We start from the raw sequence: 121453 nt of genomic DNA, 5'->3' as shown, positions 1-121453 counted from the left end.
TTACCATTTTCTTCCCTTACCATCAAATATTTAAGTACATAACAGCATAACCATGTGCAGGGTTCATGCAAAGTTTCAGTTCAGTTTCAGTTTCAGTTTCAGTTTATTTTCATATTTCTCACATGTTGTATAGTACATCATTACATATAGCATGTTACATTTTGAACTCATTTTAGGATGCGTTTATACAAAAAAAAAAAAGAATGATACATAAGACTAAGTTGAATAAGGGAAGAAATATAATGGAGCCTAAAAAGAAATCAATGCTTGTAGGTCATAGGCTCCGGAATTTACAACAATGACATAGTCTTGTGTATATTAAGAAAAAAAAAACCGTAATTTGATTAAGTTGAAACTTATTATGAAGAAAAATAAACAATATTCATACACTTAGCAATATTTGTATAACATTTTCACTACCCGTACGCAATGGCAATTCACAGGGTAACAACAGCAAACTAAAAGAAACATTCAGTTTGAACATCGACAGTAATTATTAAAAGTAACATCATGCTTCTTCTACCATTAAAGCGTAATTGCTTAGGAGATGACATTTCAGCTTGCGCTTGAACGAATATAGTGAGGTTGAATCTGTGAATTCAATGGGGAGGTCATTCCAAAGTTTAGGGCCGTAAAAGTGATATTTTTTTGAGCAAACAAAGTTCGTGTAAGGGGAAGGTGAAATAGGTTACGTTGGCGAGTGGAATAAGAATGGGATGTATTATTTCGTACGAAGAGTGCACAAATTACAGCAGGTAACTCATTTATAGTTAATTGATACATAAACACTCCTACGCTGTACACATACACATCACCAATTCGGAGAACTTTGTTATTAAAAAACAGTTGACTAGTATGGGAAAGGAATCCCGCATGATTTATGTTTCTTATTGCCCGTTTTTGAATAATGAGAAGTTTTTCAAGTTGGGCTTTGGTCCCGTTTCCCCAGGCAAGAATACCGTAGTTAAGGTAAGGTAAAATTAAGGTGTTATACAGAGATAACAAAATATGGGTTGGGAACTCGTGTTTTAGTTTATTTAAAATACCTGTGTTTCTAGAAATCAGTTTGCACAAATAGTTAACGTGTATCTTCCATGATAAATCACTGTCAATGTAGATACCAAGAAATTTTGTGGATTCGGCCTGGTTTAAATTTGTATTGTCTATTAAAATATTACCGGGTAGGGATTTTATACAATTGCTAAACAGCATAAAGTGGGTTTTACTGACATTTAATGATAGTTTGTTTGCATTTATCCATGCTTGTATCCGCTTAAGTTCACCATTAACGGTCCTCAGGAGATATTGAGGGTCACGGTGTGAATAAAAAATATTAGTGTCGTCTGCAAAGAGAATAAAAGACATTATTTCAGACGAATTTCTGAAGTCATTGATATATATTACAAATAATAATGGACCCAATAATGAACCTTGTGGGACACCACATGATACTGATCTTTGATAAGAATCGTGACCATTAATACTAACATACTGTTTTCTGTCTGTGAGATAATTCCTGAACCACTCCAAGGCCTTTCCTCGAATCCCATAATGGGATAACTTGTACAGTAATATATCATGATTAATAGTGTCAAAGGCCTTGGAGAAGTCCAGGAAAATACCCACAGTATGGGCCATATCGTCGATAGCATGAGCTACTTTATCTAAAAACATGAGTAATGCATGGGTTGTAGAGTGTTTCTGCCTAAACCCAAATTGGGTATCAGACAGAATATCAAAATCAATAAGAAACTGCATTGTTCGAGAGTACATCAAATTTTCAAGTATTTTGGAAAAAGACGTGAGCAGAGAAATAGGGCGATAATTTCCAATGTCTTGCGCGTTCCCCTTTTTAAAAATTGGAATAACTTTAGCTATTTTCATCTTTTTGGGTACGATGCCATTCATTATTGACAGATTAAGCAAATGGGTAAGAGGGGAAACCATTTCACCTATTATTTCTTTTAATATAAAATTTGCAATACCGTCGTTCCCTGCACTTTTTTTAGTTTTCATATTTTTAATTATATCGATTACTTCATGCTCCAGAATGGGGGTGCAGAACATTGAATTAGTGTTTTTCGTTTCCAGGAAATATTGAAAATGCAAATCGGATACAGGAATATTTTGAGCAAGATTTGGGCCAATGTTAGCAAAATAATTATTAAATTCCTCTGCTATAACAAGAGGATCTTGAATTCGGTTTTCGTTTATCATATTTGAAATGTGGGTTGAGACTCGCTTGGATTTCAGAACGTTAATTATCACCCTCCAAGTGTTTTTTTTATATCACCTTTATTCACGTTAAATTGTTTAGTAAAGTAATTCTTTTTTGCTAGTCGTAACGAGGTGGTTAGAATGTTACGATAGCGAGAATATTTCAATTTGGACTTAACTGTAGGATTATTTTTATATTTGTAATAGAGGGTGTTCTTCCTGTTGATAGATTTCAGGAGAGATTTTGAAATCCACGCGTGGTAGGGGAAAATATCTTGCAGATGAAATGGACTATGTGTGTTTACACTCTACCCCAGGGGGCATTTCACAAAACCTTTTTTCAATGACAAATGACAAAAATCAGTGACAAATCTGCTGATGACCAATCAGAAGCAATGATTTCAATAGCTTATAACAAAAGCTGTCATTTGTCACTGATGACAGGTTTTGTGAAACACCCCTGGTCTTCATCATCTTCTTGCCATTAGGCTTGTAGAGCGAGCAATAACGGAGAGCATGCTCCACTATCATTCTCACAGTCACAGAAGGGTGAACGATACACATGACAGAGCGCAGACCCCGGCCCCCTCCCCACTCAGTGTTATTTAGGGTACGCGTATGCATGTTCCCTCCTTTTGAAAACACCCTACTAAGTCCGGTGTGTAAAGTCCATACTGGCCGGATATTTGTGTACTATGAGCCAGACTTTGGTGCGTGAAAAGTACCCCTTTACTGGACATTTTGGGAACATGCATGCTGTCCCTCCGACCCCAAGGGGGGGGGGGGGCGGGGTGCAGGCCTGTGCATGTTTTTTCTTGAGCTTTGTTTGTTCAGTTTGTCCAACATTGTGACACCTTGAGGGATGTTTATTTGACAGTGATAGCGTCGATCTGTTCAATGATTAAGGTAATTTACAATGGACATTTCTGGAATACTTATTTGTGTCGAGAAATCAAAGTCCAACTTACAGCACTGAATTCCTTATATCATATCATATATCATCCTCTAAATTCTGATCAATATGAAAATGAATATTGTATTAAGTACAGGAATTTTGATTCACAAGAATGATTTCAGAAACAGGTTTTTCCATTGCTGATACTACTTTGTAACGGTTCATCTTAAGGCAATGTCCTATTGTTTCAGGTTAAAGGTTCATAGTAGACTGATAACTTGTTATCTTAATGAGAGTCACATAACAATTCTTGGAACACCAGGTTTGATTTATAATAAAAGCTGTGTACTGCGGGCCTCATTTTGAACTTAAATCTTAACACCTTGTTATATATTAGACACATTTCATGTGCTTCTACTAAGTGATTTAAAGCCCCACTGCACTACTTATAGCTACTTGCGCCCTCTATACAGCCACAAAGCCTAAGCGGTACCCGTTGATCCCCCTTTTCCTTATGTTAATTGAGAGCTGATTTAATGAGATAACCACCTGCCAGAGACCTTGCAGGGAGGTCTAATCGTTCCATGCCAAAATAGTGCAGATTGGATTTAACAAATACTTTGAGAGTTTTAAGGCTTCATTAATTATGACGCAGATTAAAAAAAAAACTTCTAGCAATTGTATACAAAATTTAAAAAAAAAAAAAAAATTGTCATCAAAAGTCAAAAGTAGGGCACAAATATAATAATCATACACCTAGTTGGTAAAAGATTCCAGTACATTTTCCCCACTTTTTATTGCACTTTTCTAACAACATTTAGCATGGAAAACATTCATCATGTAAATCTGATTTTAAAAACAACAATTTTTTCTCTATAATATGTGCATACATTGATAATTATGCTCCTATGGTTGAGTTCACTACTCCAAGAAAAAGTAACACATTTGAAATAAAATACAAAAAAAAAAGATAATGGTGAAATGTGAAAGTATTGAGTTTGAATGTGCCACTGAATTGCCTATTTGAAGATTGTAAAGTTTTAGTCCATCTAAACTTGTTGGTAACATAATACTTATGTAGTATTATGCCTGTAATCACAAGTCAGGGAGAAGCAGTTGTTCATGCAAGTGATAATGATGTGGGATAAAATTCATTGGTACTAGCCAAAGAAGAATCTTCTCACATGATAAATGATTCAAAGATTAACACATTTTGTGGAGAGATTTTTGTTTTAGGGTGCACTTTGTGACACAAAGTGGGAGTTCAAAGAAATGTTGTTTGTCCAGTAAAAACACAACTTTTTAAAAAAATAATTATGATTTCATATCTGCTTTTATAAGTCATTAAAAAAGGCTGGAAGAAAACATGTGTGTGTGAAATGTCATGTTTCTGCTTAATTTTAATGTTTATTACAGCTTAGCCAGTGATAAGGCATACCATTTTATAAATTGAAGAATGATACACTTTCTGCAAGGAGCACTGACAGTGGATGTCTTCCACATGGTTTCCCATTAATGCATCAAGAAGAAAACAAATACTTGACCAATTTAAGCAAATTTTGTTTCTTTTTTTCTCATCAAAATATTCTCCCTCTTCTGTTGTTGATGAAATTTGCCCTGCATTATTGATAGTATGCTAGTCTGATCTTTATGGACCGCCCTGTATCATCACTATTCATCCTTAACATGCTACCGATCGTACAACCTTTATAAAAGAAAAAAACATTTTAAAGGCAAGTCTTCAATCATAATACCATTATTTTTATTGTTCATTTTGATACATAAATAATTTAGCTTCACAATAGTCCAGTCCATATTGTAGTTTAATATGAAAGACAAGACATGCTTTCATTGTCAAAATATGACAAGTAAACATGAAACTGTGGGCGACTGATATTGCACAAGATTAAGCACGAGATTGTCATTTATTGGATGCAAGCCAAAATTCTTTACAAATTGAAATCACTCCCAGGAAGCCTAACTTTCAAAGCGAGCCTTTTTGTCTTAATGGCAGGCTCATGAATAATGAATAAATCAGAATTAGGAGAGCTGAGGTACTTGTTTCAAGTTCATCATGACTGTGCCATGGACCAGTGATGGCCTCATGGTAGGGTCGCTGCCCGGCAAGCAGGTGCAAATCCTACTGTTCAAAGACATTTTCTGATTTGATTTTAATTTGCAAGATCGAGCACCTTATCTTTATTTACTGGGTTTGCAAAATGCATTCAAACAATTAGTTGTTCACTATTACAGAGTCAACTGAATAGTCACCAACTCATCATTACTCTTTACAGAATGGTATGAGCAAGATTTGAAAATCACCATCCTGCATGCTAATTGCCTGCATGTGTACCAAGCATATGAAGTACCGTAGCAATACTTGTAGGAGCACTGGGGTATATTGTTCAAGGCTCTTGACTCTCCTACGATAAGCTCTGGGTTTGATCTTCACTCGGTGCTTGCACTGGGGTATATTGGTCAAGGCTCTTGACTCTCCTCCTTTAATAGGCTCTGGCTTTGATATTCGCTCAGTGCTTTACATCCTTAGACAAGATGCTTTGACAACAATTATCCCTCACCATCTAGGTGTGAAATAAGTACCTGGCGATGCTGGGATAGTAATAACTGCAGGGCCCACTAGAAGAGTAGTATTACTATTAATGCGGCTGCCATGGATAAATAAAACCCAATGATTATTATATACTCTTAAGATAGTGGAGATGGTGCACTCAGTACATGGAATCTAACAATAATAATAATAATAGGCATTTCAATAGCGCCGTCTATCTAGAATTCTATTCTGAGGCGCATTTATTATTACCCCGGCTTTAGCCTAGCTGCCATTACAGTGCTCCAGCATTTCAAGGAATTTGATTCCTTCCAGGTACTCATTTACCTCACCTGGGTCGAGTGTGGCAAATTAAGATGAATGCCTTGCCAAAGGACATTAGTACGGTATCGGGGATCGAACCGAGACCTTTGAATTTCAAGTCAAGTGCTTAAAACAACTCGATTACGACACTTCTAACCGCACAGGCAGTGAAACCTCTGACAATGTCTGAAGCACATGTTGTTATTAGCTCCCTTGTCATCTGTAGTTGTAGTGAAACATGGCTGGGATTCGTTGGATAATGTTTTTGTATGACATGCAAAGTGCATTAAACTCCTCCATGGTCAACCAGACAGGTCGTTGAGTTGGGTCAACTCCAGAGGTATCAAACACTTCCTGGGTCAAATCTTGTCTCTCAACTGGAAACAGAGTCCTGTAGAAATAGAACAATGAAGTATAAAGCATATCATTATCATCTATTATACAAATGAGGCATGCGAATGAGTTTATTACACAATTAATCTATCCGCACTCGAGTGGAGGCTGTATGCAGTATACAGCATGAGTATGATAGATGCATAAACAGCCTAAAACATTCTTCTTTTGTTTTATACAACAAAACTTCAGGTTCCTTGAAATTTGATGTAAAAAGAATAGTTTTAAGATTGTTTCGTGTGATTATCACAGATCGATAATTCCTAAGAAGAACAGGCTTTATACTTTAGTGCTCACACAAAGATAAGTGCAATTACTGAGACACTTCAAAATGCAGTGCTGTGCATATAAAGACTACACACTGCAAGCGCACTACTGCCCATTGTGTACTTAAAAATTTGTTGCATAGTCCTGGAAACTATTGCATACTTTTCCATAAAAAAACGTTGAATAGTCTGAGTAAATGAGTCACATGTGATCAAGTTTAACCAATCATTTGATAACGATCTAGGAGTGAGTTGTATAATACATAATGCTGTACTGATCAATTAAATATAATAGTTCGATTCAAATCAAAAAATTGTTTTCTGAAAATGACTTGCAGGAATTCAGATCCACTGTGATCTATCCTATGAGAAAAAGGAGCCCCCACATAATTAATATCTTGACTTCAAGAGGGTGCTATACAACATGAAAGTTTATTATTTACGATTTCATAACTTTAGACTCGATTTCAACCACGACAACAATCACTGAATATTGTAGAATCGCATATGCTTCTGATATGTTTCATTGGAACCAAATTCATGACCCCATACTAAAACTTTGTATTACCTTTAGTACTCTACTCCTATGAGAATAATGACTTACTCTACTCCTCGTTTGCAGTATTTCTTTCTGAAGTGGAAGACGCTCCTCACAAGCTTCTCGACCAGTTTGAAAGGTGCATCTATCTCTGGATCTCGTAATGGCGTGAGATGAACGACACCAACATCAATCTGTTGAAGGAGGACACTTGTTATCGTCTGAGAGTTGTGACCACACTCTACCACAATATACTCAAACAACTGCACTAAACTAAAGTATGACAATCTATGTCGGAGGATTCCATAGTTACTTTGTAATATTACAATGTAGCAACATTTCTTATGGGATCTCGTTCATCCCTTTGAAAACCCAAGGCACCTAATGAAATATGAATATAACAGTAAAGAATATTACTTCACGCAAACCAAATACATAATATGGATAACAGTCAGAAAAATAGTTATGGAAATTGAATGAAAGATTTTAATTTTCTTGGAACGAAAGTAGAGTGGGTGAGATTCAGATTGAGTGTCTTAAATCCCCACTGCACTACTTATAGCTACTTGTGTCCTCTATATAGCAAACAATGCCTAATCGGTGCCTGTTGGTCCCCCATGATCCTCTTTTTCTTATGTTAATTGAGAATTGATTTGATGAGATAACCACCTGCCAGTGACCTTGCAGGGAGGTCTAATCCCCCAGGCCAAACTAGTACAGACAGGCTTTAACGGTACTATGTCCCACTTGCAGGCCAAAAAAATGAAAAGGTTAAATTCCAAAGGCATTTGAAAGATAATACTAATTTAGAACTTCCCTAAAAAAGGTGGGGCTTGAAAATGTCTTCAAGTGGGAAAATAATGACTATTAGTTGTCAAATCGACTTTAGGGCTATAGAGCCCAAAAGTAATAGTCTTGATTTGCAGACAATTGTACCGAATGGTCATACGTTTTATGCTGCGCAAAGATTCAATCAGTTTAATCTTGGCCATCACAAGAAGTGGGTTACTGATGTAGACAAATGCTCATGTGCCCTTTACAGCTCATTTTATGTATGTTATTACCAAAGAAGAAAAAAGCCAGTCAGTCACTAGTGTCTGACAGTGAAGTCTAGCAAGTAAAGGGGTTTCCTTGCATAATTTGAATATTAGGAAACTGCTAACGTTTACATTTCACAGATAGGACAAACATGACATATTTATAATTCCTGCAAAGTTCTACAGAATTTGAGGCTGGCTGCAAAAGGGACATAGTACCTTTAAGGTCTGTTTAAGTGTTGCCCCAAAGACCTCCAAGCTACGGGACATACATGTAGGGTACGTTCAAGCGACACTTTTCACCCTAGAAACACGGTTTTCAAAGACGTTTAGTTTAAAACACGGTTGCATTTAAGCGATTTCAAGCGATTTTTCGTCGGTCGTCAAAATAAACATGTTTCAAAACACAAACATGAAATGCTGAAAAAGATGCATTTTGTAACGCTCTTCCGCAGTAACCGTGTTTTTAACGGCATTTTGATTTGTGATTCTAGCTTTAAAAAAAAAAATTGCTTAAACGCACACATAGATAGCTAGATATTATTGACTAGTCTCACCTGAGGCTTGGGTACAAACGCTGCCCCAGGAATCACAAAGCACTGCTTCACTTGACACAGATGTTGAGCCATTATAGACAACCTGCTCCTCTGATCATCACCAGGGGGCGCTGTTAATCTCTGAATCAAGAAAAGAAGAACATTAGATTTAAAAATGTATTTATTCGTAGCAACCAAAGGGTTGTATTGTTATAATACATACATTTTCAACATGATTATAAAGATTGGTAAATAATCAATATAAATACATGTAGATCATTAATACAAAGAACATTACAAATCAAAGATCGATAGATAGAGAAAAGGATGGGGAACAAAGGTAGACGTTCTACTCCTACTCCATCAGTCTGAATCAGAAAGATTTGGATGGATGTATGAAAGAAAATATAATACTTAAAGAGAAGGTTGAGTTCTGGGGAGAGGTGACAAATAATATGTGAGCGGTATCATTGTTATTATGCAAGTGTGGAAGAACATCAGAGATAAAAATGCTCCCTGAAAAGAATGGCTCTTTAAATGCCTTCATATTCTAAAATATGACAAGTAATATTTTTCTTTTTTAATATGTGGTAAATTTTTATACCACATGTTGCCTCCTGTTACAGAATGAGAGTCAACTGAATAGACTTACCTCTGCCACCTCCTTCTGGAAGGTGAGTAACATACGGGTTCTACCGAAGGAGAACGGTCCCGTCCTATCCGCAACGGACTCTAACCATCGTAGCATCAGAGGAAGTGAGACGTTGAATGGGAGGTTTCCAACAATGTGAAGATTGGGAGGATCTACGAGCCAATAGAAAACACAGTGAATCAGGCAGTCAAGTCAAACTAGCTCACATTTGAAAGCTTGATTTCAAGAAAATGTTTAAGTTTGGAAAGCCTAAATGAACAATCTCCCATATATTTAGACCTTGCAAACACTCTGCATTCACACACCACACACTGAGTAAAGAATCTTCAAACTTGAAGAAAGGCAGATATAAACTGAAGAAGAGGAAGAATGCACCACAAGTTTTGGCTAATTTATTACAGGTTAAACATGGCTGTAAGGCAGATTAAAATCAATGAAATAAGCTCACACAGACGACACATCCTTTAGCATCCCCAAAAAGGCAACTATTGTACATTACATTATTTGAGACATGTTGTCTTTTCACCATTCTGAAAAATTTCTCTGATAACAAAAACTGTCACTTGTCACTGATGACAGGTTCTGTGAACGCCCCCAGGTCTATACCTTCAATGAAGGGTCTAACTGATTGGTGTTTAGCTTACCATCCTTCCAGTCTCTCTTGATGTGATGAGGGAAAGCATCTGCCAGATTGACACGAAGAATATCATCACAAGCCACTCTCACTCTACCTTCTGTAGCTTCAGTTAACATCTGATGGGAACAAATGATCAAGTATATTTTGTGATGTGATGTGATGATTATTTTACCTGACTGCTAAGAAAGCATAAATGCTTGTTATTAAGCAACCAGAGGACCGATGGCTTTAGGTCCTCTCCGAGAGACCTGGTAATGAGGATTAATGCCTTACCAAAGGTCACTAGCGCATCGTCCTGGTTTTGAACCTGGGTCACCGGATTTACGAGACCACTGCTCTACCCACTGAGCTATCGCGCCTCCTCATTTTAATACGACACGGTTAAAAACAGAAATCAGAATCAAAGAAAACTTTTCTTTGATACATTATACAGGATGTCTGCCCAACAATGTTTCTAAGAAATATATGATAACTGAGATATAAGCTAAGAAAGAAAATGCTGACACTTGCGACCTGTGCATAATTAGGCTCATCATGTGAAAATGAATTCATGTGATTTTTTGTGATGAGCGACCCAAAAATATAATCGCGTTCTTAAATTCGGGTTGCACACTTCACTCCATCGTTTTCTTTCCTATCGGTGCTCGACAATTGCATGATTTAAAATCATGCTTATATTTTTCGCAAGTTCTAGAATACGCGCTTGCCGATCTAATCGCGAAATCTGTGAAAATTAATGTATCGCAAATATTTCTACTTTTACAGGAGACAGATTTTTTGATCTACAAGAAAAGGACTTAATGATGAAAAATCAGGGGGGTGTTTCACAAAGCTTGTCATCAGTGACAAATGGCAGATTTTGTTATAAGCTACTGAAATCCTTGCTTCTGATTGGATATCAGCAGATTTGTCACTGATTTTTGTCATTTGTCATTGAAAAAAGGATTTGTGAAACGGGTCCCAGAAATAAGTTGTATGTACAGTACCTCTAGACTGGGAATGAATCTTGTATCTTTCTCTATGACCAGGAGGTCTTGGACCCCTTGATTGATGATAGATCTAGTAATGCCACCAGGTCCTGGTCCTACTTCACATACGTGAGCTCCTTGGAGATTCCCAGCTTGACGAACAATCTTATCTAAAAAAGGAAGACGAAAAAAAGAAGAAGGTCATTACGGTATGTTCATCTAAATCACATGCACAGTGTGTATGGGACAAATGGGTTCTATACGGTACGGCAGCGTTTCAACATTGGTTCTCTCCTTAGTCCTTGAGCAGAAACTGTGCTTTATTGTTATCATTACTACCAGGCGTTGCTATTTTGAGGGGGGGGAGGGTCGTTAAAAAGTTTTTTTTTAATCTGACCGATCCTGTTCTAGCACCTAAAGGGCAACATCTTTTTTTTGTTTTATTAAAGTTGTTTTTCCAAGTGTTGAGTCAGGGGCATACGTTGGATTTTTTCAAGGGTCTTTAAAATTTTATTAGTAAATTGCGCCGAAAATTTTGCAACGACTCAGCCAGCCACTGGGGGGGAAGAGCAATTTTTTTTTTCCCCGAAAATTTGGCAGACCAATATTTCGTTCAGTTGGGAGGGGGCCCCGGGCAATGGGGGGGGGGGGGGGTCACCTTTTCTTCTTTTTATGTGCCATATGCTGAGACGTTCGCGACCATGGAGTGCTACAACTCTCTATCCCATATTCTATGAATTAATCAATTCTCCCAGAGATCAATAGCACAAAAAAAAAAATTGAGGGGAGGGGGGGGGGGGGGTTTCCTCCAAAACGTACACATACAAATATTGAGGGGGGGGGGTTCGACGCGACGATGGGGTACTGGCGGTGCATATACGTGTGAAGTTAGCGATCGTATTCATAATATACCTTGGAAATATACCTTGGAATTGGAAGGAGGCATTTAAAGTTTAAAACATATTTGTCTCTTTGACATTAGGATGAAGAATCCATATTGAGACACATGTTTCGTGACAAACAAACATGGACAAACAAAGCTAAGGACTTCTGCTTAATTCTGTCTGTTCTGGGTTGCAAGACTCAAAATCAAATTGATCTTTTCTTGACAACCAAAATTTAGACAAATTTGATTTAAAGATATTAAGTGACGTGCTTTCCACAACTACAGAGGAGAGATTATGATGATCATAACTCGGGGTAATTACTCACACGAATATCAATAAGGAACAGAGATTACTTCATTCACACGTACGCGCGCGCCCACACCCCATCGTCGGTGGTACGTGGTGGTGCAGCGGTTTGGCGTGAAACCTGTGAAAAAGTGTAGACCCTATAATTTTAATGTCTTTGTTTTTAGGAAAATACTTAAAAAAGAAAAGAAAATTGACACGAAACAGGTAAGGAACATAACAAATTTTAAACCATGACCATTATTTGAACAATTAATGAAGATTTAGTTGATTTTTTGGTATGTTTTAGTAGGGTATCTCCACGCCGGAGTTACGGGACGAAGCCTGGTTAAGATTCTGAACTAGCGCCAAATATAATGCTTACCAGTCAGTTTCAAATCGAGAAGGAAGTTTTGAGCCAGATGTTTTTCAGCTCTAAGTCCATAAAGCCGAATAATTTCTCTGATAGTAGGCAATGGAGGGAGTCTCGCTACTGCCATAGCTAGTTATACTTATAGATGTTTTATTACGAATCTTCTGTTGAAAAAATTGTCTAAGAAAAGACGGCAAACGATAGAAGTAGAAGTAGCCCTTCGATGCGACGCCTATCAAAATCCCTTAGCAAATGCAGCTGTAACGACCCGCGGGACATCCGGTCGGTACGCCGCCTTCGTGCGACTAGCGAGCTGCGATCTTGACATGTGACAGCATTATATGTGCAGCATGCAGCAACCGTAGGCTATATTTCATACACAGACAGACAACATGGCGATGAAGCAAGGAAGTGATTGTAGGCCATTTCTCTCAATTATAGATAATGGAGAAGGAGAGGGAACTCTTCAGTCATCACATGAACATGATGAAGGTATGGAGTGTTTCAATATTTGATCCAACTTCGATCTTGTTACTAACTTAAAAAGTTATAATACAAGAAATAGCCGATTCAACTAGATCTAAGTTTAACTTACCAGAAATTAAGAGAAAAGTAGGCCCTAGCCCTAGGTAGTATTGGAAATACAATGCAATGCGGCCATATTAAACAATACCTTCCTAAATATAAAGGAAATAGACAACTTAGTTTGCTCATTTTAAGAGGAAATTAAAAAGGAATACCTAACACTTGAGAGTCAGAGGAGAGAAGCGAATGACTATATCATGTTGTATGATTGAAATTGTTATTCTTCTGCCGGTTCATACTTTTTTCATTTTGTGCTAACTCCATCATCATCATCATCATCATCATCATCAAGTACGGGTAGAAGGCGTTGGCCTGTAATTCCCGGTCACTGCTTCTATAGTAGGTTTAGCCTGTTGGATTAATTACTGAGTGTATGCGCATGCACAGGAGAGAGAGTCATGGGAGATCGAAGCGATACTCCCACCAATGCTTATCTATGTGTCTTTTGAATTTGTCCGTTGTTGCCAAGACCACAATATTTTCTGGCAAACTGTTCCAGTCTTGTATTATTCGTCTGCTGAAAGACTTGCTGAAAAGACTTGCTGACCAGGAAGCTCCAAAGTCAGAGCTTCAAGCTTCCTGGAGTACACTGTACATGTAGTATGTTTTTGTATGTTAAAGACATTCTACATATTCATCATTATTTTCCTCTTTTTCCCCCTTCTCCTCTTTTTCTTCGTCTCCTTCTTTTCTTGTACTTATTATCATTTTTATCAGTTTAATGAAATTATTATCATTATATAGTCTATCCCATTAGTAGAGGTGGGTGTATTGGGAAGTATTGATGGGTGTAGGCTACCAGTCTTGCATTCAGCAAAACGTAGTCCCATTAAGAAATACCCCCTAGTCTTTAAGAGAGTCTTTGGTTGTGGGAAATGTGAGATAATTAAGCAGATCACATATAAGGCCTGTTGGTCATAATTCATAAAACAGAAGACTAATCCTGGTGATTGACAACACTTACTATTGGGTAAACATCCAAATAATGTGTCGAATTCCCCAGTGAGAGCCCACCACTATATGCATCTTTCAGTTAAAACAATCCTCATTTTCTTACCTTATACTCATCAAATCATGAAGAAAAAAAATAAGTAAGATTGATTAAAAACAAGCCAATTATCCACCAGCAAGCTTAATATGTACATGTAGCTCTAAACTCAAACACCTAAACAACCTCCAAACAGATGCATATATAATACATTAATATTCAAAAACACAATTAGCATTTTCATAAATAAATATATCCACTTCAGATTGTATTATATCTAGTAATAATAAGTAATAGTGATCAAGAGTTTTAATGATTCTATTTTTTTTTTTACATGTACAGGAAACATCAGCATCAAGGAGGAAGGAGAAGTTAAGGAGGAGGAGGAGGTGTGTCTAATCTCCATTCCAGGTTCAGAAGGATTGAGATATGAGGGTCAGCTTGTAACTAAAGATGGTATGCAATAGGTTCTTGAAAGACTCTATCTCATGAAAATACATCTTGATATAAATGGAAAACTATATGAATGTAGAATACAAATATAAAAGAATAAAAAGTCTCTACTCTTTCATTATTGCACAACAGCAAATTAAAACCTCATTTTCCGACCCCTCCAAATTATGGGTCAACAGGGGTCAAATTTGCTAGAGTTACAGATACGACATAACTCATGTGGACCCGACCGGTTCACCTATCTGAGGCGATGAGCCGTGCTTAATTAATGCAAAGTCATTGTGAATATGCGTACTCCACAAATGGTGATATCATCGAGTCAAGTTTGTAGGTCATCAACTTTCGATTTTCCAAGCTTTAAATTTTTGAGTTTTCAGGGAGCTCATACGGTACTCCTCTGACAGATACTAAAATGGCATATATAATTGATGTTATTGTAATCTATGGCTAAATAAGCTTTTCTACTTCCAAGGTATGAATTCATCCATTTCATATTTCAGTTCGGATATGGTTCTCTAAAAATGAAAAGATAATCCCGAGTCATAGAGTTTGTAAAATTGATGTTTTGGTCAAATTGTGTGTTGGATCAAATAGGATAGTTGTCCGGCAGTTCCCCATAGTGACTTTAAAAATGCAACATTTGAATTGCCCATATGTTTAGTAATTAGAACTTTCCAAAGTTCATAACTTTCTTATTTTTTTTCCAATTTCGTTCAAACTTTCACCCATCTGCTTCTCAGATTTTCCTACTTTCTTTTAGAGTAGTTTGCTATCAGGGTTAACAATCCTTTTAAAGGAAAATCAACCAGAAAATATGAATGTTTGTTGTGAGTAGGGAGGATGCATCCTTGGGGCACACTCCTGGCTCCTGGTGGCAAAGTCCAATAAAAAAAAAAACTGAAAATATCCATATAGATCTAATTGCATGTACTGTACATCTATAGATGTCCTTTAATGTTCTTTTCCCTCTGTTTCATTACAATGACATTCATTCTTGTGAGTTATTGGCATACCATATTTTATTTGATTATAAAATTCATTCTTCTCTTTGTACCCAATGATGAGTAACCAGATCAAATTTTACTTCTCAGATAATATGAAAATATCTTTACTTTGTTCATAACAGGTCTGGTATTCACCATCAAACAAGAAGTTGACACAGACATGTTTGAATCCCTCTCAAGTGCAGAAGGACAAGACCTATCGACTGAACGAGGTACATGTATAAAGTTATCAAGAGAAGTCTAATGGGGCTGGGCTCTTGTGCAATTCTTATTTTGAAGCATTTCAAGCAAATGTTGTACCTCATATTATTGAATGGTTTTGGGTTGGAATGAACATTAAACAAAATTAATTTGTTAACACCCCTTGTGGACCGACAAGGAGGTAATTAGTTCAGATACAATGTAGACCTGTATTAACTACTGTGGTATCATTGGGTAACCTTGCTAGTCATAAGGACCGCTATTTATAACATGTAACTTTAATAATAATCTTTTTCAAGTCCACTCCAATTTAAACCAAAACGGAAATTCTTTTTGCCTAATTGATCGTGAGCCCGGCAGCCACTGAGCAGCGATAGATTGACGTTCCTCTATCCCTTATTGTTGAACGCCAAACAAGGGAGCAGCAACTCCCATCTTTTCTTAACGTCTTTTGGTATGACGTGGCCGGGGTTCGAACCCATGACGTCCCGGTTGTGAGGCGGACGTGAGGCAGACGCTCTACTGACTAAGCCAACACTTCTCATAAAGGCATAAGGACCGTTATTCATAAAGGCATAAAGACCGTTATTCATAAGGACCGTTATTCATAATGTGAGAAGAGAGTCGCCATTCATAAATCACATTGAGGGTCATTACTCATAAGAACCGCTATTCATAATACGAAATCGGGGTTGCTATTCATAAACATGAAGAAGGGGCACTATTCATAATTTATTTTCGGGGTCACTACTCACCGCTATTCATAATACGAGAAGAGGGTGGATATCGAGACCCTCTTCTTGTATTATGAATAGGGACCCCTATGAATAACGATATATTAAAAATAGACAAAACTAAAATCACAAATTTTCCTTTCTTCAAATCGAGCACCCACTGGAGCAATCAATGTACAACAATCGTATACGTACGTACGCGCATCTACTTGTATATATTATAGATCACATCATGACGGCTGTCTTTGTAGCCGTTTTATAAAGAATTTTTAAACTTTAATTGCTGCAGCCCATTGCCTTAACAACTCTGGTTGGTTTTCCTTCTTAGAAATTGACTGAAAGTACTTCTCAAGTACTTTTCCAGGAGGCATTTTTACACCAAATGCTATACACTATTTTCTCTGTAATAAATTCACACATGCGTATGCGATTCCTAATGCAGTTACCCGCTGACACGTCACAACTCGGCAGAGGAACAGACTTGGGCCGTGAAAATAGCATTTTCCTATGTAGTACACGAGCAGACGATGCTTGTCATATTAAATATAGTTAATAAAACCACCTCTGAAGGCTCGAATGAGCGAGTTTTTGTATCAAACATGTTTCAATATGACTGTACAGGATAATGACACTAAAATGGCTGAGTTTAGTTCTCCTTTAATATCTTGAACATCAAGTTGCACCACAAGAATTGACATGGTCTGAACAATAGACAAAGTGATGAAGAATAGTTCAAAATCCTCAAATAAGTAGGAAATGCGCAACTATTAAAAGAAAGATGTTGAACATTTTTTCTTGATTTCCTTTTCTTATAGAAATGATCAATTCCACCATAAAGCAGGAAGACAAGGAAGAGATATTTAAACCTATTACAACTCAAGGTGAAGGAGCAGGAGAAACTAAGCAATCAATTCCTAAAGGTATGATCAACATTCTTTCATCTTTGAGGCAAATCAAATCCCTTAAGGGGAAGTCCATCCTGATATTAATTAAGTTTAATATAATCCCCCCCTAAAAAAAAAAATCTGATGAAAAAAAAAGGAAAGTATGTTCTCTTTGCTCCCTGTACAGAAAATGTCATAAACTTCTATTTCTTAGTTAAAGATGACAGAATATATTTGTTTCATACAATGGTTTTATAAAAACATATCTTTAATAATTACATTTAGTGTGAAAGTATGATTGATAATTTTTCTGTTCAGGGTTAATGGGAGCAGAGCTTGCAAGATACGTCACACAGTTGCCAATTTGTGTATGACTGATTGCACCTACAAAAATTCATAACTTTCTTGTTTTCAATCGTTTTTTGCTCAAGCTTTCACTGACCTGTTCCTGTCATTTTTCTGTTTCCATAAAACCAACTTAATATGAGGGTGGAATTCCCTGTTAATGATTTTTAAAAAAAAACAGTGCTGACAGCAGAACAATCACTAGCATATCAATGAAGTTTTAAAAAAATAGTATAGACAATACAACAGTTTTAAATTGATGAAAAGGAATGTCAGACAAGTTTATTTGTGATGACATCACATTGATGTAATGCAAGGACATCAATTACTTTGTAATTTGTATGATAGAGCTGCCATTTCTTATACAGTGCTCTAAAAAAAGTACATGTATATACACAACTTGAGTAAATAACCCCTAATTAAAAAGTCATAACCAATGTGATCTTGAAATCTGTTCCATAATAAAAAGTAACTCTATCGTGTGATACCCTATTCCTTTTTTTCCTGCTTAGGCCGGGGTTTATGAGCAAAATGGTCTTTTAGTGTTCTTAAATATCCTTGCACCAAGTTTGGGTTGATCCAACAAATGTTGATTAAGCCATATACATACATGTACATGTGTCACTTGGTCTTAAGTCCTTAAAAAAACACCTAGATTCTTCTTCATTCTTGGCTGGGCTATTTGAGGTCTTAATACGACCGGGAGGGAGGGGGGGGGGGGCCTTTTATATAAATACTCTCTTCATGATGCTTTGTTGATAATGTAAATAGTTGGATAATAGGAACGCTGTATATTTTCCTCCCCAGATGATAGAGAGTTGGACAATGGACAGGACAAGATACACCAACATACAACAGCATGCAGTGGAGAGAAGTCCCATCTGTGTTTACATTGCAGTAAGACATTTACTGATGAGATAACTCTTGTACAACATCAGAAAACACACCAGTGCGAGTATGGGCTTAGTAGCCACCTTAGAACACAAACTGGAGTGAAAACTTTGCACTGTTCCCATTGTGATAAGGAATTTTCACGAAGAAGTACCCTTATTAGCCATTTAAGAACACACAGTGGAGAAAAGCCTTATCGATGTTCCCATTGTGATAAGGAATTTTCTCAAAGATGTACCCTTATTAGACATTTAAGAACACACAGTGGTGAAAAGCCCTATCGATGTTCCAAGTGTGAAAAGGGTTTTGCTCAAAGAATTACCCTTATAAGACATTTAAGAACACACAGTGGTAAAATCCCTTATAAATGTTCCTATTGTTATGAGTTTTTTTCTCAAAAGAATCATCTTACTTGTCACCTGAGAACACATACAGGAGAGAAACCCTTTAAGTGTTCGCAGTGTGATAAAGGTTTTTCTCAGAGAAGTATCCTTATTAGACATATAAAAACACACAGTAGAGAAAAGCCTTATAAATGTTCCCATTGTTATAAGCTATTTTCCCAAAAGAATCGTTTTACTTGTCACCTTAGAACACATACAGGAGAGATACCCTTTAAGTGTTCCCATTGTAATACAGGTTTTTCTCATAAAAGTACCCTTATTAGACATTTAAGAACACATAGTGGAGAAAAGCCTTATCGCTGTTCCCATTGTGATAAGAGTTTTTCTCTACAAGGTGGTCTTAATCGTCATATTAGGTCACATTCATGTACTAAAAAAAAACCTTAAATATGTTCTGATTGTATTGAGACATTTTCTTATAAAGGGGATTTACTAGCCACCTTAGAACACATACAATACAAAAAACAAGTGTTTCATATGGGATTTATTTTCAAAAGAATGAGCTTACTCGTGTACCACCTAAGAACACCTACAGGAAAGAAACCCCCTAATTATTCCCTGTGTGATACAGGTTTTTCTCAATGAGCTCATCTTACCTGTCGTGTTAGGACACACATTGGAGAAAAACCTTATAATGTCAAGATTGTAATAAGAAATTTCTTATAAAAAGGATGTTACTAGCCAGCTTAGAACACATACAGGACAGAAACCTGTTAATTGTGTTCCTAATGTAATAAGGAATTTTCTTATAAAAGTGAGCCTACAAGGCATAAAGAACACACACAAACCCTATAACATTAAGATTCAAGAGTTTCTGAGAATACATACCGAAGAAAAGCCATTTAAATGTTTACTTTGATGGATTTTATTGTAAATACAGTATATGATTTTGCTACTAGCCTAATATCAAACAAGAAAAATGCCATATAATTATCACAAATGTAATAAGGGATTTTCTTGTATAAGTAATAATAATAATACATTATAGAACAGGCTGTGCGCAAACACAATGGCGATGTAATGAATATTCTCAGAGCTGCTAATAGGGGTAATAGTATATCTGTAAAGCGCTTAGAGACATCCGAGATGTATTAAGCGCAATATAAAAACTAAATATTATTATTATAATTAAAAGCCTTTTCACTGTTCCTAGTGTGATAAGTGTTCTTCTCCAAAAATTACCCTTATTAGACATTTTAGAACACGCAGTGCCAGTGGGCTAAAGCCTCATCAATGTCCCCATTGTGATAAGGAATTTTCTCAACAAATTGATTTTACCTTCCCTATAATAACAACACATATTGTAGGAAATCCAGATGAAAATGTGAATAATGAATGATTTTCTCATACAATTCATTGATTTGTAAGAGATAAACTATTCTGGTAATTCATTTGTGGCATACTGGAATTGAACATTGTGTCCGACACAGCTTCAAAGAACTCACATATGGGAAAAAACAGATTACACTACCCATTGTACTAAAAGATAAGAGAAGAAGCCTTATTAGCAATATGAAAACAAGAAGTAACTTAATTATATTCTATTTGGGAAAATGGTTCTTAAAAATCTTGCCTTTCAAGGCTTCTAAGGGAAAATTACACTACGGTAATAAGAAAAGCCTCATGTTCCTGTTATGATGAGGAATACAAACCAATATGTTTATCCAATCCATCTAGCCATACACTGTAGAAAATCTTTAACTTCTCTTCTCATGAAACCACCTCAGTCACAGCACCCTCGTAACCATCTTAGAACATGCAAACAAATAATACAAAATTGTAAAATTGCTCTATGGCGGAGGCATCCTTTTCGACTGCACGCAGTCAAAGATCCATCTAGTTCTTAAAGGCGGCAAGTGGAGAATTTTGTGTGTGTTGTTACATGTATTTCCTCCGACAAGAATATAAACAAAAGCACACTCTAGAGAATGTATGTTGATGCTCCCAAAAGGGTTTTTCTGATGAGCCTTAACTTGCCATCCATCTTGCATCATCTTGCCATCCACTTTTTCTTACTTTCTCTTAGATCACTGTATCTTTAATGTATTAAACCATAGACCTATTACGGATGGACATTCAACGTGATTCTTTCTTTGATCCAATCATAGTCGCCGCCTTCTGATTATGTGCATCTTAATGAGAACATTCAGCTGTTTTAACAATAACGACTGCATAAGCATTTTTGGTCATTGACAAAGGAGCAGTTTCCCTCTCTTGGGTTTTGTTTGGATGGTGTGCTCTGTAAGAGTGTGTCTTAAATAAAAGCATCCCCAATGGGGAGCAGCAAAGTTGAAAAGCAGACGATTTTGGTGATATGAAATGTATTATTACTGATTTACAAACTTTTGCACACACCTATGACCTTATAAAACAATTAGAAGGCCATGATCTGTATCAGCCCTGTGCGTTGTAACTCTGGAATATTATGAGGAAATAGGGGGAAACAGGATTTTAAATCACAACCAAAAAATCCCCAAATAACCTCTATCTGGTAATATCAACATGTTTTTCAAAAAAAATAATACATGTACAGTACAGGGAACAACAATTTCCGATTATAAGCCAGAACTGTGCACATTTATTTTCCATGATTTAGGCGAGTAATTATCTTCTGCGCATGTAGATTAACATGTGTAAAATCACTATCTTGATTCTGTCCCGGCTTTTTGCCGGTGACCATCATGAGACCAAAGGGAAGAAACATGTACGGAATGTTATTAAGACGACATTGACAGAGACAATCACAATGAATTCGTTAAGAAAACGATGAATGTCCATCTGTAATAGGTCCATGATTAAACAGTGCCATGTCTTTGAAGCTGTAAAGTCATTTATTTTTTTGTTAAGGTATTACTTTAGATCCATTGATTACCGGTCACTTTCTTCTTTTGTTAGAGCAGGTATAACAAACAATGTTTGATCTTGAGACCAAATTTTTGTTATCTTGAGAAAATTTGTCAGACCAGATCACGACCACAAATCTACATAACGCTATTAAAAAGCGGGATTACGAGACCATGAATTCGCCTGAAATGTGCTTAGCATTTAATAAATACTGTAAAAGAAGAAACATTTGCGTTACCGGTACATTATTTTACACATATTTGTGCTGAGATCGGCAAGCGCAGATTTGAGAACTTGTGAAAATATAAGCATAACTTATGCGTGTTTTGAAGGGGCTAAATTGCGTGCAACGCACATTTAAAGAGAAGGTTGAGTTCTGGGAAGAGGTGAAAAATAATTTATGAGCGTTATCATTGTTATTATGCAAGTGTGGAAGAACATCAGATCAAACCTGTTCCCTGAAAAGCACGGCTCTTCAAATGCCTTCATATTCTGAATATGTCATGTAAAATCGTAAAAATCGTGGGTAGGGTTTTTACACCACGTGTTCCTGTATTCCCATATACATCTTTCTGTGTACAGTGTTTGTAACTTTACCAAGACTTGGCCAAATTTCTTATCATTTTGATGATTCCAGAACCTTGCGATACACACAAATACTTATATGCTAGATGATCAACCTTTTCTGATCGATTCCACACCGTTTCTTTTACAATGTAATCGCATGACCAGAACTCAACTTCATCTTTAAGAACCCAAAGTAGAATTAAAGAATTTCATGTCATTGTATATTGAAGTGAAGAGTAAAGGTCCCATCAAAGGTCCTTGTGGCACACTCCTCATCACAGAATTCAATTGATATCTAAAAATATTTGTGTCCTAGATCTTACTACATTTGCCTGTGCTACAATGTTTAATGATCACCTTTCTATCCTACAGTTATGACTGTTATTGACATATAAATTAGGTTTTTTAAAAATCCATTTTATGATACTTTTTGAAGTATGAACATGATTTTTTCTTTCTCTCATACACAATTATGCTAACAAAAAGGGAACATGGTCAATGACCATCAATCCTAAATTAGATATTAATACAACAGCATGAATAACCTTTTGAATAGATGTAAGATTTTGTGAATGAATAAGACAGTGTGTATTTGCTTATAAAGCTGAGCGTTAAGCAGATTGACTTGGCCTTTCATACAAATATCCTCTTCATGATGCTTCGTTGATAAAGTAAATAGTTGGATAATAGGAATACTGTATATTTTCCTCCTCAGATAGAGAGTTGGACAATGGACAGGACAAGATACACCAACATACAACAGCATGCAGTGGAGAGAAGTCCCATCAGTGTTTACATTGCAGTAAGACATTTACTGATGAGATCACTCTTATACTACATCAGAAAACACACCAGGGCGAGTATGAGCTCACTAGCCACCTTAGAACACAAACCGGAGAGAAATCTTTTAAGTGTTCCCATTGTTATAAGATTTTTTTTACAAAGGGTCATCTGACTCGTCACCTTAGAACACATACAGGAGAGAAACCTTTCAAATGTTCCCATTGTGATACAGGTTTTTCACAAAGAAGTACCCTTATTAGACATTTAAGAACACACAGTGGTGAAAAGCCTCATCGATGTTCCCATTGTGATAAGGATTTTTCTCAAAAAAGCACCCTTACTAGCCATTTAAGAACACACAGTGGAGAAAAGCCTCATCGATGTTCTTATTGTGATAAGGCATTTTCTCAACAAAGTAATCTTACATCTCATGTAAGGATGCATACAGGAGAAAAGCCTTATCAGTGTCCCCATTGCGATAAAGGATTTTCTCTAAGTAGTTCCCTTATAAGCCATTTAAGAACACACAGTGGAGAAAAGCCTCATCGATGTTCCCAATGTGATAAAGGATTTTCTCGAAAGAATAATCTTACTAGCCACCTTAATACACATGCCAGAGAGAAAGCTGTCAAGTGTTCCCAGTGTGATAAAGGTTTTTCTAAAAGAAGTCGCCTTATTCGCCATTTAAGAACACACAGTGGAGAAAAGCCTCATCGATGTTCCCAATGTGATAAAGAATTTTCTCAAAAGAATGATCTTACTAGCCACTTTAGAACACATACAGGAGAGAAACCTTTTAAGTGTTCCCATTGTGATAAGGGTTTTTCTCATCAAAATAATCTTACCTGTCATGTAAGGACCCACACAGGAGAAAAGCCTTATCAGTGTTCCCAATGTGATAAGGGTTTTTCTCGAAGTAGTACCCTTATAAGCCATTTAAGAACACACAGTAGAGAAAAGCCCTATCAATGTTCCCAGTGTGATAAAGGTTTTTCTAAAAGAAGTCACCTTATTGGCCATTTAAGAACACACAGTGGAGAAAAGCCTTATCAATGTTCTTATTGTGATAAGGGATTTTCTCAACAAAGTAATCTTACATCTCATGAAAGGATGCATACAGGAGAAAAGCCTTATCAGTGTACCTACTGTGATAAAGGATTTTCTCAAAAAAATGATCTAACTAGCCACTTTAGAACACATACAGGAGAGAAACCTTTTAAGTGTTCCCATTGTGATAAGGCTTTTTCTCAACAAAGTAATCTTACCTGTCATGTAAGGACCCACACAGGAGAAACGCCTTATCAGTGTTCCAAATGTGATAAGGGTTTTTCTCGAAGTAGTGCCCTTATAAGCCATTTCAGTTCACACAGTGAAGAAAAGCCTTATCAATGTTCCCATTGTGGTAAGTGTTTTTCTCAACAAAGATATCTTACCTATCATGTAAGGACGCATACAGGAGAAAAGCCTTATCGATGTTTCCATTGTGATAAGTGTTTTTCTCGCCAAAGTAATCTAGGAAAGCATCTATGTACCCATACTGGAGAAAAGCCTTATCGATGTACCTATTGCGATAAAGGATTTATTCAAAAGAATCATCTCACTAGCCACATTAGAACACATACAGGAGAGAAACCCTTGAAGTGTTCCCAGTGTGATAAGGATTTTTCTCAAAGAAGTCACCTTATAAGCCATTTGAGGACACACAGTGGAGAAAAGCCTTATCAATGTTCCCATTGTGATAAGGGATTTTCTCAAAGAAGTCGCCTTATTAAACATTTTAGAACACACAATGGAGAATAGCCTCATCAATATTACCATTGTGATGAGAAAGTTTCTCAATAAGGTAATCTTAATCGTCATATTAGGACACACTCATGTACTAGAAAGAAACCCTAAAACATTCCTGATTATATCAGATATTTTCTTATAAAGGTGATGTTACTAGCCACCTTAGAACACACACAGGAGATAAGTGTTCCCAGTGTGATTAATTTTTTTCTCAACTAGGTCATTTTAATAATAATAATAATAATAATAGGCATTTCTATAGCGCCGTCTATCTAGATAATTCTATTCCGAGGCTCATTTATTATTACCCACCCTTTAGCCTAGCTGCGTTTATACAGCGCTCCAGCTTTTCAAGGAATTAATACCTACCAGGTACTCATTTACATCACCTGGGTTGAGAGTGCAAAAATCGACTTGCGCCAAAGTTGCTTATGTGATGTTTGAATAAAACAATTGGGATTTGTGTATTAATTCGGTCTTTGCAGATCCAAATAATATCCCTAAAAAAATTAATCATGCCACACATATCAAATATCAAATATCAAATATCAACGATCATTTGTATGTGTGTGTGTGTGTGATACCCTTACCAAACTGAAGGCCTTTGGTAAGCAGTCCTTAAGCAGTCGGTTAAGCAGTCAAAATAAGCCTTCACAGCTCTTCATCCACAATATATGTGTCAATAGTCTTCTTAAGCCTTTGAAGGCTTATAAGCAGTCGTTAAGCCTTCCCACTGCAAAGTTAATATGCAAATTAGCTACCGAATGCTTATTCTGAAGCTCTAAATAAGCCTTCGAATGCTTATTTTCGAAGCTCTAAAATAAGCCTTCAACTGCTTGTTTTTGAAGCTCTAAAATAAGCCTTCGACTGCTTGTTTTTGAAGCTCTAAATAAAGCCTTTGACTGCTTACATTTGAAGCTCTATAAGCCTTCCAGTGTCCTCGAAGGCTTATAAGCAGTCGCTAAGCCTTCCCACAGCAAAGTTAATATGCAAATTAGCTAACCCTTCCTCAGGAACTGCCTTCGACTACTTGTTTTTGAAGCTCTAAATAAAGCCTTCAACTGCTTACATTTGAAGCTCTATAAGCCTTCCAGTGTCCTCGAAGGCTTATAAGCAGTCGCTAAGCCTTCCCACAGCAAAGTTAATATGCAAATTAGCTAAGCCTTCCTCAGGAACTGCTTATTCTCGACTGCTTATTGGACAAACCTTCGTTACCAACTGCTTTTATCGAAGCTCTATATATAAGCAGTCATCAGCGACTGCTTAGCATGCAAGTACAAAACCACTTTAAATCATTGAAGATGAGTACCGAGTATACTTGGGCTGGGGTCTATGGCAAGTGTGGTTATAGCAAAATCAGCTTGTCTGCAATGGGTTAAAGTAATCAAGTCACGGCTGTCCAGTGCAGTGGTAACCTTCTTTGGCACATCAGCTCTTGTTGCTTGTTCTTCAGTTGACTGCTCTGATTCCTGCGATGTTGGTTGAGCTTCTTACCAGGAATGGTGATTTCCTAATATATTCCTCATACAAATAACATTTAAACCAACCGATCCAATATCAAACAATGGAAAACGTCACCTTGTGTATGTGTGCATGTCTCAGTGTGTCACTTTTGCTTGTTTCAGATGTATCAGTGCTCACATTCCATTATGCCTCTATTCACACATGTTCACCACCAACACAAAGCAAGAATCATAAACATCTATATAAAATAATGTGAAATGTATTTGTTTCATACAAATTTACAGGTTGTACATACATGTATATTGCTCCTTAAACTAATTTGGACACTCTTTATCCAGCAACTGTTGTCAACTTGTGTTATAAATAAAGGTTCTATCGATAACTTATCATCAAAAGATGTTGCAGTAATTTTTGTTTAACTTCTACTACAACCTTCATCAACCCCAAAAAGTATTCTTAGGAGGAAAAAATCGTATTTTTTCATTAAAAAACGTATTTTGGGAAAATTCTCTCACCTTTTAATAATCACGTTAATAGGCTTAACGATCGTGAACCTGTACTGCTGCAACTGTCAAATAATGCATAGGCCATTGTGAGTTTGATTTTCAACTTCAAGATTATATATTCCGGTCGGAAAAATTTGTTTCCTTGATTTTGATTTCGATGCCAGGTTTCAAACTTTCACAAATGTTGATAAAAACGAAGAGTGAGATCCGGATAAAATCCAGAAATTTAAGCTCTTTCTTTGAAGAAATGTTGTCGCCAAAGCAAGCATGTTTATAACACCAGCAGCCAGCCCCGCGGTACCTCGTACCAGGGCGAGGGCGCTCCCACAATGTGCGGGGAGTGAGTGGGCTGGCGCTGGTCATAGTAACACGTACACCAGCAGCGAGCGCAGCGCAGCAACAATGTCAACAAATGTACGCATGTAGCCTTTGAACAAGGCCTGCCGATCCGCAAAAAAACAACTGGCGCGGAGAGACTAGAATCGAGCTGCGGCTAGATTATCAGTCTAGCTCCTCTTTATCCGAACAGGCAAGATGCCCTGTTCAAAGATCGGATCGTGCATCAATCACACATGCGAGGGCAAAACATGTCTTCGCATGCAAGCTCAGTACAAACATACATCATACTCGTGTACGTACAAAAAGGAATTACAAAAAATCCATATAGTAACAGATTTCTAAAATTTGTTGAAAATAATCTCAAACTTACCAACCTCCAGTTGAAAAGAAATCTCTAAAGCACATTTTGGATATGACATGAGCTTTCAATCATCTGAAAACAGGTGTACTATATTCTGCAATAGACAAAGGTAATGACTTCCCAAGAACCAATTACATGCTTACAATTAAAATGAAGTACCAACAGTGGAGCTATGTCAAAACTACAAAACTACTTTGCTAGCTTTAAATGTCTTTGCTAGCTTTAAATGTCTTTCTGGCTATCCATTATGGAAGCATAAAAGCAACTGGGAAGGGAACATTAAAAGCTGGAGCTGACTAAAACTGCAGGAGTGCACCAGAATGGAAAGAGATAGAGAGAAATGGAAAGATAAATGGGAGAAGATACATAGATAGTTTCCGTTTCACTTCCTTCGAGCATTAGTCACTTTGTTGGTGACAATCCTCCGGAGCTCCTTGTCCATAGGAAGCGCCCAGCCTTGGCTCTTACTGAAGGATTTTGTGAAGTCTGCAAGACATAAAAAGAGTGAAATAATCATGTTGTGTCGCAAAATATCATAAAAACTCTTCATAATTGTGTCATTTGAACCACAAATGTATGTTTAAATATATTACACATACACAATATCTAACAGTGTAAAGTAACTTGATTCTGATAGGAGAAAGCTGCTGGGGAATCTTAGTTTACAGTTGCGTATTTTTGAGGCCATTCGCAAAATCTCACTATACACCTATTGAATTACATTTTATACTTCACATTATGGGATTTTTTTTTTTTTTTTTGGGGGGGGGGGGGGGGGGAGGGGCTTGAAAAGATTTCAGTGACTCCTTTTTGTTTTGCCATTATGGGGACACGGTTTTCACCCGTATTGTTGATTTCCCAGACAGTGATCAACATCAAGTGAAAGTGTGCAAAGCAACAGGATAAAATTATTAACATTTTAAAACAAACTGACAGGAAATATGAAACAATGTGATAATTTACATGATTTGGTAGCCAGATGCTGCGATCACATACACACCCTAAGGTCATTGTGTAATGCACCTTCAGATTGTATCACTTTGGCATATTGGATTAATGAGACACTATTGCTCACCAAGAATTGCAGCTATTTTCACTGCATCCAGTGGGTGCGGTACTGTGGCTCCAGCATCTTTCTCCTTCCTCAGTCCCATCCCACTGGATGCAGCAAGCTGTTCTCTTGAAAACACGAGGTCCAGTGCATTGTTCATCAGTTTCTTCGCACCATCTTTGGCCCTTGAGGCTTTGTGGACCATCGTCCTGTAGCCCACCCTGGATACTCTTATGTGCGCATATCGATTTGGATCCGATGGATCATTCACCAACAGTTTCTGCAAAAATAGCAAATATTACAACAGCAAACCAATCAGTTTAGATATTTTATTCGTAAATTTTATTTTTGTAGATTCGACATCACCATGACAATGTTATTAGACTATGTCATTTTTGACGGTATCCAAGGCTTCAACCTTTAAATACAGTCAACTCTGCATAAGTCAAAAAATCGCCAAGTCGAAGGTCTCAAGTTTACTGGCTCCCATGCTTTTATTGTTTGTGGCCCCTTACAAGTCGAATTTCACTACGTCGAAGCATTTCCTTCAGTCCCAAGAAATTTGACTTGGGCAGAGTTGACTATGTCTGAATCAGAATTTTCTATTAGTATTTGTCTTGGAATATAGAGATAAATGGAACATTTCTGATTGAGCTCTTCTAAATTTGGTAAATTATAATGTGGTTTTCTAATTGTTGCATGTACAGGAATATACAGGGTAGCCCAGAAAGAGTGCTGCAAAACCAACTCTTAATTTAATACAAAGACATGAATGACTGAATGAAATTACTAGTGTTTGACAGAAAAACACTTCAATTTTTATTTGGCACCACTATCATCAATTTTCATAAAGATTTTTTATTCTATGGTTATTCTACTGAAAAGTTGTGATTTGCAAAATTTGTGTCTTTCCCAGTGAAATCATGCTTAAATGAGAAACAGTAAGCTTCCAATAGAAATGCCTTTAGAAGCCTATAGAAAATGAAGACAAAAACTGAATACTACATAGGCATTTATTATGTAACTTTGCAAATGGTGTTACAAACAGTAGTATTCACTCTTTATCTTCGTTTTCTATAGGCTAGCCCAGCCATTTCTGTTCCTTAAGTCTAATTTCCCTTGGAAAAGGAGACAAATTGGCAAATCGCAATTTTTCAATGAAAAATTACCATAGAATAAAAGAAAAAAAATCGCATGAAAATTGATGATTTTGGTGGTAAATAAATTTGAAGTGTTTTTCTTTCAAATACTATAAACAATAATTTTATGCATTCATTCAGGTCTTTGTAATTAAAGGGATAACACCCAAGTGTTTGACTTTGCTAAAAATGACACCTGAGACGTAATTCCTATACTAAAATCATTCGTAGATATGTGGGAATTGTCTGTGAAAGTTTCATTGAAAAAGAGCACTGCTTTCCTGGTTAAAAAAGCAAGTTTTACAACTAATTTACGTAGAACAGTGTGTAGAATTAAAAGCATTTATAAACGCTTTTGAGCTAAACGATTGTTAATGATAGTTATCTTCATACTCAAGGGATGTTTGAAAAAATCTAACCCGACATTATTCCTCTTTTATGATAAGCTATAAGATACGGTAGAAGAGAAATGAGGAAGCTCCAAGTACATTTCGTGGATTTAGACACTTGACTGTTATCCCTTTAAGAGTCAGTTTTGCAGCACTCTTTTTTGGCCACCCTGTACAATAGTTCGGATGAATTTATAAGTGCAAGAGTTGAATATTCTGTACAGAACTTGAGTTAACTGAAGTTTATGCACATTTCATACAGTGCATATGAAAACTAGATGGATCTTGACTGCACGGTCGAAATGATGCCTCCACCGTTATGCTATTTTTATATCACATGTGATTTGAGAGATGTGACCTTTGAACCTCATGACTCTATATTGTACTAGTTCATTGGCACTCCAAGATACATACGTATGTGAGCCAAGCTTGGTGAGAATCCATTGATCAGTTCTTGAGATAATACGATATGCTATTTTTGCATATATATAATGAACCATGTGACCTTTGACCTCATGACCCCATGACCCCAAAATCTAATCAGACCATTGGCACAAGGGACATACATGAACCAAGTTTGGTGAGAATCCATCAATCTGTTCTTGAGATGATGCGATAACCATCTATTTTTGGATATATGACCTTTGACCTCATCACCCCAAAATCTAATCGGTTCATTGGCACCCCAAGGTATATACACTACCGCTTTAGGGAATTGGCATCGGGTAAAGGGAAAGGGAAGAAAGGAAAGGAACCGCGGTTTTGAACCGCGGTATATTTTGTCCGGTTCAGCATGAAACACGATGCTTTTTAGGCTAAAGCATCGTGTTTCATGCTGAACCGGACAAAATATACCGCGGTTCAAAACCGCGGTTTCTTTCCTTTCTTCCCTTTCCCTTTACCCGATGCCAATTCCCTAGAGCGGTAGTGTACATACATGAACCAAGTTTGGTGAGAATCCATCAATCGGATCTAGTACGTGATAATGTGATAATGAGCTATTTTTTACATATATGAGCCCTGTGACCTTTGACCGTATGACCCCAAAATCTAATCAGTTCATCATCACCCCAAGATACATACATTATCCAAGTTTGGTGAGTATCCATTGGTCAGTTCTTGAGATAACGCGATAATGAGTATGGGACATACGTACAGTCGTACGGATGTACGGACGGACAACCCGAAAACATGCCTCCGAAAGGCATAATGACTTTGAGATGTCTTTTAAATGCATCAATTTACTCATGTGCAATGCAATTCAGTTACTTTTTACTGTGATATCTCTTGAAATGTATAATTGTCTTCACCATCAATGTTTTATTCATGCACAATTCAGTTACTTGTAACTGCGATACATGGAAATGAATCAATAAATACCATTTATCTATCCATCTATCTATCTAATTTCAGTGTTTGCATGCAGAAAAACATCAATGTGCTCGTGTACAAATTTGAAAAACTTAGTAAATAAATGTAACTGAATAAGTGTACCGTTTCCTGGTCTTCCTGATTGCTCGGACTGGCCTTTGTCTTGGAGGTTTGAGGGGTGGCTGGAGTCGGAGCAGAAGGTGGGGTCTCAGGAACAGCTTCCTGACTGCTCGAAGGACTGGCCTTAATTGTCTTGGAAGTTTGAGGGGTGGCTAGAGTCGGTGCATAAGGTGGGGTCTGAGGAACAGCTTCTTGATTGCTCGTAGGACTGGCCTTTGTCTTGGAAGTTTGAGGGGTGGCTCGAGTCGGGAAAGAAGGTGGGGGCTGAGGCAAAGCTGGCAAGTCCTTGGATGTGTCCTCTTCTGTCTCTGAAATATACAACCAACACACATTATGTGTACGCAGTAATGAAAGTATTCTACCTGTTCAGGGATTAAAATTTAATGAAGGAACTGAAAATAAATCTGTTTAATATGATGTGCTGTTACTCAACATTTTGTTGGAAATATCAGTTACTGAAACAGTGCAAATTTTCACGGGGTGCCAATTTTTGCTCATTTTGCGCAAAAAAAAGTTTGCTGGTGGTACAGGTGTGGAAGATGCAAAGGTCTGATCAGGTTTGTCCGTTGCAGCAGTATCAGCAATCTCTGTAATTTTAATTAAAAACCTCACAATTAAGAAAGTGTATGTGGTGAAGAATCTTGACAGATCCAAGGATATCCATCATTAAAACAACTGTCTTGATTTCTATCATTAAGTTTAAACATTGTTTGTCATGAAAAAAATTTGGAACTGTACATGGTGTTTCATTTGTCAAATTTCATCATGAGAATAAGTTAATTACATTTTAAGTATGCAAGTATAATATGTTGTGTGCAATTCATGCATGACAGCACCCCTTTGTGGAATATTCAAGCCGAAGCATTTATATTGTTTTCTGTGTGATTACTTGACAAGTTGTATGAAAGCCTAAAATCTTTACTAACCAAAGCTGCCTACCTCCAGGAAGGGTGTGTCATTGGTGCGATGGGCTACAGAGACAATGAAAAAAAAACAATGTTTGGGTAAACATTGGTGCTTAGCAACTTGTCAGCATTAGGCATTCAATGTTTCAAGAACACATTGTCACTAAAATCAAATGGGATTGATTTCAACTGAGAAGTACAATCAAATTTGTCAACATCGTCCAGCTTTTGGCAAATACATAAAATTCCACTTTTAAATACAAATGTTAAAATTCAGGTCTTAAAGTTAAAGAAAACAAAAACAACACAACAGCAAATTTTCCAGGCCAAAAAGAAACTTAATAAAATAAAAAATGAAACAGTAATACATATTATGTACTTTTGATAAGACTTATCACTGTAATCCTCTTACATTGTCCTCGTTTTTCTTTAAGACAGTGATCGACGATGTAGAGTTTTAGCCGAATTACTTCGTCCTTGAGAGCTGCTTTGTCTGCCTTTTCTTGTCGCAGATCCTCCCTCAGCCTCTGGACTTCCATCTGAAGGGAGCTTATTTGCTCACAATGGCTCTCCATCTCCAAGAACGTGGTGATCTGATCCTCGACCACTGCAGGCATATGTGTATTGGGGGGAAAATTGATTAACGCCAATTATACTCTGGATTAGGATCTCTGTGTTAATTTGATAAAATAATTAGCTTTCAAATGACTCTAGACTTTTGTTGGTCATGTGCTTTCATACATGTATGCCACACCCCTAAAAGGTCATCTCTAAGTAATGGCACTTGGTCACATCAAAACTTTATTTTTGAACTATGTGAAGAGGATCAAATTACTGGCATTATTTCAAATAGGTCACAAGGCACGGCAAAGAATGTTTAAGTAAAAAATAATTTATGACCAACAAAACATCAGTTTTAGGGGGAAATTTTCTTTTGAAATTCTATGTCATTGACTTCATACCTGAGAAATTTGGTCCTGGTGCAGTACAAAATCTATCAGAAGGATTGGGGGGGGGGGGGGTCATAAAGCTCTTCGGACTTACTGTAAAATGCTGTGTATACGGCGCACCCGTGTATAGGGCGCACCCCAAATCTTCGACATAGTTGTAAGGAAAAAAAAAAAATCCGGTAAGACAGCTTGCAAGATAGTTTAGCCATGCTTGTGCGACGCATTAAGTTTACGGGCAAAAAATCGCCAATGTGCAATACACAACACTGTGGACAACTTTTCAACGTCACGCATGGGTGTATCGCATAGCCCACGTACGAGCGTAGCGTACGTAGGTGACTATGGAACGTCGCGCTAGAACGTTCACCTACTGTTGATGCACATGTCTTCTCCACACTGACGTGTGCCGATTGCAAGTGTCAACAGTAAGCGAATTGTTGTCCATGGCAGCGTTCCATACGCAACGGTAATTGCAACATCGCACTTGTGTATTGCGCAATGCATGCAGTCGAACGAATGCTACGATATCACATCTCGCGCGCCAAGCCTAACGATGTATATCTGTGATAAGCACATTGCTATGCTAGGTATACACAGCAAAGTACTTGCCTTATCAACGTACCCGTTGGAGTCGTTGAAGAGATATATATAGTCAGTATACTGGAATAGATCTATAAATTGATCATATTCACTTACTTAGATTGGAGGTACGTGATGCATTGGCACTGGCAGGCTGATGTGTTAACTGTGGCGGGTGGCATACACGGAGGACCGTTTGTGACTGACCAGTAGACTTACTGACCAGTGGACGGGAGTTCTTCATCTCAGTGGTCAAGGGTGGGGCCGACTCTTTCATCATGGCACCGTCTTCTTGATCAAGTACATCATCTGTCATTTAAACAAAACATCATGAAAGTACATGGTATTGCACTTATTTAAGAATTAGTGTTTAATTGGGAAAGAGAGAGAGAATATAGTGCAGGATACTTCAAATGCTGCAAAATTTTTCAAGTAACTTCTTAGCCAGTTATATCCACTTACAGATGTTAGCATCTGGGATCTTCCCAGGGTTTTCCCTGTACTTGTGTGGGTCGGCTTGGGTGGAAGGGGGCAATGAGGGTTTATCCCTGTCATCTTCCATCTCTGCATTGTACAACAGACATACATAAATTAAGGAGACAAAAAAATATATAAATCACCACTATACAACCTCGACCTTGAAATTTCAACTTACAAATCATTAAAATCACAGAAAATTAAGACTTTTTGTTTGTTTTTGGTGGGGAAAACATTTGTGGGCAACACAAACCTTTTTGATGATACATGTATTTATCCATCCCCAAAGTTCAAATGTAAGATTTTTCCACATAATTAATAATTTTGTGCACTTCTTTTATTCTTGCAGTGCATGTGCAATAATAAAGAAGATCAGCAAAAGTATGTTATTGACAAGTTTGCTTAGCACACAGTAGACAATTATGTGCACCTTACAAGTTACAGAACGCAATTATTTTGTATAAAGGACATTATTTTGTATCTTAATTGTAATTTCTCAGTAATTATAGCTACATGCTTAAGTTTAAAGAAATTAATCACTTAAGAAAAGAGTACAACTTTTTGGAAATTAGACCTTTTATTGTGTTTTAAATACCAAAATAATTCTCAAATTTGTCTCTGTTACCTGGATCAATTATGTTTTTCATTCCGAGAAGCATGGCCAATCTAGCATCCTTCTCTAGAATTTGCTGTGTGGAGGTACCTGTAATTTATAACCCAACAATGAGGGATAATGAATAATGCTATATAAAGTTAAAGACATTAGGCATATATGACAATCTATGAAGGTTGCCTTTAAGAAAATAAAATTGCCATGCAAGAAAAAAGTGAAAGATCACCATTTCCTTATGAGAAATGCTGCTCACATATCAATATGAAAGAAACAGTTAAACCCCTTTTCCACATACTCGTGTTCTGTTGCTTGGTGGCAAACATTTTGTAAAATAATATCACACATAGTCCAGTCTGTTTATTTTTGTCACATGCACACACACAGACACATCACGAACACAAATTTATGCAAATCAGTTGTGATATACATGTTAGTCATTCTAATATACATCTTATTGGTGAGTCTTTGACAACATATGCCATGTTCTTTTGCAGTTTAATGTGTTAATTTTATTTTCCTTGCTGAGCTTAGCCATAAAAATAATTCGTTTCAAACAGTTGCATCTCCCAAGGTACCCAACGCACAATATTTACAAGCACGGACCTTATTATACATTCAAGAACACATAGTGGAGAGAAACCTTTTAAGTGTTTCCATTGTGATAATGGGTTATCTCACAAGTCCCAGCTTACTAGCCACCTTAGAAGACATACAGGAGAGAAACCTTTCAAGTGTTCCCAGTGTGATAAGGGTTTTTCTCAAAAAAGTAACCTTATTACACATTCAAGAACACACAGTGGAGAGAAATATTTTAAGTGTTCCCAGTGTGATAAGGGTTTTTCTCAAAGAAGTAACCTTATTAGACATTCAAAAACACACAGTGGAGAGCAATCTTTTAAGTGTTCCCAGTGTGATAAGGGATTTTCTCAAAAGTCCCAGGTTACTAGCCACCTTACAAGACATAAAGGAGTGAAACCTTTTAAGTGTTCCCATTATGATAAGGGGTTTTCTCAAAAGTCCCAGCTTACTAGCCACCTTAGAAGACATACAGGAGAGAAACCCTTCAAGTGTTCCCCGTGTGACAAGGGTTTTTCTCAAAAAAGGAACCTTATTACACATTCAAGAACACACAGTGGAGAGAAACCTTTTAAGTGTTCCCATTGTGATAAGGGGTTTTCTCAAAAGTCCCAGCTTACTAGCCACCTTACAAGACATACAGGAGAGAATCCTTTTAAGTGTTCCCAGTGTGATAAGGGTTTTTCTAAAAAAAAAGTAACCTTATTACACATTCAAGAACACACAGTGGAGAGAAACCTTTTAAGTGTTCCCAGTGTGATAAGGGTTTTTCTCAAAAGTCCAAGCTTACTAGCCACCTTAGAAGACATACAGGAGAGAAACATTTTAAGTGTTCCCATTGTGATAAGGGGTTTTCTCAAAAGTCCAAGCTTACTATCCACCTTAGAAGACATACAGGAGAGAAACCTTTTAAGTGTTCCCAGTGTGATAAGGGTTTTTCTCAAAGAAATAACCTTATTACACATTCAAGAACACACAGTGGAGAGCAACCTTTTAAGTGTTCCCATTGTGATAAGAGGTTTTCTCAAAAGTCCCAGCTTACTAGCCAGCATAGAAGACATACAGGAGAGAAACCTTTTAAGTGTTCCCAGTGTGATAAGGGTTTTTCTCAAAGAAATAACCATATTACACATTCAAGAACACACAGTGGAGAGCAACCTTTTAAGTGTTCCCATTGTGATAAGGGGTTTTCTAAAAACATACAGGAGAGAAACCTTTTAAGTGTTCCCAGTGTGATAAGGGTTTTTCTCAAAGAAATAACCTTATTACACATTCAAGAACACACAGTGGAGAGCAACCTTTTAAGTGTTCCCATTGTGATAAGAGGTTTTCTAAAAAGTCCCAGCTTACTATCCACCTTAGAAGACATACAGGAGAGAAACCTTTTAAGTGTTCCCATTGTGATAAGGGGTTTTCTCAAAAGTCCAAGCTTACTATCCACCTTAGAAGACATACAGGAGAGAAACCTTTTAAGTGTTCCTAGTGTGATAAGGGTTTTTCTCAAAGAAATAACCTTATTACACATTCAAGAACACACAGTGGAGAGCAACCTTTTAAGTGTTCCCATTGTGATAAGAGGTTTTCTCAAAAGTCCCAGCTTACTAGCCAGCATAGAAGACATACAGGAGAGAAACCTTTTAAGTGTTCCCAGTGTGATAAGGGTTTTTCTCAAAGAAATAACCTTATTACACATTCAAGAACACACAGTGGAGAGAAACCTTTTAAGTGTTCCCAGTGTGATAAGGGTTTTTCTCAAAAGTCCCAGCTTACTAGCCACCTTACAAGACATACAGGAGAGAATCCTTTTAAGTGTTCCCAGTGTGATAAGGGTTTTTCTAAAAAAAAAAGTAACCTTATTACAAATTCAAAAACACACAGTGGAGAGCAACCTTTTAAGTGCTCTAAGTGTGATAAGGGATTTTCTCAGAAGTCCCAGCTTACTAGCCACCTTAGAAGACATACAGGAGAGAAACCTTTCAAGTGTTCCCAGTGTGATAAGGGTTTTTCTCAAAAAAGTAACCTTATTACACATTCAAGAACACACAGTGTAGAGAAACCTTTTAAGTGTTCCCATTGTGATAAGGGGTTTTCTCAAAAGTCACAGCTTACTAGCCACCATAGAAGACATACAGGAGAGAAACCTTTTAAGTGTTCCCATTGTCATAAGGGTTTTTCTCAAAGAAGTAACTTTTTAAGCCATTTCAGAATACACAAAGAAAAGCCTTATCAATGCTCCCATTGTCATTTGACATTTTCTCAAAATAATGATCTTACTAGGCACCTTAGAACACATACAGGAGAAAAAGTTTTCAAGTGTTCCCAGTGTGATAAGGGTTTTTCTTGAAGATGTTACCTTATTACACATTCAAGAACACACAGTTGAGAGAAACCCTTTTAGTGTTCCCAGTGTGATAAGGGATTTTCCCATAAAAGTGCCCTAATTAGACATTTAAGAACACACAGTTGAGTAAGCCTTATATATGTTCCCATTGTGATAAGGGATTTATACTTGCTAAGGTAATCTTACCTGTCATGTAAGGACACATACAGCAGAAAAGCCTTAAGGATGTTCCTATTTTGATAAAGGATGTTTCAAAGACTGGACTTACTAGCCACCTAAGAAGACATACAGGAGAGAAACCCAGTGTCCCCAGTGTGATAAGGGGTTTTCTCAAAAGAATGATCTTGTCACCTTAGAACACACAGTGGAGAAAAGCACTATCGATGTTCCCATTGTGATAAGAGTTTTACTCAACAAGGTGATCTCAATCTTCTTATTAGGACACATTCATATACTAGAAAAAAAACCTAAATATGTTCTGATTGTAATAAGACAATTTTTCTTATAAAGGGGATGTTACCAGCCAGGTTAGAACACATAAAGGAGAGAAACCCTTGTAGTGTTCCTAATCTAATAACTATTTTTCTTATGAAAGTGAGCTCGCAAGGCATCTAAGAACACACAAAATACATGAACATGTCTTTCTCATGTCATAAGGGATTTTCTGAATAATACAAGAAAAATGAACATCCATTATATTAGAGTGCACACTGAATAAATGAAACTTCACCATTCCTATTTTTGATAAAGGGTTTTCTCAAGAAACTAAACTGGTAAAGCATCTGAAGAGATTTGCTTGAGAAAAGCCTTTATATAAAGCAATTTGGTTGCCATGGTTTCTGGGAGCTCTAAAGTGCTTTGTCAAGCATACCTGGGGGGGGGGGTGCTCATAAGCTTCACAAGAACTCCGTCAGGTGCATGGCATTCTCTGAACTAAAGCAGTAATAATATTTAGCATACTCAATGGACACTGGTAATGGCGGCTGACACTATGAAAATGAGGGACAAAGAAAGTGGACAAAATATACAATTCCTCAGGTAGACAAAGGAACATCCCTTCACTGCTATTATGTAAAAATGTGTAGAATAGGTGAATATGCATTTGACACCTGTTCTACACATTTTTACATAATAGCAGTGAAGGGATGTTCCTTTGTCTACCTGATGAACTGTATATTTTGTCCGCTTTCTTTGTCCGTCATATTCATAGTGTATGACACTGAAATGTTCAGCTCTCTGAATTGTATGGTGTATTGTGATAAGAGAATTTTAAAAGGAAGGATTTTCTTATCTAACAAAGGATCTTAGAATCCACGTCAGACAGAAACCATTTCACTGATCCAAATGTGATGAGGAATTTTCTCCACAAAGTGATGTAACCTTAGATAAATATCTGACTATCCATCAAAGAACACACACACACACACACACATTGTATAACAAGATTTTATCTCAGAGGGTGGCTTATTAGCCATGAAGAACACATGCAGGGGAAAAGCCTCAGTAATGTTTCCATTGTAATAATAGTCTGAAGATGTGTAGTGGTCTGTAGAGGTGCCATGGTCTAGTGATTATTTCACCGGGCTGAATCACCTGGTTGGCGGTTCAAGTCCTACCGCAGCACTAATGTCCTTTGGCAAGATGTTTATGTACAATTTGCCACTCTCTACCCAGATGTTAAAAATGGGTACCCCGTAGCATTCAAATGTTGCTGTGGTTGAAGTGGCATGTGTGCACTTGTAAAATGGTACCTGGCAAGAATACTGCCCAGGGAGTGGAGCATGTTGGAATCAGCAATTTATTCTAATGACCAGGGTATCAATGATGAAAATGTAAAGTACTTAAAACATAATATTAAGTACTATACAAATGTGACTTTTACTATTATAAAGGTTTTTTTTCATCTATAGAAAATCTGATTTCATAGCCTTTTAAGAACTTAAAGGAGAAAGCAGGGATAAAGGCCATAACAACTTCTCATTGCAATAATGGATTTTCTCAAAAACTTTCTCAAACTTGCCTCCTATACATTAAAGAAGCGCTTTATTCTGTATTTGTCGGGTTTCGGGATATTTCTTTTCTCATATAAGATGTCTATTCCCCAAGCAACCATTTTAAAGGATAGTATTTATTATTTTGTGTTCACTGTGGAAAATTATTTCTAGATTGAATTTAATATTGATATTGATATTTTTCTTTTGTATCTTTTATCAAGTTCTAATGATTTTCTCATATTTTTTATTTCTTTGCTCTCATTCAACTCAACTTGGGAGGACTCCTATCCCTAATTGATCTCTGTTTCACTACTGTACACTTCTACATAATTTTTTTTTCTCCTTCATTTGTTATGAAAGAACCAAAGTATTATCTTTTGTATTAAAAGTATTTTTTAATTATTATTACATGTATCTGTAACTCATGCTATTTTATTTTAAGCCCACGGCACACTATAGGATTTCACTACCACCATCCTTTTTTTGGAAAAAGTTGCATTAGCATTCGATATGAATATATAATTATGTAAAATTGTTTTGATCGAGGCTCTGAATTGTTGTATATGTATATCACCTTTATTACTCTATTGACCATCTCCTCTTGTAATCTTCTCGGACATCTCATCCATACCATCCCCAACATCATTTGTGTATATAGGAATTATTAAGTTTCATACAGGATTGCCACGCCTTCAACCTGAACTTATGTGCCAATCCTTCTTCCTGATTATGTTATGTTAATATTACAATTTAAGTATTTGACTTTGACAGATGTATTAATTATATGATTTTTGTAATACCATGATTATGTTTTAATTAGTTTGTAATTTTGGAAAGAGACCATGGTGACATAAATAAATCAAATCAAATTTCAATCCTTGTCGGAGGAAAGTCAAATCAGCTTTGAAACCAAGTGATGTCCAAACAGTCATGCCAAACTCTACAATTTGAAGCTGATTTTGTATTTACTCTATCTAGAAGATTTACAGTGCACAAAGTATCATTTCTGTTGCATTCATAACATTATTCAGGACCTAGATCAAGAAAACTATTTTTGTTTAAATTTCCATATATGATGTTAATGTGATTTATTGGAAAATCAAATCACGTTGGAATCGTTCATTCATTGTATGTGAGCCGTTGACTGTTGTCCAGCATTGCAAGATCCTGAAAATTCTTGTGTGAATATCATGATGTCTATGGATTTCTAGGAAATGCTCATATTTATATTTTTCAATCAAATTCATGTAAGTAGTATTTCTTTTCATGACTGGAGTTCATATGTCCAACCAGTTGAATAAAGTGGAACCTCGTTATTTTAACAAATTCGTTGTGATTAAAAAAAGTGCCTTGTAATTATTTTGAAACTCATATTTTATCAGGGATTAAAAGTATTAAATGAAACATGAAGAAAAACGAAAAAATATACAGTAAAGATCACACAGAGTAGTAGGAGTGTCAAGCTTCTTATTGGGATATTGGTGTATCAGTGTTCTTTCTTACAAGGTTACACTTAAATCTCATAAGGGATGAAAAGTAATAAATCTTATTTCATAATTTTTTTTTGGTTACATTTCAATTTAGTTCAATCAGTATTGTTTTATTTGGCCATGCTTTGCAGCCATTTCTAAATATATTTTCACATTAAATTGTACCATTAAAAATTGCATTTAAGATCAAGTGATGATTTATATTAACTTAAGAATACAGCAAATGAGGAGTATGTTTTGAAATTCAGCGAAAGAGAGAAAGTGGACACACTTTACTAAGTTTACTGTTCAAAATGATCATATAAACCATCAATAAACAGTATGATAAAATATATATCAAATTAAAGAATAATTTATATAGTGTACTTAATGCAATTGAATAGATGTAAGTTGATTTATGTTTGTAGACATGTGTTATAATGTACTACGTGTACATATTGTTTGTGTTGCACATTCTCAGATGCAGATGTCTTTCCAAGAATCTGATTTGTATGTCAAGAATTGTTTTATATAGGCATGTTTTCATTGTAGATTCAAATCTATCATGTTTAATATCACACTTATGCCTGTTGATTGTATTGATCCATGTACCCAATTTTATTTTCTTCATACAATAAATTACAGCCTTTTATTTTTGTACGTCTTGGAATCTCTTTTCTGTCTTTATTTTTCAAACCTTTGTTTTTTGTTATCTCATGCTGTGTCTATATACAACTGCAGGTACTCACCTCATCTCTCTTCCTGAAGGGGAATTAAGGCCATGCACCCTTTTAAACTAAACAGGGCTAACTGGTCCCAGGGACACATCGCCCCTAAAATCTAAATCCAGATTCCCGGCTCCACATATAATAAGAGTTCAGCACAGGGCTCATGCATGTACACTTTAAAAAGCTCAATCCAGACCTCCTCCTCCCCCGCCCCCAACTACAACAAAATCAGTAGACAGCCCTGAATTAGAGCAGAAAAAAATTAATGGATCAAAGAAAAATTTGAGAAAAATCTGATGAAATAAATCGGAAAACATCAATTAATTGGTATCCTCTTGATGGCCTTTTTGAGCATCTCTCTCAATTGCTTGATAACATTTTGGGATATATCCGGATTTAAATTTTAGATGCCCATTTGTCCTAGTATTTGCATAATCTCATTTGCAGAGTACAGTGTACTTTTTGTGTATGTCAGATGCTAAGGACAAACCCCTTCTACGACCAATTTATTAATTAGTTATTAATGTAGACAAATGCTCATGTACCCTTTACAGCTCATTTTATGTTTGTTATTACCAAAGAAAATAAAGTCAGTCTGTCGATCACTCGATATAGTGTCTGACAGTGGAGTCTAAAAAGTAATCGGGTTTCCTTGCATAATTCGAAAACTAGGACACTAATTTCACAAAAAAGACTATACGTGGCATTTTCATAATTCCTACAAAGTTCTACAGAATTTGATGTTGGCTGCAAAAGGGATACACTAGCTAGCTACCTTTATTAGGAAAAAAAAAGAGGTGAAATAGGAAAAAGCTGCAGGAAAATACATTCTAATAAAAACTGCAATTATAATTTTTCAATTAATCAGTTAATTGAATACAGTTTAATTAAGAGTATTTCTGAATTGCTTGCCATAAATTATCTTTAGACCTCTTTTAAATTTTGGGATACATTGGTCCAAGGTAAAAAGTCACAGAGGTAAAAAAAAAAAAAAAAAAAAAAAAAAAAAAAAAAATTCTTTAATAAAATAATCTTTATTCAATATTGCTCTCGACTTTGCAAAATATAACAAAACATATTTATATTTGTAAGGTTTACGGAAAAAAAAAATCGTCGTATAAGATGTTACAAGGGAAATTTTTTGGCGTTTCGCGACCGCAGTTTAATTGGGGGAAAATACCAACATTGTCATTTTCTTTAAAATGTATAACCATTGTGCATGTGTTTATAAAGGTATCTTTATTATCTGTGAACTGTGAATGGATATTTTGAAGTAACCTAAAAAATTTAAACGAAACCTGTTATTATACTTGACTGTATGAATTGGAATAGACGATTACATGAGAATGACAATCACCGGCGCTCTGATTTGTTGATCACTAGAATACTAGAATACTGTAATCAGTGATTTCGTTCGCACATTTTTTAAATTCTACTGGTGTATAGAAATATTGAAAATATAACTGACGCTGTACTGTTCTTCTCGGTAGCTTGTTGCTAATTTGAGAGTTTGAGAGGGGGTTGGTATCAGAACGTGACTTATTTATGTGAATGTTATCCCGGCCCAATGTGCGATTTTTGTTCCAGGTCATTTTTCTAACGGTGTTCTATTTTTGCTTAATTTAGTATTTTCACTTTGTCCGAACATAAAACATTTAATACTTTTTCGTTTAAAGTATTGGCCTACAATCGATAGCAAGTAAATAAAGATACTACATAAGGATTTGAAATATGTAATCGTTGGATATATAGTCGTTTCTCCAACGGTAAAGTGATAGCTGTATGGTAAAAATTTCGACTGACGGAGGGGTAGGGACTGGCTTCTCTTTCCGGAATATCAACATTTCTGTGTGCTTAAAAAAAAATGATGGTAAACAAAACCTGCTTTCATTATCAAAATATACTATCTAACCTCTAAGGTATCAACTTTACAAATATACTTTCTTGCTGCCCGAGTGTGAGGTGACGATTACACGAATATTGGTAATTTAAAAATTCCCGGAATAGTATATTTGCTTGGGGGGGGGGGGGGGTCATTGTGCTTTTAGAGTTATTCAGTTATTTCACTGGATAGATTTATGTATTATGCAATTTCACTTTCGGGCAATGATATAATGAAATAGATATTTGAAATAAAGAATTGACATGCAGTAAACCTTTTGCCTTTTCCATATAGGTCTATCAATTTCTTACAACTGAGGACAGGATACGTACCCTTTTCTTGAACCGTTGCTTCTTTTCCTAGTTTTTCTGTCTTTCTTTAAAACACTTGAATAATCGGTCAGGTATAGACCCACAACAGACAAGCGTTCCATCGAGGATCGTTCTATATTTTAATTGATATTCAGAATCAAAACCCTCGTTAATTTTGGTCAATTCATTGTATCGTCCTCTCTCTCTCCGCATCTCTCACTCTCTCTCTCTTGTCTCTCTTTCTCTCTGTTTCTGTCTCTCTCTATCTCCCCCTTCTCTCTCTATCTCTCCCCTCTCCTGTTTTCTCTCTTCCCATCTGTTTTCCTCCGTGTTAATTGGTAAATCATTGAAAATACATTATTTATTCAGCATATTGATCTTGGTAATAATAAGTTCTGACCAATCAAAACCGCGTAAAAGGGTATGATAGACATGATAGGATCGATATTTTGCTTTGAAAATGGTAAATTCATCAACTTCTTTACAGGAACATATGCCTGTTTGCAAGAGGGGTAGCCTAGCCATAGTGTGTCGTTACCACGTTTCCACCTTTCCACCTTTTCATTTGTCGTTATGCATGGGTATAAAAACATTTTTTAAGTCTGCGAGTTGTTTTTCCTCCTGTAAATTCCACAATCTTATACAAAATTCAGCAAATTGCATGCTACGGGCGCAAAACTGCCTTATTTTCTTAACTTAAATTAATTCCAATGACGTGTTCACTGTTCACTCACCTATACACTCTTTCACGATTATAAGAGTGCGCATGCGGGCGACATGGGCGCCATTTTGCAACACTACATGCGCGTCTGAAAACATTGATGACACAATGTTTATTCTCAAATTTAAATGGCGGCTTTAACCGTGAAGGGGTGTATTATGGTAGTTATATGTAAGGTAGCCTAATGGATTTTTTTTAGAAAGGGCAATATCAAGATCAATAATGCTTGTAAATTGTATAATGATACATTTTCCATATTGTTCCATTTCTTATTACATGCATTATGCACAAGCTTTATTTCTATCAATTTAATTCATTTTTGTGATTTGTCCAATCTAAGTTCAACATGGATATTTGTTCACATGAAAAACATAGGCTCAGACATTGTTTACAAAGAACATAATTAGGATACAAAATATGGATATATTTTGGTGATGACATAATAAAATAATGATCATACATAATATGGATTTTCGTTTGCTTATGGCTTGTTTAGTTTCCTTAAATTAAATAATTTAGCTGTCTTCATGTATATTTATAAATCAAAATTATTTACCGCTATAAACATGGTAAATTCAGCTTTTAAACTGAATAAAAGTAAATCGGAAAAAATCTGATGAACGAGATATTTAAGAAAATAAAAATAAAGACTTATATTGGCAAGTGATAACCATTTTATGATTATGACTGACTATTTTATTATTTCCTTAAATATTATTTTTAATTTTTCATGTAACTCATTTCATTATTAAGAATAGACAGGCCTAAACGAGCACCTACATACACATACATACCCACACGCACAAACACACATGAACACGCGCACACATACATACACACCTCACCCTCCCACATTCGCAAAGATCCATATGCCCAGAATCAGTTAGTATATGATCGTGCCTCTGCGGTTCTCTTGCTTAAAGGCACGTTTTATAACAATATTTCAAGGCTAATTAACATTCATTTATGGGAGAGGCAACAACAAAAGACTGATTGCTTCATAGACAATTTTCTGTACGCAATTTCATTTTAAATGGAAGAGTGTAGTGGAAGTTATTATGCGGTGTGTAAATAAATGCATAACTACACCATGATGTATGTGATGTTTGATTTAAACAGCTTTTTAGGATAGTTCTTTTTGTTCACGGCTGCCGCAATAGACCTGTTCGACATCAATATTTGTTTTGCATGTTTATTGAATTTGGTAATTAGCTCGATGTTTTCTGATTTATTTTATCAGATTTTTCTCAAATTTTTCATTGATCCATTTAATTTTCCGCTCTAATTCAGGGCTCTCTACCAACTTTTTAAAATATTTTTTTTAGGGGAGGGGGGAAAAGAGGAGGTCTGGATTGAGCTCTTTAAAGTGTACATTTGCATGAGCCCTATGCTGAACTCTTTATTATATGTGGAGCCGGGAATCTGGATTTAGATTTTAGGGGCCATGTGTCTCTGGGACCAGTTAGCCCTGTTTTGAATAAAAGGGTGGCCTTAATTCCCCTATATAAGATCCGTATTATTATAAATATTATAAGTGTACTGATCATACAATGATCCCATATTTATATAGAACTCATTAGCAAAGAATCAAAGGTTTTTAGATAACAATTGAAGAATAAATGTGTGCATATAAACTATTGTGCTATATGTTTACAATGACAATAATTTGGTCATAGAAGGGGTTTGTCCATAGCATCTGACATACACAAAATGTACACTGTACTCTGCAAATGAATTTATGCAAATACCAGGACAAATGGTCACCTACAATCTAAATCCAGATATATCCCAAAATGTTAATATCAAGCAATTGAGAGAGATGCTCAAAAAGGCCATCAAGAGAATACCAATTAATTGATGTTTTCCGATTTATTTTATCAGATTTTTCTCAATTTTTTCTTTGATCCATTAAATTTTTCTGCTCAGGGCTCTCTCCTGATTTTGTTGTAGTTGGGCGGGGGAGGAGGAGGTCTGGATTGAGCTTTTTAAAGTGTACATGCATGAGCCCTGTGCTGAACTCTTATTATATGTGGAGCCGGGAATCTGGATTTAGATTTTAGGGGCCATGTGTCCCTGGGACCAGTTAGCCCTGTTTAGAATAAAAGGGTGGCCTTAATTCCCCTTCAGGAAGAGAGATGAGGCGAGTACCTGCAGTTGGATATAGACACATCATGAGATAACAAAAAACGAAGGTTTAAAAAATAAAGACAGAAGCGAGATTCCAAGACGTACAGAGATAAAAGGCGGTTATTTATTGTATATCAAAAGACAAACAAATTGGGTCACACGGATGAATACAATCAAAAGGCATGAGTTTGATGATGAACGCGATAGATTTGATTTTAAAATGAAAACATGCCTTAAAAACAATTCTAGGCATACAAATTAATCAAATTCTTGGAAAGACATGTGCACCTGAGATTGTGCAACACAAACAATATGTACACATGGACATTACACATCGCTACAATTACTTACTTATCTATTCAATTGAATTAAGTACACTGTATTAATTATTCTTTTTTATACTTTTATTGATGGTTTACATGAAAATGTATAACTATAAAGAGAGTCCGGCCGCGTTCTCTGATTTTTACACACTCCTCAATTACTGTATTCTTAAATATAATTTGTCACTTGATCTTAAATGCAGTTTTTAATGGTACAAGGTAAAATGAAAATATACTGAGAAATGGCTGGAAAACATTGCCAAATAAAACTATTATTTAATTGAACTGAATTGAAATGTGACAAAGAAAAAAAATTGTTTACTTTTTATTCCTTATGAAATTTAAGTGTAACCTTGTAAGAAAGAACACTGATACATCAATATCCCAATAAAAAGGTTGTCACTCCTACTTCTATGTGTGATACTGTTTATTTGTATGTTTATGAATAGCGACCCTCACTTGGTATTATGAGTAGCGACCGGTCCTTACGAGTAATGACCTTCAATGTGGATAATGAATAGTGACCTTTATCTCACATAATGAATAATGGTCATTATGCCATTATGAAAAGTGACATCCTTTCCGCTTTATGAATAGCGGTCCTTCACGTATAGGAAGTTGCATGTTATGAATAGCGGTCTTTATGACTAGCGAGGTTACCCTTTAAAAGGTTTCTCTCCTGTATGTGTTCTAAGGAGCCTAATGAGATACTTTTCAATTAATCCCTTGCATTTATATATATGCAGAGGCGCCAGGAGTGGAGGGTGGGGGGGGGGGGGAACGGTGAGCCCCCTGGAATTCCTGCCCCGCCCCAAACCCAAACTGCTTCTCGCGTGCCTGTATGTACCGTATTCTCAAATGACAGGTAATATTATCTTTAGGCAAAGATTCCCTTATTACTATATACAAAGTACAAACCTTTAAAAGAGTTTCTCCCCTGTGGATTCTTAATGGATTGTAATGGTACTTCTTTGACAAAACCCTTTATATTACACCGAGAACACCTAAAAGGGTTTCTCTCCTGTATGTGTTTGAAGGCGGCTAGTAAGAGTTATACGACAAAATCCCTAATTAGATTTGAGACATTTTTGCTGTGTGTGTTATTAGGAAATTAGCAAGATCATGCTATGAATTTAATATAAAATCCCTTTTACTTATACATTTAGATGGCTTTTTCTCCATTATGTGTTTTCATATGGCTAGTTCGATTACTGTTACATGAAAATATCTTAATACAATCTAATTAGCAGTTTAATATAGGGATACTGTTATGTTCTTATATGCCATGTAAGCTCACTTTTATAAGTAAATTCATTATTACATTAGGAACACTTAAATAGTTTCTCTCCTGTATGTATTCTTGGCTGGCTCGTACGTAACATCACTTTTATAACAAAATCTCTTCTTACAATCACAACATTTAAAAGGGTATTACAAGATGAACCTTGTTGAGTAAAAACCTGTATCACAAACGGAACACTTAAAGGGTTTATTTCTTATATGTGTTCGAAGGTGGCTAGTAAGTTCCCCTTTTTAAGAAAATATCTTATTACAATCAGGACGTTTTCATGGTTTCTTTCTAGTACATGGATATGTGCCCTAATATGAAGATTAAACTCTAATCACAATGGGAGCATCGATTTTCAAGGCTTTTCTCCACTGTGTGTTCTTGAATGTAGCAAGATTAGTTTGGCAATAAAAAAACCTGATAACAATGGGAACATTTATCAGGATTTTCACCATTGTGTGTTCTTAAATGTCTAATAAGGGTACTTTTATGTGTAAAACCCTTATCACACTGGGAACACTTAAAACATTTCTCTTCTGTATTAGTTCTTAGGTGACAAATAAGATGATTCTTTAAAAAAAAACCTCTATCACAATGGGAACACAGATGCAGCTATTCTCCACTGTGTGTTCGTGAATGTCTAATAAGCAGGGGTGAAAAAAACCTGTATCACAAATTGGAATCCTTAAAGGGTTTCTCTCCTGCATGTCTTCTAAGGTGGCTACAGTAAGACTAGTCTTTTTAGAACCTCTTTTTATTACAATGGGGACACTGCATAAGGCTTTTCTCATGTATGCGTCCTTACATGACATGTAAGATTACCTTATTGGCAAGAAAAACCTATAGGTATATCACAATAGGAGCATTGATACAGCTTTTCTCCACTGTGTGTTCTTAAACAGATATGGATATTTCTTCAAGAAAAATTATTATCACAATGGGAACAGTGAAAGGATTCTCTTCACTGTGTGTGTTCTTGAATGTGTAATAAGGAAACTTTTATGGGAAAACCCCTATCACACTGGGAACAATTGCAAGGTTTTCTCCTGTATGTGTTCTAAGGTGCTTAGTAAGATCACTCTTTTGAGAAAATGTCTTATGACAATAGGAGCATTGATAAAGATTTACTCCACTGTGTGTTGTTAAATGTATAATAAGGATACTTTTACGGGGAAAACCCCTATCACACTGGGAACACTTAAAAGGTTTTTCTCCCGTATGTGATCTAAGATGCCTGGTAAGATCATTCTTTCGAGAAAATGTCTTATCACAATAGGAGCATTGATAAGGCTTTTCTCTACTGTGTGTTCTTAAATGTCTAATAAGGATACTTTTATGGGGAAAACCCTTATCACACTGGGAACACTTGAAAGTTTTCTTTCCTGTATTTGTTCTAAGGTGACGCTTAAGATCCTTCTTTTTGGAAAAATCCTTATCACAATGGGAGCATTGATATAGCTCTTCTTCACTGTGTGTCATTAGATGTGTAATAAGGGTACCGATACTTCTTTCAGAAAAAGCCTTTTTACACTTGGAACACTTAACATGTTTCTCTTCACCGTGTGTTCTTAAATGTCTACGAAGCGAACTTCTTTGAGAAAAACCTGTATAACACTGGGAACACTGAAAGGGTTTCTCTCCTGTATGTGTTCTTAGGTGGCTGGTAAGATGAGTCTTTTGAGAAAACCCCTTATCACAATAGGGACATTTAAAAGATTTCTCTCCTGCATGTATTCTAAGGTGCCTAGTAAGACCATTCTTTCGAGAAAATGTCTTATCACAATAGGAGCATTGATAAGGCTTTTCTCTACTGTGTGTTCTTAAATGTGTTATGAGGGTACTTCTGTAAGAAAAACTTGTATCACAATTGGAACACTGATAAGGCTGTTCTCCTGTATGTGTCCTTACATGACAGGTAAGATTACCTTTGCAAGAAAAGCCCTTACCACAATAGGAACATTGATAGGGCTTTTCCCCAATGTGTGTTCTTAAATGGATAGTAAGATTAATTTTGCAAGTAAAAACATTATCACACTGGGAACACTTGAAATGTTTCTCTTTTGTACATGTTTTAAGGTGGCTAGTAAGCTCATTCTTTTGAGAAAACATTTTTTTATCACAATGGGAACATCCTTGAGGCTTTTCGTTGAGGCTATGTGTTCTTAAATGGCTAATAAGTGTACTTGCATGGGGAAAACCCTCATCACACTGGGAACACTTGAAAGTTTTCACTCCAGTTTGTGTTCTCAGGTGGCTAGTAAGCTCATTGTCGACCTGGTGTGTTTTCTGATGTAGTATAAGAATGTTCTCATCTGTAAATGTCTTACTGCAATGTAAACACTGATGGGACTTCTCTCCACTGTATGCAGTTGTATGTGGGTGTATCTTGTCCTGTCCATTGTCCAACTGTTTATCATCTGGGGAGGAAAATATACAGTATTCCTATTATCCAACTATTTACTTCATCAACAAAGCATCATTAAAGGGGCTTTGTAACATTGTTCAGATGAGAGAAAATGGTGCTAAGGGAGTGACTTCAATGCTAGATGTACAATTAAAGATAATCTTAAAATTTGAGTGAAAATGGACCATTATTAAGGATAAAAATAGGAACAAAAAATGATCTGATCAATTTCGTAATTCTTCCAACTATATTATTACAATTTAATTAAATTTTAGCAATGTTATGGCGCTATACCATTCCAGACACTTAAGTGTTGACATATTTCTATAAGTCTGTCTTATTTCTTATTTTCATGGAAAAATGGTTGGGAGAATTTACTGTTAGAGGGTGTCGCACAGTGACGCCTTCAAAGAAAACCATTTGTGGTTTGAAGAAAAATACTTAATTTTTTCCTCAACCTTTAACAATGTTACCAGCTAGGTCACTTTAAGATATTTAAATAAAAGGTCAAGTCAATCAGCTTAACGCTCAGTTTTACAAGCAAATACACTCTGATTCATTATCAAAGATCTTACATCTATTTGATCAAAAGGAAATATTAATATCTAAGTTACGAGTGATGGTCATTTAGGCCATTTAGGCCATTTAGGTCATTTACTGTGGGGAGGGGAGTGGAGGGAAGGACGTGTTTTCTGTGGGTTCCCAAAATTTCAGGCGTTACTCTGGTTTGGGGGCACGATAAGAATTATAAATTACATTGGACTACGGATAACAAGACTTTCAAGGCAATTTTGAGAAAATCTGGACTTTTCGTCATCGATGGACCTGATTTTAAAGATACAGGTGAGTTCTGGTAATGCGATTGCATTGTGAACGAAAAGGTGTGGAATGGATCAGAAAAAGTTGATCATATAGCATGTAAGTATTGGTGTGTACTGCAAGGTTCTGGATTCATCAAAATCATCATAAATTTAGCAGAGTCTTGGTAAAGTAACAATCACTGTACACAGAAAGATGTATATGGGACAAGACAAATGTATGTGTCGGGGCTAGTACTACGGTACCTTGATTTCCTTATCTTTCTATGCTATTACACAGCCAGTATACATTTTCTTCCAAAATTGTTTGGCACATGACATTTATTTGTAATCTTGAACATTCAGTGTAAGTTTTGTTAGATTCTGTGAGAATTCATTTTCCTTTTTCTACCAGAACTCAAGTTTATCTTTAAAGGGATAGCTAAGTTCTGTTTTCAGAACGCAAATGCCTTCAAGTGCATGGTTATTGCTCTTATTCTTATCTATGACATTTTTAGTTCCCTTTTAAAACCTAAAATTGCTATGAAGGTCATTTTAGACCCCAAAATGTGTGAAATTTAGCCAATACGATTATACCAATTCAGCTCCACTTTTAACAAAATATGGTGACCGTTAATTAATTGATTATTTAATTGAAGAAAACAATACATGGACCTGCCCATTCTGCATAATATAACCAACACGAGAATGCCAACAAAAAAGCCAACAACGGCATTGGCTGAAATACAACGTTAAAGGCGCTTTTTTGTTTTTTCAACGGCATTTTCAAATTATCTAATATTTGTGGTGGTACACAAGTATTAGAAATCGTTATAAAGATGATTTTGAAAATAATATTGCTATGTGACATTCGTTTGTCTCGCAATGTATGGTCAACAAGGGATCTGAAAGATCACAACGTTTCGTGTGCCGCTGCTACACTTCGTCAGGTGATAAAATATATTGTAAGCAAGCGTTTTTTATGGTTGAGCACCCGTGTGCTTCAACCAATAAGCTTTGTCCGTTATTGTTCTAATTATTTGACCGCTGGTCCGCCCAGTCCATCCGTAGAGTATAATAATTTTATCACCTGACGAAGAGTAGAAGCGGCACACGAAACGTCGTGATCTTTCAGATCCCTTGTTGACCATACATTGCGAGACAAACGAATGTCACTAGCGATATTATTTTCGATACTATATCCGCGCAATGAGTAATATATTTAGCATTAAAGATGATTTTGTCATTTAAATTGTACCGGTATGTTCTTTCAAATTGACACTCAGTTTTTCATTATCTCACAAAAAATTATTTTGTGTAGCGCCCTTTGCAACAGAACTCAACTCTCCCTTTAAAACATTCGAAAAACTTGCACTTTTGATAGGATTTAAATTCTAAAATTTTTGTTTTTCTTCGCGTATTCTTGGATATTTGTTTCGACTATTTACGCGGAGAAGCACCTGTTCAACGCAGCATCAACACATACGCAGAGCAACAGCACAGCGCATGGTGCTTTTCCTCATGCACAGCAGAGTGTGACGTCATAATAGGAGACTCTGTGGATTGTCGACTTATTTTTCAGTCAAGTGCACATATCCTTTTCTTGAACATGATATTATTTATTTTGTTGCTTGATAAATCTTTATAAATATTTATTATAATTATGAAACTTTAGATGGTTACAATTTTGCTTTTTAGTACAATTCTGAGTTTCGAGTGCTGATAATTAAAGTCAAATTTTCTTTATTTTAATAATAATGATTGTTCGTGGATCAATCGGGTGGGTGGTACATTCACTAACCACTTATCATAGGCTCTGTATAAGCTTGGCTCGTTAAAACTCTTGTGAGTAATGTGCTGCAGGATTCCATATCCTTAAACTGCTGCATGGCGAACTGAGCAACAAAACCAAGCTCTGTAATTATTAGGATCTCTGTCCAGTAGTGCAGTGTTTGTGCCATCAACCCGGATCTACCAAATTAATTGAGTCATAATATCTATAATATTTTTTCCCTATAAAATGAGAGTAATATTAATAGTAATTGCTTCATTCTTTTAATTAAATGTAATGTTAATTGTTATTGTATAATTGTGTTACGTGGGGGCACTCTACAAGACTCCTATCTCGCACCCCGGGGCAATGTATCAGACACAGCCGGTTGTAGGAACTGATCCGAAGATCAAGATACATTAATCTTGATCGAAGGAGACATAAACGAACGAAGGCCCCTACCATTTTCCTTTTTTGTTAGTTTAATTAATTATGTATAAGAGATAAATATTATGTTCATACTTAAAGATACTATATGTCCGTGTTGTCAACATCAAATCCTGTAGCCATTTGCATATATGTCAATCATGTATGTCCAATCTGTGAAATTTAAACATTAGCAGTGTCCTAGTATTCAAATTATGCAAGGAAACTCGTTATTTTCTAGACTTCACTGTCAGACACTATTGAGTGACTGACATCTTTTTTCTTTAGTAATAACATACATCAAATGAGCTGGAACAGGTACATGATCATTTGTCTACTCTACATCAATAACCCACTACTTGTAATGGCCAAAATTAAACTGATTGAATCTTTGTGCAGTACCAAACGTACAATTCGGTACAATTAAGGGTCTGAAAATCAGACTATTAAATTTACTAAGGTGATTGCAATCACTTAGAGGTACTATATGTCCCATTAGCAGGTCAAAAAAAATGAAAAGGTTAAATACCAACAGCATTTGAAAGACAATAGGCCTACTTATTTAGAACTTCCCTCAAAACGAAAGGGTTTGAAAATGTTTTTTTGTGGGAAAATAACGACCATTATATAGTTATTGAATCAGCGTAAATGACTGCAATCAGCTAAGTAGTCCGACTTTTCCTAGAGATGCAAGCCTCTTGACAAAAAAAACAAAAGAGACTAAATATCCACCCCACCCCCATCCCCACGGGTGAGGGAAGGCACCCAAAGCAGCTGCCGACTCCATGGAGGAGCACCAAGGGCAGCAGGAGCTACAGGCCCAACCCCACCAACAGGCTGATGGCCAACAGCAGCACCAGGCAACCTGGACCTAAAAGGTATATTTAATGCCGGAGCAGCAACACTCGCGAAATCAGAACAAATAAGAGCAAGGTTTGACCAGGGCCAGCTCAATGCCGGCCGAGGCACGGGAAGGGGTAATTGTTGAGCCTCTGCCCGAACCCAGGATGACCTTCTAGTCTACTGGCAACCCCCGTTGCCCTAACAAACGCATCAAAAAGCCACGAAGCCCAGCCTGAGCGGCTAGCTAGAGAAAACAGCGACTGAAGCAAAGACTTAACTCAGTTTTTCTCTACCTTTGACCCAGTTGGAGGCTGGACGTCAGAACGCTTGTGCTTCTTACCCGAAGACACTGGAAAGAGGCAATCTTAGCAGCCTTTCTAGACTTTGTAAGCCCAGACTAGACCCAGTGTGACTGGGTCGGTCCCGCTTCACTGCGCCAGAGGCTCAGCACGCATGACAACGATAGCTTCAGTGAGACCGGAACCCTTGCGTTTCACGGACATGGTTTGAACAACGTCGTGGGTGAAGACCGGGCCACTCCCAAACAAGAATTTAAGGGCCGTTTCATGACAACAAAGCCGTAAGACACAGAGCTTGACCCAAAAGGGGAGCTCAGTGCCGACTTCTACTTGACTGGCTGACCCAGGGGTGTCGCATCCGAAAAGCCCTCTGGTATGGGGGAGAGAGAAGTCTCCAGCGTGAGCACGTGAAGTCCCTACCCCCCTCTTTAATTTTGCTTGTCTCGTAGCCACCTGTCTGTGACGGGAGAGAGAGAGCTACAGAGAGCCGACTCCTGGGTTACCAAGGCCGCACAGGGTGCGGCGGATTCACTAAGTCGACACCTCAGACTTGTCGGCCGTTCCCTGGGCAGGGCGGTAGGACAGTCTCTTATGGCTTCAACCGCCCCCCATCTGTGACAGGAGGGAGCTGGCTCCTGAGGACTCAAGGCTGCACAGGGTGCTGCTAAATCACTCAAAAAAGCACAGATCACTGGCTATGCCAGTGATTGGGGTCCAAATGTCAGTGGTCGCAAAAGCAACATCATTCTTACCCAGGGCCCGATTGTCAGTGGTCGGCAAGCCGATGACGTCCGTGCATAGTGTGCGGCTAGGGCTTATGGCCGGAAAACTGGCGACCCCCTTGTAGCCGTAATGCAGAACTCCAAAACAGTTGTCCGGGAACCATTACCAGAGGTCCCTAACTTACCCATCGACACATCCGAGCAAGTAGTTGGCTTGCCACTCACACTCCCGGAAGCTGCACTTGTGGGAGAAGTGGCACGGGAACATGTAGACAAAGAGAAAACCAAACAAAGAGAAAATCTAAAAAAACAGAACGAGAGCGTAATTAACTCACAGCTCACTTTATTTCCAGAAAAAACAATCTCTAATAAAATATTTCACAAAATAAACTTAGACCTAAAAAGCAGGCACGAAAAATCAAATCAGATAAAGGCCGCACTGCAGCTAGCTGTGCTCAGCGAAGCGGCACAAGCTAAGTTGGGATGCTAGGCGGATGAATAAATTAACCTCCCAGCTAAACGGAAAACCCCAACCAACAATAAGGCGCTAAGCCGAGACAGAACGCCCAAGCCAAGGATAGCGGCGGAAACAAAGCCTGCAAAGCTGTAAGCGAGAGTAGGAAATACGGGGCAGAAATTAAAATTCTGCCAAAATTATGAAAAAGTGACAGGGAACCTGTACCACCAAATTAATCGTAATTAAAATGAGGACGGAATTAAATGCGCAAAACTAACTATACCGTGCCAAAAAGGATAAGTTCCTCAATTTTGAAATGTGACTTAGCTGTAGACGTGCGAGAATAGAAAGAGGAAGATGGAGGGCGTGAGGTTGCGTACATGAAACCTGGGAAAGCGATGTATTTGGGTGGGGCATGCGCGAGTGTGACTTATAGTTCTTGATAGCTCCATAGTTTAGGTAAACTAGCAAATAATAGGTAGATACATTGATGGATTAATTGAGGTAAATTGTTGGACTAGTGATTTGGCAATCCCAAAATAAATGTTCGATAGATTCCACGGAGTTATAATAAAATGAACATACCGGTAAGTCCGACATTGAAATATTTACTAATTTAAGATATTTATCAACACCAAATATACAGTGTATTATGATAAACTGAAAATAAAGGATCCGTGTAGACAAATATGACCTAACAGGAACTAAGTCTATGTTTGGGATATTAACAGGGAATTCCACTGATCTATTGATTTAGGGGAGTTTAAAACTTGTTGAACACTTAAATTATGAATATACCAAAAGATCCTCATTACCGTCATTATTTTTAATCGTTTCCTCTTGAGCTGTTAGGTTTTCCTCTGAACATTTAGTTCATGTTTTGTTAAATTTGACTTTCATGTATATACTTCAGGGATTGACCAGGCCTGTAGGCCTAATGTCAATCCCACTATTATCTGTTATATTGTACTGATGCTGTCAGGGGCGTCGCTAGACCTTTTTCAGTGGGGGGGTGTAGAGGCCAACGATTACCGACAAAACTAGCCACCAATTACCGACAAAATTAAATGTCCAATATCTACAAATTCAACCCTATAAACCTGGGGCCGAAGGCTAAATTGTTTTTCCTATGGACTATCTATAGTACTTGCAAATGCGAAAAATTGTCATTTTCCTCGACGACATAAATATACGAATTATTTATTCAATTTAGTCAGCATCATAGCTATATATTTTAATGCAGGCGCGGAGCTAGGATCTTATTTTAGGGAGGGGCGGTAGTGAGCAAGAGAATCACTTAAAAGCGCGCTCATTAGGGGGGTGTGGGTGATGGGCCTCCCGCGCGAAGCGCGGAAGCTTAGACGTTTCCTTAAATTATTAGGAAAAGAAGACAATTTATTGTACCGTTTTCGACTGTTAATCCTTGGCTGAATGAAGTTTTCCCCCTCCCGCGCGAAGCCCGAAAGCTTTGACGTTCCATTAAATTATTATAAAAAAGAAGACGATTTGCTGTACCGTTCTCGACTGTTTATCCTTTTCTGATCGAATTCAGTTCCCCCCTCCCGCGCAAAGCGCGAATGCTTTGACGTTTCATAAAATTATGAGAAAAAGCAAACGATTCGGTGTACTCTTCTCCACTCTTAATCCTTGTCTGAATTCAGTTTCCCCCTCTCGCGCAAAGCGCGGAAGCTTTGACGTTTCCTTAAATTATTAGAGAAAGAAGACGATTCGTCGTACCGTTCTCGACTCGGCCTTCCGCGTTTTTGGCGTTTCATCACAATATAGATAAAGGAAGACAATTCCTCGTACCGGTTTCGAATCTTATTAAGCCCTATTCATCTAATTTCAGTTTCTCCCTCTCGCGCGAAAACTTTGACGTTTTCCAAATTATTAGAGAAAGAAACCTATTCGTTGTACCGTTTTCGACTCTAAATAAGCCCTATTAATTTTGTCTGAATTCAGTTTTTCCCTCTCTCGCGAAGCGCGGAAGCTTTGACGTTTCCTTAAATTATTAGAGAAAGAAGACGATTTGTCGTATCATTCCCGACTCGTCTTAATTAAGTTTTCCCCTTCCGCGCGAAGCGCGGAATTTTTGGCGTTTCATCACAATAATGAAGAAAGGAAGACGATAAAGAGAAAGGAAGACGATTCCTCGTACCGTTTTCGAATCTTATTAAGCCCTATTCATCTGAATTCAGTTTCCTCCTCTCGCGCGAAAGCTTTGACGTTTCCTCAAATTATTAGAGAAAGAACACGATTCGTTGAACCGGTTTCGACTTTTAATATGCCCTATTTGTCTGAAGTCAGTTTCCCACTCTCGCGCGAAGCGCGGAAGCTTTGACGTTTCCTTAAATTATTAGAGAAAGAAAACGATTCGTCGTACCGTTCTTGACTCGTCTAAATGAAGTTGCCCCTTCCGCGCGAATCGCAGAATTTTTGGCGTTTCATCACAATATAAAGAAAGGAAGACGATTCGTCGTACCGTTGTTGACTCTTAAACCCCGAAAATTTTAAACCTCTGATTTCTTTAGCTGATATTATAGGAAAGTGAAACTTCGAAAAAATACAAGTATTGTAGTTGTAGTCACTCTCGAAGTCATCACAGCGGATAAGAAATCACAGTTCGTAGGGAAAAAAACTTGTCGGCCGACCGACAATATATATATACATCTCACCGACTTCAAACTTCTGCATTGATATCGTACACGAGGATCGATCAAGAATACCGACACAGCTGACCCGACACAGCAACATATTTACCCGTGTCTTTCTTGCTCCCTCGACGAGACGACTCCACCCAACAACCCCCTTCTCTCTTTTACTCCCACTCCTCCTCTCTCAGACTCTTACCTCCCCTCTCTCTCCTCTCTTTCATCCCCCGTTTCTTTTGTTTCCCTTTCACTTTTTTTTTCTTCTTTTTATCCTTTTCTTTTTTTTTTTTTTCTTTTCCTTTCTTTTCTCTCCTCCCTCGTTTTTTTTTCTCTTTCTTTCTTCTCTTTTCTTTCCTTTCTTTTCCTTCCTTTCCTTTCTTTTTCTTTTCTTCCCTTTCCCTCTCTTTTTTTCCCTCTCTTTTTTCCCTCTCTTTTTTTCCCTCTCTTTTTTCCCTCTCTTTTTTTCCCTCTCTTTTTTCCCTCTCTTTTTTTCCCTCTCTATTTTTCCCTCTTTTTTTCCCTCTCTTTTTTTCCCTCTCTTTTTTTCCCTCTCCCCCCCCTTTGGCGACGCCCCTGGATGCTGTATTCTTGTTTGTCATTCTTTTAAATGTTTTTTTTTTTATCAGATTGGGGAAATATATTTGTATTAAATTGAATCAAAGCATTTCAATGTATTCCACTATTTTGCACTTTCGATTGGAAGTTTCCATCAAAAATCCTCTTTTCACTTCAATTCGAGGGGATACTTTGTGAAGATATAACATTTGAGTGGATTTCAGACAGTATTTGCTATCTTGGTGTAACTATTCCAGTGGATGTGTCTTGTAACTCATATGACCTTAACTTTTTTAAAAAAGTTGAAAGAAACCGAACTGTTATTAAGGATAATGTGGAACTTTCGTAATTTGACGCTGTTTGGTAAAATTGCTGTAATCAAGTCTTTGGTTCTTCCAAAATTTGTGTATTTATTTAGTACCATAGAATATCCGCCTGATACATTTTTTGATCAACTTCATAAACTATTAATTTATTTCGTATGGTCTGGCAAAAGAGACAAAATTAGAAGAACTGATGTATGAAGCAAGTGGATTGAAAATGATGAATGCCAAATTACTTTGTAAGTCACTTAAATAGCTTGGGTGAATTTGGGAAATGTAAATTATTTGTTGATGTCTTCCTATTAACTCATAGCCTGCCATAAGGCTGCATGCACGATACCGTTATAGTGCTTTGTACATTCGAGCGAGCCATTGCTTCACTGCCATGTGCATGCTTGCACGCATTCGTAATAGCAGTTATTGTTCATGCTCATTGTAGTGTGCTGTGTGTTAATCACGCGCTATTCATATTCATCGCATTAATCAGATTATCTCAAAATAAAGTTGGCACAGGGGGGACAAAAAAAAGTTACAACATTTTTCTATTCTCCGTTTGTGAAAGAATTATGTTTAAAAACAGATAACACAAAACAGTTAGAAAAATGGAAACTGGATCTGACTTCACAAGCACATATTCCTGTTCCTGTAATGTCAGATCAAATTCCTCCATCAAATATTTGCACTGTATTGCTAATTGTATAAAAAGTACACCAAAATGCAATTTTTTGGGTCAAACAGACAAACGTTAATTCATTTTTTCTATAATCTAGAGGTATAATGTTGTGAAAGCATTGTGGAAAGATATCAGTAATTGCCTCCGTGAAATCAAAATAATTATTTTCTGTTCTCACTCACAGATATATGTTTTGGAGTCAAGACTAGTAACAAAATAATTGACACTTTTGTGATATATGGTAAACACTTTATTTTTCGAAATAAATGTAAAGAAAAAAACATATAGATTTATACAGTTTAAGTTAGAAATTATTTATTTAGAAAAAGTGGAAAGGGTTATTGCCACAAGACGAGGACAAATGCCAAAACATACATTGAAATGGCAAACACATCAAGTATGTAAGATTGTAATCAATGTTATCTTCAATGTATTCTGTATGTTATATTTCATAATGTACCACTCATTATTATGTAAATGTCCTTCACAAACTGATTTTTATGCATTCAGATTTGAAGCAATTAACTTAGAATTATATATTTTTTTTAAAGATCACTTATACGACAAAATCCCATATTATATTTAAGACATTTATGTGGCATTTTTACTCTGTGTGTTAATTATTAGGCAATTAGCAAGATCATGCACTGTATTAACGATAAAATCCCTTTCAGAACAAAGTAACATTTAAATGGCTTTTCTCCAGTATGTATTCTCAGATAACTAGTAAGATTACTGACTATTAACAGAAAATCTCTTACAATTTAACATTTATAGGGTTTCTGTGTGTTTTTATATGCCTTCTGAGGTCACTTTTATGAGAAAAGTCCTTATTTTATTCGGAACACTTGAAGGTTTTCTCGTCTGTAAGTGTTCTACTGTGCCTAGTATCCCTTCAGTTTATAAGAAAATCTCTTATTACAATTATGACATTTATGAGGTTTTCTCCAGTGTGTGTGCGTCTTATAAACGTGACAGGTAAGATGACCTGTATCACAAACGGAACAATTAATGGGTTTCTTACCTGTAAGTTATCTAAGCGGGCTAATAACATCCAATTGATAAAAAAATCTCATACCGTATTACAATCGGAACATTTTCATATTTTTTTTTTAGTACATGAATGTGTCCTAATGTGACAATAAAGATCACCTGGTTTCATAAGAAAAACTGTTATCGCAATGGTAAGATCAATAAGGCTTTTCTTCACGGTGTGTTCTTAAATGTCTAATAAGAGAATGCTTCTTCAAAAACCTGTATCACAATGGGAACATTTGAAAGGTTTCTCTCCTGTATGTGTTCTAAGGTGATGAGTAAGACTAGTCTTGTGAGAAAATGTCCTATAACAATGGGAGCATCGAGGAGGCTTTTCATTGAGGCTGTGTGTTCTTAAATGTCTAATAAGGGTACTTTTTTAGGGAAAACCCTCATCACACTAGGAACTATTAAAGGGTTTCTCCCCTGTATGTGTTCTAAGGTGGCTAGTAAGACTAGTCTTTTGAGAAAATATCTTATCACACTGAGAACACTTAAAGGGTTTCTCTCCTGTATGTGTTCTAAGGTGTCTAATAAGGGCACTTCTTACAGAAAACCCCTTATCACACTGAGAACACTTAAAGGGTTTCTCTCCTGTATGTGTTCTAAGGTGACCAGTAAGATGATTCTTTTCAGAAAATCCTTTATCACAACTGGGACATCGATAAGGCTTTTCTCCACTGTGTGTTTTTAAATGTCTAATAAGGGCACATCTTTCAGAAAAACCCTTTTCACATTGGGAACACTTAAAGGGTTTCTCTCCTGTATGTATTCTAAGGTGTCTAATAAGGGTACTTCTTTCAGAAAAACCCTTATCACACTGGGAACAGTGAAAAGGCTTTTCTCCTGTATGCATCCTTAGATGCTTTCCTAGATTACTTTGGCAAGTAAAAGCCTTGTCACACTGGGAAAACTTGAAATGTTTCTCTTTTGTATGTGTTTTAAGGTGGCTAGTAAGCTCATTCTTTTGAGAAAATGTTTCATCACAATGGGAACATCGTTGAGGCTTTTCGTTGAGGCTATGTGTTCTTAAATGGCTAATAAGGGTGCTTGCATGGGGAAAACCCTCATCACACTGGGAACACTTGAAAGTTTTCATTCCTGTTTGTGTTGGAAGGTGGCTAGTAAGCTCATAGTCGACCTGGTGTGTTTTCTGATGTAGTATAAGAGTGTTCTCATCTGTAAATGTCTTACTGCAATGTAAACACAGATGGGACTTCTCTCCACTGCATGATGTTATATGTTGATGTATATTGTCTTGTCCTTTGTCCAACTCTGGGGAGGAAAAGAAAGTAATTACATCCTTATTGAAGAGAAGGTCGAGCTCTGGTAAGTGCCAGAATTCAAAATCACTGTAGAGTAAAGTAATATCACCAGGCGTATCCAGTCTGCCTAGATGCATATCATGTAATGGTTAAAACCTTCAATACAGTCAACTTCGCATACATCAATTATGACAGGATACATTAAAATCTCTGTTATGTGTGTATGTCAAAGAAAATTTGACTTTCGCCCAAGTTGACTTTGATGGGACCAATTAAGCAAAATGCATCTAATTAGATGATTTCTTATTTCTATGTAAGTCAAAATGAATTAAACCATATCTGGTCCCAAACAGAACTCGGGAAATTGCCAGCAGATATGTTGCATGATATTATAGTTTTTATCCAAACTCGGTGTAAACTGTTGTGCAGACATTCAGAAAATAAGAATGTTATGGATATTTTTTTTCTTCATGTATATGGTACATATTACTCCTGACTCCTGTTAAAACTTTGACAATAAAATTACTTTCTACAAGAATATATTGCCAATAAGGAGGAAGAGAACTGTGAAATCTGTTTAACATAATGAATGAATGGGTGCTGAATACAGAATGGTAACGCTTATGAATCGATAATGTTGAATTTAGCTACCATTCTTGTGCAGACTGTTGATGGATATTGTTGGATCTTCGAAATAGTCTACTACTGTCCCATACTTGATGTAACGTTTAGTGAACTGCGTACATGCATTGATACTAATACCGGTGTGATAATCGTGATTGCGGTGACATGGTAATTAGTGTCGACCCTAGCAATAGCATATTACTATCAAGGAGCTCCTAGACAGTGAGGACTCCAAGGAGGCACTCTCAAAAAATGTTAGTAGCAAATTAGATGAAATCTCAAATGAACTTGATGAAATTCAACACAAACTTGATCATCATGATCAACGCTTCATAACTATTGAAAGTCTCAGAAAGTGAGATATTAGAATAACTTCGGTACCTTCACACCTCATCAGAGAAGGCAAAATCAACCTTGATGGATGTCGACATGAAGGTGAATGAGAGGGAGACACAGCCATCAAACATCTTCTAAGTCAACTGATAAGAGCCTCAAAAACAATTGCAAACCTGAAATGCCAAGTTAACAGATAAGAGCAGTGTTCTCGAAACAGCTACAAAAGAATCTTCGGTCTCAAAGAGAAGTGTGGAGAAAACACCAAATTGAATACCCGCTACTCTTGTTTGTGAAGAAGGTAAGCAAACAGGAGCAAGATATAGACTGTAGCCATCGAGTTGGCGACCCTTTGTCCAATTATAGTTAAGCTTAAATTATATTGCAAGAGACAAGAGTTGTTACAAAATAGAAAAAAATTAAAACCACAGTAAAAATCGGGAGCGCCAGGAGTGTCAAGTCGGACAGATACATGTATGAGCGTTATACAAGAACCCAATATTAAAGAACTCAGGCACAACAACCAAAGAAGACCTAATTGAACAAACACGGAATTGCTTCAAGAAGCATACAGACTCTAAAAAAAGGCAGAGTTAAGGGCGCATGGTCTTCCGATGGAAGAATTTTTGTATCGGTCCCAAACAAAACAAGCGCCCCTAACAGAAAACTCATCAACTGCAAAGAGGATTCAACAAAACTTGCATCAAAACCTACTAAAACAATGTAACTCAATTATTTTACTTGGTTTATGCAATCTAAGAGTAATGTGCAGCACCATGACATATCTCTTACAGAACATTTCACTTTTATTTTTAAGAAATATAAAGACTTTGTCCTTGTTTTTGTACGTTCTTAAAGTGACTCGGTAACATTGTAGAAGGTTGATTAAAAAATTGCGAAATTTTTGTATGAAATGTTACTTATTATCTTCCTCCTACTGTACTAACCCTCTAACATGCAAAAAATCCTGAACAAGTTCTCAAACCACAAAGATATTAATGGTTTTCTAAGAAGGCGTCACTGTGCAACACCCTCTTACAGTGATTAACAGTAAATTCTCCCAACCATTTTGAATATTCCCAACCGTTTTCCCATGAAAATAAGACAAAAGACAGGCTTTTAGAAATCTTTCAACATCTTTCTTAATGTCTGGAATGGTATACAGAGCCAATTCATTGCTTTGTGACAAATTTACATTCACCTAAAATGTAATTAAATTGTAATAATACAGTTCGGAGAATTAAGCTTTCCCCAATTTTTATCGTTAATAATGGTCTTTAATTGTATATCTAGCATCGAAGTCATTACCTTAGTACCATTTTCTCTCATCTTTACAATTTTACTAAGTCCCTTCAAAAGAAATTTTCTTACAATTATGTTTCCTGTACCGGTATGTCTATTTGTAATGAATGGATAAGACCTGGTCATTTTGGAAATTCTGAAGAAATTATTGCATACTCAATCACCTTTAAAGGTAAAGACCAGTTTTGGGAACGCCCCTATCTCAAAAAATGAAATAGAAGCTCTTATTACCAATCATGTGACAGAATATGTTTTGACTAATACGTGATCATACCAAATTTTGCTGAGAAACCGCCTATTAGTTGATATATTTGGTAAATTACTATATCTATTTGGACCTGATGGATATAACGCACGTGTCGTGCACGTGTGCGTAGTCCCATATACATCTTTCTGTGTACAGTGCTTGTAACTTTACCAAGACTGGGCCAAATTTCATATAATTTTGATGATTCTAGAACCTTGCGGTACACACCAATACATGCTAGATAATCAACCTTTTCTGATCGATTCCATACAATGCAATCGCATGACCATAACTGGTCTTTATCTTTATCAGTGGATGACAGCTTTGATGGAGTGTGTGAAACAGATACATTTCACTTTTTCATATGAATTGTAGAAGTTTGAATAAGATCCATGGAGCTTTATCTGTGTACCTTCAGTAATTGAAAGTTTAATTTGATGTTATTGCTTTAAGTGAAACATGGTTAACACTACAGATGACCTGAATTCCTTGGAATTCAGGGCCCCATCTTATAAAGAGTTGAGATTGATCCAAAATCAATCGCAAGCTTGCAGTCTCTTATCTCTCATGTACATATTAAGAGTTGCGATTCGATATTTATCGCAAATAAGTTGCACTCAACATTAACTCTATAAAAGACGGGGCCTAGGGCTGATCTAACAGCAGTACTATCCAAAATGTGCAATGAAAACAAACAAAACTATGTACTGAATTTACTAGAAAATACAAATCGAAATTTAATTTAAGAAACAACAAATGCACATTCTTTAATTCCTATCATTTTGAAACCCTCTTGAAGAGTGCAGTCCTGTGCTACTTTGATTGATTGCAGGTACATATGATCACTAACCTATTTTTGTTATTACTAATTAGGCACATATGTACCAAACCTTGTATGTCAAATTATTGTATAATGTAATGTAGGATGTAATTTCTTTTCTTTATCTATCGCTTTCAAATACTTGTAGAGGGTGAGATGAAAGTACGCACATGTCCATTTAATTTAAAACCTAATTTAACGTCAGAAAAATATAAAGTTGTGAAGTTGTTGTTTTGTTGGAAAAGTATATTAGAAAACATGATATAAAGTGAAAATATATAGCGACTTTTAAAGAAGATTTGGAAGAATTAATAAGGAAGCCAAATTCAAGCTATACACGTAATGATAAATAATGAGGCTGTTAGATTATATTGCGCACCTTATAGTGTATTCCTCAATATATGCATGAACTTTAATAGGTAAGTCAATGGCTGAAGCATATATGCTCAGCCATCACAAGCAGGACAGAATTGGTTGGATCAGCCCAGTGAGATTTAAAGAACAGTAAAATACTGTTTTGCTCAGACATTACTCTCTATAATACGTTATGAATACTAATTTCAACAATTTAAAACTGTTGTATCGTCTATACTATTTTTCAAAACTGTCATTGATCTGATGATTCTTCTGCTGTCAGTACTGATTTTTTTTAAATCATTGAAGGAGAATTCCACCCTCATATTAAGTTTGTTTTATGGAAACAGAAAAATGACAGAAACATCTCAGTGAAAGTTTGAGTAAAAAACGATTGAAAACAAGAAAGTTATGACTACTTGAAGGTGCAAGCAATCATACACAATTAGGCAACTCTGTGACGTATCTTGCAAGCTCCCCTCCCATTTACCCTCAACTTTAAACAAAATATTTAAAAAAATCTAAAATATATACTTTCCCTAAAAAAATTCATCAATCTTCGATCGAACTAAATGTAATTATTAAAAAATATATTTTTTATACAACCATTGTATGAAACAAATCTATACCGTCATTAATAACTAAGAAACAGCAGTTCATGAAATTGTTTGTACAGAGTATAACTTTTCTATTTTTCATCAGATTTTGCTCAAACTTTCAGTAATATGTTTGTTTGTTTTTTTCTTTTTCTTTTTTTAGGTGTGGGGGGGGGGGGGTATTCAAACCAAATTATTATCAGGATGGACTTCCCCTTTAAGGATCCCATTTGCCTTTAAAATGAAAGAATGTTGATCATACCTTCAAGAATTGATTGCTCAGTTTCTCCTCCTCCTTCACCGTGAGTTGTAATAGATTCAAATATCTCTTCTTTGTCTTCTTGCTTTATGGTGGCATAGACCATTTCTATAAGAAAAAGAAATCAAGAAGAAATGTTCAACTTCATTCTTTTAAACAGCTGTGAATTCGCTAATTATTGGAGGATTTGGAACTACTTTTCATCAATTTGTCTATTTTTCAGACCATGTCAATTCTTGGTGCAACTTGATGTTCAAGATATTAAACTGGAACATAGAGAAAATGTTATTTACTTTAATATCAACTTGTTCCCTTCCTTTTGAATATAGGCCTATAGTTCATATTTTAAGTCTTTTTGGGTAACTTTGTCACAGATTTTGAAACGAAATCCTGGATTTAGCTCATGCTGCCATGATAATTATAAACCCTTAGGACAGTCAGGAAGGCCATGAAATATACAAGCCGATCTGATTATCAAGATGTTTATGATTGGAAATCGAAATTTAAAAAACTGTTTTCCTATTGGTTTTCTTAACACTACAGTCTCTTGGGGAAAATGAGTACCGGTATGGTAAAACCGGTCACTCAAAGATTTTTTACTTTTTTGAGGCTCTTGATTATCATTTAGAAGCGCAATATTTTTAGGGCTTCAATATTACACCATATCACAGACACTGATAACACGCAAGGACATGCATCTCATATTTAACAACATTGTCAAACAATACCTTCAATACCTTCATTGTATCTTAACTAATTTACTTCAAGGGGTTTTAACAAATTCAGCAACAGATTAATGTTTATTCCCACCCAACATCATTCAATAATATGAGGTACAAAATTTGCTTGAAATGCTTCAAAATAAGGATTGCACCAGAGTGCATCTATAAACCCCAGAGCCTGGCCATGCACATTGGACTTCTCTTGATAACTTTATGATACCTTGTTCTGTCGATGAGTCTTGTCCTTCTGTACTTGAGAGGGATTCAAACATGTCTGTGTCAACTTCTTGTTTGATGGTGAAGACCAAGCCTGTTATGAACAAAGTAAAGATGTTTTCATATTATCTGAGAAGTAAAATTTGATCTGGTTATTTATTATTGGCTACAAAGAATGAATTTTATAACCAAATAAAATATGATATGCCAATAACTCCCAAGAATGAATGTCATGGTATGAAACAGAGGGAAAAGAACATTGAAGGACACCTATCAATGTATGCAATTAGATCTATAATATGGATATTTTCAGTTTTTTTTTATTGGACTTTGCAAGCAGGAGTGTGCCCCAAGGATGCACCCTCCCTATTCACAAAAAACATTCATACTTTCTGTTTGGCTCAACAATTTAAGATTTGATTTTCCTATTAAAGGCATCGTTTAACAATGTTAAATCTGAGATATGGGGTAATATTGAAGCCCTAAAAAATCTCGCTTCAAAATGATCATGAAGTGCCTAAAAATAGTCAACACACCGATTACTGAGCTGGGAGACATTGCCAGGCATAGCGCCAGATGGAGGGGCATAAATCAAAACATAAAAACTATGTGTACCGTGTATAAGACCCACCCCCGACTTTGAATTTTTTTCAGTGGCAAAAAAGTGTCGTTAATACGATGTTAATTACAGTACTAAACGCATGGGCACTTCATATTGGCTGAATTTGTAAAGTAACTATGACAAACTCCTGGACAACTATCCCACTTGTTCCAACACACAAAATGACTAACACATCAACTGTTCGAGATCTATGACTTGGGAATGTTTTTTTTTTTTCTTTTTAGAGAACCTTTAATATTACCGGTATGTTATACAAAATATATTTTTAGAAGTGCGCCGCCAAAGGAGAAGGAGCTTCAGAGAAAAATTTCAGTACCGTAATCAAATTGCTATAAATGTTTGATTTTCCTTCAAGAACCTATAGCATACCGCCATGAGTTACAAGCTGACCCTCATCTCTCAATGTTTCATATTCCTTCAACAACCTATAGCATACCGTTATGAGTTACAAGCTGACCCTCATATCTCAATCCATCTGAACCTGGAATGGAAAGACACGTCTCCTCCTCCTCAACTTCTCCTTCCTCCTTGATGCAGATGTTTTCTGTACATGTAAAAATAAAAATCATTAAAACTCTTGATCACTACAGACTTATTGGCCCGAATTCACAAAGCAAGGTTTGAGCTCAAACCTCCTTTTGTTTCGCCAAACCTCCTTTTGTTCTTTACAAACCAGGTTTGTAAAAAACGCGTAAAACACGTCATATGATGTACGAAAACCAAGGTTTGTCAACAAACCTCCTTTGTGAATTTGGGCCTTTATTTCTATAATACAGAGTGAAGTGGATACTATGTTATTTATAAATATGTAAATTGTGTTTTTGAATATTTATGTATTATACATCTGTTTAGAGGTTGTATTGGTGCAAATAAACATTCTTGATTCTGAACTAGTCCATTGACTCGTTTTTAATAAAATCTTACTTATTTGTTTTCTTCTTCATGATTTAATGTGTAAGGTGAGAGAACGAAGGTTGTATATAAGAGATGCATTGCATTGTAGTGGGCTCTCAATGGGGAATTTGACACCATTTGGGCATTCACCCAATAAATATTGTCAATCACCTTCAGTTTTATGACCAACAGGCCTTATGTAATGCTCTTCTTATTCCACCCATCCTTATATGGTAAAGCCATGATTATTTTACATATTTTACATTCTCTGAAAGACTAGGGGTAGGGGTATTTCTTGATGGAACTACGATTTGCTGTATGCAAGACTTGTACACCCATTAATCAGGGAAAAAATTAATATCTATTTTTCGGGGGCTATTTTTCATGCTTGCCTGCATGAAATAACATTCTAAAATTTGTTTTGCATTGAACTCTATGCAAACTACAGGGGCTCTTTTCTGATTTTCGGGGGCTCTTTTAGGCATTTCGGGGGCTAATTTGCCCCGAGCCCCCGTGTATTTTTTTCACTGCCATTAATGGTACTTCCACTAAGCCTGGTGTCAAGTCTGGTGTTAACTCTGGTGTCAGGGAATTATGACCTTCTGCACATGGAAACTGCCAGCAATCTCCCTTTAAATTTTGATTGCACATGCCTACCATTCGTGAATCACAATACTTTTATCAGTGTAATGAATAATGAATATAGCTTTAACATTATTTTTTTAATCAGTGCAGAGACGAAATTATCTGTATATTAATTACTGTATCCTTACAACTTTTGTTTTGAATCGAGAGAGAGCTTTCCTAACATTTTATCTAAAGGTGTAAGGGATCAACTCAATTTCCTGTTTTTGCACAACTCATGTACTAGAGGTATAAGGTCCAGCTCCTTTTAAAGCTGTTTAAAGTTTTTCAGTCTTGCAATAGGTCTACTCTTCACACCTTTGTAATTTTAATGTTTAATGTTATGCTTCATGAATAAAAACAAACTTCAGTCTCAAAGCAACTTAAAAAAAAAAAAAAAATAACACCCACAGACAATTATTTCGAGATAGATGAGAGAGAGCATATATATATATATATATATATATACTGAACTCAATTGTCATTAGTCATCAGAAACATTAGCAAATACAGCACAACACATTGAAACAGATACCTTCATCATGTTCATGTGATGACTGAAGAGTAATTCCCTCTCCTCCATCTGTACTTGAGATAGACGTCCAACAAGCATGCTTCATCGCCATGTTATCTGTGAAACAATATGAAACATCATTATCTATATGCTTCCCAGTGGTACAATAAATCAGTGTATTTGATATCGTTAGTGCAGTACCCGGATGATACATGCATAGATCAATATTGTTTTTATATTGCTCTGTCATCCGGGAACTTCCAACTGTCAATACAATATTGCTTGATTATTGATGAAAATCAACACTTTTGCTGGTACCTGGTCAGGCGGTCACTGTACCCAATGTGCAGTTATTTTGCTAGTCATCCTGATATAGATAATAATAATAATAATATTTATGGTTTGTTTTCGTGTGATACAAGAATATAAATGCTCATACTGTCGTAGCTCGAGCAATATATTCTTGTATCACACTCGAAGCCATCCAATACTTGATAAAATGTTTTGCCTTCTTGTGAAATAATCATTGTCATTGAATGTGTACACACACCACACACTCTTGTGTCTTTGAGTAGGTGAAATCTCCCATAGGCATGCAATGAACCCCCCACGTACATGTACAAAGTTAATGAGCAGTGGCTTATTTCACAACATGCCTATCTATGTTCAGACGGTGGCTTGCTAGTCGGCGTAGGTTAAAGGGATATTTGAGTTCTGTTTTCAGACCGCAAATACCTTCAAAGTGCATAGTTATTGCTCTTATTCTTATTTATGACATTTCTAGTGCCCTTTTAGAACCTAAAATTGCTATGAAGGTAATTTTAGACCCCAAAATGTGTGAAATTTAGCCAATACGATCATACCAATTCAGTTCCACTTTCAAAAAAACAAGTTGACCATTAATTAATTATTTAATTAAAAATAAAAATACATGGGCCGGCTGGTTGTGCATAATAACCAACACAAAAAATGCCAACAAAAAGTCAACATCGGCATTGGTTGAAATATGACGTAAAGGTAAAGGCGCTATTTTGTTTTTTCAACAGCTCTTTCAAAAGTACACAAGTATTAGAAATTGTAAATGGATATTTCAGCCATCTCTGAACCGATTTTGATCAAACAAAGATGATTTTGTCATTTAAACTGTATGTTCTTTCAAATTTGACACTCAGTTTTTCATTATCTCACAAAACAATTATTTTGTGTAGCGCCCTCTGCAACATAACTCAACTAATCCCAGCAGCAGTACATATCTCATGAATATTTGACTTACACTATTAGTTGTCCACACCCTCTTACTCAAACCAACTTGCTACAATTAAGTTAACACGTATTTCACCGACCAATTCTTACTCGGTGTAATTTCTATAAGTCACGGGCGGATCCGGGACTTACAAAAGGGCCCAGATAACAATACGGCGTTGGGCCAACGTCGGCCATGGTCGGCAGGGTCGCAGTCGGCAAGCCAACGTTGGCTAATCGTTGGGCCATCGTCGCCATTCTTTACTGATTAATTGTGGCAATTGGTTGGCTCATTCGACGTTGGGCCAATGTTGGCTGAACGTTGGTCCATTGTCGCCATTTTCACTGATAAATGGTGGCTATTGGTCGGCTATTCGACGTAGGGCCAATGTTGGCTGAACGTTGGTCCATTGTCGCCATTTTCACTGATAAATGGTGGCTATTGGTTGGCTATTCGACGTTGGTCCAATGTTGGCTGAACGTTGGTCCATTGTCGCCATTTTCAGCGATAAATGGTGGCTATTGGTTGGCTATTCGACGTTGGGCCAATGTTGGCTGAACGTTGGTCCATTGTCGCCATTTTCAGCGATAAATGGTGGCTATTGGTTGGCGCTTCGACGTTGGGCCAATGTTGGCTGAACGTTGGTCCATTGTCGCCATTTTCACTGATAAATGGTGGCTTTTGGTTGGCTATTCGACGTTGGGCTATTGTTGGTTTAATGTTGGTCCATTGTCGCCATTTTCACTGATAAATGGTGGCTTTGGGTTGGCTATTCGACGTTGGGCCAATGTTGGCTAAATGTTGGTCCATCGTCTCAATTATCACGGATAAATATTGGCTATTGATTGGCTATTCGACGTTGGGTTAACGTTGGTCCATTGTCGCCATTTTCACTGATAAATGGTGGCTATTGGTTGGCTATTCGACGTTGGGCCAATGTTGGCTGAACGTTGGTCCATTGTCGCCATTTTCACTGATAAATGGTGGCTATTGGTTGGCTATTCGACGTTGGTCCAATGTTGGCTGAACGTTGGTCCATTGTCGCCATTTTCACTGATAAATGATGGCTATTGGTTGGCTATTCGACGTTGGGCTAATGTTGGTTGAACGTTGGTCTATTGTCGCCATTTTCACTGATAAATGGTGGCTTTTGGTTAGCTATTCGACGTTGGGCTATTGTTGGTTCAATGTTGGTCCATTGTCGCCATTTTCACTGATAAATGGTGGCTTTGGGTTGTTGGCTATTCGACGTTTGGCCAATGTTGGCTAAATGTTGGTCCATCGTCTCAATTATCACTGATAAATGTTGGCTATTGGTTGGCTATTCGACGTTGGGCCAATGTTGGTTGAACGTTGGTCTATTGTCTCATTTATTACTGATAAATGTTGGCTTTTGGTTGCCTATTCGACATTGGGCTAACGTTGGCTCATTGTCGCCATTTTCACTGATAATGGTGGCTATTAGTTGGCTATTCGACGTTGGGCCAATGTTGGCTGAACATTGGTCCATTGTCACTATTTTTACTGATAAATGGTGGCTATTGGTTGGCTATTCGACGTTAAGCTAAAGTTGGCTCAACGTTGGTCCATTGTCGCCATTTACACTGATAAAAGGTGGCTATTTGTTGGCTATTCGACGTTGGGCCAATGTTGGCTGAACGTTGGTCCATTGTCTCAAATATTACTGATAACTGTTGGCGTTTGGTTGGCTATTCGACGTTAGGCCAATGTGGGCTGAAAGTTGGACCATCGTCTTAATTTTAACTTATAAATGTTGGCTATTGGTTGGCTATTCGGCGTTGGGCCAATGTTGGCTTCATGTTGGTCCATCGTCTCATTTTTTTTTTTAAAATGGTGGCTTTGGGTTGGCTATTCGACGTTGGGCTAACGTCGGCTGAACGTTGGTCCATCGTCTCAATTTTAAATTTTAAATGTTGGCTTTTGGCTGGCCATTCGATGTTGGGCCAATGTTGGCTGAACGTTGGTCCATCGTCTCAATTATTACTGATAAATTGTGGCTGTTAATTGGCTATTCGACGTTTGGCTATTAACGTTGGCTCAATGTTGGTCCATCGTTTCAAATTTTACTGAGAAATGGTGGATATGTTGGCTAATATACACGACGTTGGGCCAACCTTGGCTTAACGTTGGTCTATATCGTCTCCATCTTTACTGATAAATAGTGCATGTATATATTGGTTGGCTATATGACGTTGGGCCAACGTAGCAAATACGACCTAGTACCGCTACATCCGGGTAAAAAAAAATTGCATGCGTGCGCATGCCCATGTGCTCATGCAATTGCAACGTACGTCAGCCATATCCTGTCCATTTGTCTGGATCAGTTGCCGGGGAGTACCAACACTGCATGGTAAATGAATGATTTTCTTTCTCTTTCAACGTTATTTTTGTGAGCATGTCGCGTGAAACTGATAAATTGTATAGTGTGAGAACTCCCCGTCACAAAGCGAGGGAAATAGCATGAGAAATTGTTAAAGTAATCATTGATAATTCCCTGTCCAAAGTGAAAGTGCATGAGTACGAGTGTACAGCTCGGCGTACGGTTAGCATGCACACCCGCTGCGTGCAATTGAAGTGTGAGTGATGGCTATGATGGCTATGATGGGGGCCGAAGTGTCGGCATCAGATGCATTGAGTGTTTGCCGTGATAAATGTTAATATGTTCCTGACTTAGAGTTAGACCTAGATGATGTATTGATGCATCATATGTTGCAGCGTCCGTGACAGTGATGATGTTCATCCCAATATGCATATCGACCATGAATCAAATGATTGTGAATCTGTTGGTGTTACAAGTGTTGAAGGTGCTGATGCATTGTTGGAAGGACCTATTGAATCAAATAGAGCTGAATGGGAAGACGCATCATTTTTTTATGCATATCTAAATGATATTATAGTCTCTGATACTTTCAGATTTAGAAGTAGGTCTATACTATACTCTGTAGTAGCTCAATATAATATTATGCTGATGATGATTCAGTTCGAAAAGGAATAAATTACGAGATTGGGCTGTGAATTAAGATATCCCGCTAGTACATGTTTCTAGCCTCCTGAAATCTTACAAGGGAGTGTGCCAAGTCTACCAAAATATGCAAGAACTTTGTACCAACACATTTAGTGGATTGTGAGTGTGATGTGAAAGAGGTAGCTGGTGGGAATTACCCTCATTTTGGCATTTGCAATCATTTAAAGTCGCAATTGGCCAAGAACCTCAATTTGATCAAATAGTAAATAGGAAAAAATATTGGGGGTAGGGGTAACACTGATCGATCCCATAATTTTCATTCACAATTTTCATTCACAAATTTGATTATTGCTGCATTTTTATTCTCATTTTCAAATTAGTTTTTATTGTTTATGCACATGTATATTAAATTGCTATAATTTGAACTGAAGGTAAATATTCTAATTATTTATTTTTAAAATTCTGACGTTCTTTATTAATACATTCAATTCTATATAGCTCTTCCAAATCCCAATACTTTTTTCTCCCATAATCCCTACAATTCTGAAATTTAAATATGAAATCCTGCATTTCATATCGTCAACTTTACAACAAATTCCAGATTCCTCTACCCGTTCAGATCCAGCTACCCCTACCTCGATCATCCAGAACAGCATCAACAGCACCGAGGACCCCTTCGACATCGACCCCATCAACCTCCAGAACACTGTCGACCCCAACGACCCCATTGACCTCAACATTCAGAAATATGGGTATGTCATTTGGCATTTTATTCATTTTGTATTTAGTTATCCATGTAGACAGGATAGCACTTCTTAGTATTCGTTATAGTTGTGCCCTGCACACAAAGTACAAATGTACTGGATTAATGTACGTTTGTGTAGGACATAGCTGCTAACGGATGCTAGTATCTTTTTCCTGATTATATTGAGAAACTGCGTTGTGATCACTTACAAAACTATTCAACAACAACAAATCTTGAAATACTGCTTATAGCAGTATTTTTTGGGAAACAATTCTGAATGCAGGGTGCCACAAAAAACAAAACACAGTCAATTGATTTGTTTCTTGTATAAGCAACTAACGATATAGCTTTGTGTTTTTGTTTCTACTTTGAAGCCCCTCGAGCTCTCTCAAGTATTGGGAGCTTACATAAATACAAAAAAAAAGTATTGGGAGCTTCACATTTCACTTCAATGTTATAATGATGTGAAAGAAAATGCCACTCTTCTTCAAAAATTTGTCCTAAAAATTAGAAAGAATACAAACTTACTAAGGGTTTTGTGTTGTATGCAGAAAACGCAAATTTTGTATTATTTCATCCATATTCTACTTCAAACACATTTGTTAGGGCAATATTCTATTTGCAGAAGTGTCCGGGTGTTAATGACATCCTCTTTTACATCATACCATTTAAGTGAGATTGTGCCATCTATTCTTTGGCTAATTTTGGGATCCAACACTTAAGAGGGGCTTTAAACTGTTATCAATCAAGCATCTCAACACTGAGCAAACATATACTATAAATTGGTTCTTTCTATTGAAGAATATTACTGCCATTTTACCTCAAATGTATATTTCCTTTGTTAAGAAGAGTGTTTGATGCTATTCTAATTAAACAAGACAAAAATAAAAGAAATCCATTCCTTTCTAATTTCCATACGTCTGGGTCATTCGCTCTAAAGTTTGAACGAAGTTATTTTCATGACAAAGTACTTCTATCCATGAAATTTCATCAAAACTAGGGAGGATGTGCCACTCAGGACTACTTCCCTTGAATGCCGTACTATTTGATTAATATCCGTACTATTTCAAGGTGATGTTTCCATGATCTGCTTTTAAATCTTGTTTGGTTTCTTTCTTCTTCTTTTTTTTTTGCCGCAGATGTCGAAGTTGTACCACCACAAGCTAGACAAGATTTTGATTCCGACTAACCCGTTCTTTAAAGGTCCATTGCCTTAGGAAATGAAAACTTTTATGTCTTGTATCAAGACCCTTTTAAAGCAACATAATAACAATTGTTTCATAAATAAATGCCTCCTTATATTTTTTACAATTTTTTGAAAACCTCTCCAAGTTGCTCGTCTAATGGTGGACCCCGCCCCTTACAATTCTCAGAGTTCCTCGGAATGATTGACCACAGGATTAGTGATGTTATATCAAGAACGATCTCCGCTTAGGCAAGCTACGGTGCTTGCTAGCCAGCTCTGCAGGCATTATGTTTTGTACACAAACATAAACAATAACTTTTGTTATTAAATAGTGTGCTATGCATCTTTACTTGTTATTTATTGTGGTGAAATTTCACTAATGGCCCAATTTTAAAAAGAGAGCTATACCATGAGTCGAAGAAGGTCGTAATTGATTTGAATGCCTGTATAACGTGTCAACTAAATGCATGCTATAAAGAATTTCAAAGGTAAGAAAAAAATGTTTCATATATCTAAGTGACTGAATGTTTTTCGTACTACCTTCTTCTCAATTTAAAGAAATATTGAAAGTGGTATATCAGAGTGAAGAAACTTGTGTTTTTCCCTTTACAAGCTCTGCTCTTTCTTACTTCACTTTCAAATTTCCTCTCTTGTTATATAAACATTTAGCGATTGCTTTACTTCACACATTCAAGCAATGTATACTATCCCTCCTAAAAAAAAACAGTTTGTAGATGTGTTAACAATAGATATGGCGACGAAATGTATCAGCATCTCTGAAATGCCTAAGCATAAAAAATGTTGGCAATTTCTCTGAATTTTATTTTTTATTTTTTATGGAACATTGTTTACATTAATTGCCTAGTTTTTGGTATGCAAATGGTGGACACTTTATTAATTTCTTTATATTTTTGTGCTGTACATATGTAGAGGAATCTTGTCATAAGCAATCGTGTTCGTCTGCCAGAAAGTTTGTTTTGTTTTACTCGGGAAGTTGTGAGGATTGTTTATTATATTCGTACAATGAATTTCAGTATGTTATGTTGTGTTACGTGTAAGCGACAATTCATTTTATAACAGCTCCTATCGTCCTAGCATTCATTGATAGTAGGCCTATATTGTGACACATTGAGATACCTTGAACTTGAAACTATGTTTACATCTTTTTCGAATTCAAACGAAAATACGAAAGAAAGATGTACAATAATTGTATTCACATTTACAACAGTTTGTTTATTACACATAAAATAAAGTATGTTTTATCACAAAATCAGTTTATTTTCCTTGTTCTTTTGTTTTGGAGGGAGGGGGATGTATTCAGAGCAAATTCTAAGAAGCAAGATGGTGAACTTTTCATTAAAATGGGACAAATAAGTTGTTATCAAGTTTTGATAGTGATTAAAATGTACAAGATAATAGACATGACGAAATTAAAATAACATGTCCCTCTTGCTTCAATATTGTTATTATACATATCTTCCAGCGGGATCTAAGTCGAGTTCTATAATGAACTTTTCTAAAATTCAGTCTAATTTTGATGAAATTGTTACTATCTTCATTTTGTGGATTTTGCTCTGTTTATTTATTTAATCCAATCTTAAACTACTTGGCTTTTCCTTGTCACGTTGTGATGCATGTGTTTGAATGATTGTACATGTCCGATGTAGTATGATCTTGACGATGTTCTTATGAACGGACGACTGATGTTGGTGTGAATATGTTTTTGAGTTGGTGTTGGTAATGTCAGAAGAATGTTGGCATGAACTGGAAAGGGGAGGTACAACGTCGGCACATGGTGGGATACGGCTTGGCATAACGTTGCTTCTACGTCGGCAAATGGTGGAGAAGAGGTTGGCATAACGTTGGTCTAGCATTGGCACATGGTGGAGGAGGGGTCGGCACTTGGTGGGAAAAGGGTTGGCATTATGTTAGGACAACGTCGGGGAGACGTCGGCACATAGTGTAAAAGGGGTTGGCATTACGTTGGTCCTACGTCAGGGAGACGTCGGCACATGGTGGAAAAGGGGTTGGCATTACGTTTGTCCTATGTCGGCATATGGTGGGATAGGGGTTGACATGACGTTGGTCATACGTCGGGGGGACGTTGGCCCGATGTTGGCTTAATGTCATTTCGTCGCTGTCGAGCCAACGTTGGCCCGCCGGCAAGAAAGCCGTTGGCCCAACATCACATTGACGACGATGGCGCAACGTAACAGCCCACGCCGTCGGCACATGGTGGGATAGGGGTTGGCATAACGTTGGTCCAATGTCGGAACTACGTCGGCAAATGGTTGGATAGGGGTTGGAATAACGTTGGCCCTACGTCGTGGAGACGTCGGCACATGGTTGAAAAGGGGTTGGTATAACGTTGGGCCAATGTCGAGGAGACGTCGGCACATGGTGGGATAAGGGTTGGCATAACGTTTATCCAATGTCGGAACAACGTCGGCACATGGTGGGATAGGGGTTGGCATAACGTTGGTCGTACGTCGGCACATGGTTAAAAAAGGGTTGGGACGACGTTGGTCCAATGTCGGAAAGACGTCGGCATACGGTGGAAAAGAGGTTGGCATAACGTTGGTTCAATGTCGGGAGGACATCGGCACATATGGTCGGATAGGGGTCGGCATAACGTTGGCCCGATGTTGGCTTAATGTCATTTTGTCACTGTCGGGCCAACGTTGGCCCACCGGCAAGAAAGCCGTGGGCCCAACATCATGTTGGCGACGTTGGACCAACGTAACAGCTTACGTTGGCCCCACGTTGGCGTAACGTCGTATTGTTATCTGGGGGGGGGGGGGGTGAAATGTATGAAATTGCGAGCGCGAGGCCTTTACGGTGTGGGGTAGGGCCCGCTTAACCCTAGTGAGGCCAGATATTTGAGATCTTTCTAGTAATGAGGCCCCCCCTTAAGATCTCTACCGTTTGTGTGTATAGAATACTATGGTAACTTCAATATTTTGACAAAATCACACATTTGCATGTTTACGGTAACTTATGCAAATAGCTAGGTCATACAATTCAGATTTTTTACCCAACAATCATATATTCTTCATATTTAAGCTTTCGTTTTCACTACATACATTTGTAAGACCATTTTGAATAAATTAATACAACAAAATAATTTGGAAGAGCCAGGTTACTCTTTATGTTATCTCTTTTTTTTTTAATGTATGTATTTCATTGTTTTTGTTGGTTCATTTCATTTCTTACTACAATTCAACTACTTTGCTGCCCATAACAAACATGGAATCTTTAAACAAGACCAAATAACCAATGTCTTTAATATCTCTTTTTAGGAAAAATTATATTTTGTTGTTTTGTACACAAATCACAAAAAAGGTGATTTTCAGCAAAAGGTTACCTGACTTGGGAACTGTTTTCAAATGCGTTCCGAACAATCAGAAAATGTTGAACCTGATGCTCTATGGTACATTCCGAGGCATTTCTTAAAGGGATAGTTGAGTTCTGTTTTCAGACCGCAAATGCCTTCAAAGTGCATGGTTATTGCTCCTATTCTTATCTATGACATTTCTAGTGTCCTTTTAGAACCTAAAATTTCTATGAAGGTAATTTAGACCCCAAAATGTGTGAAATTTACCCAAATCGAGCATACCTGTTTAGCTCCACTTTAACAAAAACACGGTGCCCATTAATTAATTATTTAATTAAAAACAACAATGCAAGGGCTGGCTGGTTGTGTGTAATATAAGCAAAAAGAAAATGCCAACGAAAAATCCAACATCCGCGTTGGCTGAAATACAACGTAAAAGCTGTTATTTCGTTTTTTCAACGTTTTTTTCAAATTTTTCAAAATATCTACTATTTGTGGTGGTACACAAGTATTAGAAATTGTTATATTTCAGCCATCTCTGAACCGATTTCGATCAAACAAAGATGGTTTTGTCATTTAAATATTATGTTCTTTCAAATTTGACACTCAGTTTTTCATCATCTCACAAAAAAATTATTTTGTGTAGCGCCCTCTGCAACAGAACTCAACCATCCCTTTAATGAGTAAACTGAACATTATTCATGCAATTTTTGTCTTCTTTTTTTAAGGTAAAAGGGAGGGGGGGGGGGGGCGTGCGCCCTTACGCCTTCTTGATCCGCCACTGGACGTGGTGGCGCCCGCACTAGTTGACCTAAACCCACCCTCCGCATCTAAACCGTGCAAAATCTAATTTTTCATTTTTTATTGTAAACAAACAACCCTCGTGAATCGTCACAGATACTCAGAGTGCCAACAATATGATCAGATCATTTCTCCGTATTACCGGTACTTGAAGCTGTCTCATCAATATCTTGGTGCTCATCAAGAGTAGAGGATCCATGAAAGTCAGGATCTCCTGTCAAGTCGACATCCTTTCTCTTCCATTTACATGTTGATTTCCTCTTGTCTTTACTTGAAGCTGTCTCACTAACTTCTAGGTGCTCCTCAGCCGTAGAGGTTTCATGTGAGTCAGGATCTCCTGTCAAGTCGACATTCTGTCTCTTCCGTTTACTTGTTGATTTCTTCTTTTCTGGGCACTGAGGTCTTTCTCTTGGAGGCAGACGGGGAGATTTATGTGAAGACTGGTGTGCTGAGCCATATCCCAGATTCGTTGTTGGGTCTGGCCACGCTGCACTAGGTTGTCCATCTCGAAAGTGATATGAGCAAACCCTATCTCCATACGTTGGTTCCCAGTTTTTGCCATTTGGACGTTTTCGATTTATCGCCTTTATCCATCGTTGACGGCCGTCTGCATCTTTATTTTGCAAAGGAAAAGGGAATAGTACAAAAGGTGGTGTGCATACGCAGGCCCCGTATTTCAGGCCATGTCTGTCACACAATTGTGAATACCATTTATTAAGCTTGTATGTACTGTTCGAGCACCCAATAACAGCACAGATTCTCCCCATGATGATAGTCTGATTGTAAAAAGAGAGAAAAATATTTCATGTTAACACAAATAATAATGGTTTCTATTTGGGCAGGAATATATTTCTTCTTTCTTGGGGAAAAAAAAAATCACAGCTGATAGTCTCAATTCCCCCCCCCCCCCCAAGAAAGGAAGAACATTAAGTTATTGCCTTAATTAAGGTTAAAATCTCAATGATCGTACAAATTTACCAAATAAATCTGCCTTGTTCCCTACAACACATGCTAGCTGTAATGGAATAAACAGCTAGCCCATTGGCATTGCCAAAAGGACATCAGCACTGCTTATGATGTCACCGGGCAAGCAGGACAGTGAAAGTGAATTTACAGCTGGCAGCATTCATTGTCATTTATTGAAAGAGTACAGGAAGTGAAGTGAAACTACTTATTTTAGTCAATGGATAGGCATAAGCTTGTTAAACGGTTTGTATAAAATCTTTTAATTTTAATTCAGATCAGTTTCAGAGTCTTTTGTTTTGTAGCGACTCATTCATTCGCCTTACTTTTATTGTACATTCATGTTCCAGTAATTTTCCATCACGGTACTTATTTATATTCACTATTCGGACCACGCGTGTTTATTCCTTCAATCACGCACAGTGGTTCCGCGCACCTGTTCACCCTCATATTTTCAACACCACAAGGTTTTTATTCACTCCCTCTTACACCTCGGTCGAGTCAACAACTCCTGTTTACATCTCAGTTGAGTCAACACGTCTCTGCATGATTTCCTCTCCGGGCTTTATTCTTCCGTGCCCATTACCTCTTTTACAGCATGTCAACTCTTTTTCTGCCGTCCTCAACGGGCTGGCAGTTTTCCTGTGGACCGTTTTAATAAGGACCGACATGGCGCCTAATTCTCTTCTGGGAGCCTTTCACCCACATGAGCTCGACTCAGCTCATCTAAACATTCATCATAAAAGGTCGGCGCATCAATCGAGCGACTCACTGCTCAGCACCACTACCGGCTCTGATGTCTGCATTTCTACCTTGGCCACCGACATCGAACAACTCACTGTTACATCGTCGAGCGCCACATTCCTCTCTTCTCTTCTCGCCTGTGAGTTGCTTCATCATCATCATCACGAGCGTCGGCGTCGCGTTCTTCGCGGCTCTGCAGCCACGTCAATGAAGTTGCGTTTCCGCCATCAAGCCTCCGCACCATCATCGCGTGAGCCCCTTCTTTCGTCATCATTTTCATTGGACTTTCGACGTCATTTCTATTCAGTCATAAGTTTTTATTCATGTCATTCCATTTAGTTATGTCCATCTCATTATATGACCATTTAATCTCTGTGCAATATTCTCAATTCTCATTAATATGATTCTCACTCTGAATCATTTATTTGCTAGACTTGTCTATACTTTGTAAGTGTGCAGTCTATTCAGTACCTCAATAAACTAACAAAAAGGGAATACTTTTGTTCATGTATTTTAATGTCAGCGCAACCTTGCTTCCTCGTAGCTAAAAGAAAAAGAGAGTTATGTTGTGTGATCAGTGAAAACGCTTTCAAATCTCCATTCACAATACCTCACACACTCATAATGATGTCACTGGGCAAGCAGGACAGTGAAGGTGAATTTACAGCTGGCAGCATTGTCATTGATTGAAAGAATTTGAACAGGAAGTGAAGTGAAACTACTTATTTTAGTCCATGGATAGGCATAGCTAGTCTTTGACCGAAAGCTTCAGTCTCTGAAGTCTGATATCGACGGTTGTTCTGCTGAGATTGCATCTGGCTTTTCTGACCGCCTCTATTGTCTACTCTTCCACGATGGCGTGTAGGGGATCATTCAGTCTCTATATATGGAGGTCTAGTGGAGCCAGACGTAGTCTCAGTGGAACAACAGACGATATAGAGAGACTGAAGCTTTTTGGTCTATGACTCTCTTGGACCGAAAGCTTCAGTCTCTGATATCTTCGGTTGTTCCGCTGAGATTGCATCTGGCTCCTCTGACCGCCTCTCTACATAGACTGATGATCGTCCTATCACTCCTATGGGGACTGAGTGGAACAAAAGTTCGGCCGGACTGCGATGAATGAGATATGGAACAAGATTTTCACTCTTTACATCCTCATAAATGCACTTTTGCTGCAATATTACAATAGACTTATTAAAAAATAACAAATAACAAACAAATATGTAATTTGCTCATAGCTTGCTCATTTAGATCCTAAATTAACGATTAATCCGAGAAAGTCTTGTAGTGCAGCGGCTTAGCAAGAAAATTGTGCACTTTTTGATAAAAGCATGAAACTTCTAGCATAGTTTGCTTTCACCATAATATTTATTTTCAGATGTGGAGGGAAGTCAGATTTGACCTCTGATGACCCTGATAGGTCAAATCCAAAATGGCCGCCAGGCCGCATGGTCTAATGTACAAACATGCTTAACTTTTGAACCAAATAGTCCAGAGAAACGTTTAAGGTGTCATTTCCAACTAACTTGGGGATGCCAATTCATCTGGTAGTACATTTGAGATCGCCAGAACTCAGGGTTTTACATTTAGGTCAAGGTCAAGGTCAAAATTGACTAAAAATAGCAAGTTTTGAATGGTTACAAATGGTTAAATCTCATTTATTTGTCATTTGTTCTCAAATTTCTTTAGGAATGGTTCCCCTGCATAGTCCTCCACCTTAATCCTTTTCAGGTAGTCTATTTCAGTTTGATTTGACCTCTGATGACCCTGAGAGGTCAAATCCAAAATGGCCGCCAGTCCGCAAGGGCTAATGTATAAACGCAGTAACTTTTGAACCAAATAATCCAGAAAAACATTTAAGGTGTCATTTCCAACTAAATTGGGGATGCCAGTTCATCTGGTAGTACATTTGAGATCGCCAGAACTCAGGGTGTGGCATTTATGTCAAGGTCGAGGTCAAAATTGACTAAAAATAGCAAGTTTTGAATGGTTACAGAAGGTTAAATCCCCATTATTTGTCATTTGTTCTCCCTAGCTATGTTCTCAAATTTATTAAGGAATGGTTCCCCTGCAGAGTTCTCCACCTTAATCCTTTTCAGTTAGTTTATTTAACAGTTTGATGTGACCTCTGATGACCCTAAGAGGTCAAATCCAAAATAGCCGCCAGTCCGCATGGTCTAATATACAAACGTGGTAACTTTTGAACCAAAAAGTGTAGAAAAACGTTTGAGGTGTCATTTCCAACTAACTTGGGGATGCCAATTTTATTACGTAATACATTGAGATCGCCAGAACTCAGGGATTTGCAAAGGTCAAGTTAAAGGTCATATTAGGCTAAAAAAGTGCTGTTTTCTTTTTTAAAATAAACTTTGCCTCTATTTTGACACTTAAGGTTTCATTATTTTAAAAATTAATAAAAAGACCCGTGTACCACCACTTTGACTATCCAGGGCCAAATTTCATAGAGCTGCTTATCGGCTGGTTCTGTGCTTACGTATTAGTTTCTACTTCAAAGCACTGCTAACCGTAAGCACACGAAAATGCATTAACCTTACGCTGCTTACTGGACGAAAATAAATTTTGTAACAATGCAACCCATTGTGAACGTACAAGGTACAAATTTGTCTGCTACAGTTATAGCACGAAAATTTGCTTACCGGTTAGCAGCTTTATGAAATTGGGCCCAGAAGACAAAAAAAGCTATTCCAAATACGACCTAAAACCTGTTCGTAACCACAGCTATAGATATCTACATGAATTTAGCACTGTCCACAACTTATGCATATCCTAATGATGGTAACGATCAAAATCTAACAGTCTCCAGAACAAGATCACAGTTCAGTGCATCCTTTCTTGCAGCGACAGTGGATTATTCATGCCACAATTTTTATGCTTCCGGGAGAGTGGTCCAAAGAGGCTGCCACCCAGTTGTTTCGTTTGTCCAGCCCAAGACAGATGGCTCTGCATCTCTGGATTCTTGGCCAATATCTGGTTTCAACAGTTGGCCTGGTAGCAAGTGCGCTTGAGGTGCTGCTTGAGTGCTGCCTGGGATGGAGGAAAGTTCTCCAGGTTTCTAGACTTCTGTGCGAAGAGCTGTTTCCTGGCATCATTCACTATCATGCTCTCACTGGTTCGGTCGTATTAGCACCACAAATCGCTCTGGCAGTAACATTGATCCTTCACTGACCTCCCTAGGCATGCACAGGAGTTCATTGAAGGAATCATTCACCTCTGGGAAAAGTTTTTCCTGTGAATGTAGAAACAGTGTGACACCCGGTGAACGCATGAAAGATTGGAAGAGTCATACATTGTGTCAGACTCATGGTGGCAACTATCATGATTTTATGAAAAGCCTTGTACCGAAAGCTTGATCTGAAACCAAAAGCGATCCCCAGCATCAGGAGCTGTCTTGCTGAATGAAGCCACGGCCAGTTCAACCGCATCTGTACCAACAATACGTATGGATACCCTTTTACACCCATGGGACAAGGCCTGCCAAGTGTGACTCAGCAGGAGAGCAGAGTACCGTACTCCACTTCCATCTGTTGCATATATTATACAGTTCCTTGCCCTGTGGTAGAGGAAGGTAAACGGCTTCGCATGACATGAAATCAAACAATTCGGTTTTGTTCTCATTGAATCGAAGGAAGTCCTTCCAGCTTTCTGGCAGCAAAATAGAAGGAGCCACCCTTTTCCTGGTGCCCTTTCCCTTTTCCTGCCCTATTGAGGCTTTCAGGCTAGCAGGTAAGTATACACCATAGCCAAGGTCGATGCGGATGCTTTTCTCGAGTTGAGCAAAGATGTATGGGGCAAACACTTTTTCTCCATACTCTTGAAATGTTTTTGATGTTCCAGGGTTGAGCATTTGAACCACAGCTTCACCATCAATAATTATTGCTTGGGCCACAGGTGCACTATTGTTTTCGAGCAGATTTGATTCCAGGCAGCGAAGTAGATCTGCTTTAACTCCAAACCGCATTTACCTCCAGTTAACAAAGCTGGCGGGACTGCCTGGTTTTCATGAGAGAAGAAATTGTCCATATCTCCATCCCTTGTCTGACACGAGATGTAAATCCTCAAAAAGAGACCACAGTCGCTCTTAAGTGCTGCAAGCTGTGCCTTCTGTTTTAACATATATATACCCTTCGCCGGCTGCCGACTGAAAAATGGCAACTTGTTCGTATGAAGTGTTTGTGTGACAGCTAAGTGTCGTACACTGCTCTAGCCTTTCTGTCACAAACTTTGTGTACTGCTCACCTAGGGTCTCAATCCTTCTCCCCGTTTCAGCCAATTGGATGTCCATGATATGTCGCTTGTGCCAATGACTAGTATGTCTTGACTTCGTTCTAGAGATGGATTCCCCATCTCTTTCAGTACTGTCAGAAGTTCCCATCCCTCAAGAATGCTGCCTGCACTCCAGGTTGCTGGTCAAGGTGATGTTTGTATAGTGTTAGCGGAAACGTTAGTTTGCTTTATGGCATGTTCCTCAAACTCTGTAGCGATTATTTAAATTACTTAAACCAAATAAAACACAAAGTAACTTAAAGAACATCTTACCAGTATTATTGAGCAGTAACGGAAAGGAGCAGTTTCCCTGACTTGAATTGAGGTTTGTACCGTATACTGCCTAGCTGCCCACTGACCATGCTATATGCATATGGTCAGTTACAAGACAACTACTGGTTTGGTGCTATAATTAGTGAAATAAACTAACTGACAGGGATTACGATGGAGACTATGCAGGGGAACCACTCCTAAAGAAATGTGAGAACATAGGGGGACAAATAAATGGGAAAACTTTTTGTAAACATCCAAAACTTGTTATTTGTTTAGTCAATTTTGACCTTGACCTTGACTTCATGCAAAGCCCAGAGTTCTGGCGTACCCAAAAGTATTACCAAATGAATTGGCATCCCCAACTTAGTTGGAAATGACACCTTAAACGTTTTTCTGGACTATTTAGTTCAAGAGTTAAGCGTGTTTGGACAATTATTAGACTATGCGGCGGACTGGCAGCCATTTTTGATTTGACCTCTCAGGGTCATCAGAGGTCAAATCTGATTTCGCTCTACATCTGAAAATGAATCTCATGGTCTGCAGGGGAACCACTCTTAAAGAAATTTGAGAACATAGGAGCGAACAAATGACAAATAAATGGGATTTGTTTCGTTGTAAACATTGAAAACTTGCTATTTTTAGTCAATTTTGACCTTAACCTTGACCTAAATGCCAAACCCCGAAATCTGGCGATCTCAAAAGTAATACCAAATGCATTGGCATCCTCAATTTAGTTGGAAACGACACCTTAAATGTTTTTCTGGACTATTTGGTTCAAAAGTTAAGCGTGTTTGTACATTAGACCATGCGGACTGGCGGCCATTTTGAATTTGACCTCTCAGGGTCATCAGAGGTCAAATCTGACTTCCCTCCACATCTGAAAATGAATCTTATGGTCTAAACTAACTATGCTAGAAGTTTCATGCTTTTATCAAAAAGTGCACAATTCTCGTTATATGGGGAGCTAATCCGCTGTACTATTGTAGTCAACATGATTCGTTGTCATCCATCTTGGTTTTAGTTGATGAATATTCATTTTTTCTTTTCGAATCTACGTACGAGTCAGCCCGGCTTGACCCAGTGATATATGAATATTCATAAACCCAATAATAAATGAGTGCTCTGATTGGCCATTCGCCATGTTTTGGTAGGTTGACCCGGAAATATATCAGCCGGGTCAGGTCATAGATTACTAGTTTGAATGGATGAACGTACCGTTTCACGGTTCTGAGATAAAAATAGGATAACTTATATAAGTAAATCCATAAATTTCGCATTTTGAAATAAGAAATAAAAAGATGCATGAGTGTAAAAACTGTAAATAGGATAAAAATATTCATGTTTTTATTCTATCTGTTTTATAAATCAGAAAATTAGATCTAAATATTGAAAATCGGGGGATAAAGTCTCTGACTCGTCCGATTAAAAAGAGGTACAGATATTGGCCAATTCATCCCCCCCGGTGCGAGTCGTCTAGATTACCATCTATATAAGGGGAATGTCAACAAATGTCAGTTTTATTAAAGAAACTTGACCAATATCAGACGAGACGGTTATTTCTGTCTATGACTCTCTATGCTTTGGAGTGAGTTCAATCAACATGATTAACATTAAGGCAAAATCACTCCAGCAAAGCATAGTCAATGCTAATGCATATTGACCTCTAGCCCTGCACTACGTGTTAATAAGCAGCATTTGAATACATGAATAGTCAATACACTCATAACACACAGATGCACACAATCATGCCAATGTGGCTGATCGGAAAGTTAAACAAATTGTAGCTGCTATTTAGGTGTCATCAATCGTCACTAAAGTACTGATTTTGAGTAAAATTAGTTGAGTTGTGTACAGTCACAGTGGTGTTTGAAATGTTGAGAATCAATAAATAGAGTCTAGACCCTAGCGCAGCTTTATTCTATACACAGCCAGGATAGATCACTCCAGCAAAGCATAGAGAGTCATAGACCGAAAGCTTCAGTCTCTATACCGTCGGTTGTTCCACTGAGACTACGTCTGGCTCCACTAGACCTCCGGTTATAGAGACAGAACGATCGCCTATGCCAGCCTATGTTGAAGATATCACGGCTAGATTTTAGCCGTTAGGCCCCTCCTACAAACATGAGCAAACTTGCCACGGCCGTATTGTTATGCCCCCAAAATCCCCCAAAATGTCATTTTACCTCGTGCATATCCAATTTTACATTAGGCCTAGGCTATAATACATCGGTTCCACTTACTAACTTGATTGAAATAATCCGTTTAATGGTCCCTTTTAAGGAAATTATGGGTCAAAATCGACATCCATGTTGAAAATCTTGCAAGCCGTGTTAAACTCTCGCTGCCGTCAATCTCATCCCTTCTAGTCTACGCCGAAGGCAAAATGATTATGAAGGAAAAACTGTGCGCCATCTACACGTTCGTAATGGCGTTATCACAGTTTTTCCTTCATAATCATTTTTGCCTTCGGCGTAGACTAGAAGGGATGAGATTGACGGCAGCGAGAGTTTAACACGGCTTGCAAGATTTTCAACATGGATGTCGATTTTGACCCATAATTTCCTTAAAAGGGACCATTAAATGGATTATTTCAATCAAGTTAGTAAGTGGAACCGATGTATTATAGCCTATCCTTACCGAACTGAAGGCCTTCGGTAAGCAGTCCTTAAGCAGTCGGTTAAGCAGTCAAAATAAGCCTTCACAGCTCTTCATCCACAATATATGTGTCAATAGTCTTCTTAAGCCTTCAAAGGCTTATAAGCAGTCGTTAAGCCTTCCCACTGCAAAGTTAATATGCAAATTAGCTACCGAATGCTTATTCTAAAGTTCTAAATAAGCCTTCGAATGCTTATTTTCGAAGCTCTAAAATAAGCCTTCGACTGCTTGTTTTTGAAGCTCTAAAATAAGCCTTCGACTGCTTGTTTTTGAAGCTCTAAATAAAGCCTTCGACTGCTTACATTTGAAGCTCTATAAGCCTTCCAGTGTCCTCGAAGGCTTACAAGCAGTCGCTAAGCCTTCCCACAGCAAAGTTAATATGCAAATTAGCTAAGCCTTCCTCAGGAACTGCCTTCGACTACTTGTTTTTGAAGCTCTAAGTTAAGCCTTCGACTGCTTACATTTGAAGCTCTATAAGCCTTCCAGTGTCGCTAAGCCTTCCCACAGCAAAGTTAATATGCAAATTAGCTAAGCCTTCCTCAGGAACTGCTTATTCTCGACTGCTTATTGGACAAACCTTCGTTACCAACTGCTTTTATCGAAGCTCTAATATAAGCAGTCATCAGCGACTGCTTAGCATGTAAGTACAAAACCACTTTAAATCATTGAAGATGAGTACCGAGTATACTTGGGCTGGGTTCTATGGCAAATGTGGTTATAGCAAAATCAGCTCGTCTGCAATGGGTTAAAGTAATCAAGTCACGGCTGTCCAGTGCAGTGGTAACCTTCTTTGGCACATCAGCTCTTGTTGCTTGTTCTTCAGTTGACTGCTCTGATTCCTGCGATGTTGGTTGAGCTTCTTACCAGGAATGGTGATTTCCTTCCTCATACAAATAACATTTAAACCAACCGATCCAATATCAAACAATGGAAAACGTCACCTTGTGTATGTGTGCATGTCTCAGTGTGTCACTTTTGCTTGTTTCAGATGTATCAGTGCTCACATTCCATTATGCCTCTATTCACACATGTTCACCACCAACACAAAGCAAGAATCATAAACATCTATATAAATTAATGTGAAATGTATTTGTTTCATACAAATTTACAGGTTGTACATACATGTATATTGCTCCTTAAACTAATTTGGACACTCTTTATCCAGCAACTGTTGTCAACTTGTGTTGTAAATGTTCTATCGATAACTTATCATCAAAAGATGTTGCAGTAATTTGTGTTTAACTTCTAATACAACTGTAAAAGTATTTTTGTATTGTAATTCAGAGATGCCAACCTTCATCAACCAAAAAAAGTATTCTTAGGAGGAAAAAATCATATTTTTTCATTATGACATTAGGCACATTCATGGGGCGCTAGAGGGCGCTTCGCGAGCGTACGAAAATCTGAATGGCCTTGCTTGCGGTGGGTCGGCAATAATCAGCCCAAAACTTGGATATGGGAGGGTGGAAGGATATATCTTTTTTATAATGTTATCCGGTCTTACCCCTCACCATCCTATGTTTAATCTATGTAGAAATAAGATGCGAGTACGATAAGAGAAACATCGGGCCCATTACTGATGCAACTTTTTAAATATTAGCCTAGAAATGACCACCAAACGGAAAAAAATGACATTTTTTTCCGACAAATCTTCATAAAATCTGAGTTATAAACAACTCACAACTAGGCTCGGTAATGCAAATACGATTTTCTGAACATTCAGGTGTGATTTTTTAAGTTTCTTTCAAGTATATTTCTGCGCATCGCAGCGCAAATTTTCTTCACTGCTTCAAAATCACCCTTGAATTTTTTTTTTGCAACGAATTTGATACGGGGTCTGCGAGTGTTCCCCGTTCCTTGCGTGTTGAAAGTTTGGTAATACAAAGTTTGCATTGACTCGCGCACGAAAAAATGGCTCGAAAACAAATGTCAAAATGAGAAATAAACAAGCTTTTGTATAGTTATAAGAGATCTACCGAGGTTTCTTTGTCGATATAATTTATTATATAGTCTCAATTAGAATTCAGAATTATCTCACTGAAACCGACGATGTTCTCGATCGTAGTTATTTTCACTTTGCCAGCAGACGTTCTAGCGTGGTTTTGGCAAAAAGCTAGCCCGCCACCTTCCCACCTCGAACCTTTCGAGTTCCGCTAAAATTGTGCGCTGCGGAGCTCCGAGGGTGCGTTGGTATCGCTGGCAAACTCTCGGGCGGCTAGCTCCCCACAACGGACCATTCGCGGTATGGCGAGAGTGTGTGTGTGAGATACGATTTTGGATTCGAGAACGCACGTACCACAACCGTGCGCGTCATTTTCAGCTGTCGAATGTCTACGACCAATTTTACATGTACGATTTTTAGTACAGATACTTGGTCAGTTTTCTTCTTATATCTTTGGTTTTACAACATTTAAAAATATAATTTCTTCAAATTTGCTCCTGACTCGGTTCAGACTAATTGTCTGATGTGTTTTCAAGTCAATTTCTTGAATATATTTTTTTGCATGAATTTGCCTATGAAAACACAATGCATAATGACTTTGAGATGTCTTTTAATGCATCAATTTCAGTGTTTGCATGCTTATTAAGCAGTTTTCTATGGTAAGGGCTCTTTTGCCACATGCGTTCACATGTCTTACCACCCATAGGAAAGAAATGAGCCTGCCGCATACTCCTGCGGCAGACTTGCCGCAGATCTGCAGCAGACCTGCCGCAGACAGTCATCTTTTTCACATGCAAATTAGTTTTGCCGCAGACTTGCCGCAGACTTGCCGCATACTCTTTCAGTATGATGAAGAGTCTGTGGCAGGTCTGCCGCAGACTTGCTGCAGACTTGCCGCATACTCTTTCAGTATGATGAAGAGTCTGCGGCAGGTCTGCCGCAGACTTGCTGCAGACTTGCCGCATACTCTATCAGTATGATGAAGGGTCTGCGGCAGGTCTGCCGCAGACTTGCTGCAGACTTGCCGCATACTCTATCAGTATGATGAAGGGTCTGCGGCAGGTCTGCCGCAGACTTGCTGCAGACCTGCCGCAGACTCTTCGTCATGAATATTCATGTCTCATATAGACCTGCTGCAGACCTGCCGCATACTCTTTCATATCCAGTACGTGGCAATAAAGTATGCATGTAGAAGAACCAGTGATAAACTGATTGATACTTCATAATCGATATTGGCAATATCGATATTACCAATTAGGTAATACCAATGTATATCGATATTACCAATTAGGTATATTCTATTCTCAATTGTATTAACTTCACCACATTGATCATTTGAAGTGTATTCAAGAGTAACATTTAAAGTGACACAGGCTCGTACACATATATATACTAAATATGTATATTGTTTCTTGGTTAGTAATCATAGTTTCTTGGTTAGTAATCATAGTTTCTTGGTTAGTAATCAATATATCTATTGCTTAAACGTGAATGTAATTGTAACATGATCAGACAAAATAATCTATTGGTTAATAATGGCAAAAGGAAAATAGAAATCACAAAAATGATGTGCATTGTCTTAATTTGCTTAACAAATCATGATAAATGTATTTTTCTGTCACACGTGTAAAGTAATAATGAATATGCATGAGATGATTGGTTTCAATTGGCCCTATTAGACTTTAATGGGATTTCCTGTGGCGGACCTGCCGCAGACTGTTCCTGTGGCATACTGGTATGCGGCAAGTCTGGAGCAAAGTTTCGCCCTGCCGCAGATCTGCCGCAGACTGTTCCTGTGGCATACTAGTATGCGGCAAGTCTGGAGCAAAGTTTCATCCTGCCACAGATCTGCCGCAGACTGTTCCTGTGGCATACTAGTATGCAGCAAGTCTGCAGCAAAATTTCATCCTGCCGCAGATCTGCCGCAGACTGTTCCTGTGGCATACTAGTATGCGGCAAGTCTGCAGCAAAATTTCATCCTGCCGCAGATCAGCCGCAGACTGTTCCTGTGGCATACTGGTATGCGGCAAGTCTGCAGCAAAATTTCTTTCTGCCGCATACTTCGGCATACTCTTTGCCGCAGACTAAAAGTCTGCGGCAGGTCTGCGGCAGATCTGCGGCAGGTCTGCGGCAGGTCTGCGGCATACTTTTCACTTTCCTATGGGCAACTACCATGCAACCAGCACGGGCATGATGTGGCGGAATCTAGCCTACACTGCACTGCGCTAATTTGCTCAAATATATTTGTGAACAAGTATTTACAAAATCAATGACCAATTTCCTAATCTGTACAGAAAGCAAACTCAATTTCGTATTGTGTAATTGTATTACTCACCTTCTGGACAAAATGAAGATGTTTAAAGTAGCTCCAGCAGCTAGCAGTCCAGTGCAAAGCAAAGTTGGTCGTATTTCTCCAACACAAGAGTGCTTGTGTGGGACTGTAATCTTGGTAACAAAATTCGATCCTTTCTCATTTTGTTAAATTCTTGCTCTAGAATACTCTCAAAATTCTTCTTTCCTGGTGTAAATAATCTACCCCTTATTCCCTGTACTGTGGGTTTTACAGGAAGACAAATCTGGCGAAATTGCAAAGTAATGATTGAAATATGCGCCGTTCAGCTCAGCTCAGAGTCTCAGTGAAGATTTGAATTTGAAAATTACCGGTTGGCCTATTCGCCTTCTACCACTAGATGGCAGCACACATTTGGAAAATGAAGGCCTTCGCGGTCTTCTTTAAACTAAGGCTTATTTTCAGTGCCTGCTTATCTTTGAAGGCTTATTTTCAGCGACTGCTTATCTTGAAGGCTTATTTTCTACTGACTGCTTAATAAGCAGTCAACATTTTTGGACTGCTTATATCAATATATGAAAGTCTTTGAAGGCTTAGATCTAGCTCTCGCAAACTAATAAGCAGTCGAAGACTAAAACAAGCCTTCGAAGGCTTACAAAGTCTTTGAAGGCTTTGTGAAGGCTTAGCGAAGGCTTATCGAAGGCTTATTAAGCAGTTTTCTATGGTAGGCCTAATGTAAAATTGGATATGCACGAGGTAAAATGACATTTTGGGGGATTTTGGGGGCATAACAGTACGGCCGTGGCAAGTTTGTTCATGTTTGTGGGAGGGGCCTAACGGCTAAAATCTAGCCGTGAAATCTTCAACATAAGCTGGCATAGGCGATCGTTCAGTCTCTATAACCGGAGGTCTAGTGGAGCCAGACGTAGTCTCAGTGGAACAACCGACGGTATAGAGACTGAAGCTTTCGGTCTAAGAGAGTCAATGCTAGATCTAGATCTACTTCTAAGTTAGTAATAGTAGATCTAGATCTAACAAACAAAATATGCATAGAGTCTGTCTAGTCTAAGCATGCTAAGTTTAGATGTAGATCTAGAGTCTAGATAGACCCTAGGCCTACTACATGTATGATGTAGATGACAGTAGATCTAGGCCATAATTATGTTCAGGGATATACTGGCTGAACTAGCACGGAAGAGCCTTCATATGAGTTATTCTTAACACCGGTTATTAAATTTTAAAGTAAAAATCACAACCTTTTTTTAACGATTGACATGCGGAGCAGACAGCTTACACAAAATATATTGTATGGGGCAACATTCGGGACACGGGATACTTTCGCCTCTGTCGACTGTCTTGTCGGGTCTGTGGAGCATGGAGGCAATTACTGCCGATGGCAAAGAAGAAAAATACTAAATCATTTGCTGACCACGTACAAAACAAAAGGAAAAGAAGGAAAATATATCCAGTTACCTGCTCAAGATGATTTGGGGAAAAGGAAGGGGCGATGTAAAAAAACTCGTATCTAGAACGTGACAAATGCTGACATTCCCTATTTACCGTTGTGTGTAAGCCTCACAGCACATGCACAGCACCGTCCAATATTTAGCCCAAATGACCCAGGCCAGCGCTATAGCATAGCGCTGCTGCGGAAAGAAAGCTATAGATTTCTAGGCCTACGACGCAATAATAGCATTGCTTTGCTGGAGTAGAACGCCCGTTTTTTATCCTATTTCCTTTAAAATATTAAATAGAAATGCCCAGAAGCCAGAGCTGACTCAGCTGAGAGAGAGCAGGTAAGTGCAAAAATAAACGTACTGTATTCACCCTCAGCTCAGTGGCATTAAGTAGAGTTTCTACCAATATATCCATGATTGACAGCCACAGCTCAGCTCAGCCAATATTGGAAGATTTTGCTTCAGCTTCAGTCCCGCTTGCTCAACATCACGTCGTTGGAGAAACTAGATGTAGAAGGGCCAGCTGAGCTAGACCAAATGTGTACACATTGAATGACAATGATTATTTCACAAGAAGGCAAAACATTTTATCAATTATTGGATGGCTTCGAGTGTGATACAAGAATATATTGCTCGAGCTATGACAGTATGAGCATTTATATTCTTGTATAAAACAAAAACAAAGCCGTACAATTATTATCTAAATCGATCAGGCTGACCATGCTGACTGGCAAAATATCTGCACATTGTGTACAGTGACCGGCTGCACCACGTACCAGCGAAACTAAAGTGTTGTTGATATTCGATAATCAAGCAATATTGTATCGACAGTTCGAAGTTCCCGGATGACAGAGCAATACAAAAACAATATTGATTCGTCATCCGGGTACTGCGCTAATGATATATCAAATACACCGATTTATTGTACCACTGGGAATTAAGCATAGAGATAATGATGTTTCATATTATTTCACAGATAACATGGCGATGAAGTATGCTTGTTGGACGTCTATCTCAAGTACAGATGGAAGAGAGGGAACTCTTCAGTCATCACAGGAACATGATGAAGGTATGGAGTGTTTCAATGTGTTGTGCTGTATTTGCTAATGTTTCTGATGACTAATGACAATTGAGTTCAGTATATGCTCTCATCTAGCTATCTCGAAATAATTGTCTGTGGGTGTGATTTCTTTTGTTTTTGTTTGTGCTGCTTTGAGACTGAAGTTTGTTTTTATTCATGAAGCATAACATTACAAAGGTGTGAAGAGTAGAACTATTGCAAGTCTGAAAAACTTTAAACACCTTAAAAAGGAGCTGGACCTGGTACCTCTAGCTAGAACATGAGTTGTGCAAAAACAGGAAATTGAGGTGATCCCTTACACTTGTGTACAACCTTCATTCTCTCACTTTACATATCAAATCGTGAAGAAGAAAAAAATTAGTAAGATTTATTAAAAACAAGTCGATCCACCAGCTTAGAATCAAGAATGTTCATTTGCACCAACAACCTCTAAACAGCATAGACCCTAATGCATAAATATTCAAAAACACAATTTACACATCCATGCATATTGAATAAGTATCCACTTCACTCTGTATTACAGAAATGATAAGTCTGTAGTGATTATTAAAGAATTTTAAAGGTGAAATTCAAAGAAAATCACAAATATGTCAACTTATGTATCACTAGAAACTGGTAAGCTAACAGATGGCCATCGTACAATTTTTAGGTCAACTACATAAAAATACAAATACAACCACCTCCATAGCAGCTGGGATATACGAGAGATTCGCCGGAAAAATAACGATGTTTTAATGACGTCACTATACATGTATGGACCAATACTGCCCAAGCAGACGACATCCCATAGAGAATGAACATAATTGCAAAGCTATTATTTGTCAAATTATAATGAGTTAAGTGTACCGGTATATAAATGTAATGGCATGTCAAACCATTCAAAAGGGAATATGACCTGATTCTGATAACTAAAATCTTTTGCTTGTAAATACACAGGATAGGGGTTAATTAACAATCAAAGAAACCAGACTTTCAAATTGAAAAACCCCCGGAATGATATTAAGGATGGCATTTGTTCCCTCTTGAAACGCCGTACACACCGCGGTGTGTGCAGCTAAATATACAATTGCTTCTTATTTTGTTTACAAGCGACAGATTCCTTTATTTTTGTATCGCTACATTTGTCATCAAAATAAAACCATGCGCAGGTTTAGAGTGAGGCAATAGATGATACATTTAGCCTGACGGTAGTGAAGTAAGAGAAAGAACTCAAGAGAAGATGAAAACATATACCTTGAATACCTTGAATACCAAAGCTTCTGGAAGAAAGCCGTCTCCAGCTGCCAAGCTTCCAGGTCTAACTTCAAGGGGGGGGGGGGGGGATGTCCCAGCTTCCGGGTCTTGCACCATAGTCATTTTACATCAGTATCTTGCTTGCTGGGACATATGCACTGAAAATGTGTGAGATGTCATAGGACATCGTCTGCTTGTGCAAATCATGTCCATGCTGTGATCTCACACATCTCAGCAGCGTTCGGAGATCTCTTCAGGTGCTATGCCGGGGCCGTATTTAAGCGTTTTGAAATTTATAATAATCATTACTTTGAATGTTTCCAAGCATTGAATTTTGATAACCTTGTTGAATCAAAGTTTCAACTTTGCAATAATGAAAAGTTAGTTTTTAAAATCAATGAATATCTACTTTTTACATGAAACAGGAAACATCCGCATCAAGGAGGAAGGAGAAATTAAGAAGGAGACGTGTCTTTCCATTCCAGGTTCAGATAGACTGATATATGAGGGTCAGCTTGTAACTCATGATGGTATGCTATAGGTTCTTGAAGGAAAATCAAACATTGAGATATGAGGGTCAGCTTGTAACTCATGATGGTATGCTATAGGTTCTTGAAGGAATATGAAACATTGAGAGATGAGAGTCAGCTTAGAACTCATGATGGCATGCTATAGGTTCTTGAAGGAATATCAAACATTGAGATATGAGGGTCAGCTTGTAACTCATGATGGTATGCTATAGGTTCTTCAAGGAATATGAAACAATGAGATATGAGGGTCAGCTTGTAACTCATGTCGGTATGCTACAGGTTCTTGAAGGAAAATCAGACATTAATAGCAAATTACTCTGAGAGAAAGCAAAAAAATTGGATAATTGGAGTTGTGAAAGTTGAACAAAATCGTACAAGAAATAAGAAAGTTATGAGTGTTTAAAATATGATCAATAAGTCCATTCAAATCTCAAAATTTGGCTATTTGATTACTGGAGTCTTTTTTCTTAAGCTCCTTCTCCTTTGGCGCACTACTAAAATATATTTTGTATAACATAATATTATAGGTTCTCTAAAAAGAAAAGACACTCCCAAGTCATAGATCTTAAAAAAGTGATGTTTAAGTCATTTTGTGTGTTGGAACGCATGGGATAGTTGTCCGGCAGTTCGTCATAGTACCTTTACAAATTTAGCCAATTTGAAGTGCCCATATGTTTAGTAAATACAACTTTAGAAAATTCATAACTTATTTTTTGCCCAAATGTTTTCAAATTTCACCCGTCTGCTTCTCAGATTTTTCTACTTTTAGATTAGTTTGCCATCAGGGTTGAGTATCCCTTAAAAGGAAAATCAAACCTGAAATTGTTTGAGCCAACCAGAAAATGTAAATGTTTGATATCGTCTTGGGATACACTCCTGCTTGCAAAGTCCAATTAAAAAAAAAATGAAAATATCCATATTATCGATCTAATTGCATACATTGATAGGTGTCCTTCAAAGTTCTTTTCTCTCTGTTTCATACCATGACATTCATTCCTGGGAGTTCTTGGCATACCATATTTAATTTGGTTATAAAATTCATTCTTCTCTTTGTAGCCAATAATAAATAACCAGGTCAAATTTTACTTCTTAGATAATATGAAAACATCTTTACTTTGTTCATAACAGGCCTGGTCTTCACCATCAAACCAGAAGTTGACACAGACATGTTTGAATCCCTCTCAAGTACAGAAGGACAAGACCTATCGACTGAACAAGGTATCATGAAGTTATCAAGAGAATTCTTTTGTACAATGGCCTGAGGGTGGTCAACAACCCGAAAACATAAAAACATAACAAAACAAATCAAAATGTAAAATTGAAACATGAAAGGAGTATGTACTGAGGCATGCATTGCATGAAGTCCAATGTGGTTGGGCTCTGGAGTTTTTAGATGCACTCTGGTGCAATCCTTATTTTAAAGCATTTTAAACAAATTTTGTACCTCATATTATTGAATGATTTTTGGTGGGAATGAACATAAATCTGTTAAATGAATTCGTTAAAACCCCTTGTGGACCCGACACAGAAGTAAATTAGTTAGAGGTAATCCAAAGTTTTGGGAAATTTTGAAAATGGCTGGATAGTGACTCTTTAAAATGTTGATATATTGGATGCCCCTGAGGATGTATTATAAGCACCAGAAAATATAGCCCCTAAGCAATTCTGTTCTCGAGAAAAATTGAATATCAAAACTTACCGGTGCTCCCGGTAAATTTTGACAAATTTCAAATAGCGCCTATACGGCCATCCAGCGGTACCTGCAACCATGAAAATCTCAGAATATGCAGTTGTGATATATAATTTCCAAACGGGAATAGCTGATCGGTCAATTCTCGTCAAGACGTTGAGAGAGAGTTATACACAGTGTGTGCTGGCAAGTACTGAATCCAATGACTGGGGTAGTAGTATATTTGTAAAGCGCTTAGAGACATTGGATTAAGCGCTATATCAAAGCTAAATGTTATTATTATTATTATCAAGAGTTTATTATTTATAATTTCATCACTTTAGACTCGATTTCAACTGCAACAACGATCACTGAATATTGTAGGATCGCATATGCTTCCAATATGTTCATGACCCCATACAAAAACTCTGTATTACCTTTAAGATACAATAAAGGTATTAACTACTGGGGTATGGTTTCACAAAATCGTCAACAGTACAAATTCACAGACATCCAATTGAAATACATGTATGTGTTTTCAGCACACACATTTCGATGGGTTGTGCAACAAAGCGCTACCGGTACTTATTACAGTTTCGTTAAAATGCTGCCCAGTTTTATGTTTTGAATGAATTAGTAGTTCATTGTTGAGGTTGGCTTGAAAAATTTAAAGCATGATAACTAGGCCTACATGTATATTCTGAAGGAAGGGAACAACTTAATAAGTAAATAGCAATTTCTCTATGTTCCAGTTTAATATCTATAACATCCAGTTGCACCACAAGCATTGATATGGTCTGAAAAATAGTTCAAAATCCTCCAATAACTAGCAAATGCACAACTATTAAAAAGAATGATGTTGAACATTTCTTCTTGATTTCCTTTTCTTATAGAAATGGTCTATGCCACCATAAAGCAAGTAAACAAAGAAGAGATATTTGAACCTATTACAACTCACGGTGAAGGAGGAGGAGAAACTGAGCAATCAATTCCTGAAGGTATGATCAACAACAACCCCCCCCCCCCCAAGGAATATACTTCATTCATTTTAAAGGCAAATGGAATCCTTAAAGGGGAAGTCCATCCTGATATTAATTTAAAAAAAATAAAATCCCTCTAAAAAGAGAGAAGCAAATAAGGGTTAGGTATCCCTTAAAAGGAAAATCAAACCTTAAATTGTTTGAGCCAAACAGAAAGTATGAATGTTTGCCGTGAAAAGGGAGAATGTATCCTTGGGGTACACTCCTGCTAGCAAAGTCCAATTAAATTAAATCTATTTACATTTATAGATGTCCTGCAATTTTCTTTTCCCTCTCATACAATGACATTCATTCTTGTGAGTTATTGGCACACCATATTTTATTTGATTATAAAATTCATTCTTTGTAGCCAATAATAAATAACCAGATCAAATTGTACTTAGATAATATGAAAACATCTTTACTTTGTTCATAACAGGCTTGGTCTTCACCATCAAACAAGAAGTTGACACAGACATGTTTGAATCCCTCTCAAGTGCAGAAGGACAAGACCCATCGACTGAACAAGGTATCATGAAGTTATCAAGAGAATTCTTTTGTAAAATGGCCTAAGGGTGGTCAACAACCCCAAAACATAAAAACAAAACAAAACAAATCAAAATGTAAAATCGGAACATGAAAGGAGTATGTACTGAGGCATGCATTGCATGAAGTCCAATCTGGTTGGTCTCTGGGGTTTATAGATGCACTTTGGTGCAATCCATATTTTAAAGCATTTTAAACAAATTTTTTACCTCATATTATTGAATGATTTTGGGTGGGAATGAACATTAATCTGTTACTGAATTTGTTAAAACCCCTTGTGGACCCGACACAGAAGTAAATTAGTTAAAGGTAATACAAAGTTTTGGGAAATTTTGAGAATGGCAGGATAGCGATTCTTTAATTTGTTGATATATTGGATGCCACTGAGGATGTATTATAAGCACTAGAAAATATAGCCCCTAAGCACTTCTGCTCTCGAGAAAAATTGAATATCAAAACTTACCAGTGCTCCCGGTAAATTTTGATAAATTTCAAATAGCGCCTATACGGCCATCCAATGGTGCCTGCAACCATGAAAATCTCAGAATATGCAGTTGTGATATATAATTTCCAACCGAGAATAGCCGATCGGTCGATTTTAGTCAAGAAACAGTTTTTATGCTGAAATAATATCTTGATGTTGAGAGAGAGCTATACACTGTGCGGACGAGTACTGAATCCAATGACTGGGGTAATAGTATATTTGTAAAGTGCTTAGAGACATTGTATTAACCGCTTTATAAAAGCTAAATATGATTATTATTATTATTATTATTAAGAGTTTATTATTTACAATTTCATCACTTTATACTGGATTTCAACCGCAACAACGATCACTGGATATTGTAGGATTGCATATGCTTCCAATATATGTTCCTGACCCAATACCAAAATTTTGTATAACCTTTAAGATACAATGAAGGTATTAACTACTAGGGTATCGTTTCACAAAATCGTCAACAGTAGAAGTTCACCGACATTCAATTGAAATATTTGTATGTGTTAAATTCAGTACACACATTTCAATGGATTGTGCAACAAAGCTCTACCGGTACTTATTGCAGTTTCGTTGAAACGCTGCCCAGTTTTCTGTTTTGAATGAATTAGTAATTTATTGTTGAGGTTGGCTTGAGAAAGACTAAAATTTAAATCATGATAACTAGGCCTATATTCAGAAGGGAGGGAACAACTTAATAAGTAAATAGCATTTTCTCTAGGTATGTTCCAGTTTAATATCTTTAACATCCAGTTGCACCACAAGCATTGACATGGTCTGAAAAATAGACAAAGTGATGAAAATAGTTCACAATTCTCCAATAATTAGCAAATGCACAGCTATTAAAAAGAATGATGTTGAACATTTCTTCTTGATTTCCTTTTCTTATAGAAATGGTCAATGCCACCATAAAGCAGGAAGACAAGGAAGAGATATTTGAACCTATTACAACTCAAGGTGAAGGAGCAGGAGAAAATGAGCAATCAATTCTTGAAGGTATGATCAACATTCTATTCATATACTTTTCCAACAAAACAACACCTATAACTACAACTTTATATCTTTCTGACATTGAATTTGGTAAATTAAATGGACATGTGCATACTTTCATCTCACCCTATACAAGTATTTGAAAGCGATAGATAAAGAAAATAAATTACATCCTACATTACATGATACAAATAATTTGACATACATGGTTTGGTATGTGCCTTAGAAATAACAAAAAATAGGTACGGTAAGTAATCATATGTACCTGCAATCAATCAAAGTAGCACAGGACTGCACTATTCAAGACGGTTTCAAAATGATAGCAAAAAAAAATGTGCAATTATTTCTGAAATCAAATTTACATTTCGATTTGTATTTTCTAGTAAATTCAGTACTTAGTTTTGTTTGTTTTCATTGCACATTTTGGATAGTACTGCTGTTAGATCAGCCCTAGGCCCCGTGTTATAAAGAGTTAATGTTGATCGCAACTTATTTGCGATTGATATCAAATCGCAACTCTGAATATGTACATGAGAGAGGATCGAGACTGCAAACTTGTGATTGATTGGAGGTCTTGCGATTGACTTCGGATCAATCGTAACTCTTTATAAGACGGGGCCCTGAATTCCAAGGAATTCAGGTCATCTGTAGGGTTAACCATGTTTCACTTAAAGCAATAACATCAAATTCAACTTTCAATTACTGAAGGTACACAGATAAAGCTCCATGGTTCTTATTCAAGCTTCTACAATTCATATGAAAAAGTGAAATATTTCTCAAATTTTGAATATCAACAATCATATTATTTAAATTGTCAGGGGATTAATATAATATGTACGGGTATCTGTTTCACACACTCCATCAAAGTTGTCATCCACTGTTAAAGGTTATTGAGTATGCAATACTTTCTTTGGAATTTCCAAAATGACCAGGTATTATCCATTCATTACATATAGACATACAGGAAATATAATTTCAAAGACACGTAAGAAACTTTCTTTTAAGGACGAAAGAGTTCTTTAATATTGGGTTCTTGTATATAGCGCTCATATCTGTCAGACTTGACACTCCTGGTGCTCCCGATTATTACTGTGGCTTTAATTTTCTTCTATTTTGTAACAACTCTTGTCTCTTGCAATAAGATTTAAACTTCACTATAATTGGATGATCACCTTTACGTATTGCTGAAGAAGGGTCACCAACTCGATGGCTACCGTCTATATCTTGCTCCTGAAGATCAACTTTAATTCTCTTACCTTCTTCACAAACTAGAGTATTCAATTTGGTGTTTTCTCCACACTTCTCTTTGAGACCGAAGATTCTTTTGCAGCTGTTTTGAGAATACTGCTCTTATAAACTTGCCGTTTGATGGCTGTCACCCTCTCATTCACCTTCATCTCGACATCCATCAAGGTTGATTTTTCCTTCTCTGATGAGGTGTGAAGGTCTTGAAATTTTGTTGAGAGTTCATCATAAACTTCAGTTATTTTAATATCTGACTTTCTGGGACTTTCAATAGTTATGAAGCATTGATCATGATGATCAAGTTTCTGGTAAATGTCATCAAGCTTATTTGAGATTTCATCTAATTTTGCTACCAACATTTTTTGAGAGTGTCTCTGTGTAGTCCTCACTGTCTAGGAGCTCCTTGATAGCTTATGCTATTGCTGTCTGTTTGGGAGGCATTGTAGTACTACTAGCTATAGCCCCAGGGCCAACACTAATTACCATGTCTCCGTAATCACGATTATCACAACAGTATCAGTATTAATGCATGTATACAGTTCACTAAACGTTACATCAAGTATGGGACCATATTAGATTATTTTGATGATCCAACAACAGGGCTCAAATTAAAAAAATTTCCACAGGGGCTCTTGCAAAAAAAAAGCCACTGTGAGCCTTCTCATGGGGGCTCTTTTAGTACTGACGGGGGCTCTTTTTTATGCCTCCGCTACAAAGTAGCCGGAGGCATTTTGTTTTCTGGTTATCCGTACGTCCCGTTCTCATGATTTAGTTGATAGACCAGTTGATAGATTACCACCAAACTTGGGTCATGTATGTATCTTGCAGAGCTAATGAATTCATTAGATTTGGGGGTCACGAGGTCAAAGGTCACAGGGCTCATTATGTATGCAAGAATAGTTTGTGATTGCATTATCTCAAGAAGCGATTGATGGATTTCTGCCAAACTTGGGTCATGTATAAACCGTGCAGAGCAAATGAAATTATTTGATTTTGGGGTCACGAGGTCAAAAGTCAAAGGTCACAGGGCTCATTATGTATGCAAAATAGCTCTTGATCGTGTTATCTCATGCAACAACCGATTGATGGGTTGACCGCCAAACTTGGGTCATATATGTAGCTTGTAGAGCCTATGGACTGAGAAGATTTTAGGGTCATGAGATCAAAGGTCAAAAGTCATGGCACTCAAAAATAGCTTGTGATCGCATTATCTTGAGAACCAATAGGCAGATTACCGGCCATCAAACTCAAGAAATGTATATGTATCTTGCAGAGCCAATGAACTGATTACATTTAAGGGTCATGAGGTCACCGTCCCCATGTATTTTGAGCCTTGTCCAACAATATCTATCAACCGTTTGCACAAGAATAGTAGCTAAATTCAATTATCAATTAATAAGTGTTACCGTTCCGTATTCAGCACCCATTAATTCATTATGTTAAACAGATTTCGCAGTTCTCTTCCTCCTTATTGGCAATATATTCTTGGAGAAAGTAATTTTATTGTCCAAGTTATAACAGGAGTCTGCAGTCATATACCGTGTACATGAACAAAAATACCAGTAACGTTCCTATTTTCTGGATGTCTGCACAAGAGTTTAAACAGAGTTTGGATAAAAACTATAATATCAATTAAACTGCTGGCAAGTTCCCGAGTTCTGTTTGGGACCAGATTTGGTTTAATTTATTTTGACTTACATAGAAATAAATGAAAAATCATCTAATTAGATAGATTTTGCTTAATTGGTCCCATCAAAATCAACTTGGGCGAAAGTCAAATTTTCTTTGACATACACCCAAATATCACAGATTTCAATGTATCCTGTCAAAATTGATGTATGCGAAGTTGACTTTATTGAAGGTTTTTACCATTACATGACAGTCTGCATCTAGGCAGACTTGATACGCCTGGTGATATTTCTTTACTCTACAGTGACTTTAATTTTAATTCTGGCACTTACCAGAGCTCAACCTTCTGTTCAATAAGGATGTAATTACTTTCTTTTTCTCCCTAGAGTTGGACAATGGACAAGACAATATACACCCACATAAACATGTAACAGCATGCAGTGGAGAGAAGACCCATTTGTGTTTACATTGCAGTAAGACATTTACAGATGAGAGCACTCTTTTTCTACATCAGAAAACACACCAGGTCGACAATGAGCTTACTAGCCACCTTAAAACACATACAGGAGATAAACCTTTTAAATGTTCCCAGTGTGATAAGGGTTTTTCTCACAGAAGTAACCTTATAAGACATTTAAGAACGCACAGTGGAGAAAAGTCTCATGGATGTTCCCAGTGTGATAAGACATTTGCTCAAAAGAATGAGCTTAATAGCCACCTTAGAACACATACAGGAGAGAAATCTTTTAAGTGTTCCCAGTGTGATGAGGGGTTTTCTCAAAGATCTAACCTTGTTACACATTCAAGAACACACAGTGGAGAGAAACCCTTTAAGTGTTCCCAGTGTGCTAAGGGTTTTTCTCACAGAAGTAACCTTATAAGACATTTAAGAACGCACAGTGGAGAAAAGCCTCATGGATGTTCCCAGTGTGATAAGACATTTTCTCAAAAGAATGAGCTTATTAGCCACCTTAGAACTCATACAGGAGAGAAATCTTTTAAGTGTTCCCAGTGTGATGAGGTGTTTTCTCAAAAGACTCATCTTACTATCCACTTTAGAACACATACAGGAGAGAAACTCTTTAAGTGTTCCCAGTGTTATACTGGTTTTTCACAAAGAAGTACCCTTACTAGACATTTAAAAACACACAGTGGTGAGAAACCCTTTAAGTGTTCCCAGTGTGATAAGGGTTTTTCTCACAGAAGTAATCTTATGAGACATTTAAGAACGCACAGTGGAGAAAAGCCTCATGAATGTTCCCAGTGTGATAAGACATTTTCTCAAAAGAATGAGCTTATTAGCCACCTTAGAACACATACAGGAGAGAAGCCTTTCAAGTGTTCCCAGTGTGATAAGGGATTTTCTCAAAGAAGTCACCTTACAAGACATTTAAGAACACACAGTGGAGAAAAAACTTTTCAATGTTCCCATTGTGATAAAGGATTTTCTGAAAAGAATAATCTTAATCGCCACCTTAGGACACATACAGGAGAGAAACGTTTCAAGTGCTCCAAGTGTGATCAGCTTTTTCCCACTAAAAGTCACCTTATGAAACATTTAATAACACACAGTGGAGAAAAGCCTTATCAAGGCTCCAAGTGTGATGAGGTGTTTTCTCAAAAGACTCATCTTACTGACCACTTTAGAACACATACAGGAGAGAAACCCTTTAAGTGTTCCCAGTGTTATACAGGTTTTTCACAAAGAAGTACCCTTAATAGACATTTAAGAACACACAGTGGAGAAAAGCCTTATCAATGTTCCCATTGTGATAAGACATTTGCTCAAAAGACTAATCTTACCCATCATGTAAGGACACATACAGGAGAAAAGCCTTATCAGTGTCCCCATTGTGATAAGGTGTTTTCTCAAAAGAATCATCTTAATCGCCACCTTAGGACACATACAGGAGAGAAACGTTTCAAGTGCTCCAAGTGTGATCAGCGTTTTCCCACTAAAAGTCACGTTATAAAACATTTAATAACACACAGTGGAGAAAAGCCTTATCAAGGCTCCAATTGTGATAGTACATTTTCTTGAAAGAATGATCTTACTAGGCACAGTAGAACACATACAGGAGAGAAACATTTCAAGTGTTCCCAGTGTGATATGGGTTTTTCTCACAGAAGTACCCTTATTAGACATTTAAGAACACACAGTGGAGAAAAGCCTTATCAATGCTCCCATTGTGATAGTATATTTTCTCGAAAGATTGAGCTTATTAGGCATTTTAGAATAAATACAGGAGAGAAACCTTTCAAGTGTTCCCAGTGTGATATGGGTTTTTCTCACAGAAGTACCCTTATTAGACATTTAAGAACACACAGTGGAGAAAAGCCTCATCAATGCTCCCATTCTGATAGTATATTTTCTCGAAAGATTGAGCTTATTAGGCATTTTAGAATAAATACAGGAGAGAAATCTTTTAAGTGTTCCCAGTGTGATGAGGGGTTTTCTCAAAAGACTCATCTTACTGGCCACTTTAGAACACATACAGGAGAGAAACCCTTTAAGTGTTCCCAGTGTTATAAAGACTTTTCACAAAGAAGTTCCCTTATTAGACATTTAAGAGCACACAGTGGAGAAAAGCCTTATTGATGTTACCATTACGATAACAGATTTCTCAACAAGGTGATCTTAATCGTCATATTAGGACACCTACATCTACTAGAAAAAAAAAGAAGAAAAATGTTCTGATTGTTATATGAGATTGTCTTATCAATTGGATGTTATTAGCCCGCTTAGATAACGTACAGGTAAGAAACCCTTTAATTGTTCCGTTTGTGATACAGGTCATCTTACCTGTCATGTTTATAGGACACACACACTAGAGTAAAACCTTTTAAATGCAAAAAGAGATTTTTTTTATAAAAGAATTTTTTAAATAAAAGGGATGTTACTAGCCACCATAGAACCATATAGCCAATGAACTGATTAGAATTTATTGTCATACATGTATATGAGAATAGCTTGTAATCACAATATTTTTTGAGAACCTGTTAATGGATTACAATTGAGCTTGAATTTGAAAAATCGCTTCTGTTTTGGTTTGTAAAGTTGCTCTATGACAAAGGCATCATTTTCGACTGCATTTAGTGTGAATGTAAGATTGAGAATTTTGTTAGGGGAAAGTATATATTTTTTATATTTTGTTAGTTCAGGGTAAATGGGAGGGGAGCTTGAAAGAAACGTCACAGAGTTGCCAATTTGTGTATGTATGATTGCACGTTCATAAATTCATAACTTTCTTATTTTCAATCGTTTTAATTTTGCTCAAACTTTCACTGAGATGATTCTGTCATTTTTCTGCTTCCACAAAACCAACTTATTATGAGGGTGGAATTCTCCTTCAATGATTACAAAAAAATCATTTCACAATCATTATCAGATCAATGACAGTTTTGAAAAATAGTATAGACGATACAACAGTTTCAAATTGTTGAAATTAGTATTCACAAAGTATTATGAAGAGTAATGTCAAACAAGTTTATTTGTAATCACATCACATCGATGTAATGCAAGGACAATGAAAGTATTATTACTTTGTATTTTGTATGATTGAGTGGCCTTTGCTTCTACAGTGCTTTAAAAAAGTACATGTATATATATATATACCCAACGTTGGTAAGTAGCTCCTAATTAAAAAGTCACAACCGGTGTGACCTTTAAATATGTTCGATAATCATAATTAACCCTTTCTATCTTGTGATAACATAATCCTCTTTAAAAAAATTGTTTACTAAGGGTTTCTGAGGAAAACGGTATTATAGTGTTCTTTAAACCTCACTGGGCTGATCCAACCAATTCTGTCCTGCTTGTGATGGCTGAGCATATATATGCTTCAGCCATTGACTTACCAATTAAAGTTCATGCATATATTTAGGAGTACACTATAAGGTGCGCAATATAATCTTACAGCCTCATTATTTATCATTACATGTATAGCTTGAATTTGGCTTCCTTATTAATTCTTCCGAATCTTCTTCGAAAGTAACTACTATATGTTTTCTAACATACTTTTCCAACAAAACAACAACTTTACAACTTTATATTTTTCTGACATTGAATTAGGTTTTAAATTAAATGGACATGTGCATACTTTCATCTCACCCTATACAAGTATTTGAAAGCAATAGATAAAGAAAATAAATTACCTCCTCCATTACATTGTACAAATAATTTGACATACTGGTTTGGTATGTGCCTTAGTAATAACAACAAATAGGTAAGTGATCATATGTACCTGCAATAATCAAAGTAGCACAGGACTGTACTATTTGAGCGGGTTTCAAAATGATAGGAAACAATAATGTGCATTTAATGTTTCTTAAATTAAATTTACATTTCGATTTGTATTTTCTAGTAATTTCAGTACATTGTTTTGATTGTTTTCATTGCACATTTTGGATGGTACTGCTGTTAGATCAGCCCTAGGCCCCGTCTTTTAAAGAGTTAATGTTGATCGCAACTTATTTGCAATTAATATGGAATCGCATCTCTGAATATGTTCATGAGAGATAGGAGACTGCAAACTTGTGATTGATTGGAGGTCTTGCGATTGACTTCTGATCAATCATAACTCTTTATAAGACGGGGCCCTGAATTCCAAGGAATTCAGGTCACCTGTAGTGTACGTTAACCATGTTTCACTTGAAGCAATAACATCAAATTCAACTTTCAATTACTGAAGGTACACAGATAAAGCTCCATGGATCTTATTCAAACTTCTACAATTTATATGAAAAAGTGAAATATTTCTAGAATTTTGAATATCAACAATCATATCATTAAAATTGTAATAAGAAACCTTAGGACATTATATTATTTTAAGAAGATGGTCAAAAGTATGTTACTGTCTAAGTATTGATCCTGTGGTGTGTAATTCAACTGAATTCATGCTTGTGTGTACAGTGACTGTTCACTTTAACCAATGATGTGTAATTGTCCATGACCTCATTGTTTGTCCATCCACGAATGAACATGCATTCAATCAGCAGATGTATTAGATTATTTTATTGAAAACCAACGCTCCTTCTCTCCGTTTCATTTTCTTCTCTGCAAGTCATTTGTCTTCTGCTTTTTTATATTAATTCTATTGTTGTATCTAAGTTGAGGGCTGCAGGCACGTCAAGCTACTTTGCTTATTCTGTAGCTCCCGCATCTAATGTATGTTAATTATGCATTCAATATATTTGTTTAATTTCGTATATTATCTGTATAAAATTATGTACACTTGAAATATTGTATCAAGCCATATTATGTTCATGAAAATGTATGATGAAAAAGAAAGAAAAAATATGCAGAAACCAATAAATCAAATAAAAATGAAAATAATATGTATCTGTTTCACACACTCCATCAAAATTGTCATCCACTGTTAAAGGTGATTGAGTATGCAATACTTTCTTCAGAATTTCGAAAATGACCAGGTCTTATCCATTCATTACATATTCAAGCGATTTTTCGAAGCTAGAATCACATACATGAAACACAAATCAAAACGCCGTTACAAAACACGGTTACACTTACAGACCTGCCAACCAGTACGATTTAGTTGTATTTTGTACGATTTTAGAAGCAAATACGACAGTACGATTTTCCTCAAGAAAATACGATTTCCCCATAGGGGATGTTCATTGGTTCTTCAAACACACCAGTTCTGACGAAATCATGCATATTTAACCAATGATCCATAACAAAATTCTTTCTTTATGTAGGAACTGTAAGAGGCATTGATCCGCGTAACAGTCCGTGTTTTTTTTAAAGAATACAACTTTTGTCAGTAAAATACAACTTTTGGGATTAAAAAATACAGTTTTTGAACACCAGAGGTTGGCAGGTCTGCGGTTACTGCGGGAGAGCATTCAAGCGATTTTTCATCAAAGCTGATTCTAGCGCATTTCAAGCTCAGCCACTGCGCATCACACTGCACAGTTTGACCCAGGAAATATAGGTCAACTTGTTTACGGCCGACTGTCGGCTGCTGTTTTGAGCATAGATCGCAATAAAAAAACAAAGAATAACATAAGAGAAGGTGATACAAGGAAGAACCAAAGAATAACATAAGGAAAGACAGAAAGAGAAGGTGATAGAAGGAAGAAACAAAGAATAACACAAGGAAAGAGAGAAAGTGATAGAATGATTAAAACAAAGAATAGCATAAGAGAAGGAGATAGAAGGAAGAAACAAAGAATAACATAAGGAAAGACAGAATTAAGAAAAGGTGATAGAAGGAAGAAACAAAGATGCAAGGAAAGAAAGAAAGAGAAAGTTGAAGAATGATTAAAACAAAGGATAACATAATGAAAGACAGAAAGAGAAAGTGATAGAATGATGAAAACAAAGTATAACACAAGAGAAGGTACTAGAAGGAAGCCAATCAAAGAATAAAATAAGGAAAGACAGAAAGAGAAAGTGATAGAAAGCTTAAAACAAAGAATTACATGAGAAAAGGTCGATGGAAGGAAAAAACAAAGAATAATATACAAATAATGAATGGTTATGAGTTCAATAGTGCGAATATGTTCATGAGTTGAAAGATTAACATTCTATTCAACGAGGCGTCAGCCGAGTTGAATAGAATTAACGTTAATCTTTCAACGAATGAAAATATTTGCACTATTAAACGAATGAAAAACATTCATTATTTGTTTTATACAACATCGAAGAAGACCTAATAGAACGTTAATCAACAAATTATGCTCTACTCCTTATAAAGATAAATTAAAGTTCGAGTCAAGCCTTCTCGATTACATGCAGATTGCCTTCGCGTCAGATACACGCAGGGATACGCGCACATGCAGCAGAGAGGTACGCAGTCTGCATATAACCAAAAATGCACGGCGCATATAACCAAAAATGCACGACCGTGCAATATACCATCTATTGAATATCATGTGACCAACAATCGTCCAATCAAATGACAAGGATCCACGTAGGTGTTGTATAACATGAGAATAGAAGGAAGAAACAGAATAACATAGGGAGACAGAAAGAGAAAACGATAAAGAATAGATAATGGAAAGATAGAAGAGAAGAAGAAAATGGAAAAACGAAGAATAGCATAATTAAAAACAGTAAGAGAAAATGATAGAAGGAAAACAAGACTTTGATTGTTAATTAACCCCTATCCTGTGTATTCACAAGCAAAAGATTTTAGTTATCAGAATCGGGTCATATCCCATTTTGAATGGTTTGACTTGCCATTACATTTATATACACTCAACTCATTATAAGTTGACAAATAATAGCTTAGCAATTATGTTCATTCTTTATGGGATGTCGTCTGCTTGGGCAGTATTGGTCCATATTGTGACGTCATTAAAACATCGTTATTTTTCTGGCGAATCTCTTGCATATCCCAGCTGCTATGGAGGTGGTTGTATTCGTATTTTTATAAATCACCCGATATGTAGTTGACCTAAAACTTGTACGATGGCCATCTGTTAGCTTACCAGTTTCTAGTGATACACTAGTTGACATATTTGTGATTTTCTTTGAATTTCACCTTTATATTCCTTAAAAATAAAAGTGAAATGTCCTCTAAGAGATATGTCATGGTGGGCTGCACATTAATCTTAGATTGTATCAATCTAGTAAGATAATTAATTTCATTGTTTTAGTACAAATCAAGCTTTGATGCAAGTTTTGTCAAAATCTTCTTTGCAGTTGATGAGTTTCCTGTTAGGGGTGCTGGTTTTTTGGTGTACTGATGGCTACGATCTATATCTTGTTCCTGATGATCAACTTGAATCAGCTAACCTTCTTCACATACTAGAGTATTCAATTTGGTGTTTTTTCCACACTTCTCTATGAGACCGAAGATTCTTTTGCAGCTGTTTTGAGAACACTGCTCTTATAAACTTGGCGTTTCAGGTTTGCAATTTTGTTAAGGCTCGTATCAGTTCACTTAGAAGATGTTTGATGGTTGTCTCCCTCTCATTCAACTTTATCTCGACATCCCTCAAGGTTGATTTTGCCTTCTCTGATGAGGTGTGAAGGTACTGACATTTTGTTCCAAGTTCATCATAATCTTCAGTAATTATGCCTGCGTTACGAAGTAGCCGGAGGCATTATGTTTTCGTGTTGTCCGTCCGTCCGTATGTCCGTACGTCCCGTTCTTGTGATCGCGTTATCTGAAGAACCGATTGATGGATTCCTGCCAAACTTTGGTTATGTATGTATCTTGCAGAGTCGATGAACTGATTAGATTTTGGGGTCACGAGGTCAAAGGTCACAGGGCTCATTATGTATGCAAAAACAGCTTGTACGTGATCGCGTTATCTCAAGAACCGATTGATGGATTCCTGCCAAACTTAGGTCATGTATGTTACTTGCAGAGCCGATGAACTGATTATATTTTGGGGTCATGAGGTCAAGATCAAAGGTCATGCGGCTCATTATGTATGCAAAAATAGCTTGTGATCGCATTATCATTAGAACAGATTGATGGATTCCTGCCAAACTTAGATCATGTATGTATCTTGCAGAGCCAATGAACTGAGTAGATTCTTGGGTCATGAGGTCAAAGGTCAAATGTCATGGGCTCATTATGTATGCAAAAAGAGCTTGTGAACACATTCTCATTAGAACTAACAGTCGGATTACTATTTAACTCAGGACATCTTGCAGAGCCAATGAACTGAGTAGATTTTAGGGTCATGAGGTCAAATATCAAAGGGTCATATGTATATGAGAAATTGCTTGTAATCACGATATTCTGAGAACCTGTTAATGGATTACAATGAAATTTTAATTTGAAAAATTTCTTCTGTTTTGGTTTGTAAATTTGCTCTATGACGTCGAGGCATCATTTTCGACTGCGTGCAGTCGAAGTTCCATCTAGTTTTAATATCTGACTTTCTGGGACTTTCAATAGTTATGAAGCATTGATCATGATGATCAAGTTTCTGGTAAATGTCATCAAGCTTGTTTGAGATTTCATCTAATTTGCTACTAACATTGTTTGAGATTGTCTCCTTGGAGTCCTCTCTGACTATGAGCTCCTTGATAGCTTATGCTATTGCTGTCTGTGTGGGAGCTGGGAGGCATTGTAGTACTACTAGCTAGCCTAGCCCTAGTGTACGTCAACACTAATTACTACGTCACCGCAATCACGATTATCACATCGGTATTAGTATCAATCCATGTACGCAGTTCACTAAAGGTTACATCAAGTATGGGACCGTAGTAGATTATCTCGAAGATCCAACAATATCTATATATCAACAGTTTGCATAAGAATGGTGGCTAAATATTATAGATTCATAAGTGTAACCATTCCGTATTCAACATCCATTAATTCATTATATTAAACAGATTTCGTAGTTCTCTTTCTCCTTATTACATTGAAGTTCAAGTATGGGAACGTGGTAGATTATCTTGAAGATCCAACAATATCTATCAACAGTTTGCACAAGAATGGTAGCTAATGTTTTATAAGATTGATAAGTGTTACTATTCCGTATTCAGCATCCATTCATTCATTATATTGAACATATTTCGCAGTCCTCCTTATTCTTGTAGAAAGCCTGTAAAGTACTTGTATGTGAGCATAGCGGGTGAAGTAGCAAAAATCAACACAAGTTACAAATAAATCATAATAAGTGTACATGTCACTTTTGTAAGCAAAGACTTGGTATATTGGAATTAATCACTGTATGTTTCTGTTCTTTTAATTTGTTCTTATTTATTGTCCCAAGTTTTAACATGAGCCTGCATTCATGTACTGTGTACATGAAAATAGATAACTTTCTTATTTTCTGGATGTCTGCACAACAGTTTAAACTGAGGCATTTGATAAAAACTATAATATCAACTGAACTACTTCAAGTTCCTGAGTTCTGTTTGGGACCAGATATGGTCTAATTTACTTTGACTTACATAGAAATCAAAGATCATCTAATTAGGTGCATTTTGCTTGGTCCCCTGATAGTCAAATTTTCTTTGACTTACACACATATCCAAGATTTCAATGTATCCTGTCAAAATTGGTGTGTGCGAAGTTGACTGCATTGAAGGATTTAACCATTTCGTGATAGTCTGCATCTAAGCAGACTGCATGGATACGCCTGGTGATATTTCTTTACTCTACAGTTATTTTAATATTGACACTTATCAGAGCTTGACCTTCTCTTCAATAGGGATGTAATTTCTTTCTTTTCCTCCCCAGAGTTGGACAATGGACAAGACAATATACACCCACATATAACATCATGCAGTGGAGAGAAGTCCCATCTGTGTTTACATTGCAGTAAGACATTTACAGATGAGAACACTCTTATACTACATCAGAAAACACACCAGGTCGACTATGAGCTTACTAGCCACCTTCGAACACAAACTCAAGAGAAACCTTTCAACTTTTCCCAGTGTGACAAGGATTTTCCTTGCCAAAGTAATCTAGGAAAGCATCTAAGGACGCATACAGGTGAAAAGCCTTTTCAATGTTCCCATTGTTGTAAGACATTTTCTCAAAAGAATGAGCTTACTAGCCACCTTAGAACACATAGAGGAGAAAAACCCAACAAGTGTTCCCAGTGTGATAAGGTTTTTACTTGCCAAAGTAATCTGACTACCCATTTAAAAACACACAGTGGAGAAAAGCCTTACCGATGTCCCAATTGTGATAAAGGATTTTCTGAAAAGAATCATCTTACTCGTCACCTTAGAACACATACAGGAGAGAAACCATTTAAGTGTTCTCAGTGTGATACAGATTTTGGTCGAAGAAGTTCCCGTATTAGACATTTAAGAACACACAGTGGAGAAAAGCCTGATCAATGTTCCCATTGTGATAAGACATTTGCTCAAAAGACTCATCTTACTAGCAACCTTATAAGACAAACAGGAGAGAAAGCCTTCAAGTGTTCCCAGTGTGATGAGGGTTTTTCGGAAAGAAGTACCCTCATTAGACATCTTAGAACACATACAGGAGAGAAACCGAACAAGTGTTTCCAATGTGATAAGGTTTTTACTTGCCAAAGTAATCTGACTACCCATTTAAGAACACACAGTGGAGAAAAGCCTTACCGATGTCCCAATTGTGATAAAGGATTTTCTGAAAAGAATCATCTTACTCGTCACCTTAGAACACATACAGGAGAGAAACCATTTAAGTGTTCTCAGTGTGATACAGATTTTGGTCGAAGAAGTTCCCTTATCAGACATTTGAGAACACACAGTGGAGAAAAGCCTGATCAATGTTCCCATTGTGATAAGACATTTGCTCAAAAGACTCATCTTACTAGCCACCTTATAAGACAAACAGGAGAGAAAGCCTTCAAGTGTTCCCAGTGTGATGAGGGTTTTTCGGAAAGAAGTACCCTCATTAGACATCTTAGAACACATACAGGAGAAAAACCCAACAAGTGTTTCCAGTGTGATAAGATTTTTACTTGCCAAAGTAATCTGACTACCCATTTAAGAACACACAGTGGAGAAAAGCCTTACCAATGTCCTAATTGTGATAAAGGATTTTCTGAAAAGAAGAATCTTACTCGTCACCTTAGAACACATACAGGAGAGAAACCATTTAAGTGTTCTCAGTGTGATACAGATTTTGCTGAAAGAGGTACCCTTATTAGACATTTAAGAACACACAGTGGAGAAAAGCCTGATCAATGTTCCCATTGTGATAAGACATTTGCTCAAAAGACTATTCTTACTAGCCACCTTAGAAGACATACAGGAGAGAAGCCTTTCAAGTGTTCCCAGTGTGAGAAGGGTTTTTCTCAAAGAAGTCTACTTACAAGACATTTAAGAACACATAGTGGAGAAAAGCCTTTTCGATGTCCTAATTGTGATAAAGGATTTTCTGAAAAGAAGAATCTTACACGTCACCTTAGAACACATACAGGAGAGAAACCATTTAAGTGTTCTCAGTGTGATACAGGTTTTGCTCAAAGAGGTACCCTTATTAAACATTTAAGAACACACAGTGGAGAAAAGCCTTATCAATGTTCCCATTGTGATAAGATATTTGCTCAAAAGACTATTCTTACTAGCCACCTTAGAAGACATACAGGAGAGAAGCCTTTCAAGTGTTCCCAGTGTGATAAGGGTTTTTCTCAAAGAAGTCACCTTACGAGACATTTAAGAACACACAGTGGAGAAAAGCCTCATTGATGTTTCCATTGTGTACTAGAAAAAAAACATAAAAATGTCCCAATTGTTATATCAGATTTTCTTATAAAAAGGATGTTATTAGCTAGCTTAGATAACATTCAGGGGGAAACCCTTTAATTGTTCCTTTTGTGATACAGGTGTTTCTGAACGAGGCCATCTTACCTGTCATGTTTATAGGACACACACACTAGAGAAAAACCTTATAAATGTTGTGATTGTAATAAGATTTTTTTTTTATAAAAGGGATGTTACTAGCCACCGTAGGACCATACAGGAGAGAGACACTTCAAGTGCTCACAAGGCATATAAGAACACTCATAAACCCTATAGATGTTACAATTGTATTAAGAGATTTTCTTTTAACACTAATCTCACTGGTTATCTGAGAATACATACTGGAGAAAAGCCATTTAATGTTCACTTTGTTCTAAAAGGGATTGTTATTGTTCATACAGTCATGATCTTGCTAATTGCCTGATAACACACGGAGTAGAAATGCCATATAAATGTTGTAAATATAATAAAAGAATTTTGTTGTTTAAGTGATTTTAAAAAAAATATATAATTCTAAGTTTATTGCTTCAAATCTGAATACATAAAAATCAGTTTGTGAAGGACATTTACATAATAAGGAGTGGTACATTATGAAATATAGCTTACAGAATACATTGAAGATAACATTGATAACAATTTTACATACTTGTTTTGCCATTTCAATGTATGTTCAGCATTTGTCCTTGTTTATGGCAATAACCCTTTCCACTTTTTCTAAATAAATCATTTCCAACTTGAGCTGTATAAATCTTAAGTTATTTTCTTTGCATTTTTTTTGAAAAATAAAGTGTTGACCATACATAACAAAAGCAAAAGTGTTAATTATTTTGTTACTAGTCTCAACTCTAAAACATATATCTGTGAGTGAGAATGGAAAACTAAATAATTTGAATTCATGTAGCCAATTACCCATATCTTTCCAGAATGTTTTAACAACACTAGGCACTATGAACATGACAGACAAAGAAAGCGGACAAAATATACAGTTCCTCAGGTAGACAAAGGAACATCCCTTCACTGATATTATGTAAAAAGGTGAATGTGCATGTGACACCTGTTCTACACATTTTTACATAATAGCAGCGAAGGGATGTTCCTTTATGTACCTGAGGAACTGTATATTTTGTCCGCTTTCTTTGTCCGTCATGTTCATAGTGAGGACTCGTAAAGAATAAATGAATGAACATTTGTTTGACCAAACTTGCATATTGGTGTACTTGTTATACCAGTACGGTGCAAATATTCATTTGTAGAAATTCTTTGATGGAATAATTTGAACTGAAATTCTCGTAATCTGGAATCTAAAGTTGACAGAAGTGGCACTGTGAAACGATTTGCCACTATATTGTAATTTCAAGTGGTACAGGAATTTGTTATAGTGAAATCAGATCCAGTTTCCATTATTCTGCCTCCGCTACAAAGTAGCTGGAGGCATCATGTTTTCTGGTTGTCTGCCGGTCCGTACGTACGTCCCGTTCTCGTGATCAAGTTATCTCAAGAATAGAAGGAAGAAACAGAATAACATAGGGAGACAGAAAGAGAAAACGATAAAGAATAGATAATGGAAAGATAGAAGAGAAGAAGAAAATGGAAAAACGAAGAATAGCATAATTAAAAACAGTAAGAGAAAATGATAGAAGGAAAACAAGACTTTGATTGTTAATTAACCCCTATCCTGTGTATTCACAAGCAAAAGATTTTAGTTATCAGAATCGGGTCATATCCCATTTTGAATGGTTTGACTTGCCATTACATTTATATACACTCAACTCATTATAAGTTGACAAATAATAGCTTTGCAATTATGTTCATTCTTTATGGGATGTCGTCTGCTTGGGCAGTATTGGTCCATATTGTGACGTCATTAAAACATCGTTATTTTTCTGGCGAATCTCTTGCATATCCCAGCTGCTATGGAGGTGGTTGTATTCGTATTTTTATAAATCACCCGATATGTAGTTGACCTAAAACTTGTACGATGGCCATCTGTTAGCTTACCAGTTTCTAGTGATACACTAGTTGACATATTTGTGATTTTCTTTGAATTTCACCTTTATATTCCTTAAAAATAAAAGTGAAATGTCCTCTAAGAGATATGTCATGGTGGGCTGCACATTAATCTTAGATTGTATCAATCTAGTAAGATAATTAATTTCATTGTTTTAGTACAAATCAAGCTTTGATGCAAGTTTTGTCAAAATCTTCTTTGCAGTTGATGAGTTTCCTGTTAGGGGTGCTGGTTTTTTGGTGTACTGATGGCTACGATCTATATCTTGTTCCTGATGATCAACTTGAATCAGCTAACCTTCTTCACATACTAGAGTATTCAATTTGGTGTTTTTTCCACACTTCTCTATGAGACCGAAGATTCTTTTGCAGCTGTTTTGAGAACACTGCTCTTATAAACTTGGCGTTTCAGGTTTGCAATTTTGTTAAGGCTCGTATCAGTTCACTTAGAAGATGTTTGATGGTTGTCTCCCTCTCATTCAACTTTATCTCGACATCCCTCAAGGTTGATTTTGCCTTCTCTGA

The 121453-nt window shown here is 37.0% G+C and overlaps 6 protein-coding genes across 17 annotated transcripts; 3 read left to right on the top strand and 3 right to left on the bottom strand.

Moving 5' to 3' along the window:
• Positions 1–6023: 6023 nt before the first annotated feature.
• On the bottom strand, positions 6024–12881 carry LOC586409 (dimethyladenosine transferase 1, mitochondrial). The gene is made up of 7 exons (XM_030994664.1): positions 12569–12881; positions 11030–11181; positions 10051–10159; positions 9407–9558; positions 8776–8895; positions 7248–7375; positions 6024–6375 (listed from the first exon to the last, which is right to left on the bottom strand). The coding sequence occupies exons 1-7, from the start codon at positions 12681–12683 to the stop codon at positions 6201–6203; spliced, it is 951 nt and encodes a 316-aa protein (XP_030850524.1). The 5' UTR covers positions 12684–12881; the 3' UTR covers positions 6024–6200.
• A 32-nt stretch (positions 12882–12913) lies between these two features.
• Positions 12914–25285, top strand: LOC100891000 (zinc finger protein 845). 3 transcript variants are annotated; one of them, XM_011667463.2, is made up of 6 exons: positions 12914–13048; positions 14472–14585; positions 15709–15798; positions 17337–17441; positions 18558–18647; positions 23172–25285. In XM_011667463.2, exons 1-6 carry the CDS (start codon positions 12949–12951, stop codon positions 25037–25039), a joined length of 2367 nt encoding a protein of 788 aa, XP_011665765.2. In that variant the 5' UTR covers positions 12914–12948; the 3' UTR covers positions 25040–25285. The 3 variants fall into 3 exon arrangements, with proteins under 3 accessions (XP_011665765.2, XP_011665766.2, XP_030850523.1); XM_011667464.2 differs by lacking the exon at positions 23172–25285 and having other exon boundaries at positions 18558–19920; XM_030994663.1 differs by lacking the exons at positions 12914–13048; positions 14472–14585; positions 15709–15798 and having other exon boundaries at positions 17339–17441; positions 23176–25285.
• Positions 25286–27069: 1784 nt separating this feature from the next.
• Positions 27070–35401, bottom strand: LOC105438999. 2 transcript variants are annotated; one of them, XM_030994660.1, is made up of 8 exons: positions 35304–35401; positions 34664–34765; positions 34319–34510; positions 33085–33279; positions 32694–32738; positions 31771–32075; positions 28773–29028; positions 27070–28183 (listed from the first exon to the last, which is right to left on the bottom strand). In XM_030994660.1, exons 1-8 carry the CDS (start codon positions 35335–35337, stop codon positions 28080–28082), a joined length of 1233 nt encoding a protein of 410 aa, XP_030850520.1. In that variant the 5' UTR covers positions 35338–35401; the 3' UTR covers positions 27070–28079. The 2 variants fall into 2 exon arrangements, with proteins under 2 accessions (XP_030850520.1, XP_030850521.1); XM_030994661.1 differs by lacking the exon at positions 34664–34765.
• Positions 35402–35834: 433 nt separating this feature from the next.
• On the top strand, positions 35835–37440 carry LOC115928053 (zinc finger protein 84-like; the record flags this gene model as incomplete). The annotated part of the gene is given in 3 exon segments (XM_030994662.1): positions 35835–36554; positions 36557–37053; positions 37194–37440. Coding segments are annotated over 3 exon segments (1374 nt in total), but the record flags the coding sequence as incomplete, so codon positions are not given.
• Positions 37441–47542: 10102 nt separating this feature from the next.
• On the bottom strand, positions 47543–96479 carry LOC100894142 (gastrula zinc finger protein XlCGF57.1). 5 transcript variants are annotated; one of them, XM_030994651.1, is made up of 7 exons: positions 96319–96473; positions 81837–82470; positions 71421–71516; positions 69804–69911; positions 68750–68839; positions 67811–67915; positions 47543–51468 (listed from the first exon to the last, which is right to left on the bottom strand). In XM_030994651.1, exons 2-7 carry the CDS (start codon positions 82459–82461, stop codon positions 50051–50053), a joined length of 2442 nt encoding a protein of 813 aa, XP_030850511.1. In that variant the 5' UTR covers positions 82462–82470; positions 96319–96473; the 3' UTR covers positions 47543–50050. The 5 variants fall into 5 exon arrangements, with proteins under 5 accessions (XP_030850511.1, XP_030850510.1, XP_030850514.1 ...); XM_030994650.1 differs by lacking the exon at positions 96319–96473 and adding an exon at positions 83497–83584; XM_030994655.1 differs by lacking the exons at positions 47543–51468; positions 96319–96473 and adding exons at positions 56377–56549; positions 83497–83584.
• LOC100888173 (zinc finger protein 271) lies at positions 83100–119730 on the top strand. 5 transcript variants are annotated; one of them, XM_030994647.1, is made up of 9 exons: positions 83103–83651; positions 97279–97371; positions 99042–99146; positions 100275–100364; positions 101709–101813; positions 102274–102363; positions 103768–103872; positions 107127–108666; positions 109171–109411. In XM_030994647.1, the coding sequence occupies exons 1-9, from the start codon at positions 83204–83206 to the stop codon at positions 109337–109339; spliced, it is 2745 nt and encodes a 914-aa protein (XP_030850507.1). In that variant the 5' UTR covers positions 83103–83203; the 3' UTR covers positions 109340–109411. The 5 variants fall into 5 exon arrangements, with proteins under 5 accessions (XP_030850506.1, XP_030850507.1, XP_030850505.1 ...); XM_030994648.1 differs by having other exon boundaries at positions 83105–83651; positions 107127–108246; XM_030994645.1 differs by lacking the exons at positions 107127–108666; positions 109171–109411 and adding an exon at positions 116913–119730.
• The last annotated feature ends 1723 nt before the right edge of the window (positions 119731–121453 follow it).

Source organism: Strongylocentrotus purpuratus, unplaced genomic scaffold, assembly GCF_000002235.5.
Source record: "Strongylocentrotus purpuratus isolate Spur 01 unplaced genomic scaffold, Spur_5.0 spur5_scaffold_21, whole genome shotgun sequence".
Classification (NCBI taxonomy): Eukaryota; Metazoa; Echinodermata; class Echinoidea; order Camarodonta; family Strongylocentrotidae; genus Strongylocentrotus; species Strongylocentrotus purpuratus.
Note: the sequence above shows the minus strand (reverse complement) of the source record. Positions and strands in the feature narration are given on the sequence as shown.

Bases quoted from the DNA above. Each gene is read 5' to 3' on its own strand.
- LOC100891000 (XM_011667463.2), top strand. From the start codon at position 12,949: ATGGCGATGAAGCAAGGAAGTGATTGTAGGCCATTTCTCTCAATTATA. The intron at 13,049-14,471 runs GTATGGAGTGTT...TTACATGTACAG, and splicing joins ATCACATGAACATGATGAAG to GAAACATCAGCATCAAGGAG. The intron at 15,799-17,336 runs GTACATGTATAA...CTTTTCTTATAG, and splicing joins AGACCTATCGACTGAACGAG to AAATGATCAATTCCACCATA.
- LOC586409 (XM_030994664.1), bottom strand. From the start codon at position 12,683: ATGGCAGTAGCGAGACTCCCTCCATTGCCTACTATCAGAGAAATTATT. The intron at 10,160-11,029 runs GTACTGTACATA...TGTTCCCATCAG, and splicing joins GATTCATTCCCAGTCTAGAG to ATGTTAACTGAAGCTACAGA. The intron at 7,376-8,775 runs GTGAGACTAGTC...CTCCTTCAACAG, and splicing joins CGTTTGTACCCAAGCCTCAG to ATTGATGTTGGTGTCGTTCA.
- LOC105438999 (XM_030994660.1), bottom strand. From the start codon at position 35,337: ATGCTTCTCGGAATGAAAAACATAATTGATCCAG. The intron at 32,739-33,084 runs GTAAGAGGATTA...TTGTCTCTGTAG, and splicing joins TAAAGAAAAACGAGGACAAT to CCCATCGCACCAATGACACA. The intron at 28,184-28,772 runs GTGAGCAATAGT...TATGTCTTGCAG, and splicing joins GAAAATAGCTGCAATTCTTG to ACTTCACAAAATCCTTCAGT.
- LOC100894142 (XM_030994651.1), bottom strand. From the start codon at position 82,461: ATGGGGAGAATCTGTGCTGTTATTGGGTGCTCGAACAGTACATACAAG. The intron at 71,517-81,836 runs GTAATACGGAGA...ATTGTTTCACAG, and splicing joins TGAGACAGCTTCAAGTACCG to ATAACATGGCGATGAAGCAT. The intron at 51,469-67,810 runs GTATGATCAACA...TTTCCTCCCCAG, and splicing joins TGAGCAATCAATTCTTGAAG to ATGATAAACAGTTGGACAAT.
- LOC100888173 (XM_030994645.1), top strand. From the start codon at position 83,204: ATGATTTCCTCTCCGGGCTTTATTCTTCCGTGCCCATTACCTCTTTTA. The intron at 101,814-102,273 runs GTATGATCAACA...TGTTCATAACAG, and splicing joins TGAGCAATCAATTCCTGAAG to GCTTGGTCTTCACCATCAAA. The intron at 103,873-116,912 runs GTATGATCAACA...TTTCCTCCCCAG, and splicing joins TGAGCAATCAATTCTTGAAG to AGTTGGACAATGGACAAGAC.